This window comes from Onychostoma macrolepis, chromosome 16, assembly GCF_012432095.1.
Source record: "Onychostoma macrolepis isolate SWU-2019 chromosome 16, ASM1243209v1, whole genome shotgun sequence".
Taxonomy (NCBI): domain Eukaryota; kingdom Metazoa; phylum Chordata; class Actinopteri; order Cypriniformes; family Cyprinidae; genus Onychostoma; species Onychostoma macrolepis.
Genome location: NC_081170.1, coordinates 10,982,536 through 11,126,714, shown reverse-complemented (window position 1 = coordinate 11,126,714; position 144,179 = coordinate 10,982,536). Strand labels below are relative to the sequence as shown.

The window sequence follows — 144,179 nt, the reverse complement described above, 5'->3', positions numbered from 1 at the left end:
TGATAACGCTTGCATAAGAAGCACATGTGGAATGAAGCATCACATAAGTCAGATTAGTTCAAAATTCATTAATTTTGTATCAGACAAGAACAACCCTTCAAGGAAGTCTCTCTGTCTCTACATCTTGTCTTGTTCTACAAGAGGAAGTAACCGCCTGCTGTTTGTTTCCAAATCCTGTTGTGTGTGTGTGTGTTTATGAAAATCGAAACTTCTACGTTTCAGCCCACCCCTCTGACATGATGTTCAGAATTTAAACATTCTGCATTTCTTCCCTTGCTCGAATGAGTAATTGTGCAACATCGCAGGAAATAATAACTGTCAGGACAATGCATGGCCTACACATGCAACAACAAAACCAAAAAACCAAACCGAAGTCTTCGTTATTTAGCTGTCTCAATTTTTACAGCCAGACCAGAGGTTAAGTGAGCTACCAGCTACATCCTGTTCCCAAAAGCTCCAGGAAACCCCAGCAATACCAGCATGTCAACAAAGCTGCAGCTCATTTTGATGATAATGTCATCATTGTGAACCATTATCCACTTTGATAGCGCTGAGGTAGATGTCTTTATCGTTAGCGGTTTCCATTGTCATATTCCACTGTCCATGCTGTTTTTGTCTTTTACTTTAGGTTCATAAACATAAAGACAATGTCTAGTAAGTAAAAACCATTAAAGATGACTCGGTAAAAGTTTAAGTAAAGAGATGTTTTCTTTTTTAACATAATTATTAGTCAAATTCTTGTCTTTGAATCAAGAACCAGTGAAGTAATAGTTTCTGTTGCATGTATAGATGCGCAAGAAACACATGATGATAGTCATGCACTGCAGCAAGTCAGTGTTCATATTTACTTCCTGTGATGCAAGAGCGGACAATCCAATGACAGAGCATGTGTGGGCATTTACATTTATGACTAAAGCCACCAGTGACGATATATGAACGGCCACTAAGGACGATAAATATAACTCTAAACTTTTAATGATCAGAATAGTACGTCCATACCACATAATAACAACTCTAACAATAATGATACAGAGGTACAATATCATTGGAGTCACTTTCAGAACGTTTTTTTTTCCAGCTGATGTAAACATTGACAGCCAATCAGAATCCACCTGACTTTAAAGAGCCTGAGCATTTATAGCCTGTCATAAATGTGAACGCAAACATTTCTAGCTATGTATATTAGCATGAATTCTTCTTCTACAACTCTTTCAGGTCAACTACTGTCAGTTTGAAAAAAGTCAAACAGGTCAATTAAACTGTCAACATGTTTATTAAGCTGTCTGAATGGATCTTATAGTGAACCTTTTCTGACCTTGTCCTTTTCCAACCATCTGAGATGTTGACAAAATATATACTTATTTAATTTACTACTGAACTAAATTAATTAAATTATGTCAGTTTAATATTTCTTAAACTTCCACTTGTTTTGAGAGAACATATAGGTCGAAAATATTAAACCAGTCGGCATCAGCAAAACAAATGATGCTAGACCTTTTCTCAAAACTTTTTTCAGTCATTTTAACCAGCTGGTCCCAAGGTAATGTTTAGTAGATGTATGAAGTCATTTCCCCTTAAGTTCACACAGGTGTCCTAGAAAAGTAACCACAGGTTTGTTTATCCTATTAACTATGGACACATTCCACAAACGTTTAGCGACCAGACGGTGTTCAGACGCTTAATTTTGAACAAAATTTGATTTATTTTGAAACCTATTTTTGCATGTCATACATGGTTTGATATCTTGTTAAGTAATGACCTTTAATATTATTTTTTTCGGGTTTTTTTGCCCTTCAGTGTGTCCTGTTACATTCTCCAGCCTCCTGTCACTCCGCAGTACTGGAAGTGAAACCCTGCTGATGGCACCGGTCATCTCCCCCACAGTTTCCTAGCAAAGGATGACAACAGCAGCGTGGGTGAGTGGAATAACAGGATACAAACTTTGCACTTGTGGGCAGTGCACAGGGTTGACTCAACATCTAGCGTGAGCTTTGGCTCAAATTCAACTGAGATTTGGGTAACTTGTGGCACAGACACTTGCATGTTTTTGCAATCACACATACAGTCACACTGAGTAAAGGTGCAGGGTTTGAGGTTTTTCTCCTGGTGTGTTTTTCTGTTGTCGAGTCTGTGTGATATTTTGTCTGGTGAGGGGATTTGCTGTGTGTGGCATTGCAAAACAACACAGGGATTTCTCAATACATGTGTGAGAGTGTGTGGGAGTGCATGAGTGTGTGCGCTTGTTTTTCATGAGGCTCAAGGTCTTCTGATAACAACTGCTGTGACATCATCAAAGCAGATAAAACATGACATCATTATATCATATGATATGACAGATATTTATTAGGAAACCATAATAATGTAATCTTATATCAGACAAAAACCAAAAAAAAAAAAAACGTGCTGTCAATTAAAAAAATAATCTTAAAATAAATTTGGATTCTTTCTTTGACAGAAAACAGGCTATATTGTGTAGCAAGGTGTCTGGTCTCAATAAAACACAACAATGGCCACTCATCATTTCAGTGGCCTTGGTTCCAGAAGTATTCCTATTCATTTTCTGAACAGACACTTAAATCATAGATTTAATATGAAAAATATATGCCTACCAAATCAAACCAAACCAAACCAACCAGCTCTGAAATGAAATCTGAAATCACATTTTTGATTAGAAACATGAAAACTGAAAACATGACAATATGACTTATAGTATATGTGCAGTATTTAGCATATACAGGTGCTGGTCATATAATTAAAATATCATCAAAAAGTTGATTTATTTCACTAATTCCATTCAAAAAGTGAAACTTGTATATTATATTCATTCATTACACACAGACTGATATATTTCAAATGTTTATTTCTTTTAATTTTGATGATTAGAGCTTACAGCGCATGAAAGTCAAAAATCAGTATCTCAAAATATTAGAATATTTACATTTGAATTTGTATAAATGACCATCCCTACAGTATAAATTCTGGGTATCTCTTGTTCTTTGAAACCACAATAATGGGGAAGACTGCTGACTTGGCAATGATCCAGAAGACGAACATTGACACCCTCCACAAAGAGGGTAAGTCACAGAAGGTCATTACTGAAAGGTGTGGCTGTTTACAGAGTGCTGTATCAAAGCATATTAAATGCAAAGTTGACTGGAAGGAAGAATTTGGGTAGGAAAAGGTGCACAAGCAACAGGGATGACCGCAAGCTTGAGAATACAGTCAAGCAAAGCCGATTCAAACACTTGGGAGAGCTTCACAAGGAGAGAACTGAAGCTGGAGTCAGTGCATCAAGAGTCACCACGCTCAGACGCCTTCAGGAAAAGGGCTACCAAGCCACTTCTGAACCAGAGACAACGTCAGAAGCATCTTACCTGGGCTGTGGAGAAAAAGAACTGACTGTTGCTCAGTGGTCCAAGTCCTCTTTTCAGATGAAAGTAAATTTTACATTTCATTTGGAAATCAAGGTCCCAGAGTCTGGAGGAAGAGTGGAGAGGCACAGAATCCATGTTGCTTGAAGTCCAGTGTGAAGTTTCCACAGTCAGTGATGATTTGGGCTGCCATGTCATCTGCTGGTGTTGGTCCACTGTGTTTTCTGATGTCCACAGTCAACGCAGCCATCTACCAGGAAATTTTAGAGCACTTCATGCTTCCTTCTGTTGACAAGCTTTATGGAGATGCTGATTTCATTTTCCAGCAGGACTTGGCACCTGCCCACACTGCCAAAGGTACCAAAAGCTGGTTCAATGACCATAGTGTTACTGTGCTTGATTGGCCAGCAAACTCGCCTGACCTGAACCCCATAGAGAATCTGTGGGGTATTGTCAAGAGGAAGATGAGAGACACCAGATCCAACAATGCAGATGAGCTGAAGGCCACTATCAGAGCAACCTGGGCTCTCATAACACCTGAGCAGTGCCACAGACTGATCGACTCCATGCCACGCCGCATTGCTGCAGTAATTCAGGCAAAGGAGCCCCAACTAAGTATTGAGTGCTGTACATGCTCATACTTTTCATTTTCATACTTTTCAGTTGGCCAAGATTTCTAAAAATCCTTTCTTTGTATTGGTCTTAAGTAATATTCTAATATTTTGAGATACTGATTTTTGACTTTCATGAGCTGTAAGCTCTAATCATCAAAATTAAAAGAAATAAACATTTGAAATATATCAGTCTGTGTGTAATGAATGAATATAATATACAAGTTTCACTTTTTGAATGGAATTAGTGAAATAAATCAACTTTTTGATGATATTCTAATTATATGACCAGCACCTGTACATACAGTGGTGGCCAAAATTATTAGAACACTAGTATTTTCACCAGTTAAAAAATGTCTCCAAGATGCTTAAAGAAACCTACCTGCAAAGCTACAGTGCTATTAAAAGTTTTAGGCACTTCTGTAAAAATGCTGTAAACTGAGGATGCTGTCCAAAATAATGTCATAAATAGATTTATTTTTATCAATTAAAGGGTTAGTTCACCCAAAAATTAAAATTCTGTCATGTATGCTGCATTCACGTGCTATCGGAATTATCGTAAATACGAGCTTCCTAGTCAGAAATTGGACATGAACGGCCTTAGAGAGGCCTTATATGGCCAATTTCCGACTAGGAAACTCGTATTTACGATAATTCCGATAGCACGTGAATGCAGCATAATTACTCACCTTCATGTCGTTCCAAACCCGTAAGACCTTCACTCGTCTTTGGAACACAAATTAAGATATTTTTGATGAAATCTGAGAGCTCTCTGACCCTCCATGGACAGCAAGGATACTATCACGATCAACGCACAGAAACGTAGTTAGGACATCGGTAAAATAGTACATGTGACATCAGGGGTTCAACCGTAATTTTTACGAATTTTACATAATTTTTTTGTGCACAAAGAAAACAATAAAAAATGTATTCAACAATTCTTCTCCCCGAGTTACCGTCTTCTGCCATTTTGGAGAGTACCCCAGAATATAATCAACGTAAGCAGCGTTTTTTTATGTTCAGTAGACAGCGAGTGCATGCTGAACGTAAACAACGCTGATTACGTTGATTACCGATGTTCTTTACGCTTCTGTGCCTTGATCGTGGTAATATCCTTGCTGTCTATGGAGGGTCAGAGAGCTCTCAGATTTAATCAAAAATATCTTAATTTGTGTTCCAAAGATGAATGAAGGTCTTACGGGTTTGGAACAACATGAAGGTGAGTAATTAATGACAGAATTTTCATTTTTGGGTGAACTAACCCTTTAACGTCTATTAATTAAATTTAATTAACATTTGGTGTGCACTAGCTAGCACTAGCTGTTGTCAGACTGCTTGTGCAAACAAAAATCTCTCTGGATTATTACAATTAATGGCAAAATTAATGTTTGGAAATGTAAACTGATATTTCCTACTGACACACTACAGCAAAAGATAGAAATATGTGACTTAAAAACATTTTTTTAGCTGGTGAAAATAGTGTTCTAATAATTTTGGCCCCCACTGTATGTGTAGTATTTAATATTTTATTATTATAATAGATGCATACACAGACAGACAAACATTTTTTGATTTATTTATTTAGGTAATGATTAAAAAACCCCAGGGCCTTTAAAAACCCGCATGGTTGTCTTGAAAGTTTTATATGTCATCACTATGTCTTTCGATTTTTTTCTCTCAAGAAAATGAAAGTGACTTTTACATGGGGAACCCTTCATTATAGATTATACACAAGTCTCTTCATAATAGAGCACAATACTGGTGTGCTGTTCAAAACACCAGCTCAGGTTGAGTTACAGCAGGGGTTGGTTTGTTGGCAGCAGTGAATGGGTCTCACGAGGTGTTGCGTGTCTGTTTGTGTGTTTTGGTCTGCATGCACGTGCGTGTACGAGGACTGACTGGCTAGCGGTCGTGTGCTCTTGCTCTGCTAACTCTGTTTGTGCCTTGGATTTATTTATACCAGAAGAGCTAGGCCTTTGACGTGGCCATAACAGATTTGTTTGCAGACCGTTTTGACTGTGTGTGTGTTGCACTGCCACCCCTCTGTCGGCTCATCCTGACATCTGTGAGTCAATTAGCTGTCTAAAGAGAAACATCCCCCCTCTCCACCTTGCACACACACACATCGAGGGCAAGCAGCACAGCCAGCCCGCCCCTGAGAGTCTGTGTGTGTGAACGCAGGCCGGTGTGCTCTGGTGGGGGAGGGGTGTATATTAATGGGGGAGGGTAATGGGGTTGGGTGTCAAGAATGTGGCTCTTGGCTTGTTCTTTTGTATGTTGTGTGTTTTAGTGAAACAGTAAAGGGATCGTACATTCTTACAACTTGTGCATGAATAAGTGCAAGTAATAAGGTGCCAGATGTCATTAAAGCTTAAATATATTTCTTTTTTTTTTTTTTTTACTTTTTTTTTTTTCAATGTTATTATTTTACATTTTATTTTATTGTAAATATTATTCACAATTTTATTTTTCAGATTTAATTTCTATTTAATTTAATTTTTATTGAATTGAATTATTTTTTATTTTATTTTCCACAAATCCTTAATATGCAGTTTCAGCTTGAAAGAGCACCTTGCAACTTCTGAATTAGGCTCGTTTGATCATTTTGTGTGTCTCAATCGAATGGATTGCTGTCCAGTTGGTTATAGGTATTTTATTTATACATGGGATTATTCACTCTTTTGAGCCATTTGACCCTAAAAGTTTTGTTATTTTATCTTATTTTACATTTTTTAATTACATTTGTTATGTTATTTTGCACTTTACATTTAATTTTATTTAACTTTTTCTTTCTTTTTAAATTTTTAATTTAACTTAATAATATTACTATCCAACTTGTGAACACTTCAAAAGGCCTATTTAACAATTTTGTGTGTCTTGATCGATCGGCTTGTTGTCCAGTTAGTTATGTGTATTATGTTATGTGATTCAACATAAATTTTTCTACTTTTCCAGCGCTATATGCAAATATAATGGAGTTCACTTTTTTCAATGACATAACGTGAGCCTCAAACACCATAGTTTCCTCCTTCTTATGTAAATCTTGTGAATAAAAAAAGACCACTGAAAAACAGGCAAATCAGAACATAACACCGACTGTTACGCAACAGTCGGGATCACTAATAGTTACGCCCCCAATATTTGCATAAACCCGCCCTTGTTCTAGGCCAGCCGCCAGCCGAACCATCAGAAGTTCTGCAGGTATTGTAAATAAACAAGCACGGACAACAGCGAAAATGGCAGACCATGGAAATAAATGTTATGTTCCAGGCTGTGCAGGGGATGTGAAGTGCAGGGATGGGTTGGTGTCTGTATTCAGAAAGGCACGGAAAGCAAATAACGCGTTCTACTAAAATAACGCCAGCCACTAAAGGGACATGGGGACTCCTTGCTAGCTGCAGCCTGTTACATTGCAGTACATAAGATTTCACTTACCACATAAACAGAGTAAGGAGAGATGACTGAGGATGATGGCGAATGATTTACAGATCCTGAGCACCACTGAAAAGCATCTGATCTTGTAAAATGTGTAGTATGTACTGCCGCTCCATAGTATAAACATAGTTCGTGCTATCGCATATCTTGAAAGTGGAACTATAACGCGATCGATCGATCGTTCAAAAGCTGTTTCAATGCCTCGTGTATTAATAACGGCTCCCTGATGCCCGCATTTTATATACAGTATAATTACCCGATGATATAACTGCGAGAGAATTTTCCTCCCTGTGTTTCCTTCTTGCTGTGAGTTATTGAATTGAGCCGCACTGTGAAACAGCCAATCAGAGCAGAGCTCAACATTAAGCAGCACTGTGAAATGATTATTATTCATGACCCTGCCAAATAAGCCAATAACAGAGCGTTTCATTCTAGGGAGAAATCCTAGGGTTGTAAATGGACATGTAAAATCGTTTCTGGAGATTTTTTGCCCTTACCTAAGCCACATACCTTCTATGTAGATATCAGAGAACAATTTAAAATACTGTATCAATGCATTCTATGGCACCTTTAAAATTAATGCCGGTATGACATTTTCTGTTGAACACTATCTTAGCCTCAATTAGTGTTTTATTTTTGTGGTTTCTCCATCCGTGCGTCTCATTCATGATTACTCACTGTAATTGTGAGGCACTTAGACATCCTTATGTTGACATATTTCCATTTGGGAGGAGTAAAGTTTACATATGTGGCCTGACCAGCCAGATGACTGAGTCATCACAAGTGTAAATGCATCTGGTTGTCTCTCAAACCACCTCCTGAGGCATCTAGGTTTGCATTTACACTGGGTCTTATCCCAATTGTATAGTTAGACCAAGTGTAAACACCCCCTTAGATCCTCAGGGTTCTAAACGGAATTGCTTATTTCCCAAGCACACATATAAGCACACTTCTGCACACACACATCTGAAAACACACGTGTGTATCTTTCTTTTGCAGTTCAGCGTGTAGTTTCCAGCTCGTCTCTGATGCGTCCCACATTCTTCGTACCGTCCCCGATGCCCTCTGCATCCTTAGGCTCTGCTATGGAAATACGCCTCAGTCTCCCCGCTAATTATTAAAGAAGCACCACCTCATTAACTGGGCTAGGGGATAATAAAAGATTCATGCAGCATTCTTAGCGTCACTGCACGCTCAGCTCTTCTCTCGCTCTTTCCCACCTCGTCTCATCTCCCGAGGATTCTCACGCAAGATACTTATCTGTTATCCATACAGGTCCCTCTCACTCTCTCAGTTGATTCAGGCTGCCAGCCATCTTGTGTCATGGCTGTGTGCCAGGCGCCTTCAGATTGGAGATTGGAGGAAAGGTTGTAAATTAAAATGATTTATTATTGTGAAAAGCGAAAGTGAAAATCCATTAAAATATCTTAACCGTCAATCAATTATAATGTGAGATTGAAATCACAGGCACAGCGAAATAGCATTTATTTAATCGTTAATAACTTGTTTCAAATAAAGTCGCATTTTTACGGTATTAAATAGGGTTTCGCAGTAGTGTGGAGGTTTAAATATTTTCTAACTTGCGATAACACAATGGGTAGATATGGCTGTTTTCAAATGTCAACAAACAATGGCTGAAGTAAAATGTCACCACTGTGCTCCATTACATCCCATATGCAAATACCCTCTTTTACAGCTCATAACCCCAGTAATGAAATTTCTGTGGAAAATACCCACAGTTTAATAATCCCTGAATGACACAAATGATTGGAGATTTACAAACATTTAAAGATCACATCCAGCACTCGCTGATAAGACAACTTCTTGTGTCATTTTTGAATAAACATGACACTTGCAGAGAGATTGTAGTGTTACTGAATGCGTATGGGAGTTTCCATGGCAAGGAATCACTGCCTAGTTCCTCCTATCACAAAAAGTTACTCATTTACTTTCTATTTCTTGTAACTGTGGTTCTCTTTTATGTCACATTTCGAGCATAGCTTCAATTTGGAATTGTTAATATGACATACTTCAAATCCATTCCCAAGCAATATCTAATACTTATTTAATATCATTCATTTTATTTTATTATATTTTATTTATTTTACCAAACATCCCCTGCATCGGTATTTATAATTTTGCATACAATAAATTGTATTACAGTACTACTACTAAGAAAGGATGTTCAATATGCAGATATTTTAGTTGGAGAGCATTTATATATATTGTGATATTTTGTAATAAACACAAACCTATAGTGACAGCGCAGTGACGTGTCATTGATCTCCTGTACTGACTTCTGCCCTGTATCCACGGAACGAGAACTGATGGATAGCCCTTGAGACTTTCCATTAAGACTTTCAGTACCTAAGCATGGACAAAAGTGGAGTAAACAGTGATTTACTAACAGTGGAAAGGCAAACTCAGAACCATTTAAAGGTTCACTGATGTGTATTTCTGAACAGGTATAAGCCATGCGCAGTAAATTTCAATACAATTCTTTAATGAATATAATATTTTAGTGCTTTTATCTACAGTAAGATGTCATTGACCTTGGTAAATCCAGTGATGATGATTCTAGTTTCATTTACAGGGCTGCTTCAACAGGATGTGGCACTCTCTAAAAAGGGGTTTAGAGAAGTCAAACACTGCTCTTGCTCCCTGAAACAAGACCCTCTCGTGCAAAAGCGAAAGACTCTTCCTCAGTGGCCATGTATCCACCCAATGTCCTCTCCCATGGCCCTGACTCACCATGTCCAGCAGCCTCCACTTCCCAGAGATGGGGCGTTCTGTTCACCAAGAGGAAGCACTGCGTGTATTTATAGACATTTCTCGTATGAGAAGTCTGAACAATAACAAACCCCCACCCCCTCAGCCACTTCAACACCACAACACAAAATAAGGGGTGGGGCGGAGGGGTGCAGATAGAATCAAACTTTAGTTTCGCTGTTTGATGATGACAGGAAAATAAAACTGAGAGCACTGCACGTTACAGTTTACAAGGTGGTTTTGACAGCTAACATAGAATTGGGTGATTTCAGTGTGACAGTAATCAGGGAAAAAATTGGGTTACAATGCAGTTTTGGTGCCTGCATTCTCAGCTCAGTTTATCTTGGATCAAAAAACTCAATTACATATATATCAACCACTGCTTACACTCTTAAAAATAAAGGTTCCAAAGGGGTGTTTTTGCAGTGATGCCATAGAAGAACCATTTTTGCTTCCCCAAAGAACCTTTCAGAACATTTTAGAAATCTAAAGAACCTTTATCGACTATAAAGAACCTTTTCTGCATTTGAAAGGTTCCATGGATGTTTAAGGTACTTTATAGAACCATTGATACCAATAAAGAACCTTTATTTTTAAGAGTGTATATGGTCTCTGAAGAACATTAAGAATTACACTTGTTCGCTTTCAAACACTTTTTATGAATATGATGTACTCTGTTGTCTTGTCACTTTTAAAACCATTATAAGCACAAATTATTATTATATGATATTATTATTACTATTATTATTTGAGAACTATTGTATACACTGTACAAGAATTTGTTGTTTCAACTTTACAAAAGTGTTTGTGCTGCCTTACAATTTTGAGTTTAGTCAGTTGGAATGTTAAATCGTATTAAATGACAACTATAATATTTAAATTGACAAGACTTAAAATGTTAAGGTTTTACAAACAATTACTATTTTAAGCTGAAACAACTTTTTTTTTAAACATACAATCAAACCTAGCATGAAAAGAAAGTTTTAAACATGTTTTAAACAAGTTTCTGTATCCTCCCAGATTCCATCCATAACACCTCAGAGATCTTGACCTAATCGACAGTATATAATTTTTTAAATATAGTTGTTGGCATAATATTTTGAATTGATATTCAATTCATATTTTAAAATATTTAAATTTATATAAAAATGTTTTATTTATTTATTAACTTTAAATGTATTTTTTACTAACTCGCTTAAAAGCCCAAAATATTTTATCCTATTTATGTCAAACATATGAAGAAAATTAGGTACCAAAAACTTTTTTTTTTTCACATTTTCCACTTATTTTTGATGCATTCATGTAATTGTCTATTTAATTTTTGTTAATGTTATTGTAGCCTATGTATATACGCACGCACATACAGCAAACAACATTTTATGCAGCTTAGAAAAAAAATACATTGTTTAATAGTTTCGAGAACCATCTGTCTGTTATACATTCAAGGCTGTAGGCACCCACAATGCCTTCTGTCAAAACCTGCTCCACTGTACATACAGTGAGAGTCATAAACACTGAGTCACACACTTTTAGAACAACAACACAAGCTCTACACAGGACGTGGATTCTTACAGGTCCCACAGCTGCACCAGTCAGCTGCTCCGTGAGAGGGCAAGATCATGCAAAAATGGTGCACAGATCACAACTGAAACAGATTGTTTTGCGTGAACAAAACTGGGTCTGCAGGTGCTGAAACCACCAGAACTGAAGTTCACGAATACACCAAAGTCTGCATGTAAGCCAACTGTCAAGTAGGCTAACCAACATCACTGTTTAAGCAGTCAACAAAATAGCAGATGGTACTGCCATCCTGATCTTCTGAGAACATCTTTTCTTTAATTATCTGCGAATGCTCCAACAGGCAGCTTGGTGATTATGGGCCGGCCGCTAAGCTATATAAGGTAACGCCTGTGTTGATTCTAGAGTGCTGAGATGAACACCTTCAATGGCCCGTGTCTTGAGTGGGTGGTAACGCTCTTTATTTTGTTAAGTGTGTGTTAAGTCTTGGTGCTTCAGGAGAAGTTGATCTGTAGAATAAGACAAAGCATTATGGATATGCAGGGTTTTGGGGGAAGGGTTGGATGAGTGGGGGTGGGGAGAAGATTCTCTGAAGCCCAGCAGGTGTGTTTCTGTTTTGGTGAAACAGTAGAAGGTCCCGCTCCTGCTGTCATACATGCAATCTTGGGAAAATCTGAACTATGCCCTATTATTGTGGCATTGCAAGTTATAGGACCAGTCACAAGAAAAAATGCCGGTTTTGTTATATTACAGCCGTCATGCCATATGACGCATCTTGTGCAAGACCCATATAAAAATAACACAAGTCGTCACATATATAACATTCAAACTGATTTACACTGTTTTTAACATTCCATGGAAGTCAACAACAAGTTGCACAGCTAAATCATACTCAAACTGTTGCAACTCATAATTGCATCATATATTTACTGGGAGTGCACTTATAAGGCAGCCAGCACCCAAAGCCTGACCTGGTGTGACCCTGGTGACACATTACTTCCAATTTGTAGATAATTCATGATGAAAACGAGTTCCTAGACCTTACTAAGAAATCTATTGAAAACACAAGGGTAAAAACAATAGCTTTGCAGCAATGTCCAGCTGCTCAACTCTTGAGAGAGAGAGAGAGCGAGGGGTCACTTTGGAGCTAAATAAACAAGGTAGATAGTGAAGTGTTTCTGTAACTGGGTTGGAGGGGTTGGGGTGGCTGGGACAGAGTCTGATCTTCTCATAGTAAAGCGGGGCAAAGTGTCTGAGTGACAAAAACACTCTTACATATGCCATAGCCTGCTGTAACATCTATGGTTTTCTAGGAAATTGATAAAAAAAAAAAAAAAATGCCGTTTGCTGCTCTGTTTACTTCCACAATGTGATGTACTATTCAAAAGGTTGGGGCTAGAAAAAGGTTTTTTGAAAGAATGCTAACTAAAAGCTGCATTTATTTTATGAAAAATATAGTAAAACAGTGAAATATATTGTATAATATTCTGAAATATTAAGAATAACTCTATATATTTAATATATACATTTAAAAAGTAATTTATTCCTTTGATGGCAAAGCTGAATTTTCAGCAGCCATTACTCTAGTCTTAAGTGTCACATACTCTTTCAGAAATCTTTCTAATATGCTGATTTGCTGCTCAAGAAACACTTCTTATTATAATTAATGTTTATTACAGTTGTGCTGCTTAATATTTTTCTAGAAACAATGTTTTTTAGGATTCTTTGATGAACTTAATGTTTAAAAGAATAGCATTTTGTAACATTATGAACAGTGTTGGGGAAAGTTACTTTTAAAAGTAATGCATTACAATATTGCGTTACTCCCTTAAAAAGTAACTTATTACGTTACTTAGTTGCTTTTTATGTAAAGTAATGCGCTACGTTATTTTTGCGCTACTTTCGCGTATGAGCATAATATGAGCAGGGCTTGATTGTTTTTGTTTAATATAAGAAGTTCTATTTATAGCAAATGTAAAAGCCCTTTCACACCAAAAAGTGTAATGAATAAACCTCAGGTTGAAGGAAAAGTTAATTCACATCTGTACAGTAGAACGCAGGAGAAGAAAGTTCAACACTCCTCAGCAATAAAAAACAAAAAAAAAACAATGAAGCACAATTGTTAGTTTATCTAAAGTCATTTTTGCTTATTAGTATGGTAGAACTGGATCATCAAAGGTCAGCAACAAAGATTGGTTAATAAAATGGGATTAGATACATTTGTGTTATTTAACATTTAATTATTGCAGGTTTGCGTCATATTCTGAGTTTGCATTTCACTGTTTTAATCCATTTTGATGAATACTAAATCTGTTTTTTTTGTGAGTGAAATGAATTAATACATGTTGACATTTAGTCTAGAACTACAGTAAGATCATGTTCACGCAGCTCACACAACGCCTCTGTACTCACACTATGGCACCAGAATAAGTTACAACAATGCCGAGCTATTTAGCTGTTGGTTACAATACTGGTTGTCCACTAAGCCGAAAGGCCTCAGTGACATCAGGTAAACTCATTTTAGATTAAGAGCAAGTTTTAAAAAATTATGATGACAAACTTTGCTATGTATTTAGTATAGTGTACAGAGCCCTGCACATGACATGCAAGAAAAAATAAATAAATTGTGTGCACGATTTACTAAAACGTACACGCGATTACTATTCCATTCCCTCAATTTGCTAAATTGTGCGCTTGATTTGCTAATTCGTCCCCTCGATTTGCTAAATTGTGCACACGATTTACTAATTCGTTCCCTCGATTTATAAATCGTGTGCACAATTTATAAATCGAGGGAACAAAATAGTAAATCGTGCACACGATTTAGCCTACTATTTTTTTCCTGCATGTAATAGTGTGCACTGGTGACTCAATTAGTAAGACTAAGAATGTGAATTAAGACTAAAATAAAGGCAAAAAGAAACCAATGCTATCTCATGACCAATTCGTACGCATTTTACGAGGTGGCTAATTCGTACGACCTCACTCGTACGATTTTGTACTTTTTCTGTGAGGGGTAGGTTTAGGGGTGGTCATTTGTATGAATTCCTACAAATTTGCCAGCTCATAAAATACATATGATTTTTCACATAATGTACAAATTCGTATGAGCAAGGTCGTATGAATTAGCCACCTCGTAAAATATGTACGAACTGCTGTGAGATTGGATTGAAGAAACCTACAGCAACATCTCCACAAGAAACAGTAATTCTTTGGTGACCATGTAAATGGGAGCAAAACTAGCCTGATAAAACTCTCAGTTTTACACATACAATCTACAGTCTCGATATGTTATCAACTCTATTTAGTCTCTTGAGTCCTTTAGCAGGCAGCTCTTGGTGGCAGTTGGCCGGCCCCTCCTCCAGCTTCTTGCCTCTTTGCTAATCAGGTGTGGGGGAGGACGAGCCCGCGGCCGACCAGACACACACTGTACAAACAAGCCGGCAAACTAGGTGTCTAAGCTGGATGCTAAACCACTAACTGTAGGGCAAGTCTTCAGGGCTGTGGTGCTGATTTACACGGGCATGTCTAGTTGTTTAGGCTTAATCACATGTTTGAATTGTTTGTGTCAATAAACATTAATCCTCCATGTCTACATGCACACCATCGTAAAGCTGAGGCATTGTCGGTAAATAAGCAGCTCCCACAGCTGAGTTCTCAATGGACCGTGCATCTGCCTCGAGGAACGGATGAGGTCTAATGCACAGGTAATTGTGAATATGCGGTGTGATTATTCTCACTGGAATATTGATTTAACCACAGCTGCTTTATTCTATTAGAGAATCACAACACCTGACTCTAGATAAATGATTATTATAAAATGAGATCTTGTGGATCTTACATTTTGTAAGTACAAACGGCTTGGTGAAAGTCTTTGTATTCCATTCTTTATTTCGATCCCCATTAGTAAAGTGGCCACTAGTGATTGGGGTCCAAGTCTTTTTACATTTCACTCTATGGTGAACATTCAAATTGTTGGATAATTTACATTAAAGAGTTTAAAAAAGTTAAACATGTGGTGTGACAATTATGTTGCATGCGTATTTAGTGACCTTTAGTGAAATATTTGTCTTTTAAAATTCATTTGTCACACTGCAGGATCATTAAAAATGAACCAGTGAAGGAAAAGCATTAGTAAGACATTTCCTTTATATGTTCATTAAAATTTTTCCTACATGTTTGTTTGATTTAAAAAAGCATATGGACATGTTACGTCATCTACCTTCATAGATAAAAACTGAATTAAATTTCTTGACAAAATAAGTAACTGGAATATCCAACAAAACAATCAAAAACAACCCATAAAAAGACACTACAAAAATGAAAGAAGTAATTTAGAGAGCAAATAATTGACCTATTTCTTTGTGCATATCTCTATTTAGTAACTGTTTCATGCAGCAGAAGCTCATTTTTACTTTGAGAAGTTTGAATATGGTAATGCTAGATGATCCACAATAACGTGACTAGTATTATAATCATGAGCAAACCCAACATGCGTACACAGTTTTCAACTGTGCGTCCAGATGACCTTTGGTATCGAGATAAACAATGACAAGGAAGGAACAATGAAGAACTCGCTGGTGTTACTGAAGATGATCTTGTTGCTCAGTTTTGTACAAGCTGAACTTTTTACTTGGTCTAGTGTGGACTGTCAGTTTATACTTAGTTATCATGATAACTTATCTTTGACCTATAATGTGATGTGACTTCTGTCCCATATTTCCTAACACCACAAAATTTGTCTTTAACACTTTAGAAGTGCAGCAAACTGTTGGAGGTGTGAATAGATTATCATACAAATTACACCCAAGGTCTCGGTAATAACACAAAACAAAGACAGTGGAATTGAGATGTTAATTTGTCAAGAGATAATGCACTTTAGAGGTGTGAGGTTCTGCTCTGACCAGTGTTGACCTCTGAGTAAACAGAGAGCTATTGTGACAAAACAGAGAATGTTGATTCCCTGTTCTCTCAAACAGACAAGCCCAGTGTTGTTGTGTTCAGAGCAAGTGATCAGGGTCCAGTTTGGTATGTTACACCATCTTCATCAAGATCATCGGAACTGAACCAGTACTGAAGCTGCCCCACTATTTTTTACCTTGTGCTCTGCAGCTTCCAATAAATTGCACATGCAGCCCAGGTTTGCACCACCACCACTCCAGCCGGTGGCCCAGAATAGCACCAGCATTCCTTTCCCCTCCCCTCTCTCTCTCACACCCAGCAAGACACGGCACAGCAGAGCAAGCGCTGGGTCACATGGACTGCCACAGAGCCGCCAGATCACACACACTCACACTAATGTATAAGCACCCACAATGGCCAAAACAAAAAAACCTCTGAAGAACAACATGTAAGGAACTAGATTGATAAACAATTGGATTATTAATCTAAAAATGTTTTGTCTTTAATCAGAGTGGATATGTTTGTTATCTAGGTTTAGAGGCACGAAGAGTCATTGAAACACTTTATACATACACACACACACACACACACACACACAATGTACATTATTCAGCATCAAGTTAGTAAATCTATCAATTCAATACTGAAAAAAATTGGGGGAAAGAAACAATTTTCACTCAAAAACTTGCTTGTAAATTTCACAGTTAATTACAAAGAAACAAGTAACGAAGTAATGTAAAAATTACTTAAGTAGAAACACATAGAAAAACATTTTCTATCTCTATTCTGGCTTGAGCATCAACATTTTTTGTAGGCCTATATAAACAATAGATCTATCTATCATCTATCTATCTATCTATCTATCTATCTATCTATCTGTCTGTCTGTCTGTCTGTCTGTCTGTCTGTCTATCCATCATCCATCCATCTATCTATCTATCTATCTATATAGCTATCTAGCTATCTAGCCCTTAAGCTTTACTTAAAATCAAACAGATCAGCTTCTGAAGGGATTTCCTGTTCACTTTAAATCAGAAACAGAAAAACAACCCAAAACTGTAGACAGAAATTGGCCAGTGTTTGACAGAAACCGCTAGGGGTTTCTATGCACACTGATATTAAGCAGCAGGGCCAATGGCAACAAAGGATAGAGTGAACGATAGCTCCACCTCTCCGGTTTTCTCATATATAAGCCCGTGGAGTTGACCCAGAAAACACACACACACACACACTCACTCTCGTTTGAAGATAGTGAGCAGCGCTCTTTTGTGCGTCGGTCCGCTGGAGTATGAAGCTTCACCTTGTGGAATATAAAGTCTAATTCTTCAGAGGCTTTTGAACAAATAAAGCTCATTTGTCCTGCCGCGGCGGAGTCACTGAGCACAGGACACGGGGTAAGAGATTCAAAAGGCTTGAGAAACTCACGGACTGTGTCTTAAAACGCAGTGTGCTGCCTATCTAGACAGCATTTTAGTCGTCATTAGCGCGTATAGCATTTTACGTGCTTGCACGCGCTTGTGATGCCCAAAATGCTGTCTAGGTAGGCAGGCTACTAGGTTTTAAGACAGCGCCAGTGTTTTAGAGCTCAGGGTGGCAGATCCATTGTTTGCTTCACTGCACGGTGACTTTCTTTGGATTGGTGTTGTGCATTCTTTAAATTTCTGTGTGTAAAGTACAGGATTATAATATAAAAATGGCGTTTAATATTTTTTTTCATACACACATTTAAGGGTTTAATTAAAATGCATTTTCAGTTATCCTCATTGTTTAGATCTAGTGTTTAAATATATACTTCATTTATTTAGATGGAAATTAAATAAGGCTGTGTGAAAGGTTCTAGTACTGAGAGAATAATACTACATTCAATTTCAAAAGTGTTGTTTGGATGTGCATCATTGGGACTTAAGAGGTTGTAGTGTGTTGAGTGGGCAGTCAGGTGGGCTGAAGGGTGCAAAAAGACATCTCTCCTACCTGTTCAATGGGAGTGGAAATTAGTGTAGTCTTTGCTAAGTCTTGAATAAAAACTGTTAGATTTCTTTGTGCATTTATAGAATTTGTAGCCAATTAATCTGGACGCATTTACTCTTATCAGTTTGGCCGAGAGCAAAACAACTTGCTTCTGTTGTCAGTAGTCCAATTCTAAACCTAATATCATCTGTTTCATTGAAGGGAGATTCTATGGCAGAGCACATGATGATGCCCATGAACCATGGACAGGGTAACGGGGGTCTGCATGGCTACCGGATGGGCATGAATGGAGGCCTGCAGGCAGGCCCTCAGCAGCATGCACCCCAGCCCGGCCTGAGAGCAATGCCCAATGGACAGATGATGCACTATGGAGCGGGGCCTCAGGGAAACATGGAGGCTGCCATGCGCCAGAGGGCCAGCATGGTGGGGCCTATGAATGGACAGATGGGTCACCACCAAATGCAGTCAACTAACATGATGTTCAACAACCAGGGCCAGCAGCAGCAACATCACATTCAGCAGCATCAACAGCACCACCACATGCACCAAGCGCAGCAGCAACAGCAACCGCCTCCGCCGCAGCAGCAGCAACAACAACAACAACAACAACAACAGTACATGACCGGGGGTCTCACTTCCCAACAGCTCATGGCCAGCATGCACCTTCAGAAACTCAACACCCAGTACCATGGACACCCTCTGGGACACATGAACGGCAACCACATGGGGAACGGGGCGCAATTCCGCATGGGTCAGGCCCAGTTGAGCAACATGCAGCATATGGCCGGCCCGGCTCTCAGTCTCAATGGCATGGACGCCGATCTGATTGATGAAGAAGTTTTGACGTCGCTGGTCATGGAACTAGGACTGGACAGGGTGCAGGAACTTCCTGAACTCTTTCTGGGACAGAACGAGTTTGACTTTATCTCGGACTTTGTGAGCAAACAGCAGCCGAGCACCGTTAGCTGCTGAGACTGGAACATATGGACGCTTAAAGGCGAGATGGGCAGCAAAAGTTGTTCTTTTGATCTATTTTTTTTTTTTTTTTGTCTTGTTTTTTGTGATCGCCATCACCAAGACGAGAGGTGATCAGATGCCTCTTTGTCCACAGAAACGGGTGGTCAAGCTCCTGTCAGGACTACAGTTCTGTTTCTGGCTGGAACGCCGAGCGGCGATCCATGGATGAATGTAACAACACTTCAGAACTGTGAACTTGGTGCAATGTAAAGACACTCAAACCTTATTTGTCTTCAATGCAGTTTTACATTTAAAAATGTATTTATTTATTGCTTATCAGATGTATTAACATAGAACAAAAAAAGCAATGACATTAAGAACCTTTGGTTTATGGGGAAACTCCCAGAATGGTATTGCTGAATTGTTTTTGATCATTTAGACTGAGAATTTTGTTCATTCGACCCAAACTGTAAGTCTGATGTTTTGTTGGACTGTAAAGTTTCAGCAAACCCAAACCACTGCTTGCTTACAATAGTGGTTAACGCCTGTCGTGATACAACTGGTCTGTCTAAGCTTTAGAATTGCCTTAAATCAAGTTGCTTTTATTTATTTGTCTCCCCCAACCCAACAGTCCAGGAGGGCTCAAACCTATGTGTGACTTGTAATAAAGATGGCCAAGTTTTAACTCTGGCCTAATTTTTCATCAGTCTCTGATCTTATTTGTGGAAATGAAAAGGAGTGCGTGTAACATTTATATCTGTCAAAAGCAAGCAGAAAAACTGGAAGAAGCTTGGATTAGCTTTATTTGGTTAGTTACCATGTCATATCAAATTATATAAATTTGCTCCTTTTAATGGTTCTAATTGCAATCTTGCCTGGTTAAAACGGTTACTTCACTAGTTATCTACCATTTATCATAAAAGGGATAGTTCATTCAAAAAATAAAATTCTTCCTCCTGTTGTTCCAAAACTTTATGCATTTCTTTCTTCTTTGGAACAGACAAGTTACTTTGAAATGTTTGTGTTAGGTTGTCTTTTTTTTTTTTTTTTTTTTGTCCTTCTCCATACAATAATTCATTTGGGTCCAGTAGGTTTTTGGACCTTAATGAATGGGCAAAAATGTTCAAAATATCATCTTTTGTTTTCTGGAGATGAAAGTCATAAAGGTTTGGAACAGCACAAAGGTGAATAAACTGACTTTTATTTAATTTTGAGAGGGTTAACTATACATGGTGTTAAACTGAAATATGCTATTAGAAACAATGACTATGACTCCCATTAAAAGCTGTTGCTTAGACTAGCGATGGTTCTGAGAATCATTGGTGCACCACAGCTTCCACTGACTAACCTTTCTTGGTTTAAAACACAGACTAGTTTCATGCTTAGTGCAAAGTGATTGAATTGCGTTCCAATAACTACTTTCTCCGTTTGTGTGCACTTATTAGGTCTTATATACAAGCCTGGTTGTAAAGCAAGAACCTTTTACCTACTTTCTGATGTAATAAAGGTGTGTATGTGGGAGGTAGTGGAAACTGTCCGGGTTAATCTGTGCTTACCTAGACGTTACAAGGCTTTATGTGTACCCTGGGCCTGTGTTTTTGTCCTGGGAATGGAGGGCAAAGTGTTGTCCATTTACGGACATACTGTGGTGAGGGGGTTCGGGCGGGGGGGAAGGGTGAAGATTGCAGTGACAAGCCGTTAACGCTCCACTGTCACTTCCTGTTCCTCCTCGGCGGAGGAAGGGCTCGAAGAAAGTCAATTGAGGTTACTGTGTAGTAGCACTTGCATTGGATTCCTCTTTGATTGCTCTGCTATCAGAACAAGCCTTAATAATACAAAGTGAATGCCAGGAATGAACTAACAGACACCATCAGAGTGTTTCATTGTTGGCTCCACCCTGTTTATTTTCAAAAACTGTACTGTTTGTTAGTCTCTGACTTGTTCTTGAGTTGAAGTCGGTGCCCTTTCCTTTGGTCTTGATGCCTAGTCTTGGACCCATAAGCAGCAAAATTAGAAGCTCGGTGTTGTGATTGTGGATTAACAAGGTGTGACTAAATGAGTATAAATTCACATTCACATCATTGATCCTCTAGATCTGTCCAAATGGATACAGAAGGGTCATTTTTGTTTGGAGATTCTATTTATTTGGAGCAATAAAATATGTATTTATAAATGAGATGGGTCATTGAATCTAAAAATCCCTTATAAATGTGTTAAAAGTGACTTTAAAATGATTTTTCATCTATTTTTAATCAATATGTATAGTTTTATTAACATACATGCCTATTCAAAAGTCTGGAGTCAGTGAGATTTAAAAAAAATAATAAAATAAATAATACTTTTATTCAGCAAGGACTCATTAAATTGCTCTAAAGTAACAGTAAAGTTATTTATAACATAGCAAATTTCTATCTCAAATAAATGCTTTCATTTCATCAGATAATCCTTTCCACAAAACGGTTTTCAACATTGATAATAATAACAAATGTTTCTTGAGTACCAAATCATCACATTATAATGATTTCTGAATTTCTGAATGATTGCTGAAAATTCAGCTTTACTATCACAGGAATAAATTACATTTTAAAATATATTAAACTAGATTCTTTTTTTTTTTTTTATCAAAAAAAATGCAGCCTTGGTGATCATAAGAGTGTTCTTTCAAAAACATTCAAAAATCGTTTTGTAGTACAAAAATCGTATTTATTTTTATTTCACGAACACTTAAAAACATTATATATGACAGAATGTTTAAAAGCTTTTTTAAACTTTTTAAAAAATGCACCTAAATGACCTGAATGTGTTGATTGTACACTGTAAACAAGTTGTAAGAGTAACATGTGCCAAGTAACATTTAATCCAACATTTATAGACAGAAACAGCTCAAAAGAATTTCGACTGCACACTTTTGAAATGAAAAGTGGGGGTTTTCAGTTCAAAGATGTATCAGTAATCTCTCTGGGGAATTCAGCTGTCTTTGTTAACTTTGCAATTTAAAAAAGATAAATATAGGTGTGTGTGCACAACAGGGAGAGGGAAGGTGTGTGTGGCTACTTTCTTAGGGGATGGAACATACAACTATTGTGTGAAAGAGAACACTATAACTTGTAAGATCTCTGGGCGTCCTCAGCCAGGCCTAAGATGGCACCACTGATCCGCCTATTAGATAAGAATGGGGTGTGACCGATTATTACTGTCAGCTCTTAGCTAATTGTTTTGTACAGAGAAGAATGCAATAGAACATCAATTTATCATTATTAACTTTTCTATGAATACTTGGAGTGCTAAAGCCTTTTAGTATTACGCCATCATATATTTTCTCTTTGTCAAACTCTGTGAATCCACTTCTGGGGAACCAGACTAGACATACGCTAAGCAGGGTGTGACAGGAGACATGTACTGTTGACTGTTTTTTGCGGTCTCTCTCTGAGGCCACCCACAATAATCTCTAAACACACACACACACGCAAACACACACCTACTGTTCTTTCTGAGTGAGCTCTCTCTCTGAACAGCTTTAGATGCAGTAGAATGAGCAAATGACAAGGTCATAAAGAAGAAATGTCTTGGGAAAAAAAGCCACTTACTGAAATTGAGAAGAGTAGTCTGGGAAATTCTGTGTAGGGTTTTACCCAGTAGCCATGAAGGATCCCGGAGACCACCCTTCTTCTGCATATCACGTAGTCAGCAATTTCTCTTTCTTACACAGTTTTCCTGACAACAGTTTGTGGCTGAGCTGTTTACTAATTCAAGTCTATGTATAAAAGAGGACATCTGTGATAAGTGTTTCAGAGAACAGTTAATTAAATACTGCAGTTGGATGTATTAATATGTCTGCAAACGATATCTGACAGCACAGCAAGCAGAGCAGCCTAGTGGCTATATTAAACAGTAATTCAAGTAATGACGTGACATGATTCTAGTTCAGCGAGTGAGCAGTCAGTAGGCTAGTTGAATGTTGATTTGGTGAGTTCATTCAGTTGATTCATCAAAAGGATTCAAAGCGATAACTCCTAACTTTGAATGATTCTGAACAAATAATTAAAGATATGGCTCATAACAGGAGTGCCGCAAATGTCAGAAATATGTAAATACAAGTTATGCTCACCAACAAACTCGTTAACTTGAATGCACCACCATTGTCAAACCTCTCGAGACCCGCAGTTTGAAAACCACTGGATGGGATTCGTGTTTTTATCTTCCAATTTTCTTGTTAACTTCAACACAATATTTCTGTTGTTCTGGACCAAATTCCATAAACTCTTACAAAAAAGTGTTGATGATTCTTTGCAGCACCTTACAGTGAATTTCCTTCTCGTGTGGAACACAAAAAAAAAAGAAGAAAAAAAAAAAAGATATTTTGAAGAATGTTGGTAACCAAACAGATTTGGTGGCCATCTAATTCCATTGTTTGGACTTTTGTGTCCCACACAAGAGTCATACAGGTTTGGAAAGAAAAAACATGTGAACTAAAACTTTAAGGTCTTGATCTTCTAATTAGAGTTTCTAATTTGGCTATACACTCTTAAAAATAAAGGTGCTTCAAATCTCTGATATAATGATCTGAAGCTGTTATAGGCTTATTAGATCATGCTTTGTGAGCTATTAAATCTTTGGCTTGAAAATAAAGGATTTGAAAGTTCTGTGGTTCTTCAGAAAACCTGCTTCAAAGAACCCAGGTGGGCTTCATGTTTCTTTGATTACACATGATAACTTGCACAATATGCTGAATTCAAATTTAAAAACTTTTATTTGGAAATCCAAAGAACCATACACTCTTAAAAATAAAGGTGCTTAATAGGTTCTTCACAGCGATGCCATAGAAGAACCATTTTTGGTTCCACAAAGAACCGTTCAGTCAAAGGTTCTTTAAATAACCATCTCTTTCATACATTTTTATAATCTGAAGAACCTTCTTTCACCACAAAGGACCTTTTGTGAAACAATGCGTCATTTGGGATGCAGTTAATAATCGTATCGTTTTCAAAAACATGCTTTTTTTTTTTTGCATTTTCAGGCTCTCAAAACGCCTTTGTTGTGTAAATGAGCAGCCAAAAAACGTCAAAAAAAAGTTTTATTTTTTTGTTGTTGAAAAAGGTATTGTGTAAATTCCCCCTCAATGATTGAAAAAGTACATAATACATCACCAGAAAAAAGTCATGTGAGGTCAAATGACGCATTGTTTCACAAAAGGTTCTTTGTGGTGAAAGAAGGATCTTCAGATTATAAAAATGTATGAAAGAGATGGTTATTTAAAGAACCTTTGACTGAACGGTTCTTTGTGGAACCAAAAATGGTTCTTCTATGGCATCGCTGTGAAGAACCTATTAAGCACCTTTATTTTTAAGAGTGTATGGTTCTTTGGATTTCCAAATAAAAGTTTTTAAATTTGAATTCAGCATATTGTGCAAGTTATAATGTGTAATCAAAGAAACATGAAGCCCACCTGGGTTCTTTGAAGCAGGTTTTCTGAAGAACCACAGAACTTTAAATGGTTCTCTTATGGCACCAGGCTGCAATCACCTTTCAGATCCTTTATTTTCAAGCCAAAGATTTAATAGCTCACAAAGCATCTAATAAGCCTATAACAGCTTCAGATCATTATATCAGAGAGAAAAATACAGGAAGAGATCGATGGGTGGAGTGTGCATCAACATGTTTTCTCTTCCGCCAACCGACTGTCTTTCAAATAAAAACATGTTTTTTGGACTTCAATTGGTTTTACCCCCACACTAACCATTCATGCGTGAACGTACACAAGAAATTGATTGTGATGGACCGCACTTCCTGCTCTTGTTTCGCCTGACTGCTAGCCAACAACCCTAATTTGGACCACTGGATGAGCATCAGCTAGAGCTCTAGCTACAGAACTACCATAACCACCTTTAACTACGGATATTCATGTTCTGGTCCATCACAGGTCTTCACACATATCAGTATCTTCATTATATAGGTGCAAATGATGATGCCAGGCATGTTTAGGCAGGCCATGGCACCAAGAGTGTTTGACAGCTAAAATCGCTGGAGATTCTCTTCGCTCTACTCCCATCGTTCCCCTCCCCTTCCACTGTTTATTGCCTTGGGCTTTTGAAGTTAAGGGCACTGTGTAAATTATTCATTTTCCTGTGTGAAGCTTACCTCTCAGCCAGGCCAGCTTCAACAAGCCGAGGTAGGAGTGGCACTGTTTGTTGTTTGTTCAGTGTTGTGCATGTATGTATGTGTGTGTGTGTGTGTGTGTGTGTGTGTGTGTGTGTGTGTGTGTGTGTGTGTGTCTGTGGGGGCGGCTTTAAGCTCTTGTGTGTTAATCTCATTGCTGAGCGCTCAACTACCGATATCCCTTAGCTCTAAGAACATCAGTTTCTAGCATAAGCAACCTATGGGCAGATGGACGCCGCTGAACATGAGCTATCCAGGTGAGGTCATCCAAGTGTGTGCTCCGAATGTCTCCAGAGCGCCGTGGCAGAGTCTCAAGCACACTGTTTTGGCAGGTCAAGACGGAGCAGATTGAGAAAGCCATGTGGGTTTTGATATCGCCCGCTAGAGATTACTATCACGCTGACAAGTGACGTACGACTCTGCAACATTTCCCAAACATCAGCGAGAAACATGGTTTCTGAGATGAGATGTGAAACGGTACTAGGTGAACTATAAAGCTGTAAAAACACAGAGTGGGGACTGGAAGTGGTCAAAATCCGTATCACAGATGGTAGAAACTAACCCAGCACCCTCTGGCACGCAACAGTGTGTCGGCGCTCTAAGCATTCAGAATATTCTAGGAGCCTGACGGACACATTTTTATATTTGTAGCATGTCTGGCTGAGAGCGCACCTGTCTGCTCTTCTGATTGGATACCACTGGGTTTGCTGGATGCTCTTGAATTCTAAATATACTCGCTGTGATCGCAAAGACTGAAAATCACAGTTTGGATTCTGTGGTTCTTGACACATCTTGATGGGCCTCTGTGGAGCAGATATGAGGTGTTTAAAGAATGTTCTGGGTTCAAATACAAATTAATTGGGGTGGGGTACACGTTTTGCCTGAAAACGCAAAAAAAAAAAAAAAAAAACATGTTTTTGAAAACGATAAGATTATTAACTGCATCCCAAATGACGCACTATACACTATATGTACTTATGTATTCAACCATGATGTGTATGAATTAAGATTATTTTGTCATTAATAATCAGATTCTGATAGCCCCTTTCCCTTCGCGACGTAATTAAAGCTGCTGCAGTTGAGTGCATTAAGTATCCAACATTCCACACTTTTTTCGGTTATTTAAGTGCATCATCTGGGTATTTAAAGTGCACTTTTTCTTTTTGGAATTTTCAGTGTGAACATACTATTCGCACTATTTATACTACAAAATGTCAAAGAACAGTGCATAAGTACGCAATTTGGGGTGCACCAATTGTCTCAGTGTAAATTACAAAATAACAAATTTGTGAAAACGATATTGTCATGTGCATGCTTATTACATGTTCAGTATGCACGCATGCGTGAGTTTCTTTACAAAGTGACATTGCCAACTACTGGCCTGGCATGCATAATACATATATAATACTTTTCAAAAACGCAAAGCTTTTTTGTTTTTAGTACATCGCTGCCATGTAAACATACCCTAAATCTGCCCCTGTCTTATTAATGGCTGCAAGGCATTTGTAGGTTTTTCCCCTGACGGTTGTAAAAACTTTGATGCTGTCAGAACGTTTGTTTATTTTGTAAAAAAAAAAAAAAAAAAACGTTTGTTTATTTTTTGAGCAGCCCAACATAGCAACATTGGCTCAACCAATGGTGTGAGCTTGGGACAGTGCTATCTGTTTTGATGGGGTGTGTTCAGAAAACCTGTTTGAAAACAGTCCTTCATTTTGTAATTCTGTTACAGTGCGCTAATGGCATAGAAATAACACCATTTCACCTTTAAACATTGATCCGTTCCAAAACATTGGTGCGTTTGACAGAATACTACTAATTAATAATAATAATAATAATAATAATAGAAGGTAGTGCAAATCCAAGATGGTAGACAAAGTGAGAAAAATGTTGATTAGGGTAATCATTTGTCAGTATTAGAATACTTAGTTTAGCTACATGCTAGTATCAAAGAGTATTGAATGGTGTGTAGTGAACATGGAAGATATTAGTGACATGAGAAATCAGTTTTGAAAAGTAACACTGTAAAATATTTCAACAAGGGTGTATTTGCTTACAGTTGAACTCCATTTTTCTATAATATCTTAATTTTATACAAAACCTTGATGACATCTAGATAGCACAGCCTGAGCAAAACCACTGGGGTTTTTGGAAAGGTAGAGAACACTCCAGCACATTTAATCAAAGTATGCAGACTTGCAGATCTGATTTAAATAGATTCAGTCTGACTAAAATCTGGACTGGTAGTAATCACGCAGAGAGCACACTGAAACTCCAAAATGTTTCTATAGCATGTTGGTTCAGCTAGTATGATGGAGAGGGGTTTTCCACACTACAAACTACAGAGAGATTTGTAAGTCACATAACTATGTTATTCTCACTGTATTTGTGTACCGTAGTGTGCACACACACTGACTTGCTGAGGGATTTGGTCAACGTGTTGCACCCTGAAAGATGCCTTCCTGTTTTTTTGAGAATGTGGTAAGATTTACAGTATGTGACATCCCCTCACGTCGGATCTATGCGTGTACTCGTGTCAGTCAGTGAAAACCGCCACAAGTGCACTTTCACTATAGTTGTGGTACTCGGAAACAAGGTAATTCTTGACAACTTCGATTTGCTATATTTTACTTGTTTTTTGACTACAGAAATTTCCTGACCAAATATAACTTTCATATGGTTCAAACAAAACATCATATATTTTATTTTAAATATCTTCAAGACTGTAAAGAACATAGATAGTATTTTTATAAAGTTCTGGCCTATGTGCTTTTCAGCCAGCAAGTGTAAAAATAATAGAACAAAAGAAACCGATAATGGTTGTGCTGCCCCTATGTGGTTGATAAAAGTAGTGAACCAGCAGTTTACATAAATAGTAGAGATCAGCTCAAAGTCTTACTGTTTTTGTTCTTTTTGAACGAATAGACAGTGGAGGGCGTTTAAAATTCAGAAAGTGTAAAGTAAAATTAAAAAAATATATATTTTACGGCAATAAAGTTTAAGGTTAAATTAAATCCATTGTAATAAAATACAGTATGCATTCTATCAAAACAAACCAGACAACATTAAACTAACTTCATTAAACTTCATGAAAAAAAAACAACTAACAGAAGAAAAGCTCCATATTTTTAATTGAAGCTTAGAGTATAACGCTGTCAACGTATGCACTCTACAATATTGTATAAAAGTACAAACAACAAAGACAATGTAAACATCAACACGATATAAAATACAGGCAGAGTGTATAATAGCAGTACGTAGCAGTAAGTGCGGTCATACTAGACTTCCTGTCATATGCATTTGAACACATGAATGCAAGTCTTGTGCTTTGCTTTGAACTGCTAATTGGTATGACAAAAAGACATCTGACCAACGGAGGACCTAAATGTCACACACTGACCTTTTGGACCAATGCAATGCAAAGAATAATAACCTTAACACTGTATTGTCTGCAGTGTTGCTGTAAAGTGGAGCAGATAATATAACGTTATGAATGCATTGTTATTTGTCAGTTACAATAGATTCAAACAGATGGTAGAGAGTGACATCATATCCTGTTGACCATATAATGTTGACAAGTAATTTTGCATGCTCTAAGCCTAATGTGACCGCATCTTAATTCCTAAATGTGTTGTGTATAAAGAAAGTATGGAGGATGAGTAATGGTCTCTGTGGTGTCAGGCCAGAGTGATTTCCAGCATAATGGGGGAGGTCTAGTGTTTATCTGCAGTTAATTGAAGAAAATCAGTCTTGTATAAAAAAGCCATACAAAACACCCTTATTGATGTAGGGTGAAAAATATACAATTACATGTAAGTCGTACAAATCAAGGCCCAAAAACGGCCTTTATACTCTCCACTTCACTGCTTCAGTCAAGTCCGAACATGTGAAATGCTCTGATACGGTACTATCACAACCGTAAGTGTAACGTGAGAACAACCGCAAGGATATCAGTCATAAAAACTGATTATAACAGTGCTATAATTAATAACAGAATGCATTAAAACCTGGAGGAACGGACTATCGAACAAAATGAATGGTAAAAAAGATGGGCGGAGCTTTAAAGCTTGCCGACACCTGCTACAGTACTGGGGGACACAAAGATCCCAGCATGCCGTGTATCTTGAAATGTGCTTGGAAGGGGTAAAGGTCGAAACCCATTCAAGTGCTATAAAGGTCAACGGCCCTGTTTCAGTCTGTCAATGTGGAAGGTGAGTTTAAGGGCAGGACCCAACTTCAGCCCCATGTATTTCATCATGACGTCACTGCGGAGCAGGAGGAGAGCTTTGCCGTCAATTTCCTGCAAAAGAAGAGTATCACCCCGACAAGACAATGTTTAGCATTTTATTGCACAAACAATAAGACAGAGCTTCTTTCATGTGCAAAAAGATACTGAACAAAATCTACATGCCCCAAAATGTTTTCTCGTGACTGTCGGAACTTTGTAAGAGGCTAAGATTCATCTTTAAATTAATGAATCGATCATCATTGCTATGCTATCATGTAAGCATGCTATGTCAAACAAAACAAGACTGCGTTCATTCAACAGATTAAACCTTTTAAGATCCCTGAAAAGGCTTGGATGGTAAAATAACTATTAAAAAAAAATTAACTGCAGTGTGCTTCAAGCTCAAGTCTTCAGCTGTCTTTTTAGGGCATCCTCCAATGTGAAGGGCTTATGAAAACACTAAAGAGACAATAATAATAAAATAATTCAGTCTCTCTCTCTTCCAGGGTATCTGCAGAGTTTAGACTTGCACAAATGAAATTAATACCCTATGTTCCTACAGAACAACACCCCTCCTCCCAACCAAAAAAAAATAAAAATAAAAAAATAAACAAAAAAAAACAAATCTCAGAATAAATTATGTATTTCTGATTAATTTACTTAGCTAAACTGACTGGGGCACACATTCAACTAGGACTTAATACTGCTTATGAGCAAAACAATAAAATACTAGACATGTTTTAATCAATATTATTAGAGGTCAAGTGATAATGGGTTTCACTCATACAATAATGTGTTTAAAGCAAAGGCAATAAACAGATTATAATGCTGATACTATCACAATCTATATAATGAAAGTGTTAATGTTCTTAGCCTTTCCTTCTGAATCCTTCAGGATGTCAAAAGAGTTTTTTCACAAAAACAAAATACCAATAATAACCAGAAAAAAAAATGTATGCATGATGTTGGACATTTGATTATAAACATGCAACATTTTACAAAATAAAAGCATAAAGTAAACACTAATAATTCATTAGCAGTATCTCATAAGTAATTGCTTGGGATAAAGCATTGCATTTGACTTTGAACATGCAGTGCTCATATTAATTAACTTAAATTATCGCCTTTTTAAAGGGCTAGTTCACCCAAAAATGAAAATTTGATGTTTATCTGCTTACCCCCAGGGCATCCAAGATGTAGGTGACTTTGTTTCTTCAGTAGAACACAAACGAAGATTTTTAATTCAAACCGATGCAGTCTGTCAGTCATATAATGGCAGTCAATGGGTTCCAAACGTTCCAAAGCTTTGAGAGTCAAAAAAAAAAAAAAAAACCATACACAGACAAAACCAAATTAAACTCTGCAGTTTGTGACGATACATTGAGGTCTTAAGACACGAAACGATTGGTCTGTTCAAGAAACTGAACAGTATTTATATAATTTTTTTACCTCTGATACACCACAATGTCCAACTGTCCTGAGCGCGTTCACAACATCCGGTGCGTGACGCGTCAACATGCTCTGGCACATAGAGATATATACGTAGATCAGGGCTCCTCAAATCTGGACCTCGAGATCCACTTTCCTGCAGAGTTTAGCTGTAACCCTAATCAAACACACCTGAACATGCTAATCAATGTCTTCAGGATCATTAGAAAATCACAGACAGGTGAGTTTGATCAGGGTTGGAGCTAAACTCTGCAGTGGATTGGACCTCCAGGGTAAGATTTGAGGAACCCTGACGTAGATCCTTGCGTATCGCGTTTTTGTCTGTGTATGTTTTGTTTTTTTTGACTCTCAAAGCTTTGAAACGTTTGGAACCCATTGACTCCCATTACATGACTGACAGACTGCAACGGTGTGAGTTAAAAATCTTCACCTACATCTTGGATGCCTTGGCGGTAAGCAGATAAACATCAAATTTTCATTTTGGGTGAACTATCCCTTTAAGTTGGCTGCATAGCAATTGTTGTTTTTCTGTCCCCTGAATTTTTATGACTTTAAATTTGGTCAAACTTTTAAGAAAATTTAAAAGTCCAACAAAATTACAATTTTTTACATTTTTTTTTAATGGACCCTGTATTCCTAACTTACATGTTTGCGGAAGAGGTCTGCGTGGGGTCCGAGCTGAGGGTCGATGTCTCTGATGAACTGCATAACATCCTCCACAGTCCACAGGTTGGGGTCTTGTCCACTGGATCGCGGGCTTTCCCTCGAGCTCAGAAAACGCTCTGAACCTGGGCAGCAATCAAGACATACGAGTAAAAAATTTTGTGAGGTTCGTAAGTTGTTCATATAAATGCGTGCATGATTTATATTGAGATTTACAGTTGGGTCGAAAAGTCTAAAACGCAAATGAAACATTTTACATCTATTACAACAAATAATTTGTTAATTACAAATGATATTAACAGCATCACAATTTTGAAAGAAATTGAAAAATGACTGAATTGCTTTTGCTTTAACAAGCAGTGCATGAACTCTACAAGTCTGTGTAAAACATCCAGAACATCTGATCTTTTGTACAAAGGAGTCAATGCCACAAATCTGCTTAGGTTTGATTAGTAACCTAGAAAAAAATCCTACAAATTTTCAGGTTTACATTACATTTGAAATCAATGTTTTGTGGATAGGACAACTGAACTTCAACGATGGGCTAGTTTGCGTACCTGTTGAGCCCAGACGATGTAGTTTCCCTGGAGAGCTGCTACTTTGAGAAAGGGAACGCATTGCCAAGCCATGTCCAGGGGACAAGTGTGTTTTCTCCAATACCTCCGAGCTGCCAACTCCATTCTCCATCAGGAAGGGCTCTGATCAAACACAACGATACAAAAACACTTACAAAGAGGGCCAACAGACAGAGGAGTTCACTAATTAAATGCTGTTTTAGCAGTGGAACAGTGTGAAATACCTTCTGAGGAGAGACGGTGGTTTTTAGCTATTTTGTGCGGTGCAGAGTTGCTGTTGTAGGCGTCATGTTGGAGGAATCTCTTAGTGCCCCGACCGGGTCCAGAATTCAGACTTTCTGTAAAGTTTCTCCTTTCTACAAACACACACGAGGCTCTCTTTTAATTTCTATACAACAGTAAGATCAAGGAATGCAACGGTATACAACGATAAGATTAAAGAAAACATAGTAATGAGCCACAGCAGATGTGTTTGCACGCATGAGCACTGACCCGTGTACGTCCGGCTGTCATAGTGAAGTCCTCCCACAGGGACGGGCTGACTGCCGAACAATGGGTCGCAGTGCAGGTTATGACAGAGTTTCTCCAGAAAGCGCAGCACATACGTCACACTGTTCACTGCCGGCAGTGTTAGAGTGTGGTGCTGCTGCTCAAAATAGGCTGTAAAAGTAAAATGGGTAAAGTTCAGTGGCCAATGTTAATCTATAATCATTAAACTAAGGGCTGCAAGATTAATTGAAATTAAACCTAATTTGCAATATGGCTTAGTGCGATTATCAAATTATAAAGCTTGCAACTTAATTAAATAAATATAAGTGTTGTGTGCTTCAGAGTGAATCACGGCACTGTTCCCATAAATATTAGTACTGTAAAATTATTTTATTTTATCTTAAATGGCACTTTTTTTTTTACAGTGAAATACTACAATAGGTAAGTTTCATTTTGTAATAATTAATAATGAATCACAAAATTGTTGGCCAAACTGTGCAAACATATAAACAAGCACAGCAAATCAGCATTTCAAAATCTATTTGTAATTGCAGGAAAATTGCGATTAGATATTTTCCCAAAATCCCCTAACAAGAAGTCCAGAAGCTTTTGAAGCTCTTAGTTAATTTCTATTAGCTTTGTGGGTCTGTGCGTTCTGACCTGATATGAGCTCTCCTCCATGGCCTGGTTTGAGGCAGGAAAAGACTGAGCTTTGGTTATGTGCACAGTCAACACAGGCTTGAACACACTGCTGCAGCACAGAGGAAGCTCGGCCTGGCCCAAAGTGATCTGGCAGTGACTGGATACGGCGTGCATCCAGATGGGGACCCACTTTCCCGTACTTATTCAGGTACACACATACTGACACACAAATAATTGCAGGGATGTTGTTAGCAAAGATGATACATGACAAGGAATGAAATATTTATTTATTTAGGAAAAGATCTGAGACACTTGCAGCACCTGTAGGGGCCTGTAAGGCAGCGCTGGGAATGGTGGCGTTGTCCAGTGGAACTGAGCTGGTGTCTGGTTCTGGAGTGCTACTGCTTGGGGAGGTGGGCATAGGGTTGGGTCCCAATCGGGGTTTTCTCTATATACAAATAAACATGGTCAGGAGGAATCTGCATAAATAATGATGCTGCCTTATAATTATCACTTTGATTTCTGCTAAAGAGTTGCACCTTGCTGCCGGGTTTGGGGCCTCTCTTTTTTGGGATCTTAATGGGATCTGTTGGGTTCTGCTGCACTTTCGGGGGCCAGTTGGCTGGCAGTTTGCCTCTGGGTTTGCTGATAGGTCTACCAGGACCTCCGATTGTTCCTTCAAGCCAAGCTGTCCTCTTGGCCCAGCTTAGCTAGAAGACAACATAAATATACAAAACACATTCAAACTCCCAATTAAAGTATTAAACATTAAAAATAGTGCTGTCAATCGATTAAACATTTGTACTTCTTAAATCGCACATTTTTTCTGATATTAATCGCAATTAAAGCCACCTAACATTAAAGTTTTCAAATATACTTCTATATTGCAATAATTTCACATTCAATCTTCAAATTAATTTATAAACCACAAAGACAGTATATTTTTAATATTTGTTTAATGGCATCTTTTATGACTGAAGGTGAATACTACTGTTGTCTATGAATTTGTTTTGATACATTTTTTATATTTTAATATTTAAACATCGACTATGGCCATTCAACATTACATTATAATTAAGAACTATCAGTTTTAACATTTTTTAGACTTTAAAAAAATAATTTCTAATTTAAGTGAACTTAAAACAATCTTCACATATACCCATTATAATAAATGTCTTATATACCTGTGCCAAACAAGTAGGAAATATACAGAAATTGAATAAAGTTATCAAACACTAAATTCTAAATTAAACAGAGGAATCCTTAGAGCTACAAATTTAGAGCTATTAATTTCCTCTTTTTTTTCTTTTGTTCTTTGATTAACAGACATGACAGTGGCTGGGTTATTAGGTTATTTGGCTGCTATTACTTTAAGAGCTGCCGCTGCTGAACATGATGCAGATCTGACACGCATGCTTGTAGTTTCATTCGCGCTCTAATATGAAATGGTACAGGCTGCAGCGCACGCCGCTGTATTTGTGCGTGCAAGTGAAGAGCATGTGCTATGAGCACAGTATAATGGCTGACAGGACAGGAAAATTTGTTTTTACTGACATACGGCCTGACAACATCTCATCTGACCGCAGTTCACTAATGTTCTGCTGAAGCTCCCTTGTCACCTGTACCGCTTCCACGCTCGTTTAACTAGCGCCTGTCGCTGGGACGAAGTTGAGTGCGCGTCTGAAAAGTCTCCTGTTTGATGTGGTCGTAAAGATAAACGAAATTTGTCAAGAAAAAAGAGAGACGGAAGCAGCAGCTGTGAGTGGGGTGGCCAACCTTAGCTCCGCCCCTGCGATAAATATTTTTAACACCGTTAAACTAAAAAAATTTATCACCTGCATTAATGAGCTGATTTTGACAGCACTAATTAAAAAAATGACCTTATTGTTGAGCCCACCAAACATAAAAACTAATGGATAGGTTACAGTCAACATTACAAAGCATATTTAGCATTCTAAACTTGCATGAAACATTGTTTACCCAGCATGCTGTTGCTGGTGGATATAACCACAGCTAGCCAATATGAAGTTGATTTGTGTCTTAAATAAAAACAAAAAAAACACCATAATGGGTTTTTGCTAAGGGTGGGCAATCTGGCCAAAATCTTATATCACGATATGAGTATTTTATTTCACAGTAACAAATATATATATCATGATATAGTTATTTTTGCTTTAAATAAGGTCCTAATGAGATCAATTGTTTTGATATCATAAAAATGTCATAATTCTTGTTACCAGTGTCAATACCACAAAAAAACTAATACTAGCTTAAATTAAAAAATAAATAAAAAAAACTCACTGAAGATAAGTAAACAGTCAGCAGTTAAATATGAATAAGAAACTTATTACAAGCAACACAAACTACAGTAGAACAAATAAATAAGAAATGTTACATACAGTATTGTATAAAGTAATCAAATATGTAAAAACATTCTTCACTGTGTAAATTAAATATTCTTCTTAATAAAGTTACAAAAGTAATGCAGTCAAGAGCAGTGAGATTTTCTCTCTTTTGTTGTTTGACTAACATGAATGACAAACAGCGTGTTTTAGACTGCAGTCACTTTAAGAGCTGCTGTATCTAATATACTGTAACATGTTTTCTTTCTCAGCTGTACGCCTTTACTTAAGACCTAAATTATTGTTTTTACAAGGATAATTGCAAAGTTGGGCATTTTGATACATACAAGTGTGTGTATTTAACCGTCCAAGGCCTATAAAGCCGCAAAAATAACGCATAATGCAAAATGAGTTCTCTTTTGCTGCTGATTGCGTTTCAACAGCTTAAAAATCACTTGTTTTTAAACAGCAATGTTTAAATTCTACTGGTTAATCATGTCTACCGGTATATCGCCCACCCTTTGTTTTTGCATTTAAAAATGTGAGATTAAGAGTAGTGGAATGGAACAAAAAACCCAAAACGTCTAATGAAGTCCTTTTTTTCTTACATCTTCAATGCTGGGTTTTTAGAACGCATGTCAACCATGAGATGTGAGCGCAACGGTCAAAGGCATCCGTCTAGTGCATGTTTACTTAAAAAACAAAAAACAAAAAAACCAATGGAAAAGCAGTGGAATGCAAAAATGTGTTTTGTTTGAACTTTGCATGATGGAAACCCAGGTATCAAATCCCTAGGAAAGGGCACAATAGGACATCCCTGATGTAACTTAGCCAGAAAATTATTTCTGAGCAATTCTGAGGATTGTCAGCCTTCATTTTTTAAAAGAATTTTATCATATACAATGTATCCACCTTTTTTTTGCCATATAAATGGGTGCGCCCATTTGTAAATTCTATGGGTCTAGCTTCCGGTCTCATCCGCGTCCAGCTATTTTTAACAGTTCGTTTTGCTGCTTGATATTGAAAATTTGTGTGTCTTACGATATTATTTTAATGTATTATCTTAATTATGAACATATACACGTTTTACCGTTTACTGCACGTTGTTATTCTTCTCATTATTTATCTATAATGGCTAATGAACCGGAAGCCTCACCCATAGGTTTACTTCCGCGTTGAAGAAAAAGGTGGATGTTCCTCAGGTCAGTATATTTTATTAAGGATTTCTCAGTAAAATTAAGAACCTAATGGCTCCCATGCTATTGATTGCGATGACTCTAAATACAGTTATACCTTGCTCCCTGGTTTGGGGCCTCGTTTCTTCGGGATTTTAATAGATTCCAGTTCCTTTCCAGGCTGGCTTGTCTGGGAACCAAGTGTTCCTTTCTGACCCCAGGGCCCAGACAGTTTGGTTTTCTTGCGGCCAGGCTTACGTTTCTTCTGGGGTGGGGGTCTGCCTGGTGTAGGTGGCATTACTGTCCCCTCTATGCCACCCTCTGGTAGGGCACCAAGTGCACCTAGTGCCTTTGGTAACCCGACTGCAAAAAAAAATAATTAAAAAGTAGAGAAAGAAAATACAGCTTACATGGGGCAAAATACCACAACGTGCAGCGACAAACTTAGAAGCAGAAGACGAGAAAGGCAGGCTTTGTGTGCAGAGCTGACCCATTTTTCTTTGAGCCGTCTCAACAAAGAAATGAGTTGTGTTACACATTTTTGGTGCTAGTGGCCTCTGAAGTGCTACAGAGATGAAAAGAAAATGTGAGAGAGAGAGCACAAGAAAAGAGGAAGAGAAGAGAGAGAATGAAAGACAGAGAGAGAAAGAGATCCACAAATGTGAATTAAACAGATTCTCAAGAACAAAAAAGCTAGAAAGAATGAAAAGTTTGTAACCTTTGAATGTATTGAACATTTATCACAATTCCATGTCAACAACAACAAAAAAAAAAAAAACCTAGAGTAAGCCAAAAAGACCAGAAGAATCAAATGATCAATTTAAAGCAAAAAAAACAGCAAACACAAACAAACACTTCAGAGCTTTACGGACCTGTTAGTGAGGCCATGATTGCAGTTTGTACTCATCCAACTCAGAGAAATGAAGACTGTACGATCTCACTGAACGACGGTCTGCTCTTGATCTTGCAGTGCGTGTCAATTTGTGGCATCTTACTCTCTCAGTCAATTCACTTCCTTCCTGCCCCTTAGTTTCGATCTGCTCTCTAAAGTCTTAAAGTCTGCGGATAGTGACACAACGACCGTCTTTCTAGTACTGTTAACCCTGAAAGTCTTTCAAGCACAAACACAGTGGAGTTTGCTTTGGCTCTTTCCCAGATTGAGACGTTCACACATTTTCCCAGTTTGCTTCAAACATAGACTCACAAATAAAACACCATAACAACTCGCTTACCCCGACTATCTGTGAAGTTTAGTGTGTGTTTAAAGGGCCTGACAAGGCTTGTCTTCCTCTGCCAAATGCGCTGGCCTTGTGTTGTCTCTTTAACCCTCTTTTCTCATCCCACTCAAACAGTCACACCAGCTCTTTAATGCGAGGCCTGCTATTGGGCACAGGATTTGCAGCAGTGCCAGCTGGGTGGATTCCAACTCCTTGTAAACCAAAACTCCAATGTTCTCTCTGATCAAATGCCTTTATTGCTTAAAGGAACAGTTCACCCAAAAACAAAAAGACATCATTTACTCACCTTCATGTCATTCTAAACTTTTTTAGGTGAATTATCCCTTTTTATTTGTGTTATTAACTCTATATTTTACATTTCTCTACCTAGGCTATTTTTGTCTCTTCTTTGTTTTGTTTATTCATTCTCTATTTCTGTGGTGTCACATTTGCATAGTTAAAGTAACATCTTCTGTTTCCCAATGAATTAAAGAGACCTGGCTAATGCAAGTTTTCATAAGATACTCAGTTGCTTTGGTATAAAAAGATCCACTACGAACACACATGTACATAAATGTAAACTGCATAAAGTGCTTTTCCATTATGTCCCAGATTCAACTTAATAACACACCTCTCATTTACAATTGGCACAACTCTCTACCTCAAAAGTTTGGGGTAAGATTTAAAAAATAAAATGCATTTGTTTGATCAAACAGTAAAAACAGTACATTTCTGAAATATTATAAAAAAAAAAAAAAAAACAGTTTTCTATTAAACCTATAAAACCTAAATTTTATTTATTCCTGTGATGGCAAAGCTGAGTTTTCACCAGCATTACTCAAGTCTTTGATCTTTAGTGTCACATGATCCTTAGAAATCATTATACGACGCTGATTTACTGCTCAAAATGACTATTGAAAACAGTTGTGCTGTATTTTTTTGTGTGATTTTGATCTTTCATGAACTTACTGACCCCAAACATTTGAACAGTAGTGTATTTAGCACTGGCCTCTTCATTTCATTTCTTCAGTTCTTGTACATCTTACCTCCATCATTCCCTGTGCATGAATGCCAATGTAAAGTTGTCGGAGTGAGAAAATCTGAATTCATACTGAGTAACCCACACCTTTAGTGCCTGGAGGCTGCAGGTTGTCTCCTGTGAGCGCGCACCAGCCGACTGGGAAGATGTCTCTGGAATCGTAGCGGCAGTAGTAATCAAAAGCGCCCCGCCAGCCATCGAAGGTGATTAGAACCTCCACACCCCGCAGCGCACCCACTGTGGCAGGACAGATGAAGTGAGGATTCTTCCTGTCCACTGCCTCCAGCTTCATCCCCACCTGAAAACAGTTTTGCTCTGGGGCAGGTGGTTCTTGCTGTAGGTCCAAAGAGATGAAGGCAAAGTAAGTGAAACATATCAGGCAAAAAGTAAAGAGATGAAAGGCAAACTTATACACTTTGCTTATTTTAGCGTCAAATGTCCAGAACATGCTAATTACATTGAACTCGACCTTTAATTATTGCTTGTGATAGATACCTTGTGAAAGATTCGGGCTGGGGCCATTTCTGCTCCGTTGAGTGTTTTTAATAAGAACATGGGCCATGATGATGCGTTCAGACGAAACCCTAGAGAAGAACACAGAACAACATTCACAGTCAATTATCACTTCAATTTTATCAAAGCACATTTTTACAATAGCAAAGATGTTGCTGATTACCTGTGTAGAAAGATGAGACAGTGATTTAACTAAAATATTGTTTTTGTATTATTTTCTCTTTTGTATTAGTAAAAATTTGTAGAGTAATATACTATAGCTAAATTTAGGAGATCATATCATGAAAACACTATACGCATGCACACTGTTGAAGTAAAAGTAAAAAAAAAATTTTAAAAAAACTTTTCATTGTGAACAGATTCTAAGATCTGGAAAGCAAAACATTTTAAAAAAAATGCAAGACAAACTAATGGTCTAAATTAATGTGTTGTCTTTCTCACCAAGTGGTGGCTGCAGCATGCCTCCGTTCTTCTCACAATTCCCAATGGGCTGGATTTCTGAGGAGTCCACCAGGCGCCAGAAATCATTCTTGTTGTCGCTACCGTCCAGCCGCAGGCGGAGGCGGGAGCCCGTCAGACCCACCACAGTAGCGATGCAGGTAGATGTAGTGTTTCTGGGATCCTGAGCTTCCAACTTCATGCCAGCCTTAAACTCATTCACCGGAGGGGTTGTGCTCTGAGAATAAGAATTTGCAATCAGTTATGGTATTTATAAACGGTTCATAATAATGATGTGTTCCACATTTGCATGTGTGCTTGAAAAAACTCACCTGTCTGAAGCAGTGAGAAGGAGCAGCGATTGCTCCTGTCTCTTTTAGGTACTTCTCCCAACTGAAATGCCCTTACAAATAAAGGTAAAAATCAAATGAGGACCCTGTTTTAGGATTCTGTCTTCATCTCAAATTAGCAAGCCAGTGTAATAAGATGATAGTTAACAATGAGATATAATCTAAACCTGAATAGTTATCAAAAATGACTGTTGAAACATTTAGGAGATAACTAAGGCTACGTTCACACTGTCAGTTTTTGGGATTGACAACCACATTTTCTTTACAGGTGTGAGTCTTGAAATGTCTTGTTCACACAGCAGCTTACAGTTGTGTTCAGAATGCTGTCTGTATGAACGTGCAACGGAAGTCAAGCCCATATTCCTTACCAGTAACCATAGCGACAGTGACCAAAGTAAAATCAAAGATGGCGACATCCATAAAACTGAGAGCCTTATCACTTTCTGACACGACAAGAGTCCAATCGAGCCGCGAGTTCTTTTGTCAAATCTTCATTAACCACATGAAAACAAGTCATACGTTTCTGCAGCAGATCATCTCTCTCTCGCGCTGTATTACGTGCAGACAACTAGTTGTCCAGTCCTGTTCCGTTCACACAGTGCGTGTGTTCCGAGAATGCGGTTGTGAGTCCTGAAAATTTACGGCTGTGAGTTCGGTTACAGAATGCGGTTGTCACGCCCGTATATAACCGTACTGTGTGTGAACGTAACCGTATTAAGGACTCAAATACAGGATTGACAACCGTATTCTGCTACTGTGTGAACGTGGCCGATTTCTTCCCTAACTACTTTCAGATGTACATTACTATAATGCTGAAGGTATCCCTGTTGAGGTATCTGACTATTTAAGTAGCTATTTAAGTGTAGTGAGTTTGATACCTTGGTACTGTGATGGGACACGAGAGGGGCGACCACTGCGAGCATGCTTGATCCGTTTGCCATCTTTCCACTCAATAGCTGCTGGGAGAGGAAAACATACTACATTTATTATTAAACCTGAATGATAAGTCAGAATATATCCCCTGATAACAGTTAAAACCTTCATGATCAAAATTATGCCAAAATTGGCGAATATCCTTCTAGTCAGTTGGTTACGCCTTAAGTGAACATAAACTGCCAGAAGAAAATCAGATGTGATTTTATATCAATATATTAGATCAGTGCATTAGGTTAGCGTAATATACCTACTACCGTCTGTGTGCTTGATGTTAATGTAAATAATAATAATAAAAAAAAAAATCACTACTCTTGACTAAATATATTTTGTAACTTAACTTATACAGTGACATCTGTGCAGTGTTATTTTACATTTGATTATTCAATTCCTGAAGTTTTTTTTTTTTACCTGAATACTATCTGAAAAATATTTTATATAAAATAAATAAGATATTTGTATATTTGTTCTATTGTATTTATTGCTATTGCCTGTCATTTGTTTTTGTTTTCTTTACTGACTGTTTACTTGTTTTTAAAAATATTTGTACTTTATATTACTTAGGCAAATATATTTTGCTGTGGTATCGAAATTTGCATAGAGTGAAATTTCAATTCACTGCTGCAAAATTGTGAAATTTCACTGTTATCTAAAATGTTGGTGTTGTAACAACCATATTTATTATAATACATTATCCTCCGGTTTCACAGACAAGGCTTAAGCCTAGTCCTAGACTAAAATGTAAGTCTGAGCTGTTTCAACTGAAATAAACTTGCACTGACTGATCTTAAAATATATCAGTGCCTTTGTTTTGTCTCAAGATGCACCCCAGTAATGTTTTTTTCTAAGCATGTTTATAAAAATTACTTAAATGTCCTAACTGAACTATGGCCTAATCCTGGCTTAGTCTAAACCCTGTCTGTGAAACCGGGCCTACGTGTGTCAATAACCACAAAACAATATTTATCTTTAATTAGAAAGATATAATTATAGATGAATAGATTTAATATCAATTATAGAATTATTAAATGACAGAAAAAATGATATTAATGTGTCAGAGACTATCTGACAAAATCATAGTAACATAATGTGACAAAAAAAAAAAACTTCAAGTAAAAAGTAAATTCATTTTAATGTACTAAACAAATAAGACTCTCACCTTTCTGTTGTACCGGTTTCTTCATGATCCAGCTTATTCCAACCTCTCTGCAAAAGACGAACACAAAACTGAGATTTTAAAGCTGTTTCTTACATCAGTGTCTGTTTTAGGTGGTTCAGTCTGGCCTGTCTGTCTATCAGGCAGTGAATCGGTGTCCTGCTCAGCTGTCACGGGTCTCTCATTCTTTACATGCTGAACCGTTAACCACAAACCCCTGCCAGCTGTATTCCCCAAAGGACAATAACATGGACATCGATAAGAAAAGGCAATTCTTCTTGCACAAACTGAATCCTCCACCATTTTCCTGCCTAGAATGACTCAGGGGGTCGCTGGGTCAGACGCTTAACAAGCAGCAATGACCCAAAAGGTCAATGTGAAGTGGCAAACAACAAGCGACATGACTGGGCTGATTTTAGACAGTTGGAACCCACCATATTTAACTGAAGAACATAACAAAATAATTGTAAGAAAGCAATAATACCAACGCAAACATCCCGTTAAACCACGCGCACCGTTTTCCAGCAGTCAATAAAATCTAAACACAAGTTATTCTTCTCGCGAGCACGTGACCGTTTCTGTTTTCATACAGCCCTCGTTTATGTCAAAATGCAGAATTAATGAATATAACTAACTGTATGTGTACAGATACCTCAAAAGATGGCTCCCTGTCTCCCAGTTTTCCAGTTCTCTGTTCAAAAGCAGAGCGCCTTTGAGCGCCAAACACACAGTCCCTCCCTCTCCATAATGACAGCGCAGTAGTGGCGGGGATTTGATTCATCCCAGTGCTTCGAATCTTTAGAATCAGTTCATTAACAAAAGATTCATTCGTGCAACAGGAAAGCAGCTAACTTTACGCGCTTGAAAAGGAGGGTAATATGAGTCGTTACACTGAAACGGACAATTCATTCACTTAAAAGATTCATTCACAAGCCAAACACCACCACAGCCTCATTTCACTGGGACGCTACAGTCTTCCGACTCGACAACTCTAACAAAAGCGTATTATTTACTATTTTGTACATTTAAAATCACGTCAAACTCTCCAGGGACGATTTATGTGCATTTATCGATATAAATCAATAAACGTTTAAGGACACAGCGCAGAAAGCACCACACTCTCTCTCAAATCCACATCAAATATACTGCTATGCTACGTAGCATCATGCCATGTTTCGTATCGCATTTCGCAACTTAATATTTCTTTACGCTATACTGACCTTGATCATAAGAAACAGACAGCTAAATATACTTATTTGGGTTTCTGCTATTTATAAGGCAACACTTCACCTCCAATGCTTACACAACAAGCATTAGCTAAAGGCTAACCTCTAGCAACTCTCTGAGTCACTTTTTATGTTTCCTCTACATTTAACAAAACTAAAGTTATAAAGTGATGCAATAATTGCTAGGCAATTATTACGGACGGTAGGAAGGGGACTGTTTACCTTGCGGAGAAAGGTTTTTGTGTGATTTCTCAAGTGTGAGGGTTAGTGTTTATCCGCCATGTTTTTAGTGCGCGTGTAGTCTTGTGTGTGTGTCAGTGGAGGGGAGGGGCTGCACGCGACTGCACGGGACGATTAGACCCATATCAAATGGGCCAAGAAGGCAACTAGTAGTTATCTATTCTGTAGTGCAAGTTTGTTCACTGGAATAAACACTAAACGAGTTGTTTTGTTTCTTTTATTTATCTGAACAGGTTAACAATAACAAAAAAAATTATGCAGAAATCCTGACCAATGAATTGCATACTAAATATAACATATATAATACATTTATTGAAACATTATGTAATGTTGCAATAAATAAATAAAAGTACAGTGAAGTGTATATCATGTATCTCAGTTCACTTTTCTTTTTTTATATAAAAAACACACCGTGTTTATATTTTGTAGTCATTTTTCATTATTATATATTGTATATATATTGATTTTATTTCAAGGTGTGTATTTCAGTTTGTTTTCCATAAAGTTTTTCATTTTAAGGTGCATTTGTATTTCACATGTTATTTCACATCCTTATTTGTTTATTATACATTTTATTCGTTGCAGTTCTATTTTCTTTATTATTTGATTGTATATTTATTTAATTTAGTCTGTTAAATGTAAATGTGTGAAACAGAATGCATTGTGATAAAAATACAATTGCATCTTTAAAACTATGATTAATTAAAAAAAAGTGGAACAAACAATTATTTCAAAAATAAAATAAAATAATAGATTTTTTTAGACATCACAACAAACATTTTTGCCTCTGCCAAAATTGTATTTCTTTATTTTTTGCTCCAAAATGTATTTGTCTACCAAGGAGACAAAAATTGTGTTATGAAATATGAGACATGAAAAATAAAAATAAAGCTTCTTTTATATTTTTATACTAATACTTTTAATAGTGAGCCGTTTACAATCTGCAATCGTTCTTTATACGCACACACACACACACACACACACACACACACACATATATATATATATATATATATATATATATTTGTTTGTTTGTAAAAAATGTCCATGTCATTAAAAGTTTATCCATGTCATTGGTGAAGTTTTTTTATTTTTTATTTTTTTGCAGCGTGTTGCAGGCAGAGGTCGCACAGCTGTGGAGCGCTACACTAGGAGGCGGGGAACCGGAGGAGGGCGCGTCCAAAAGGATCCTCCTCAGAGTCTTACCTGGCAAAAATTAGTTTTAACGCCATAGTGAAGGCATGTCCAGGACGCGGTCACAGGATGATTTTTTAATTAGCTAGGCACTGTTTTCGACCTGCACCATGTATACGACTGAACGCAGGCGCATGAGCCTGCACGACACCAAGAGAAAGGATCCAGTGCGAGTTTCAGCTGGAAGTTTATGGCAGGATCCTTTGGCTCTCGAAATCGGCGGCGGGAGTAAAGGCGTAATATCCCCGCGGAGTCGGACTAGGGCTTTATCCGTGGTGTATATCGCCGTTGACGACGGGTCTCCGCCTCAAACTGAGGCGAATCTTTCACTGACATGTCTTAAAGAAGCTTGCGCAGACGCGCATGCGGTGCTGAAGAGCATGTCTTATGAGCGCATTGCGTTGGGCACCACTGAAATTCTGGACACTTTCTACAACGCAGGCAAGTTGTGGCACGTACATATCTGGGATTTTCAGGAATATTTCCAGAGTGCATTTGTAAGCGGTTGTTATTTGAACTGTGTTTAGATGTTGTCGTGGTGGAGATGAATAACACAATCTGCCAGCCGTCTCTGTTTTATCACCTGGGTGTCAGGGAGAGTTTCAGTATGACCAATAATGTCATCCTGTATTGTAACAAACGAGAAGACGATCTTCAAGTTGTGAAGGTGAGACACAACGCACACACAAACATCCTTCAGAAAGTGTAAGGTTGTTTTTGAAAGTCACCATGAAGTACACCGGCGCTAGTTGTCACTTTTTATACCATTGAATATTTCTCAGTGTGAGTATAATTTTGAATGACAGTTTGATGCAAACCTTAAAGACTTGGCAACCAAAAAAAAGTAGTACTTTGACAACAATGTTGTCATGCTATGTGGGGAAAGTTGTCATAATGGGATCTTCTATTTAAACAGTACTACTATTATGAAACATGAAGTGATTAATAATACAGCATAAATTGGAACATACATAAATATCGAACCATTTTGGCCAACACAAGATGCAAATTTTTGTATAAAATTATGTGACTGTAAGCATGTGACTGCTTAACCCAAATATTCTTTTTATTGAAAATATCCTTGTTCTAAAATACAAATATTTGTGTCCTGCTTTCCAGTAATATGTGTGTATTTATATATGTGTGTGTATGTATGTATACACGTACACACACACATAAAATATGTATTTTTCTCATAACATGATAATTGCAAACAAACATCACTTAATTTTTTAGATTTATTCTTCAAGTAAGACAAATAAGAAAAAAAAAACATTTTCCTGAAAACACAGTTTGACCTTTCAGTAAAATTTTCATTAAATAGTTGTTGGTTTTTATTGTGAACATGTTTACCAACATTTATTACAAAATATAATGATATTGATATTTAGGGCACAATTTGGATAGTAGAATTTACAAATAAAATTGCAATTTAAGTATTTACCTAGATGTTTGAAACTAACATACAAAAAACACTGCTTTATAAAACAAGCATTTGTAATTGGACTTATCACTCTAAACATTATAGTTACCAAGTGACCGTCTTTGTGACAACCTGCCCCGGTACTATGTCATATGTGTTCATTTGGTCTTCTGTATTCTTCATTCTAGGAGCAATGTGGGAGCTACACTTTTATCCCCTACATGGTGTCACCACAAGGTAAAGTATTTGCCTGTGATGCCACACTGATGAGGGGCATCAAAGATTTCCTCCATTCCAGCTTTAAAATTGAATCCCTGCTGACCCCTCTGGTGGATCGACTGGTCAAGTTGCTGGAGAGTGTTCACATTAATTCTAGGTAGGAATGTGATGCATTTTTGCGCATTTTCTTTTCCTGGAAGTCAGTTGCTAGATGCTGCTTTCAAATTGTGTGAATTAACGTTTAACACACTCTTGCCTCATAGCGAATACCTCCACGAGGCAATCCGCAGAGAGATCCGTTTGGCCCGAGAGCACTTCACCGGACAGGCCCTGAGTCAGGAGCTGGGCCGGATCCAGAAGCGCCTGGACTCGGTGGAGCTTCTGAGTCCAGACATTGTTATGAGCCTCCTGCTATCTTACCGGGACATCCCAGTGAGTTACTAGAGTTACATATGCACAACACTAAACTTTCAGTTACAAACACGGCTAATATGAATGATCACATAGATAGCATACTGTGCAGTTATTATATTATATGAACAAACAGGCTCTTTTTTTATACATTTGCAGTATTTTTGAATGCATGTTTGTGCCAGAATATCTTTGTGTGAATGTTTTGATTGTTCCTGTGCTGCACACCTGAATCTGTTTAATTATTAATGAGCTCTAGAAATGAGATCTCACCGTCCTTGATATAATAAGTCATATAGTAAACATTAAGTAATTGCATCCTGTTCTTAATTTAATTTGATTATATGCAATTCCTTGTCTACCCAGAGGAATAAGTGAGAATATTTGACAATGGTTGTGAAATATTAGAGGTGCCAGCGAAATGTGTGAATAATTCATTGAAATTGAACTCTCTTTCTCTGTGTTTCAAGGACTACAACGCCATAATAAATCTAGTGGAGACCTTGAATAATTTGCCCATGTGCATGGTGACAGCACATCAGAACATCAAGTTTCAGTATATATTTGCACTGAACAGGTAAACTTTTAATTTTTTTTTAAATAATGCAATACACAAAAACAAACATTTATTTGAGGAAAATATTAATATTGTTCCTTACAAAACATTTTGAAATGTGTTTAAAGGAGGAATCACCCTGGTGATCGTGCCAAAGCTTTAAAGCTCATTTTACCCATCGTGGAATCAGGGGGCACCGTGGCCTCAGATGTGTACTGCCTGTGCGGGCGCATCTACAAGGACATGTTCCTGAGTTCGGGCTTCAAAGACACAAACAGCAGAGATCAAGCTTGTTACTGGTGAGTCATTACAAATTATTCTCTTGTTCGACATAATCACCACAAGACTGTTGATCTTTATGTCTGTTGCACACATTTATAAACATCCACTTCACTGTATAGTGCTATGGACAGCATCTGAAATAATGTAAATAAAAGTTAATTAATAATCCAGTGGTTTGCACACGCTTCCAAAAACTGGTCAGTAGTTTTGTCTTGCATTCCAGTACAAATATGCAAACAGAGAATTTTGAACGCAGGTGCTGAGAGGGTGCTAGATCAATGACAGGGGGAGCTGGGCAATTAATAGTAAATATGACCAAAACAGGTTGTTATTATTATTATTATTTTTCATATGAATAATAAACTCTCTATATATGCGCATTTCAAATGTTTGTGAGGAGTGTGGGAGTATTATCGCGCTTAGCCTATTGTCTTTTTTATTTTTTCCTCCCGCGGAAAGAACTTAAAATACTCTGTCATTTTTGGATGTGATTTCTGCCATCTCATGCAGTCTCTGTGAATGGAGCGCGTCACAACAATGAATTATTAATAAATAATTAAAATGTCTTCTTTTCCCCCGATGCATTCATAAACATTACTTTAGCTTTGCGGCAAGCTTTATGTGTGTGCTTGAGCGCGGAATAGGCTATAATACGCCTAAATGTGTATTATTAAAGGATGGTTTAGTAGGTTATTATACTAATCAATTTAATATAAATGTGCAACTAGTTGATTAGGAAAATCTTTAGTCGGGGCAGGCCTACTTGGCACAAGGAACTGATCCATTTTTAAAATATAATGCTGACATTATGTGCAACTGCAAATCACGTCACGTTGTATTGCAGCAGTTATGCATTTGTAATGAGTCAAATGTTTTATTTTATTTCGTTTTTTATGGGGGTGCTATGGGGATGCTTTGGTTTTTCTTGGGAGTGCTGGAGCAAATTAAGCAGATTTATGCTTTAAACAAACAAACAAAATACATAAAAATGTGCAATGGGGTAAGAAAAATAAAATAATTTCCTAATATATGCCCTGAGACAAATACAATTTAATACAGTTTTGCTTCTCATGTGTATTTGTCTGGCTTAAATCATGTTTAGATATTTTCTTTTACTAAAAATGAGAGAAAATAATTTTTAATAAAATTTTAATAACATTTTTGTGTGCAAATTTTATCACTGTGGTTCAAGCAGAGATGCAGTCTTGTTTGTGGTAGTGCTAATTTCTCTAATATTCCATTTACAGTAATGATGTCTTGTGTTTCTACCTTTATGTTGTCCTGCAGGTATGGAAAGGCTTTTGAGATTGAACCATCTTTGCACTCCGGAATCAATAACGTTGTGCTTCAGATAGCTGCTGGGCATGAATTCGACACCTCTATTGAACTTCGGAAAATCGGTGTGTTTGTGTGTCCCTCATCTAGCTTCACTGCTCTGGTTGTGAGCACTTTAAACAGTGAGATGGTTCATGGTTTGGTCTACATATCTTGTGCAGTAGTGCTTTGTGGGCTATTGCATGGTCTTTTCTGTATAGCAGGCTAGTGTATAGAAACTGATATTTAGTGGCCTACTTGTATGATACAGATGCTTCAGGCGTTGAACATGAATGCATGATTATACAAAGTATGTGAATAGAGAATGTGAGAAAGTAACAGTTTGAGGTGGTTAAACAGGTGTTGCCTTGCTTTTACACTTTACATGCATGACTCCCACTCTTCATTCATTTACCAAACAGAGTTTTTATTACTGTGTTTTTGTGTTTTTTGTGCATTGTGCAGGTGTCACACTCAGTAGCCTGCTGGGCAGGAAAGGCAGTCTAGAGAAAATGCAGGACTACTGGGATGTGGGTTTTTATCTGGGGGCTGGAATCTTGGCAAATGAGCACAAGAAAGTCGTAGAAGCTTCTGAGAAACTCTACAGGCTCAATGCGCCAATGTGGTGAGTAAAGAAAGCAAATGTTTATTTAGCTTTATTTAAGGTAGTGTGAAGTTAAGAATTTAAGTTATAACTATTAATGAATATTATTGGAATGATTTTCATTCATGTAAAAATATATTTATTAATATATATTTTTTAATTTTTGCTGTCAAACGATTGATCAACAAATAAAAAAATTTGTTTACATAATATGTGTGTGTACTGTGTATGTGTATTATGTATATATAAATACACACACATGCATGTGTATATATTTCAGAAAAATATGCTGTTTATATATTAAATATATTTTAAATATAATATAAATTATATGAATGTAAATATATACATGTAAATACTTAAAATATTTTCAAGGTTTTTGTGTATTTATATATACATAATAAATATACACAGTACACACACATATATTATGTAAACAAAAACCTTTTTTTGGGATGTGATTAATCGTTTGACAGCACTAATTTTTTTTTAATTTCTTTTTACTGAATAAAACTCTTCAAAAAAAATATAAATATAAAAATAAATAATAAAAGTGTGGTTCCAAATTAATTTACATTTACATTTAAAGCCCTAAGTTTTATGTTCAAAATCTACTAAATGTCTATTTTTAGCATTAAGAAAGCCATAAAAAAGAACTAGGCCTATCAATTTATTATTATTTTTAATATAATTAATTACACAATATACAGATTAAATCAATAAATTGCATGAGAAACACCCTCAATAAATAGAATTAAAAAGGAATCAGATTATAGTGACAAAACATGAAGGTGGTATTTCAAGTTTAAATTAATCTTGAATAACTGCACAAACCTAAATAAGATTTATCCCTTAAAACAGGTATGTTGCATCCATCATGGAGACATATATACTGTACAAGCAGTTTGCCAAACCTCGAAACATCAGTCATCCTAAACAGGAAAGTGTGGACTTTTGGATGGAGTTAATGGTGCAGGCATGCAAGCCTACCGTTTCCACAGCGCGCTGCCCAGTAAGACTGCTTCTTTTCTCCCTTCTCATGGGTACAACGTTACCCTACTGTGCAAGAGACAGCTTGTTTCACTTAGCTTCAACAACAATTAAAGGAAAGGCCAAAAAGGTGGAGACATAAACAGGCTCAAAATATACATCTTTTTTAGGTTCTGATTCTGGAGCCCACTAAAGTCTTCCAACCTAGTATAATAAGCGTAAGTGAAGAAGATGACAGCCGTACAGTGCAGCTGAGACACATCACTCCACTCGAGGTAAACACCCTTGACCCTTGATGCTTTTTGCACATGTTGTGCAGGCTGCAGTGTGTGTTGTCACGCAGTGGAGTTTCCATGCTATTACATTATTTATGTGATAGATAGGCATCGTTTAACATTACGGAAGGCGGGGTGACCCAATGCTTTATGCTGTAAAATTCAACATTGTGTACATGTCTGTGGGACTGTAATTTGTTATTTGGCTTTCCCAGAAAGGTCTTCATGAGTGGACTTTCCCAGCATCTGCGATTCGTGGAGTAAGGTACTGTGCACTTATGGGAATACTGTCATTTCCACTTTTTTTTTTTTTTCTTCTTTCTGTTTTCCATTTCCAAGCTTGCAGCAGTTTATATTCCCACTAGGGCTGCTCTGTTTTGGCCACAGCCCAGTGACTTTCTCTGAATAGGCCTTTTTTTTAAACTTCCTCACTTGCTGCTTGGCCTGGTTGACGCCTGTTATCCTCTTTCCAGCTTTTAAGCTATAAGTTTCTGTCTGTTCTTTTTCTTTCTGATTTTGTTCCTATTTCCAGCCCTTAGGGCAACAGACGTCTTGTTTAGAGCTAATGTTGCAAAATAAATGACACGGAATGTTAATATTTAAGGTCAGATTGACCCATAGTTAAAAAATAATTTCAGTTATGCATAAATAGCTCCAGGAAGGGTTTGTATTCCTGGCATTATTAGTATTTCCACACAGATGTGCATTATTTGTTTATCTGAACATGATTCCATTTTCTAAGGCATCTTAACTAAATTAAATTTGTCTGTTTTTTTTTGTTTTTTTTTTGTAAAGTATATAGTGTTGTATTTGTCATTAAAATGTTTTAGAGTTGCAATTAGCTGTTCAATCATTGTCAATTTGTAGGCCATCCTGGAAGGCTTATTTGCAATCCAGTGAATGTTAAAATATTGCTTCAAATTTAAATATTTGATTGACATTATTTAAAGAGAGTTTCAAATGTTTTATATGACGCATTTAATTACATATTCACCTAAAACTTTTGAAACCATTGTGGGTTACAGCACTACAACAGTTGTCAGATTCACATGGTTGCATTTTTAATTTAATTTAATATCATTTATTGGGAAGTCGTGGCCTAATGGTTAGAGAGTCTCAGGTCCGGCAGGAATTGTAGGTGGGGTCCAGTGCTTCAGTGCTCTCTCCACCCTCAAAACCACGACTGAGGTGCCCTTGAGCAAGGCACCGTACCCACAACTGCTCCCTGGGCGCCGCAGCATAAATGGCTGCCCACTGCTCCGGTGTGTGTGTGTTCACTGGTGTGTGTGTGTGCACTTTGGATGGGTAAAATGCAGAGCACAAATTCCGAGTATGGGTCACCATTCTTGGCCATGTGTCACTTTTCACTTTCACTTTAAAATGTCAAAAATTCACTTTTTAAATATTAAATGTTATATATATGTATAAAAATGATTTTACTTATAAATTCCCAAGGGAAACCACGGCTCTTGAGTTTTAGGACTACAAACTGAATCGCTGTATTTTGATCAGTTTCAAATGGTGTAAAATGGCTTGACCCATTATCTTTGATGTTTTATTTTTATTCCACTCTTGCAGCATCTCCAAGTTTGACGAGCGGAGCTGCTTTTTGTATGTCCTGTACAATTCAGATGACTTTCAGTTGTACTTTCCCAGCGATCTTCATTGTAAAGGGTGAGCTCCTCCCATCGGCACATTGCTTAAACACGCTGCCAAGGACAACATGAGGGAAGAGCTCTAGTGTCATGATTGTTTTGACAGAGAATGAACTCTTAAAAGATTATGTTCTGTGAATTTGTTTTAAGAATAATCTGAATCTAAACTTCAGAGGTGCTGTGGGCACTATTTACTGAGCCTTTAAAATACATGTCATATTATTTTCCCATGTATCCTGTTGTATCAGGTTCGGTAAGTCACGTTTGACCTCATTTTATGAACTTGCCATTGTTCCAATGAAATAAGCATTAAGCAATTATGCAATGGCAAAATGATTAAGTGCATTTTAACATCATAAAGGAAATGCTTTGCTGAAATATCATGTGTAGCAATGAAAGATTTTTCCATTGAACATATTCTCAAACCCTATAATTTGTGTGTTGCTTGTCAGGTTCTCTGATCTGGTCAACTCTCTGTTGAATCACACAGAAAGTCCCGTAGAAGATTCCAGTCCAATCAGGGGAGGAGAAGGAGATTTAGAGGTGAGAGAAATCCCCATGAATATCATATCACCTCTCATTGTTTGTTCAGTCTAGTAACCATGTTCAGCATTAGTAAAAATGTGCACTTGGCTGATTAAGCAGCTGTTTTTATCTTATCCTTGAAATACAACCCTTAAAATGACTTCCGCTGATGTAGACTCATGGTAGAATCGGATGATATTATTGAGTTGAACAGACCTGAGATATATTTGAAAACCTCAGAGTCCTTAGTTTAGTTTTGATTTAACCAATTAGTTGATTCATTTCTCATGGCTTGGACTGTGCCAGTCAGGATATTTAATGTCAATTGATTCTGCTGTTTTCCTGTTTATTACCATGAAGCTGCTTTGACACAATCTGTACTGTATCTGTAACCGCTATAGAAATAATGGTGACTTGACTTGACATTTTATGGTCAAATAGTTTCCTTCAATGTGGATCATTCCAAATGTAGTTTTATGTTGCAGACTGTAAATATGGTACCACTATATGACAGACAGTACCATAATGCAACTGTGATATCTGCCTGTTTTCTTTTTCTTTTACAATCTTTAGAATTGCCATAATTCCACGTTTAAACCTACTTCCTGCTATCATGTGTTCTTAGTGCCAGTTTAGTACTTGTTGAATATAGCAGTTAAGTGTGAAATGTAATGTAATGTTTTGCTGTTTTTTTTAACAAGCATTGGGCATACATGTTCTTTTAACTTTAATTTTTGCTTCATCTTTAACCATTGCTTAATTAAATGTCTGTTAATTAATTACCGTTCAAAAGTTTGAGGTTGAAACGATTTTTTAAAATGTTTTGTCTCTTATAATCACCAAGACTAAACTTATTTAATGAAAAATGCAGTAAAAACAGCAATGTTGTGAAATATTATTGCAATTTAACATTTCTGTTTTTTTATTTGAATATCTTTTCAAATGTAATTTATGTGATTGTATTATGTTCCTTTAGTGTCACACTACTTATTATTATCAATGTTTAAAACAGTTGTGTTGAAACCGTAATACATTTTTTAGGATTCTTTGATTAATGGAAAGTACAAAAGAACAGTATTTATTTGAAACAAATCTTTTGTAGCATTATCAATGTCTTTGCTGTCACTTTTGATCAATTTAATGCATCCTTGATGAATAAAAGTAACAATTTCTTTAAAAATATATTTCAGTACATTTATGAGAGGAATGAGAATGGAGACAAGGTGGTGCTAGGGAAAGGAACCTATGGAGTGGTGTATGCTGGACGGGATCCTAGCAATCAAGTGCGCATCGCAATCAAAGAGATCCCAGAGAAGGACAGCACGTATGAACTTGTTTTTCCATTGCTTTGATTTTTCTAGTGGAATGCATAATTTAGAATATGTTTCTTATCAGTTTAGCTGTATGAAGAATCAAAAAGATAAAAGAACTTGTGTATATATATTACGTAACAGTGTACATTGAAAATATACTATAAGATTCACAACTTTTAAAACATAAACATAAAATTACTATATGATGATAATGATAAAATTTATAAAATGTATGAATAATTTCATATGTTAAACAGTGAACACATTAATAAATCAAATAAAAAATAATAGTTATGTATATATGACCTTTACATTTAACCTTTTAATAGAAGATTTACGTCACTTTTGAACTGTGTATACATTGTTGATCTGCTTCAGTAGAAATCCAGTGCTTGTTTGTTGACCTCTGACCATGTTCAAAGGTCCCCACGGCCCAGTGATGTTTGTCCGCAGGACTGATGCTTGTTTAAACTGTCCTCACATGGACAGTTAGCAGATGTAGACCTCTCCATGTGATCCAAGTCTTGTGCTTGACTGTTTTTACCAAATATGCCCATAAAACCCTTATGATCGTGGTCAGAACTACATAGCTTAGATGATCATAATATTTACTTTTTGTCTACCATTTTGGTGTCTCTCTTTTTTTCTGGGTCTTAGCTACTCTCAACCACTCCATGAGGAGATTGCGCTACACAAGAGGCTGAAGCACAGGAATATTGTTCAGTATTTGGGATCGGTCAGTGAGGATGGCTTCATTAAGATCTTCATGGAGGAGGTTCCTGGAGGTGTGGCATGCTGTGCTAATTGTTCTCTGTCATAACCGTTTAACTTTTCCTTTTTGATGACATTGGGAAATGTTGGTTTTCGTAAAGTCTATTGAGAAATCCTTGGTTCTAAGGAAGGGTGTGTTGTGTGTAATGTTCATGTGTGGGAAGATCTCCAGCTGAGAGCGTAATTGAAATGTGCTATACTGAACAGCACGGACCAGTTCAGAGAATTCACCTCCGAGTTATTTATGGGTCAGTGACGTAACACTCATTGATGTGTTTGGTCCTACACCTCCTATATGAAGACTATACATAGACTATACTGAGTCATGAAAAAAAGTTGAGCAGTTTGTAGTGAAGTAGTTACTTTAAAATATTATTAATATTTGACCAGCTTTAGTTTGCCAATGTCAGAAAATAGGAAATTATATTACTGTAGATCTTTGTGGCAAGATCAGTGTACCCCTTAAAAATGACAAAAAAAAATCTACTTTTACATGTTCAGTTTGTCAGATGGTAATACCCCTAAAAAAAAATTAAAAGTATTCATATATAAATTATTATTATTATTATTTTTTTTGCCTTGATAAGGCATACTGTAAGATGTGCACACTCACATGGACTCGAGGGAAATAAATATTGAACCACCATTCAGAAGTTTTGGGGTTGATAAGATTTAAAAAAATAAATAAATAAAATGTTTTGTCTTATACTCTCCAAGGCTGCATGTTATTGCATTAAAAATACAGTAAAAAGTAATATTGTGAAATATTATTACTATTTAAAATATTTTTTTTCTAGAGCATAGTATATGTAGTGTATATATATTTTGTCATTTATTCCTGTGATCGCAAAATGTAATTTTCAGCAGCCAACTTTTCTTGTCTGCAGTATCACGTGATCCTTCAGAAATTATTCCAATATGCTGCTCATGCAATTGGTGCTCATGAAACATTTTTTATTATTATCAGTGTTAAAGTCTGCATGAAATCAAAATTTACAATATTTATTTTGTTAGTGAACATTGCTAGTTATAAGGTGAACAATTAACCAGTGCAAGTTAATACACTGAAAAAACATTTGTCTTTGTAATCTTTAATCAAAATCTGATCATTTGCATTCCTTCTCCGAAGAATATGCTTAACCACGCCCCTCCAACAGTTAGTTTGCTGTGAGTGAGAGATGAGAGGAGAAGCGCAAAAATAAACCCCGCCCTCTATTCAGTGTTCGGTTTCAATTGGAAATACGTCACCATACTGAAATGAAAAAACAATTGTGCTGCTTCAAATTTTTGTGGAAGCTGTGATACATTTTTCTCTGAATTTTTTTTAAATGAATGGAACCATTAAAAGAACAATATTTATTTGAATTTTTGTAACGTTATAAATGTTTTACTGGCCCTTTTTGATTAGTTTAATGTGTCCTTGCTGAATAAAAGTATATTTCTTTTAAAGAAAAAAATATTTCTTAGCTCCAATTTTAGAACTGTAGTGTATTGACATTTTTAATTTGAAGTAATTTAACATTAGATTGTTGAAAATAGAGCATTAAATCAACATAAATACAGTTATTATATTTTAAGAATGTCGATGAGTTTTAGATGTTATAAAAAAATCATGATCTCTTCTATTATTTATCTATTGTATTCATTATGGTAATTTTTAATATATTTTACTAACATTTTATATTTATTTATGTGCATGTGAATACACAGTGTATGATTTTAAAATGTATTCACTTGTTTTTTCTTCCTTCACAGGAAGTTTGTCTTCTCTCTTACGATCAAAGTGGGGGCCTCTTAAAGATAATGAGGCGACCGTTGTCTTCTATACCAAGCAGATTCTTGAAGGGCTGAAATATCTCCACGATAATCAGATCGTACATAGAGATATTAAGGTATAAATAGATGACAGTGCTGCCGTTGCTTTCAGACTAAATTTATGAAAATTTCAGCTGCAATTTTCATGATCACATGCCATTACTTTTCATCTCACCAGGGTGATAATGTTTTGATAAATACATACAGCGGACTGCTCAAGATATCAGATTTTGGTACTTCTAAGAGACTAGCAGGAATCAATCCATGCACAGAGACATTCACAGGTGAGTCTCCTAGCACATACTTCTCACATTACATCATGTACTTTTGTGTGTTTGCTTTTCAAACTCCTCCTGATTCATTCGTCCACAGGCACTCTGCAGTACATGGCTCCAGAAATCATCGACCAAGGTCCTCGTGGCTATGGCAAACCGGCTGATATATGGTCTTTGGGTTGCACCATCATAGAAATGGCCACAGGGAAGCCACCTTTTCATGAGCTGGGAAGTCCTCAAGCAGCCATGTTTAAGGTGCTGAAGGTTTTTGAAGCAGGAATCTGAGTGCTATTTTAAGCTGATGGTTATATAACCATGTTAAATGAACTGTGAAGTTTATTTACATTCCATTCTCACATTCTCAATTGAATTTCATGCTCAATGCGTATTTAATAATGTCACGGTTAGGCCAGACAAATAACTGGTATGCAAGAGGAAGACAGTTTACGCTAATGTCTGCTAAAGCGCCCATTGTGGAAAAGACTGATGCTGCAAAACTGCTGCTGTTACGAATTACTTTCTGGCACATTTTTGTAGCTAGAAGTGTTTGCATACTCAAGCCTAAATGTTAATATCTCTAACAAAGAATCTCATCAGGTTTAATAACTGTCCCCCTACAGGTGGGAATGTTTAAGATCCATCCCACAGTGCCGGAGTGCATGTCAGAGGAAGCTAAAGGCTTCATCATGTGCTGCTTTGAACCCAACCCAGACAAGAGAGCCACAGCTTCAGAGCTCCTGAAGAACAGCTTTCTGAAGGCCAGTCCCAGGAAAAGGGCAAAGCCTCAGTCTGAAAACACTCTGAAAGAACCTGTCGGTGAGCTTGTAGAACCGCGTCTATAAATCTCTGACACTTTAAAATCAACAGCTTTAAATGGGTGTTTCTTCAGCTTTGGCTGCTTTTGGCCTTTTGGAAATAAACCCTTCTCTCTAAACACTCACTTTTTTTGGTCTACTTATGTCCAGCAATGTTCATTCGTAATGCTGAAGAAATCCATTTTTGTTTACTTATTTATTCATAGTATTATTTATTTGTAATTCTATTATTAATTTATTTAATAAGTTATTCATTCATAATTAAATTACTTAATTATTTTATAAGAGCATGATTTTATGTATTTTTAATTATTTATTTGTATACATTTTGTTTTATTTCACTTTTATTTTATTTTATTCATTCATTTATAATTTATTTAATTTTTTTAATTAAGTTTTATATTTTTAAAGGGTTAGTTCACCCAAAAATGAAAATTCTGTCATTAATTACTCACCCTCATGTTGTTCCAAACCCATAAGACCTTATTTACTTAAGAAGATATTTTTGATTAAATCCGAGAACATTGCAGTTGTGTTGCTGTCTATGGAGGGTCTGAGAGCTTTTAGATTTAATCAAAAATATCTTAATTTGTGTTCCCGAAGATGAACGAAGTTCTTACGGGTTTGGAACGACATGAGGGTGAGTAATTAATGACAGAAACTATCCCTTTAAGTGTAATTATTATCTTTTTTTTCTGAAAAAAAGAATATTTGTCCTCCAAGCGTTTGAAAAATGTGGACGTGATAAAAGTTAACCAGGCAGTTGTTATATGATCTACATATAGCCAAAAGTGGATAAAATCCCAAAATAACCCCTGAAAATGAACCCCAGGACATGAGAGTGCCAAAGCTGAATGTGAGGCATTTGAAGAAACACCCACTTATGAATTATGAGTAATTATGTAAGTAATTTGATATTAATTACTGGATATTTGCATATTCTGAGTTTATATGGTCATTATTTTGTAGGAGACTTTCATAGGAGCATGTCCGTACCCATTGCATTGCATGTGGAGAACACAGATGCTGAACACAATGAATTGTCCTCCTCTTGTGATTTGAGAAGGACCAAGCCTGCCTTCAAAGTAAATGACATGGCTGAAAGTCCACCCAGCTCCAGCAGCTTTTTGGCGTGAGTCCATGCATCAGATCCCAAATTCTGGGAATTATATAATAAGAAACATTCTTCTAGCACCTGAAATGTCTTATTTGCCTTCATGCTGTATGTATTTTTCTGTTGATAGAGTGCCAGATGAGCCTCAAGCATACATGACTACAAGTCCAGCGGTTTCTGGAGAGAATCTAGGTCTGTTCATGCTGAGAAAGGACAGTGAACGGAGGGATACGCTGCATAGGATCCTTATGGAGTACATAAGCAATGTAGTTCAAAACATTCAGGAAACACTACCGCAGGTACATTCGCACACTACTATGTCACCGGATGTGTTAGATGTGGAATGCTGCCACACCACCAGTGCCCTTTCTTAAATGCTTGAGTGATTCTGAATTGACGCGTGTGTGAAGATTTGCCTTTTATTCCATCTAACAGGCAGAGGAGCCGTGCATCACCTCAGATCACATCAGCGAGCTGATTGGCTGCCTCCGAGAGCACATCCGCTCTCCAGACAAAAGGCACCTGAATAACAGCCTCCTGACTTTGCGCTCCAGACTGCTGAACTCCTCTGTGCCTCTCAGCAGCCTGCAGGCGGTGCTCTTTAGCTTCCAGGATGCAGTATGTTCTTTGCTTTCAGTTTAACTCCGTTTCAAGCCTAACTCAAACTAAAACTAATGGCTAATTAGCAACATTTGCAATTACTAAAAAAGCCAATTATTATTACTATTGCACATACTGAGAGTTAGGGATTTGTTAAAAAATCTGTTGTTAAAATGGTTTAAAAATAATAAAAAAATTTTTTTTGAAATGTTAAACTCATTCTTTACTTTTTCGGCATTTTACTTCTGCTCTCTATACATTTAATATAAATGTATCTATTTGTAATTAAAAAGTAAAAATTGTATACATATTTGTGCATTTATTTATTTACTCATAAATCTTACCTTCATAATATTGAATGTACTGTATATGCGACTCTTGTGTTTGTAGGTCAAAAAGGTCCTGAGGAAACAACAAATAAAACCTCACTGGATGTTTGCTTTGGACAACTTGCTGAGGCAGGCTGTACAAGATGCTATCACGGTTTTGCTCCCAGGTGCATAAAGGACACCATTTCAATTAAAACATTGATCCCATATGCTTTTCTGCATCCATGAATCTTCTGTTACCTGCATATCTTCATTGCCGTCCCTCAAAATCCCTTTTCAGAGCTCCGGCTTCAGCTACAGTCATCGTTTGAAAACGAGGAAAGTTCTCCCGAATCCGAGCGGCCCACAGAGGCCGATTCTGAAACAACCGTCACCCCCATCACGAAGAACAAGGAGGAATGGGGTATCAGTCAAAATTCTGAAGAGGGTCACACCAAATGCAACAATCTGTCTAGTGAACTCATCTCTAGCCACTCTTCACTTACAAAGGAGTTATCAGAACTTCGACTTGAGTCCAGGAGGTATTGAAAACCTTACCCCTCTTTGTTGCTCTCAAACCTTTTGAAGTGTTTAATGCATAAAATACTTGCATAATGTACACTGCCATTCAAAAGTTTGGGTTCAGTAAATTTGTTTTATTAATTTATCTTAAAAATAATACTTTAATTCAGTAAGGATGTATTAAATTGATTAAAAGTATAAGTAAAGACATTTATGATGCACATTTTTTCAAAATAAATGCCATCGTTTATTATCAGAATCCTGAAAATGTATCCACAAAAATTAAATTTGAAACCTGAAAATGAGTTTCCACAAAAATATTTAACAGCTGTTTTTAACATTGATAATAAGTGACGTGTGTAAGTAATAAAAATGATTTCTGAAGGATTATATGACACTGAAGACTGGAGTAATGGCTGCCGAAAACCATTTTAAATTTGTAAAAAATATTTCACAACATTACGATTGTTACTGAATTTTTAATCTAATATATGCAGCCAGCATATGACACTTCTACAGTATTAAAAAATGAGAGGAATAAACTAAGTTCTGCAGTTATCGGAGCTTTATTTATTAATTTTTTTTTTAAAGTAGCCACAAGAGGGCAATGAATGAGGACCACACTGATTTCATGCGGTTGGGAATTGTTCGCATTGCATTCCAGGTTGCTAATTCAGCTGAATGAAAAGGAGAAAGAATTCCAGGAGCTTCTGAGGAACTCACTTCAGACCAAACAAAGGCACATCAACGCCCTGGAGGTCAGGGCTGTGTCTGCAGTGGCAGGTTAATCGTGTTTTTTTCAACTATAGCTTCTGAAATAAGCACTGTATTTACCACTAAACGATTGTTTTTAAAGTTCTTCCTCCATACTAGAGAAAGTTCTCGCCTGAGGCAATCAAAAGGTGTGACCACGGAGCAATGTGTGTCACATTTATTCACATCCACTCCACATGCCACTGCTTGTCTTTAGTTCTGGGAGGAGATTTTGAGACTCATAAAGAACACGCCCTGTAATTGCTTATAAGAGTTACCCATTTTCAACCAACCCAATTTTATGCATGACCCTCGGGGCTTGCGTTTTCACAAGATGTACTTCTATAGATATAATACCTGTTCTGGAAGTGTTTTAGAAACAATACATTTTGTAGTGACCTTTTTTTTTGTAATAGCATATGACAGTAACATTACTGTAAATATGCTAATTATGCATCCATAGTAACATTGTGTGATATGTTTATTCTTCCCACAGATAATAAACCTTCACCCCATAATGTTCACAATGCTGCTATGGTGCGCTGGTTAAGAGGTGTTCCAGTGGATGAGAAAACCATCGAAATAGTGAGTGAAAATATGGAAAAAAAATTTTTTTTGACCACAAGCTTTGATTTGCTAATTCATATTTATAGACTTCTAACAGTGAAAGCTTGCTTAAAAACTAAAAATATTGAAGTTGATTAGTGATTGCCTGTTCTTTGATTTCATAAAGCTTGTTTTTCATGAGTTCACCTTGGAGAGTCTCCTCCATCTCGCCTGCAGAGATGATCTGCAGTACTGTGGCATCAAGTAAGTCCTTTAGACATCCGTACTGAACAGGAATAATCTGCCAAGCTCCAGGAGATATAGTTAAAATTCTATATTTCATTAAAGAAATCATATATACACTGCTGTTTGGGGTCTGTAAGTTTTATTTTTTATGATTTTGAAGGTAGCTCTTATGCAGAATGCTTATTTATTTATTATAGTTAGAAAGCTCAAAAGAACAACGGTTATTTGAAAAAATAAAATAAAATTGTAACAAAATAAATGATCAGTTTAATGCCTTGCTAAATAAAATTGCTAGAAAAACATAGTGATTACAGTCTTTTGAACACTTCTGTATAATGTGCCGTAAATCTGTGTTCATGCATTTGTTACTCAGAGGCGGGATGCTGTGTCGTTTGTGGGGTGCCATCTCCAAGCAGAGGAAGTCTCATCTCAGTCCAGTGAAAGAGGACAACGAAGATGCCATTTTCTAACAGACACGAATGACTCTCTCTTGACCAGTTTTTACATGCTATGAGCTCAGTGAGTTTGCAGTTTATAGAGTATGTGCCTTTTTTGGTACTATTATTTTGTTATGTTAAAAAAAACACTACTGTTCAAAAGTTTGGGGTTGACAAGAATGTTTTTGAAAGAAGGCTCCCATGTTCTTCCAGACTGCATTTATTTTAGTAGTCATTACTCCATACTCGGTGTCTTCAGAAATAATTCCAATATGCTGATTTGATGCTCAAGAGACATTTATTATAATTATCAATGCTGAAAATTATTATGGGTTGTGCTGCTTAATATTTTTGTGGAAACATTACTTGAATTTTTTTGAAATATAAATGTTTTGTAACATTATAAATGTCTTTACTGTCACTCTATGAATTGAATGTGCTTGCTGAATAAAACTTGTTATTAAAAAAAAAAACTTAATGACCCCAAACATTTGAATGGTAGCGTACAATCTCAGAATAGTTTGAGAACATTCAGTCTCTCAAATGTAGTGCTGTCAAACGATTAATCGCATCCAAAATAAATGTTTTTGTTTACATAATATATGTATGTGTGCTGTGTATATTTAAATACACACACATGCATGTACAGTATATACTTTAGAAAAATGTGTTGTTTATATTAAATGTTTATTTATAATATAAATTATATGAATGTAAATATTTTCAAAATAAAAACTGTATGCGTGTGTATTTATATATACATAATAAATATACACAAAATACACACATGCAAACAAAAACTTATTTTGGATGTGATTAATCGTTTGACAGCACTACTCAGATGTTACATTTAGAAAGAGATTCAATATATATTTTTTATGGATATAAAGTTCTATAATGTGTGAAATATTTATGCTAAAATCATATGTTATTGTGCAGGGTATTGAGTTGTGTATATACTGTACAGGGTACAAAAATATTTGTATTTATGAATTGTCCGTTCTTACTAAATACTAAATATTACCTACCCTTACAGACAGCTAAACTACAAAAAAGTAAACTAAAATTTATTAATTTATTTTAGAAATAAAGCTTTTAATATGAATGTACAAGTGAAAGGAAATGGTTACTGGTCTACATTTCTTTCTTGTTCTTTTTGAATGGTCTTATGTGATATCAAATGCATTTTTAAACACACAAATATTCCATGTAATCCTTCAATTCATGTGAGATAATAATAGCAACAAGAAAATAATTAGTAATTGTTGTTAAAAATATTTTAATATGGAGTTTAGTATGTTGCAACGGACAGGATGTCAACTTTCCAAAATTGTATTTGATGTCAACTATTGCATTTTTTAAACGAGGAAAAATGTTAGTAATGATATTGTCATATAAGATATCACAGTATGCAAACCCAGCCACACCGTGATAGTCTGATGACTCCTGCTAAACATCTGAGTAACCGTATTAGCAATTCATTTTTAATGAAGCCAGATTTTTGACAAGCTTCCTTAAATCCACATTATTCATCTGGACGAATGTGCATTTCATTTCTCAGAATATGTTATTTTAATTGTATATGTAGAGGCTGCTGCAGAGGTGCAGTATCTGAATACTTTATGAACATATAAATATATTATTTTAATGGAGTCCAAAACATCTGCACAAACAAGCATTAGTAACATCATTTTCCAGTGTGAAATCTCACTGACGTTATTCACATTCCTCAGAGATGTGTTTCAGTCCTTACTGGCAATACAAAGCGTGTGTTTGGTGGATGGGCGGTTCACAGTCATGTGTGGAAGAAGTGATGCCATGCACTGAAGCTGATCTAACAGTTCCAGCCACGCTTCCTTATGTTTCTGAACTGTTTATGTTGCCTTAGCAACAGCTATTACATCATGCTCTGACCGCTGCCTCCAGATTGAGGATCAGTTTACCACAGGGAAATTTCCTCCTTTTCCCTGATAGGTGTGTGGCTGTTTGCACTGTTTTGGTGCAGTCACCCACTTCGATGATCAAGCAAGAACATGAAGTTTTGAATCACCCTAAGGATATGAGCTAATCAGTGGGATGGGATTCTCTAGTCATTCAGTGAGCCATACCTTGCATTTTTCAATAAAAGGCTGGAATAAACTACACAACTTTTCAAATCTGGATGCATAATACGCTTGCAGACTTTGTAAATGGTTCTTTATTAAAACTGTGCATCGTACACTAAACAACTGAGGATCACACATCATGCTCTCAGAAGAGAAAAAAAAAAGGCACAAAACTAGGACGGTACACTTTCAAAAGGTAAAAAGGTGTACCTGTAGAAAGGATACCACCCCAGTGACAGCTTTTGTATCTTTTTTTCTGAGATGCAAGCAACACATGACAAATGAAAACAAAATGTCAAATTAGACCATCAAACATGTTCAATATCATTCGACCAGATGGATTCAACTCTGACTGGCCAGAATCTGCTGGCTGACTCTGACTTTATTCAACTAGTGACAACTTATCCAGACAGCAAATCGGAGCATAAATGTGTACAGAAGTCGTGTATTCCAGCCTTAACTGGCATGACAAATGACTGGGAAGTTGTTGGCATATATTTGTTGTTGGAATATATAATTGTACAGATTTTGAAATAATTTTGAGCCCAATTCAGAACTTTTTGTTTTCCGTCATTTAACTTTAAATCCCATTGCAGTAAACAACGCTATAGTTGAATTTCAGTTTGCCTTGTTATTGATTATATATCAATTGCTTTTTAATGACTTGGCAAGAGTAATGACTAGCAGAGCATAGCTTGCCCTTGAAAACTGGTTGTAGTCCAGGGCTCTCCACAGCTAGTGGTGCTTTTCAGCAGGTGGAGCAGATGTCACTGCTTTGGCCAGAGATTTTGAGGTTAACTGAACAGGATTTGCTTTTCATAGCCGTCTATTTCTTCTTCCTTCCTGTTCTTTTTTTCTGTGTATGTCTATTGAGCTCATTCTGTCCTTCTTTTGCTGTCAAGACCTCTTTATCTGTCTCCTTGTGAAGGCTGGTGGTGTATGCGATCCATTAAATAGGGAATTCTGTACAGGGATTATGGCTTTCGGACTAACTTCATTCTGTAAGCAGGAGGATGTTCTTTTTCATCAATTTCGAATAAAGCTGTCTTATCACTGCTCTACAGCCTCAAGTTTTCTGAAACCGCCCTGTGGTCCACATTATGTGAAGAAATGACATTTGGTGAATGGATAATAACTGTTAGATACTCATATGGAATTCTGAAAAAAAAAAAGATTCAGAGAGATTTTTTACTGAAGAAGAGAGAGTTAAAGGGGGTTGGAGAAAATCATGTAAACACTTGAAGAATAGGCAATATTTCTTTAATAACTTGTTTTACGACCTTTGTGTTTAATACAGCTTCCAAACTTCTTAGAATAGATTCATACAACTTTTGAATAGTCTTCAGAGGAATGTCGCCAACATCTGCCAATTTATTGATGGAGATGTTGGAGGAGAACACTCTCTCTCTTCTCTGCAAAACTGTCCACAGTAGTTTGATCATATTCAAGTAAGGTGATTTGAGAAGACAAGGGCAGATCTTGAAGTTCATCTTGGTGCTCAATCTGTCCAGGTTTTATCATGACCATCATTTTTGCATTTTAGCATTGGTGTCAGTAAGTTCTATGTGGCCGGTTCTTGTGGAAATATAAACTTCAAAGAGAATATTGATGTTTGCTGTCACTTTTGCTGCAGTATTTTTGTATTGTTTGGATCCAAACTTTCTTAGTGCTTGATGGTCCTATCATTCACTTTCAGGGTTTCACTCACTATTCTTTTTCACTCGTGAAGTTGTGTCATGCTTGTGTCTGCAGTCTTAATTGTAAAGACTGTTGTTTCAGAGAATTTTTGATGTGTTTGCAGCTTAAGCATTATTAAATAAGTAAATAATATCCGAATAGCACAGCTTTAGCTTGGCACCACAGCTGTATCTACTGCACCTGCAGTGCATGGAAGGTCCTCACTGCATAAAGGTTTCTCTTAAGGTGGCTACAATAAAATTCTTTTTTTTTTTTTTTAAAACATGCTGTCATTCAAATGTACCAATAGGCTATATTTCAACAGTGAAGGACATTTTAAAGAGGAATTTAAGCTTTTAAACTGATCCAGTAGGGTCACAGTGGGTCATTCACCCACTCTGTCCCTTTTCCATTCTCTCTTTATCTTCCCGGTAAGTACAATGTTTGTCATGGTAATGAAAGGGTCTTTGGGCGGATCTTTGGATGGTGGAGAAGGGGTGGGGGCCACGTGAAGGTGTAGAAGGGCAAAAAGGGGGCTGTGGTTTCTGCAGTGCAAGATTCAATCCATGGCTTTGGAAAGGGGTCCAGAGGTGAAGTGTGGGAGGGGGTGAACATCTTTCGCATGTTCGTATTTGTGTGTGCATGGCTCTGTTACCATATGGGTAAAGACAGTGTGCAATTGTAACATATGAACATATGCTATGTGTGTGTGTGTATATATATATATATATATATATATATATATATTATAACATGTTTTTATTGATTTTTATTTGAATTTAAAGATCATGAAACGGGTAAAATGAACCCCTATTCTTTAAGAAAAAAAATTATCTGGAAAAAAGAGATACTGTCTTTGCAGAAAATTGACAGTACTTTTTTCCATTAGTTTTACTCACATTTCATTCAGCTATAAAACACAACAAAACACACTGCAATGCCTTAATTCAAAATACAGGTAAAACATCTGCAGAAAATCAATATAGAAAATTCCTTTAACCTGCTACATTGGTCCACATTTTTACAAACTTTTCTAAAAGTGTAGCTGCGGCAAGAGATTTTGCATAATATTATATTTTTTTAACATATTTTTTGATTACTTTTTTTATAAGGGTGTCATGCAATTACTGACAAATCACATAACCAAATCTCCAAATTGCACTATACAATGCTTCTGTATTTTATAGCCTTTGTACTCTGCACAATGACAATAAAGTTGCATCTAATCTAAACACCAGTTACATACTCTTGCTATTATTCTACTTACTTTAGTGAGCCAAATGGAGTCAAGTGGAATTGTTTGGGCTTATTTGGCTGACTTGAATTTCTAAATTTTATTTCGGCTAAAAGCAAATGGTGTTTCACTATCTGCAAAAATGATATTTATGTTGGTTGTTGCCTCATCATGACATTCCACCCAATAAGTGACCTCATTTTGTGAGGCAAATTTATGAGTACTTAGAAAACCCCTTTGTGATAATCATAACTCTGTAATGTTTAAATAAGGTTAATGTGTGGTTGTCTTTGCCCACATTTTACAAAGAAAATTTCCCAACCTTGTTTAAATTTGCAAAACACATTGTGACATTGTTTAAGATTGGTTTACATTGCCTCACATATAATATCTAATGTCATGCAACATTGCACCTGAACTGTGGCTGACTGGAGACAATTATTTCAGAGAAATTATATAGTATGCTGACTAACTGGTTTCTTGTTCTGCTGCGCATTATGATCTCTAATAAACAAAGTAGCTCGATTCATTTGACACCACATTGTTATATTTATGATCTGTCAACCCCATCCTGTTGCTTCCCATCTGAACTCTACAAGGCAGGACAGACTTTGGCAGAAATGTTTCAAACAATGAACAGATGAGACTGCCCAGGCTCACTAACTCTATTCTAAAGTTGGCTGATACCACGTTCCACACATAGAAACACACTTATGAAAGACTGAAGGTCTGTCTGGGTGCATTTTGGGCATTCCTGTTATTGTGATTTCATTAAGGGGCCACTAATGACCCTGACCATGCAGAGATGCTGACCCTTGGGTTCTGCAGGACAATAGACAGGCTTCTCAAGACAGATTCTATTGAACCTGAGCCTCGCCAAACATATAAAACTAAAGTTTTAATCCCAGTGTCCAAAATGGGTAGCAATGGAACAAACTGCTAGATATCAAATAGCAACCGAACTGTATTGTTTAGATACTTTAGCAATTTTATCTTGTTTTTTTAGGAGGCATGAAAACAAATTTGCATTGAAATATATCTTGTTTTCAGCTCAGTTAGTTTGAATCTCAACTACTAATCACATGCAACATGACATGAGTGACTCTTTGGGTGTGGAACATTATCCACAAAAACACGTGAAACAGAAACATGTAAAAGAACATGATTCATTGGTTTATTAAAGATTTCTTATCACACTTTCTTCTCTTGACAATGAAAATAGTTAAACCAGGCTTCTCACTCAGTCTAATTTCCCTTTCTAATTTTGATTTGATCATATTAGAGCTCTATTGTGTCCTGTTTACTCCGTGGTTGGATGTCCCTCACAGTTCAGCCTCTATTCAGCTATCAAATTCAACAAAGCCATTAGAAAATATTGCCCAGAATGTGTTAAAGTTTGTGTACGCCCACAGAGACATAAATATTCTGTGTGCGTGTGTGTGTGTTCACATCTTTAGTTCACAGTGCCTTTTTTTGTGAAAAGCATATAGTTTTGTTCTTATTTTCCATAATGAAATGCTTTTTGCATTTACATTACCAGTGTAATCACAAAACTGTCCTCAATAAAGCAAATCTGGACTATTTTTCTGCTTTGTCACAACTCATTCATTCTTCATTTTCAGCTCATAAAAAGCTTTTGAGTGAGTCTTTTTTTACATTAGCGTCATGCTTAGTGCAAGTGAAGAGCACGAGGTTACTGAATAGAGGGATTTGTGAATGCATTAGCAGATTTGTGGTTCATTTTTGTATCTTTTCATTTTAATATTTACATCTAAATGCATATATAATGCATAGATTTAGATATGATGCTTTCCATATAACTAGGACAGGGTTGTGTGCCATTTAACATTAAATTGAGAATTCTGTTTAAATTTCAACTCAGTTCCAGAAGTTGAATGGAGATAGCAGTTTAATTTTGAAACTGTTAAATTCACAAGACTAATTTGAGTCAAGACAAACTATGAATGTTGGCTACCTCTGTTTGAAAGTTTCAAAAATTGACATTTAAAACTTTATAGGCCCATAGATAGATAGGTAGTTTATTGGGGTTCCTGTCTCCAAGTTTCTAACTCCCCCAAACCACTCCAGTTGCAGTGACAGGTGGCTCTTGGGGTTTTGTGTTAATACAGGCCAACAGCTGCACAAAGGAGCCCCACTGGTCTTTTCGGGGGACGGGATGTCCCCTCTCAAGCGTGCCATTTCCACCCCCGATTTCACTCCTACACCAACCCCCCTCTTCCCTATAGCGTCCACTCTTATCCTCTCTTGAGCAGATGCCAGCTGCGCTCTACAGGTGGCAAGCAGCTTCGTAATTCATAAGATTTAAGCAAACCACCTTTTTTTCCACAATCATTGTTTTGCCCCTCAGGATATATTAGGTCATGTTGAACTAAACATTAAACAGTTTGTTTGAATGAGCGACTGATTTCTTCTGCAATATGATTGTGACATTATGTTATGAAATTTAAGTAGGCCTATATGTTCTATAATCTACACCATGATAACAACAAAAACTTATAATAAAAATATATAATGTATTACAAACACCAGTTTCTCTACTGTATTTATGTGTTTCCTTTTTAAACTGTAAGTTTGGACTGGATTTTGAAGGTGTAAATGATTGTTTGCTACTTGCTGTTGTAGGTATATTAGGGGGAGGGACGTGCTTATGTTAGCAAGCATTTGATTGGATAAAATAAACCAGTGTAGGATGAGTCATCAATATTTTTGGTCTGCTGCCAGGAAAAAAAAGCATATATAAAAAGTAAGGTAAAAGTGAATTTTTTTCAACATATAGCATATACTTGACCTCTATGCTAACACATTATGGACAAAAGGCACAAAACTCCCATTTTGATTTCATGGGTGGTTAAAGTTTTTGCACATTTTTATGAATATAATATAATTTGTCAGGGGAAAAGGTGATATGGGCTCAAAACTGAGAAAAACATCACTCTTAATAGTCGTTATGGCATCTTTCTAAAATGAAATTTAGTCCACTGAGTCACAAACATGCAACATTTTGGAGACGCAAGCAGACGGAACCTACTAATGTAAAAAAGGTTGGAAATGTAAAATAGGTGACAGTATTTAAAAGATGCGAGGTTTTAAAGATAAAAAAAAACAAAGTAGATATGTTCTAACTATTTCTGAGTACATTTGTAGTTTCTAAACAGTATTAACAAACCATCACCGGTAATCAGGGATTCCTTTAATGCTAGATCCACCCCTACGTAAAATATGGAACATTCCACTCTGGAGGCCGAGTTGGTTGGGACTGTCGTCTGCTCACAATGAGCCGCATGCCATCACCTTCAGAGCGGCAGAGGGAGCACACAGAGACCGTATCCGCTCTGTGTCAGAAAGTTTATTCAAGCTCACCGCTCCATCAGGCCGGGACAAATCTACAGTTTTATGATTGGACTTTAATCACGGGCTCTTCATGCATCAGTCGTATCCATAATATTTTCCCAAGACCCTTCAGTTGATTGTTTTGGGGGATTTTTGTAAGCAGAGCAGAAACAGGGATCGGTCTCGTGTGCCTGTGGAAATCCGGAGCGATCGAAAAAAAGTTTCTCCCTGTCTCACGAAAGGAATGAATACATTTTAGAGAGGAAAATCCGCACAAACATGGAATTCAACCATCTTGACACACAGCCGGGGATAAATCAGTTCACACCCTCAGAACCACGTAAGTTTATGTTTCCTTAATAAATCAGTATTTTCCCTCGTGATATATGATCAGTATATGACTATATAGTCAATAGTCGAATAGAGAAGCCTTTACATTCCACCGACAACATCCATTCATAGTGTCGTAGGAACGACATAGAAACTGTTATTTAAGAAGGTGGTAAACTTAACAAGATGTGCAGTTAAGTTACGCATCCTGAAGCTAGTTTATAAAATTAGAAATAATAATAATAATAAATTAAATGTAATAATGCTAAGGCTTCCGCTGTTCTAGAGTGGTGTTTATTTTGCATTAAATAAATGCATCTTCATTCATTTATTTAATACGTATTTACGTTATTTATGTAACTGTGTATTTTTATCTACGTGTTTATTTCAATATAGACACACACGTATTTATATTGATTTATTTTTTTGTGTATTATGTCAAACTATCCAAGATATGACGTGTTCAATCATGAGATATTCACGCGGGAATTTCACAATCCATTCAGGCTCAATGGACAACGAATTAGATATAGGCTATGTCGTATTCATAATGTTTCACAGTACTAGCTATTAGCTACTAGTTGTCCAGCGATGATCTGCTTGCTAGCATGATGTTTTGTTGTTATTATCTGCGGATGTCATGGATTATTGCGACGCGCACCGCCCCATTTCTGTGACATCACTCTTGCAGTCTATAACATAAAATGATTAAAGACTAATTTCAATTGATCCCTATGATTCATCAAACACTTCTGGTCACATGCAAGTGAATGAAGAACGAGTGACTACATCTTCTTGGCAGTGTCACCAAATAAATAGAAGCATATGATCTTCAAAGTGATTTGGATGATACATTCCCTAGAAACAGCTAGTCTGTGCTGAAAGCCATTGAATTAGGATACACCCTGCAATTATGCATGTCCTGATAAGCATGAATATACAGTAACATGACAGGTGATCTATTTCTCAACTCAAATTACAGTGATTTAATGGATCTGCTGAGAAGACAGAGTGGATCTTTATGTCTTGGGGTTTGGCTGTTGCTTCTGATTAGGAGGGTTTGTTATGTAACATGGAGCCCACCTGCAGCATCATAAGGTGTTGCTTCCTTCTTGTGCTTTCTTTTGGCTTCATGCTGGAGGGGATCCATCCCGATCCTGGTCATCATTATAACTGAGCACTGGTCTGTTCTTCATTCATTTGTTGCAGATGTGTCATTTCTTGTCCTGGTGACTGGTCTCTGTATGAGGATCATGCCTATGAGTAAATATCCTTGAGACTTTGTTAAAACACTTAAAGACTATACAGTTTAGTCACTTGCAAAACTTTCAATTTGAACATTTTGTCCTAAAATGGACTTGAGTTTCTTTCTCAGAATCTAAACAAGATGCTGCTTTTGTGTTTTGAGTCCTTTACATTGAGGACTTCATTCACCGTCGACTGTTACTCATTAACTTTCTTTTTATCCTTCATAGAAGGGCTCGGTTTGTGCCTTTAGACTGATTAATCACCTTTCGTTGTTCTTTCGTTTTATGCCAAATACAAAACAAGACCCATTGCATGCTGACGCACACTTGGGAGCCCATTATTCAATTGTTTGAGAGAAAACAGAAAGTAAATTTAAGTTCTCCATGTTAATAGCTTGCCCTGAATGGGATCTGAGGTGTTTTCAGTCTGACGGGGTCTGCTCTGTTGAGTTCTGCCCTGTCAGGACTTTTGAAGAGCATCTTCTAATCTCTATTTTCTTTAGATCTGCATTCAGGCACGAGTGCTGCTCGGTTCCCCCCGCCTTTCGTTTTACACCCCCAGCTGTCTGCACTGTTTGGCTGTCTTTCGTTATATTCTCCCTTTGCTAACCTGAGAATCAGTCCCTAGTGTGCTTGAATCATTAAGATTCATTGCATTCAATAATACGGCTTCACTGAACAACACTAATAAATCACCACTTTAATGACCCATTTATTTGGTTTGTTTATAGATTGAAATGTAATTAATAAGAATTGAAATGAGTGGTTGACTGCATTGCTAATTACTGACTGTGAATGAAATGCATTTAAATAGCTAAATGCTTATTTTACATATATTTACTCAAGATTTGCTAAAACAAATAGCCAGATTTGGAAAACATTTTTATTTTTTTTGACCAGATGTTGTCTGATTAATGAGCCTGTTGTTATTTCAGGATAATTTACTATTTTGAAAGTAAATAAAGTGCAAAGAGGACTGTTTTCAGCAATGTTTTACTACTTATTAAAGCAGTATTGACATTTTTAATCATTAGAATGCAAGCGCCATGATGTTCAGGTTTCAACAGAACATTAAACATGTTTTTCAATGTCTGTGTGTTCTCGTTGCGGAGAATGTGCCAGTTTTTATTGTGATCAATAAATGTTGGTTGCTGTTAGTAAATGGATATCCATTTGAAATAGTATATTTGTCAAAATGTCATTCGTCAGTTCTGTGATCAAATAGAGGCAATTCAATCTGCTTGATAGTGTTCTACAGTATAGAAACAATTCTGTGTTAATAAAATATCAAAAATCTTTTGCAGTGTGGCTAAATGACATTTTGAGTTATACCTTCAAGAAAAGAAAAATCAGAATATATTTGTTCAGGCTATTGCACAAAAAGCTTTGTATTTGGGAGCATGATCCATTATATTTATATGGTTTTTCATTATGCAGCATTTTAAGCGAAATAGTTGGTGTTGCTAGAAAACCCATTTTAATCGTTGTGTCCATGTCAGTTCTGTTGAGTCTAAAGAGTTTGTCAAACTGACAAGGGCCAGTTTCTGTTGTGTAACATGTAGCAACCCCCAACACACATTCTTATACTCACACCCCTCTCTGTCACGCCTGTGAAACAATATCATTCAGTTTCAAAACCCTGAACCAACAGGCTCTTATGTAATGAGCAGCAAATGTGACCCCATTTTTGGGATGACAACAAATGCCTTTGTAACAGAATGAAGAAACCACAACTTTGGAAAATATACTGTACACTAAATTAAGATAACATGGTATCCCATTAGGCAATTGGCATATTATTTAGTTCCTTTTTTTGAAGTGATGTTAAATTTGACCTTGGCTTCATTCAGATGTTTTTAAATGAGAATCCCCTACAGGGGATTGTGTTTAATTGGCATGTAACAGTCAAATGATCCACTTTTATAAATCCCAACCAAAAGCTTCAATACTCACACACACAGTTATGCACCAGTGATAACTGAAGCACATTCAGCCTGAGGAATAGATGTGGTTCTCTACTGCATCAAATCTGGCCTAGAAAATGTGTCTCTGGAGTAATTAATTCTCTTGGAAGAATTGAATTTTGTCAGACCCAGAAAATGGCAAGGAAATCTGAAGGAAAAGGATTTTGGAGGCCACCTACTGTACCCAGATTCTTTCTAAATGTAGATTTTGTTCATAATCGGAAGGCTTGACTCTTGAAAATCCAATTTGCATGACCTCAAAAATATTGCACGTCACCTATGGTTTACAGTGTGTATTCATCCATTTTGCTTCCCACAATGCATAATTCAATTCAGTGTTTGAATTGAATTAAGAATCTGGTAAATCCTCTATGTTGCTGTGACAATCTTTTGCCACTACATAACAAATATGCTGCAGTTTCCAGTTTACAATGGTTGGGAAAAGTGATTATAGTTCACCCAAAAATGAACATTCTGTTGTCATTTTTTCACCTTAATTTCATTTGAAACCTGTGGAGATGCTAAGGGGGAAAAAAATACAAATAGAGGGAGAATTATTTAAATTCTCATGAAACCTTTGCATCCTCTCGCAAAAGTATTGCGTTCCCGCTGAAACTTGCATTGACTCACAAAGCATTCTGCGTTTCCTAGCAAAAGTTCCCATCAGAAATTTATATAACAGACATTTGTTTCATATATTTCAAAATCTCATATTTCCATCTCAAAAGTTTTGCAAAGGAATACAAAATTCCTTGGGGGGTGTGCAATTTTTTTTTTTTTTTTATAAGAGAACACAAAGCATAAGAGAACAGATCCTACTCCTTTAGGGGCTTCATACAGAACTTTATGGCTTTTTATATTCTGCAAAACATAATAGAATGTTTGATTTTGTCCACAATGTAAAAACAAAAACAATATTCAACCACACAGAGTTTATTATATAGAGTGAAAAAAGTCAAGGAAGTCATTATTCGCTGAAAAGCTTGATGTCCATTCTATTTATCTCTGTGCTTTCATGAGAAAATCATTCTTCATGTTTATCAGAAGATTAATTAGATGATTATTAGAAGAACAGAAGTGAATAATAGCTTGCTTAATTAATTAGATTATTTTTGGTGAATTATAAACCAGATATTTTGATATTTGATATCAGATATTTTGATGTTGGTCTTGTAAGTTGGACAGACATTCAGCTATCTTAGTACGGAGACAACATTCATATTTGTCATTTACAGCAGACGCTGTGTTTTCTGGTGTGGCCACTGAGTGCTAGGAATGCTAAGCATTCCTCACTGAATGTGTGTCTTCTGTTCAGCTGAGGAGCGAGAGAGAGATGAAGGAAGAGAGAGCGGACGGGGTAGGAACGGTGTGACAAGATTCCAGAGCTCATGCTTGCATACAGATGGAATCACGTCAGGTCTTCTTTCCCGTGTAGCACACAGATGGTGTAAATCACAGTTCTGAACATGATCACAGACATGAAGCTCTTGCAAGACAGCGTGTCTCCGTCGTCCCTCTTAGATTGGATAAAGGCATCCATCCATACCAGAATATGTCAGAGGACACACACCAAATGCACTGCCACCATCTTTCTCCATTACACTGAAGTCTTTGTCCTTTTTAAAAGAACATGATGGACTGATCTGTTAGTCGCTGTTGGAAGGCCACATGTAAAGTGTCACTATTATGTGACCGAGTGCACTGAAATGGGTTTCTTGGAATAATCGGATTTGTCTCTGTAGCAGCTCTAAGCAAAAAAAAAATCTTATGTTAGCCAATCAGAAAAATTTGGGGTGGGAGAGATCACTTAGAGTAGCTTTAAGGTGGGAAAAGGTTTATTGTTGATTATGCAAAGAAATTCTGGAAAATGGAGAATGTGTGAAACTAGGAACCACTAGAAAATAATTGACTATTATTCTATCCTTGCTGAAAAATTCTATTTTAAATGATCCTAAGCTAGTTTGCTGGTCTTACATGTAGGTTGTTTTGAGCTGGTCTCCCAGTCTGATCAACATAAAAGTGCCGAAACCCCTTAGAAAACTGGCTTACAGACCACCTAAAACCAGAAAAGTAGCTTAGGTTGGTTTAAGATGTTTTTTTTAAAGGCTTTTTAATACAGCTTATCTATTAATGAATTGAACTTTACGTGCTCCTGATTTTAATGAGCTCTTCTGAGTGCTCTAAAGCACTTGTGTGTATTAGTTGGTGCTTCACTACACACTTCATTAGTCTCGGATGTTAAGATGCATAAGATGAAGCAGATCACGTGTTCAGTGTTTACAGTCTTCAATGTTTTAGCCCTTTATGAATGTTTTTGTTGTGGATATGAGCATGTTAGTTACATCATCAACCAAAACATTAGCTTAGTGAGCTGTTTTGCTGTCTAAGCACCTTTTAAGACAACATCCTATATAAAAATGGACCCTCGTGAGTGACTGATTTGAGGCAGCAACTCTATGCACCATATATTAGCAAATTGATTTCAGTAGAGTTGACCAAAGTTTAAGGTAAGTCAGTTCACTCAACAGCATCTTTTTAGGTCGTTCAGCAAGTTTAGGTCCTATCTACTTGGGGAAAGACGTAGATCTCCTTACAATGTATATGGTTTAATGTTAGCATGTTGCTAAGCTAACAGCACAATACTACTTATAAAGAATACATTGTACCAGTAAATATTGTGTCAGTTTTAATTAGAATGACTCTTGTCAAGAATTACCCTTTGTCAAAAGTTGGTCAAAATTCTAAATGTTGCAGTTCATTTTTTAACTCCATTTTTGGACAGTTCATTTCAGTCAGTTGTTAATTGGGTGGAGGCAGATCTTAATGTAAGCTTGCAGTCGATTGTAAGAAAGAGACAGGGTTTGTGAGGACAAAATGATTGGAAAAGTCCAGTATATGTTGCCAGAGAGAAATTTGTTATTTTCACCTCAAGATTGAGCTATGATATTTTAATTCAGAATTACAAGGTCAAAAATGAAACAGACGCAGAATTGTTCTCTAAGATCAATGCACATGCATTTCCTTTTCAATTTTCATTTCATGCTGACTTTAAACTCACTCCGAAGAATCTATAAGTTCCTTTTAAATACCTAAGCCACATTCTTTGTCATATCATCTCAAAAGTGGTGTAAAGTTCATTGATCAAGACACAGGAAGCCTTGGAATTCAATGAGGGCATTTCCTCTCTGTCACTCCTTTGCCTGGTTTACTCCTCCTATGTGGGAATCTCATGTTTTGATGTCTTGATGTGTCCTAGTTTTAGTCCGTAACAGCTGTACTGCACTTTGAGCCCTGCTGTGTGTTGTCAATGGCTGGATTTACAGTCCGTTTCTTCTGAGAGGACCGGAGGTGTGAAGATCATATCATGGAGAGGTCGGAATGCAGTGACAGTCAGCTGATCTGTGCTGTAATGTCAGAGCCCATCTGACGCAAATAAATGCTAGTGATCTGAGTTTCAATTAAGCTTTTTTGTTTTTTTCTCACATGCAGTTGTGAGTATATTGTAGTTTCATATTGTAATTTCTGTAAGCCGATAATTATTTTCATGTTATGGTCAATATTATGTTTTTACTATTTTGTCCAAAACATGTGAAATAAATTGCTAAAAAAAAAAAAAAAAAATCTAATTTAATGCAATGAGTTTCAATTTAGGCATCACAATATTATAGTGTGCATTATGACCTAGTATCATTTAGAGATTTACTGTTTGTTTTTAAATTAAATGTAAAAAGTGGTAGATGGCAGCAAAGTGAATTTTAAATGTAAAATTGAGGGGAATTAAGCATTTATAATTAAATCCAGTATCAGCCGATTTATATCCATTGACCGACAGCAAAAAATTGAAAGATTTAATATGAACCAAATAACCTATATGCTACCAATATATTACTCCTCCCAAACTTTCTTAAAAAAATTTTTTGAAGAAAAAGGGACATGATACATGTGGTGTGGTTTGAAAAGTCTTGACGAAGCACAAAGCAAAAACGTCAATATTTTATAAAGATGATCTGATTCACTCAAAAGATGCATTCAACCTCAAATCTTAAAGTGGTGGAATTAGTACAAACCACTAATGGAGATGTCAAGCTTTTATGACGACGCCGGCTTAACCTCAGATCGATATTTTGTTTCAGCCATCAAATCAGACTGCTTACATTAGCTAGATACAGATGCTAACAGTACATAAAATTAACAATCGATTCAAACCATATGACCATTTTGTTGTCCAAACCAAAATAGTCTCCACATGTTGAGGTTGAACATTTGACTTTTTAAATGATTTGATCAAATTTCTAAATGTTTGTCTAAGGCCTTGTGTTTTTAATTCCCCATGTGATAGTTTAGCTCTCAGTTTGCAGATCTTGCTCTTGGCTCTGGTTTCCTCCTGCTCGTAGTGTGAGTGAGATCACAGTACATGTAAGTGCTTTAGTACTGAGGTTTGTGTGTTTGTGGATCCCATAATTCGGCTTCTGCTGCTGGGATGGTCGTTGGGTGGAGCTGGAAACCCAAACACTGAGTTTAGCAGAATCTCCAGACTGTCTTGAATTGATGTTTTGGTCTTCACTGGTTTAAAATTAACTGGTTGAAGGTTTCCCCCAAAATCATGCTGGTTCTCAAGGTTGTAGGGACCGGTTTGGATTTTTTTTATTGAAAGAAGTTAATACTTTTATTCAGCAAAAATGCATTAAATTGATCAAACTATAGTGTATGAGGTATGTTAATTTTGTGTTGAAATTGGTTGCTCTCATATGAGAAAAGTCTTTAAATGCTTAACAAACTGCACTAGTCACCAAGGATGACAGCTTGCATCATGACAGAGCGGGACGTTATGAATGGCATCCATTGCTATTTGTCAGCCGTGGCCTTCATCCATGTGAAGCATTGCCACATATGGCCTTGCCACTTCCTCTGAGGATCACCCTTTAGAGGAAAACATGCAGGGGTATTGTGGTTACAGACCCAAGGGACATTCTGTTGAGTTCAAACCACACACAGTCATTCTATCTCATTGTGTCTGTGGTTGTGAAGAGGGGATACTGTTATTTAGCAAAGAAAGCTGTCTCTTAATGGTAAATAGGGCTGTGCAATTCATCGCATGCGATTGTCATACACATCTCGTCAGTAAAGCCGGTTCCGTGATTGGTAGTTAATGGCCATCACCTGCTTTCCAAATGGAGCGGCATTTACTACACAGTGCCGTTGTTCACTGACAAGCTAGGCAATATCGTGTTCATAATCACAGACGAATCGCCTTCGATTATGAACGCGATATTGCCAAGATTGTCAGTGAACTACGGCTCTATTTTATGTAATTCTCCAGCTGTGGTCCTTGGAGAGTTTTTAGCCACTCAAACTCTCCTTCTCACCGTGCATTAGGACGATATAGACACACGTCCTCTTCCAGGCAGTTTCGTAACATTTTATGTTGATTGGAAATTCTTAATTATTGCCCTGATGGTGGAAATGGGAATTTTCACTGCTCTAGCTCTTTTCTTAAAGCCACTTCACTAATTTGTGAAGCTCAATTATCTTTTGCTGCACATCAGAACTATATTCTTTGGTTTAACTCATTGTGATGGATGAATTAGGGAATTTGCCCTTTGTTTTCCATCCTATTTATGTTTCTGTGAAACAGGAAGCCATGGCTGGATAATTTCATGTTCATGTTCATGCTCAAAATTGTAAATATGAATGGGAATATACTTCAGAGATATTTTACTTATAAGAATTTCAAGGGTACCAATAATTGTGTCCAACGTGTATTTTAGAAAAACATTAATTTCATAATGAGATTTTCCCCCATTTTCAATTGTTTTAGTTCAATGAAAGGTTTGATTTTTGTGAATTTTTATTTAATTTAATTTTTAATTTAATTAAATTTTTTTAAATAAGATCAAAAGGATTAATAATGCAGGTTTTATTTTCAGAGCCTCATTTGATCATATTTACCAAGGGTGCCAATACAGGGTTAGTTCCCTGTAACATAACAGAAATGTTTGAAGCTAAAAAAACTGAATAACTATGTAATCCCGAGCTATAACTCACCCATATCTTTCTTTTCCTTTCTCAGACACTCCTACATACACGAACACACACACACACACACACACACACAGAAACAAGTTTCAACTCCAGTGTGAGCCATCTAAAGGTACTGTCGAGAAAATCCTAAGCGCATTCATCAAGCATGCAGTGATCTATTCGTTCACTGTCATGTGCACTTGTTTGCACCTCGAGCTTGAATCTGAGGGGCTTAAGTAAATTTGTTTTGACGCATCACATTTTAGCAAGTCCAGACAGTCAGAACTTAGGAGCGCCATTACAGTTCACAGTCTCTCCCTCTGTCTCTTTGGCTCTGTCCCAGCAGCTGGTGTTTACTCTGGGCTTCCAGTGAGTCTGCTCCTCTCCCTCACACTTCCCCCAGAAGAGGCGCCCTGACTGCTTACATCATCCATCCGGGGTGAGGAGCGAGGGGCCGGGGGGTTGAGGATGAGGTAATTCATTAGGCCTCAAATGAGATGCAGATCCATTCTCAGTCGGCCTCCCAGTTCTTCTGTTCTCCCCCCAACCCCCCACTCACCTCTTCCGATCTTTGATTTAACGGTCGCTGCTTGCTTCCACTTCCGGCTCCCTGTTTGTCTCATTTCCATATTTGAAAAAGAGCATTGCTCAAGCTCTATACCCTTCAGGATCAATGCGCCCTTTTTGGTGAGACTGCTCTGCGCTCTTCATTTTAACCGGTTTTCTGTGGTTTTAGGGCAACATAATGGCATCATAATGGCATGTTTTCCTTGAAAAGAGCGACAGAGCTGCTTAAAGGAGAAATTCTGGTTTGTTTTATTTATTTATTTTCATTTTTAAAAGATAAACACTGTTTTGTATTGTAGTCCTATGTATGGTATATGATTCATAACGTATAGCTTATTCATTGCTATCATACTTTTATTTATTTATTTATTTTTTTTTTTTTTTTGGTTTCTATACTGTTGAAAATGGCAGATTTTGTCTTAACATGAAAACATGTTTGCCTGTTTCATAGTGATGCACCAACATTTCAACACCTGAAAATATTTGGCTGAAAATGAATTCTCTTTTAGCTGAAACTGTCAAATAGAAAAGTTTTGATGTATTTATTAAATCAATTTGATTTATTAATTAATTATTAAATTCACTTTACCTCTATGTTGGTTACTGGATGTATTGCTTCTAATATTTCTTTCTTTGTATGTGTCAGTTGCCTGCTTGATTGACAGCATGGTGCGCTGCTATAGTATCAGTCTGTTTTCAGATATGATAATGAGTACCAAACAAATGCATAATGCGACAGAAATCAGCAGTCACATTACAGAATTTTCCCTAATAGCTGTACTCTTAGTTACTACTACTTTAAAACTCAACATTTTATGCATGCAACCCAGATCTTTTCTCATGCCTAATGTCTTTATTATCATTTCATGTCTGGTGGTAATGGTATTTTTAGCCCAACATGAATAATGCAATGCATGGCAGCGTTTACTTGGTTTGTCCCTGGACAGCGTGCAGTGCCAGTGCAGAGAGGAAAAGGGATTCAGGGTGGATCAGAACGAGTAAATCTCGCCTTAAGCACATCTGAGGGCTAAAGCAGACCCTGAACTGAAAAATCTCTAAATATTAGTCACTGCAAAACCTCATTCATTCATTCATTGCCATACCGTCCAATCTCATTCTGCCAGGGACAAAACAGTCCATTGCTGATGTTTTTTTTTTTGTCAGGAAAACTCTTCCGCCTCATAGCAGCTGAATAGACATGTTGAGGTGGAGAAAACACAGCCTCGGACTAAATACAGGATGTTTTCATATCTACTAGACAAGCTGATTTCTACTCTATAGGATGTAGTATGTATAGAGCAAGATGATATGTTGAAAATCCATGATATATTTGTGATGTTTGTTTATATTTTGTATAACAACAAAATCACATCTTTTTAAGTTTGACCTTTAAGTCATTAGATGTTTCTGATTTTAACCTCAGTAGTTAGTTGGTAAGTTCAAATAATTTCAGTGAATAAAATCAATGTCTGTGTCATTGTATCGATTCAGAGTTTTGATTCAATGATTTATTTGTTTTGTTTACTTTGTGAAAGTTGCTGGCATATTCGCCATAAATGTTTTAGTCATAAACAACATTAGTTATGGACTCCTGTATTTGATACGTTTTGTTATATTGATGCATAATAAAAATGATTGTGATTTAGTCCTTGTGTTCGTTTGCTTTAATCAGTACTATATTTTTTACTGTGCTTTAGTTTTTGCATAAAATATTTAAAATCTAATTGCCACCAAAATATATATAATAATAATAATAATAATAATAATAATAATAAAGAAAAATCATTATTTAATATCATCATAAAGGTTGAAAAATATTGCATATTCTGACAAATGTCTGTCTTCCTGTGTGTGTTTATACATAGACACTTTGAGTCTGTAATGTTGGCCAACTTCAAATCGGACTCTAACCCAGGTCACACTCTTATCAGTGAAAAACAGGTGAACCTCCTCCTCGTGTGTGTGTGGACTGTCTCGACATGACATCATGGCTTTAAGATCTCAGAAATCCAGAACTCGTTTTCTTGCTCATTTTCTTGGATTCAATTTTTGATTTAGAGTTTTAGTCTGTTAAAACATCCAGGTAAGCTACACGCTTATCAGTAGGTGTGGGAATCTTTAGCTCCTCACATTTCGCTTGAGTTGGATTTTGATTCAGGAAGTAATGAGCTATTGCGGGTTAAGACGACTTAAATTCTGTGTTAAGATTCAAAATAAATATTATTCAAGCACTTAGTATTAATATTTATTCAGTATTTATTCCAGGCATGAAAGTGAAACTTTTGGCATTTGCGTGGTCATCTAATATCTATGAGTTGGCAGACGTTGGAATGTTTTCCACTTGCAGAAAGTAAATGGTTTAGTCTAGAGTGTGTGATCAACAGTAAGAAAAATTGTTTTCCTATCCAATAAATCAATGTTCTTGAGGAAAGTGGAAGTTGGCAAGATCACCATTATTTTCTTGTGTCAACAGAGCAATCCTTCAAACTACCAATAATCAATTGAATGGAGGGCAGTTGAGGTTCATATTGAGCTACCTGGGGCGTGACTTTAACTGATTTAATCTTTGCTGTACCGAAACATTCTGTAATGGATCATGTGTGCTAATCGAAAACAAATCGATCTGGGTTTAATCTCTGTGGAATGTAACTGTAAATGCCTCTTCTGTGTAATCGCATATCTAGAAGACAAATACACTTGAGTGTTTGCTGTAGCTTTGGAATGAAGTTCGACTGGTCTTCATCTCTTGGTTGACGTTTGTCACTTATTTTGTCTTCTATCTTAGATCCCCCAGCTGTTCCAGAGACCAATCCCAGTGATCCCAGCTCTGAGGAAGTCAACACCCCTTCAAAAACAGAATCAGGCCTTGAAGCCAGCACGCCTACAAAGATGGACACCGCAAGGAAATCAACTACCCCGAAACAGCCAGACGTCATTCCAAAGTCCCCTTCGACACCCACTCCGAGGTTGAGTGGTAGCCCTCAACACAAGAAAGGTGGGTACCTTGAAGACAGACAGTTCAATATTTGTTTTTTTGTATTAATACTTTTCATTATGATCAGGAAATTGCTTCTTTTGGCCTCTTAATTACCCTTTTACCCCAAAACCGAAGATCAGAATTAAAGTGGTTAGTAGTTGGGTTTACATGGTTTCTAGTTGGTCAAAGCTGGTATTTTATGGTCATTTTGTTGATTATTAGGTTGATCAGCACAGCACTACTAGCAAATGGTGCCAAAATTGGCTTGATAGACCATCTTGGTCAAGCTGTTTTGGGTTGGTAGACCATCTTGGTCAAGCTGTTTTGGGTTGGTAGACCATCTTGGTCAAGCTAGTTTGGGTTGGTAGACCATCTTGAGGTGCTTAAGATGTTTGAAAACAAGACTTGTTGACCTGCTTGATCTCCATAACCTGGTATGGCCTTTTTCCCCCAACAAAACCATTGATAGCACTAAACCATTTAAACCATTCAAACCATTCAAAACCATTTTCCCTTCTATGAGAAGCATTTAGGAAGTCTCTTGAGAAAGGAGCCAGTCATTGAGGATTTACTCCTGACCAAAGTCTTGAAAGCTAACAGAGGCATTTGTTTATTGACCCACAAAGAATTTCCATGGTCATGCCTCTGTAAATGCTCACAGAATTAAGTTAATTCGGCTGTATTACATTAATTAATGTAGAAACAGATCCGTTCAGTGAGGAAAATGTTGGTGCTAATGCTGATTTGTGGAGGCTGGCGACAGGCAGTTTCTAATCGCCTCTGGTCATCAGCTGAGGTGAAGCAATGAAACCTGACTGGGCATCACATTTCACAGTGCTGTGCCAATTGGAGGGATTTAACCCTCCTTCTTGGTTCTGTCACGTTCATAGTATAAAGGCTTCACTTGTACGAATACATGTAGCTACATGTTAATGGGAGAGTTGTTTGGGTTTGAGAAAGGAAGTGGCTTTTCTTTGCCTACTTCATTGTTGTCTCTCTATACAAATGAGGTTGTGGTTGTAGAGCATTTGGCAGTTGTTAATTTTGTGGGAAAAGCTGGAACAGCTCTGTTTGACTAGCTATTTATACTTTGTTACTATGCTTGAGACTGTGTATGCAGTTGAAATTTAGTGTTACGTTATGATGATGTTTTGATCTGGTTCCATTTTAATGATCCATTCCTACTGATTTGTACAACATTTGTGAATCACTCAACAGTAAAGACAGAGTTCGGGAGGATAACCAATGTTTGATGAGTTGACATGTAGAAATCACTTTACCATAAAGTAACCATAAATTAATGATTTAACTACACATTTATTTTAATGCAAAAGTGACCACCCTACTTGCCGGGAACAGTTTTGTCTCAAACAAATGAAAATGAATGTTGTTGTTTATTTTTGAATTATGTGGACTGTTTTATTTCTTATTCGTGCATTATTACGCATTTTTCTGTAAACTTTAATGCATTTTAAATTAAATTGATATGATTCTAAATGCACTAAAATGCAGTTAACTATTAAAAAGAAAAATATAACTTGCGTTTCTTAATTATTTCAACTTAATTATTCAAAATTAATTTATTACAGGTGACATTAATAATAGTAGTGTTTTGTACTGTAGTATTTACCAGTATTCCGAATTCCGGAAATGTTGGGACGTTTTTTAAAATAAAATTAAAACTAAAAGAATTTCAAATCACATGAGCCAATATTTTATTCGCAATAGAACATAGATGACATAACAAATGTTTAAATTTGAGAAATTTTACAATTTTATGCACAAAATGAGCTCATTTCAAATTTGATGCCTGCTACAGGTCTCAAAATAGTTGGGACGGGGGCATGTGTACCATGGTGTGCCATCTCCTCTTCTTTTCAAAACAGTTTGAAGACATCTGGGCATCGAGGTTATGAGTTTCTGGAGTTTTGGTGTTGGAATTTGGTCCCATTCTTGCCTGATATAGGTTTCCAGCTGCTGAAGAGTTTGTGGTCGTCTTTGATGTATTTTTTCGTTTAATGATGCGCCAAATGTTGCAGGCAGGCCAATTCAGCACCCGGACTCTTCTACTACGAAGCCATGCTGTTGTAATAGCTGCAATATGTGGTTTTGCATTGTCCTGCTGAAATACACAAGGTCTTCCCTGAAATAGACATCGGCTGGAGGGGAGCATATGTTGCTCCAAAACCTTTATATACCTTTCAGTACAGGGCTCGCAAAATTTCAAAATCCCTGGTAGCCCTTCGGGCAGGTACTCCTCAGATTTTGGTAGCCCAAAAATTTAACTAACCCGAATGAAAAAATTACAATTTCAGGAATTATAGGTAAAATGAAATTAAAATGCCAACAACATGTTTCTGAGGACAGTTGGTTCCCTTCAGATACATCCACAAAGACAGCCGCGCCACGTTTTGACTTTAAACGTGCAGCGCTCATATTTATTCAATGACATCATTTCCTTTTGAAGTTTAATCCAGCCGTATCGCGACTCTTGTCTTTCCGTCCCCAACTGTAAGACCTCTTGAAATTATAATTAAGACATTTCTTATACCATTTAACGTATTTAAAACTTTTTATGGCCTTAATTTTGATACAACTCACTTTAAGAGTTTTTAAGGACCCGCGGGAGATCTGTATTTAAGGAGCCCGTCGGGCAGGCAGTGATACATTTTGGTAGCCCGACTGGAAAACACAATAGCCCCGGGACCTCGGGCTAGCGATTTTGCAGTATTCATAGCAGACATGTTCACAAGTCTCTGAGGTCCAAGTCAAGTCTCAAGCCTTTGAGTTGGAGTCCAAGTCACGTCTCAAGTCTTTGTCCTATTTATTAGCAACAGTTCTTTCAGCTAGTAATTGAGGCTAAATCTGTTTTGAAATACCGATTTCACAATATGAATTTCTCAGAAAAAAACTTTAACAAAATTTAAGACAAATTAGAAATGAAAAGGTGTCAATTTATTGTCAGACAAAATGCTGCACATTTCTTTGTAAAATTGAAATGTCAAACAACAAAACTAAATTGAAATTTTAAAACAAACCCCAATCAATCAAATAAATAACACAAATAAAAGAAATCTCATATAAACAAACTAAGGCTTTGTCTGTGCTCTTTTTCAATTTAAAATTAGAAGCAACCACTGTATTTTAAACACAACACAATCCAAACAAAGAGGCTGCATACATACAGCATGAGCAGTTTTTAATCTAAATTGGATTGTATAATTTCGAAATTTGAAGCAAAAACAAAATTGTCTGACTTTAATTTTGTGAAACTATTCTACATAAAACATCTGCACGAAACAAAACAGCAGACGGGCTGAATTAGAAAGCAAATTCACTCTCTGCCAGCAGGTGGCGCTTGAACATCAATTAAACATCGTTTCCTTGGTTGCCGCTGTAAACAAAGCAGCGCTTGGGTTATGAACACTACTTTAATATGCATTATACAGAGGCAAGATGAAAAGAAAATACCATCTAAACTTTTCTAAAGACAGCCAGTTCCCCTCAGAGATACATTCCTATAAACTCCCATACCAAATGACTTGCATTTTTTACGAGTCTCACGAGTCCAAGTCAAGTCTCGAGTCAGCTGTTCACGAGTCCAAGTCAAGTTCCAAGTTTTTATTTATGCGACTTAAGTGCGACTCGAGTCCAAGTCCCCGACTCGAGTTTCCATCTCTGATTCATAGTGCCTTCCAAAACATGCAAGCACAATACACCCCCAAATCATCAGAGATGCTGGCTTTTGAACTGAACGCTGATAACATGCTGGAAGGTCTCCCTCCTCTTTAGCCCGGAGGACACGGCGTCTGTGATTTCCAACAAGGATGTCAAATTTGGACTCATCTTAGCATAGAACACTTTTCCACTATGAAACAGTCCATTTTAAAAGAGCCTTGGCCTACAGGACACGACAGCGCTTCTGGACCATGTTCACATATGGTTTCCTTTTTGCATGATAGAGCTTTTGTTGGCATCTGCAGATGGCATGGTGGATTGTGTTTACTGACAGTGGTTTCTGGAAGTATTCCTGGGCCCATTTAGTAATGTCAATGACAGAATCATGCCGATGAGTGATGCAGTGTCGTCTAAGGGCCTGAGGACCACGGGCATCCAACAAAGGTCTTCGGTCTTGTCCCTTACACACAGAGATTTCTCCAGTTTCGCTGAATATTTTGATGATGTTATGCACTGTAGATGATGAGATTTGCAAAGCCTTTGCAATTTGACATTGAGGAATGTTGTTTTTAAAGTATTCCACAAACTTTTTACGCACTCTTCCACAGATTGGAGAGCCTGTAGCAGGCATCAAATGAGCTCATTAATGGATAAAAGTGTACAATTTCTCTGTTTAAACATTTGTGTTCTCTATGTTCGATTGTGAATAAAATATTGGCTCATGTGATTTGAAAGTCTTTTAGTTTTCATTTTATTCAAATTTAAAAAACGTCCCAGCATTTCCGGAATTCAGGTTGTAATTTTAGTTTTCTGATTTTACCTTTAATTGACCAGTGTATATTTTTGGTTATATTTAGTTCTGCTTTATGTCATCATTTAACCTCGGATGGTTTTGTTATTAAACTGCTTCGTACTACTGGTGGTGCACAGTTCAGCTCATCTCATCATAAATTATATTACTGCTGTCAAGCAGTTGAACATCTTATACTGAACACTGTGTTCCACAGAATATTGTCCTCCATTGATTCTGGGCAGCTGCTGCCTCACTCATATATTAGTTATGGGAAAGAACATAAGGGAAGAGCTGAAGTTCAGACATTGACTCATACCGCTTGCTGTTTCAAAGCTGAATCATGTCTTTTTTTTCTCTCTCACCTCTTGCAGTTCACCTTTATTCTGGTTATCTAGAAAATCCATCTTAAATTCACATAGTAAAAGTTTGGTAAAAATTCTTCTAAAGTATATGCAAAATAACAATTTACAAATACAATAAGATGCATTATGCTTTGCTCCCTCCCATTTATGATTAGTTTTCAATTTATAGAAAGCTTACAAATACTTCTCACACCCCTTGTATTAAGTAAATTAGAGTCATAACTGCACCTTGAGATCATAATGTTCAATATTAAGTAATTAAGGTGATGAATCAGTACATAAGTAATTTTTCTCTTGCTTCCTGCTTATACATTTGTAGAGTAGTATTGTTGTTATTATTAATTACTGTTTTAATTTGACTTGTAATTGTTGTTTGTGGATTGATTTTGATAGATTTTATGTAATTTAAAATTGATAGCTCTGGTCTTGAATGCTGATTGGTCAATATCAATCTGTCCTCTCTGTTCATGCAGATTATCTATTTTAGCACTACAGGAGATGGTAAAGTCAGTGATTATGCATCTCTCTGCTGCCTCAGACCCTCTGGAAACCCTTTCTGGGTCAGTCTGCTGCTTTTTCTGTCTCTGCCCAGTGACTCATCAATGAGAACATGGGCTGCTTGTCAGAGCCCACAAGACTCTGTGCTTCAGCTTCCTGTGCTCTATAAATACTAAATCAAAGTGGAGCACAGGTCATGGAGAGGAACACTGCTGGAGTCTTATGATCATTATTAATGAGTTTGAGTCATCAGATAAAAGTTATACTAGACTTTGTGGGTCATGAGATGCCAACGCAAAGACTTTCATGGGGCCAATTCATTGGGGTGCAGTTTAAAGCGTTGAACGCTGAGTGAACTGGTTTGAATGTTTAATTAAAATAAAGCATGTTTCTTTGCTGTGTACTGCACAGCCCTGCACTGCACATGCTGTGAGAGTCGTAACAATAGGAAACTGTGACTGTGTAGTCATCTTAATGTGTTGTGCAATGAATTAAATGCACAGGGATCAGAACGTGTACAGACAATGAAGCTGATGTCAGCTAAATGGCAAATATTGTTGGGTGCTGCTGCTTAATAAATTCTGGCATTTTTATGATGACATAATTTCGCAAGTGATTAATATATTTTATTAAATACTGGTTAATTAAAATATATCTCTAATTATTTGTGGTTTCTAGGTTGTTGAAGCATTTGAGCAAGTTCCAGTAGTATTAATACAATAAAATGAGTGAACTGTCTTTCAGTGCAGGTAAAGGTTCACTCCGAATGAATGTTAATTGTGTGGTGCTGAGTTGATTGTATCTGTACTGTGAGTCCTCAGGGCTTTCTGCTGTCAGTCGGAGCGTGTGAATGTTGCCAGTCTCTGCTGCTGCCAGCTTCCAGTGCTTTATACTGCTGCAGATGTGAGCGCAGCCTCTACCACACAATAACCTCTCTCATTCCCGGCACCCTGCTGTCTGACTGTCTCTATCTCTCTTTAGCGCTGTCCAGGAGAGCTTTAGTGGGTAAACAGTGTGGCAACTCAGGAAGCAACAGTGTGGCAATTTCGGAATGTTTCACCAAAACTAAACATTTTATTCTGCCTCTTTTCTCAGATGGAATGAAGTTGGATGAGCGGCAGAAACAGGCGAAGGAGAGGAGGGAGGAGAGGGCCAAATATCTCGGTAAGACAACACAAGGAAGGCAGTGAGACAGCACCACCTGCTGCCTGGGGTCTAGATGTGTTGACAAAAAACATTTCGTCATTCATGTTTCAAACTTCTGAGGCTTGTGCAAAAGCGCAGGAAGGCTGTAAAGAAATACCTGCTGAAATTCTATGGCTTTTGTAGATTTTAATTGGGTTAGAAGTGTGAAATTTGTCATTGTGACATGTCACATGTTTTTCAGACTAACAAGCATGTGCATGCAGTTTACATTTTTGCTCTTTATTTTATTTTTTCCCACATTTTTTATCGTTTCTATTTTATACATCTGTTTTTCTCTTAAATACTAATATGTATTAATATTTGTATATTTCTAACATTTAAACATTCAAATTTATTTATTAATTATTATTAAAAAATGTATAATACGGTGACACTACAAGCAATTTCAAGTAAAAGCAGTTTTGAAAATGGATATTTATATAATATTTAAATGTATTTACAGTAAATTATGTATTTATTTATGTTTTTAATATTTATATATTAATATAATAACATTGTATATTAACTTTCAGCTAATTTAAATGTAAAAAATAAATACTATTTCAAATGTACTCAAATACATGTCAGGAAACACTGTTAAAATCCCCTCTGGCTTGGTTGCATACAAGCTCTTTTTACAGTTTTCTAGGCTCCTAATTAGTAATAATATGAACCTTTCCCCTAGTTATAACAATTCTGACTATAAAATAACTTCGAAATGTTTTACTGCTTCTGTGTCTTTACTAAACCAGCACTTAGAGATTTTCTCCTCTTCAGAGAATTATAAATATCTCACATGCTCCATGTTTTGTTCGTCATATCACTGTGCTTGTTATGGCTGCTGAGATTGCTGTGCTGTGCGGTGCTCCTCTGCTTTGCATGATTGACACAATGTTTTTGTCTTCTTTCTCACCTTCCCTCCCCAGAACAGCGTAGCCAGACTCAAGGTAAGCCACTCCTCCGTCTCTGGTGGTGTTGGTGACTGATGCACTTCATCCCTTTCTCTATCAAATGCTTATTCTCTCGTAGCGCTGCTTTCCCTTTCCATTGTGTCTCATAATCATAATTAGTGACAGATTGTTGTGTGTCTTAATTTTGAGTGAAAAGCTGCCAGCGTTGTCACACTCCCCTGCTGGAAAATGATGCTTAAACCAATTTATGATGAATACCAGTTTCTACATATCTTGTTAAAGCTGCCAATTTATGGTCATTAGCTGGTTCAAGCTGGTTTAGGTGCTTGATAAGATGGTTTACCAAAGACAATTGCTAGTAGATCACCTAGCTGATTAGGACCTGGTTGAGTTGGTTAAATATGTCTGTGTTTTCTGTACAATGATTATGTATGGTAACACATTTTAATGTTTTAAAGATTTAATTTAGTTTATTTTAGAATATTGTAGAATTTAATCAAGTGTTTATAAGTAATGATGAACGGTTAAGAAGGTGAGTAACTGCTCAGATGAATTCTGGGAGTTCATTCAGTCATAAGACTGATTCAAACATTGATTTAATAAAAAAATAAAAATAAAAATAAAAAAAACAGCCCATTAGGGTCATTGCTCTGTGACTTGGCTCATATTGGCCACAACATATGTTTGATTTGAAGGATGACCTGTTTTTTCCAGCAGGGTCAGCTGTCCTCCTGATTTTACCCTAATGTTTTGCTTTGACTCACTGTGAATTTCATACAAGGAACATGATGGGGCTTGTCAGTATCTTAATAAAAGGATGGAAATGTGAAAATCAACCAATTTACACTTTGATTTTTAGGTTATCTCCTCAAACATAATTAAGAAAACTGTTTATTTGGGATTCTCTTTTACACGTTTTTTTTTTTTTTTTTCAGTGAATCTGTCGAAACATCGTGTAGGTCATAATTCATTGTTTATATATGACAATAACATGATACACTGCATTCATGTTGTTTAGGTCAGTTATAGATCATAGGTCCACCAAATTTGAACTTTTGACTGCTAAACCTCCCTTCACACGTGTATGTTTTTTAGAAAGCTTGTTTTCATAGCAAGGTTTTACAAGTCTCCCATAATTACAAACTGCAGGATCCGTTTAGACCCAGAAATAACATCTGCTGCTGTCTTGAAGTGACTGAACTGTGAATAAATCATGATTGATGTGAATATAATCATGATAAACACACATCCTGCTACATTCCAGTCACACAAGGGTGAAGTGTGTCATTTAGACCTAACAGTTCAGGCCATAGTCAATCGAACTCATCAATCCATCTCTTTTACCATCACCATGGACCTCCACATTAATGTTTAATATTTGTGTGGGCTGCAGCGAGTGAGTCAAATGTTCATAGTAGGACATGTAGCGTAGTCTCCCAGACTGTGGGTCGTCTTCCAGCTCATCTATCTGCCAGCAGGGTTATGAAAGTTTGATGAGGAGCGTCACCCGGGCACTCTCAGGCCATCACTATTTTATAACTGTGGAGCTCAAAACCTCCAGCCTCAGAAGAGATGAAGGCTCCCAGTGGAGAGTCTTTTCATGTCAAGCCTTGCTTTCACTCTTTATTGCAGTGACAGTAGGTATTGCACATTAATGATTTGTTCAGCACTTTTTATACTCTCAAAGTAGGCAGTATTTATTCTGAATTGACATATTTAGACCCAACAGTTAATGTAAAACTTGATTTTGCTAGCTTTAATGTCAAAGTTGTTTTTCTTTTCTTTCTAGATGGCTCCCAGAGTGGAGCTAATAACATATTAGTGTCCCTATCATTGTTGCATTTGCGTTTGTTTGAAGTCACACCATTGTCTTTGTCAATTTATGAAGTCATACACCATAATTAAAAAAGATGTAGTATTTCATGAATGAAAAATGCTTTAAACCCACATATCCCAACAGGATTCTTATATAATTAAGACACAAAACACATGCGAAATGAATGCAGATTTTGATTTATTTCATTAAGTAGTACATGACTAGTATATGAAATATGCTGTTTATTGAGGCAAAAAGCTCAAAGTTAAATAAACATACACTGACAGCTTTTTGTAAATAAACAATGTTCACAGTGTGCTTAAATAGGGGTTATGTAGGTGCTGTTGTAAGCGCTGTTCTTTTGAACTTTCTATTCAGGAAAGAATCCTGAAAGAAATGTGTTACAAATATGTAGTAAAAATATTAAGCATTACAACTGTTTTCAACATTGACAATATTAAGAAATGTTTTATGAAGAAACCAGCATGTTACAATGATTTCTGAATTATCATTTGACACTGAAGACTGGATAAATGACTGCTGAAAATTCAGCTTTGTCATGACAGGAATAAATTAAATTTTAAATATATTAAAATAGAAAACAGATATTTTGGATTGTAATATTTCACAATATTACTATTTTACTGTACTTACGATCAAATAAATGTAACCTTGGTGATCATAAGATACTTCTTTCAAGAACTTTAAAAAAAATCTTACTGTAGTCTGTTAAAATGATCGTTCACCCAAAAATACAAATTTTTTATTTTCTCACCCTTGTGTCATTCCGAACCCAGAAAATCAGTTCAGTTTAATATGGTAAAATGGACCTGAGAGGGTTTCACTCTTGCTGATTGGCAAAAACATGATTAAATATCTAATAATTGAACATGCATTAGAAATTGTGAATGATGGGTGTCTGAATTCTGTTCAAACACTGATGACTGAAGGTCAACACGCTGGCCTGGTTTTGGTAGCTAACAGGCTCTTCCTCTCTATCATGTAGCTACTAAAAAGTCTCAGTGGCTGGAGAAGGAGGAACGGGCACGGCAGGTGCGGGAACAACAGCTGGAGGAGCGGAGGAGGAAGCTGGAGGAGCAGCGGCTGAAAGCAGAGAGGCGCCGCTCAGAGCTGGAGGAGAGACAGAAACAAAAACTTGAGAAGAACAAGGTGAGAAATTAGTGGTGTTCAGTGCAAACCCAAATGACACAACCTGTTCTTCTCATTTTAAACACTGTGCCAGGCATTGTTTTCCCTTTCAGCTCTCTGAGTAATGCTAGATGTTTTAAAAGAGTTTTCCCCTTTAAAAGATCAATACCATTCTCCTTTGTTCCTTCTAGTGCCCGTTACTGTATATCTAAATGTGCTATATAAAGTGTTTGCTACACTTATGTTAAATTTTAAAGTGACACTTACTGTATATTGGCATTCATTTATTTATTCATTTGTTTATTCATTTATTGTTCAGGAGCGGTATGAGGCGGCCATCCAGAGGTCTGGTAAGAAGACATGGGCAGAGATTCGGCAGCAGAGATGGTCCTGGGCCGGAGGCTTGAGTGGCAACTCCAGCCAAAGCCAGAGTGAGTTACATAAGATGCACTTACATAAACACAAAAACTGTACCTGTAGGTATTGCTTCTGGTTCCTTTTCATATTAACTGCATTCGTCATCCATGTTAAGAAAAGAATAAGCGGGATTGTCTTCGGAGGTGATTGTGATGGAGTTTACTGAGACTGATGCATATAAAATAATTCTCTCTCTTTTTGTCATTTTTGCACATAAAATGCTTAAGAATACACAATAAAAAGAGAATAAATGTCTGTGTTCCAGTTCCATGTAAAGGAAAGGTATCAGGTTCTCTAGTTTCTTAGACTTTTCACATTAGATGGTTTCTTATATGTTGCAAAAAAAGCCTCGCTCAAGCCCTTTTGCTCAAGCCAGACTAAACGCTTTTTACTAATATGATAATAAACAAGAGATCAGTTGCTTTGCTTCTGGGGATCATAGGGACTTTAATGTACACCTAGACAAATGCAAATACTAACTGAGATCTGCAAACGCTTTACCACAGTATCCTTTCTTAGTATTAGTTTTAGTAAGTTTTGTGCCCCACAAGAGTCACTCAGAAGGTGCACGTTTCCCTTGTTTAGATTTTTTTTTATTTTTTGCTAAGAATTTAGGCCTGTTATTCCTTAAATGGTGAAAATGTACAAAAACTCAAAAGATCTTTATAATCTTCAGTTACACCTTTGTGTATTTTATGGGTCCGTATATAACAGAAGGTGAAATGACTTACTGAGAAGGCTTGGAAATAGGGTAATGAACTTCAATGGAGCTTTCTACCACTTCCCCCAGGACTCAAGACCTCAATTTATAGGCTAACCAATGCTGTTTCTCCAAGGATCTTATTTTCTAACTGACTTAATTTAGTTTTTCCCCTTCCAAAAGTTGTGCACAGTCATTGCAGTCTCTGATGGTGCCTTAAGAGGCGGTGACCCCATTATAAAGTCTGTAGATTCTGTCATTGAGCAGCCCAACTCAATAAAAATAGCAATTGAGTTAATATTCAGACACTGCAAACATAACAGTGGTTATCCAGGATACAGATAACCATCTTTGGCTGCTCAAACAGTAGTTTTAAGGTATATCTTGATCTATTTGTTTACTTGTCCTATATATCAGTGGCTGTGGTTTTGTTTGTTTAAGGGATTTGTGGTTAATTTTTTGACTGCCCCCCATCGTTCCGCCTTGGTCCCCTCAGCATTGTGTATGCGGTGTTCTCTGGATTTTACAGGCAGATGCTCAATATCAGCGGTCAACCTGCCCAAACATGTGGATTCAGTCATAAACAAGCGGCTCTCCAAATCTTCTGCCACTCTCTGGACGTCCCCTAGCAGAAGTAAGGACATGCCTCCGGATCTAGCCCCTCCTTTACGTCTTCATAGGCTCCTCCCTTCACATAATTATGAGTTTCCATATTATCCCACTACCTTTGATTTCTCCCTTGAGACCAATCACCTGCTCGTCCTCCGTGATCATTCAATCATTCCCTCCTTCCAAACCGTCTCCTCGTCAGTGTCTTCAGTTTGACCAAATTTGAATTTTTAAATCTTCATCGTCTTTCACTGTCAACCGTATTCAGTGGTGTTCTGTTTTTGTTTTGTTATTTTTGGTGGTGGTTTTCTCTGTTCCTTCTTGATGTAACTTCTTTAAAGGTGAATACTTGCATACTTCTCCATACCTTCACCTGCATATGATGCATGATGATACAGTGGTCCCAGAAAGTATTTGGACATTTACACCACGCTTAAAATGTATGAATTTTACAGAATAAAAAATTCATGCTAGAACTTAAAAAAAAAAAAAACTATTATTTTCTAAGTGTCCAAATGCTTGTCTGTTTGAACAATATTATGTATTGTTTTATAGGTAACACCTTACCAATATGGTTTGTTAATGATGTTGGTTAAAGCATTAGGTATCATAAATTAAGTTTTACATTCTTTTATTAATCTAGGTTTGATTTGAATTACATTTGAATATTTTTATTTTATTTTTAAATTGCATTCAAACTGTATAAATTAATAAATATAATAAAATTATAGTAAACATGTTTCTTAGTTGGTTTTCCCTAATGCATTAACTAATGTTAAAGAATTGAAGCTTATTGTAAAGTGTTACCATTTTATCTTTTAAAACCTAACATCTGAAATGAAGTGTGCTTGTGCTATATTTCTTTGAAGTCACTGTCCATTGTTTTGATGTTTTGTTGACATTTATACATTGTAAGTGTCTGAACATTATTCAAAAAGAGAAATGTGTTGATGGTTTTACGTTCCACACAGAAGGGCCATTTTTCAGTGAATTGAGGTCTAGTTGATTATTTCTTTCCCAAAAATAGCTGGTGCTTCTTTTATTGGATGTACTCAATCGTAAGTAGGGCACACACTATTTGTGAGTGCACCCTAAAACAATAGATGGAGTAGAGCAGAAAGTAGAGTTCATGCTTAGTGCTGAGACAGCTAATCGAGTCTGGGAAGTTTTCCATGAGCAGAGACTTTACTACAGAGTTCTGATGAATGTTCAGCTATGGGCAATATCTCTCTCGATCTCTCTTTCTAAAATGCCTGTCTAGCCCCTAATTGTTCTTGTGCTCTTGCTTTTCGCATTTACCTGGGGCTCTTTCTTGTTTCCCCTTTTTCTTTTCTCTTGAAAATCACATAAGTTTAGAATTAGGGTTATTGTAGTTTTTGTGTAGTTTAATTTGAAATACTAAAACGGCTAAAACTAAAATAAATGTAATTGATGAAAATTCAATAAATATAGAGAGAGAATTTTAAAAAAAATAATAAAAATTAGACCTTTTTTTTGTTGATAAAAATATACCAAAAATCTTAAATTAAACTGAAAACCCAACATTTTAAAATGAAATCTAAATATTACTTAAAATAACACTGTTGAGAATGTGATGTAACTGTTTCTCAGAATTACCAATGATGTTTATTTTTGGTAAGTGTAAAGTTTTATTGTAGTGTTTTATCATTGTTGTTTTTTTTACATACATAAACACGTTTTATTCATTTCTTTGTCCTTTTGTGTAATAGTTCACCCAAAAAATGAAAAATTCTATTATCATTTACTTGTTGCGAACCTGTATGACTTTCTTTCTTCAGTGAAACACACAATTTGATATTTTGATGACAGTTTATAGTGAAAAACCACAAAAAAAAGTCCATATGACACTGATTTGTAGCAACATTAGGGTGAATCAATTGCAGAATTCTTATTTTTAGATGAATTCTTCTTTCAGTACGTTTCAAACTTTAGCTAATTCTCACAAAATGTCTTTTTTGGGCTTGTTTACTGTTCATCTTTACTGGCTTTTCTAGCATGTGGCAGTGTTGTGAAATCCTCACGCGGGCTCACCTTCAACCCTATTGACAGCAAGGGAGACAAACACAATTGTTTGTCATTGCCATGATCTTATCATTATAAAAAATTATAATGCTGTTGAACGCAACTGTTGTGTGTTGGGAAAGGAGATATATTTCAATAGGAACTCATTTTTATTCTTTTCTTGCAGCTCGTAGCATGCAGCTGAGTCCCTGGGAGAGCAGCATTGTGGACAGGCTGATGACGCCCACTCTCTCCTTCTTGGCTCGTAGTCGCAGTGCTGCCAGTGTGCTGAACAACTCCAGAGATGCCCGTGAGTGACAAGATATAATCATAGTACCCTTTACATTTGTGATTAGCCTCAGTCTTTTAGCAAAGTCTTTTTAAACACTAATTTGCAGTATTCTTCTATTTTTAGGGCCTGTACAAGTCAGAAAAAAACAGCATGACCTTTTTCTGTTCTATATGCTGCAAATAGGGATTTAAATGTGTGTTCTTTCATGCAGAGTCTCCGTTGTGTCCGCGCTCGGTGTCTGCCAGCCCTCTCTCAGCGTGTGCTCATCGGCCATATCACCGCTGCTCTGAGCGCTGGAGGGTCACCACCAGCACGCCCGATATCGCCCAGCGCAGACGAGACTCCACACCTGTTAGTCATGTAAGACTCCCTTTCACTCTGCATCTTTCTTATACTCCATCCATCCTGCCTGTTATATCATATTTTGCTGTGATATAAGAGGAGGTGAGAAATTCATCATTCATCCACACGTCCATGAATCCATATATCCAAGTCTTGATTTCCAACCTTTTTTGTCTCATGTACCCGTACAGCACTAATCTTCATTATGAAACATGTTAATGTTGCCTTGTTAATGTAATCATTAATATTATTAAATTGGCCATTCTTACAACAATGCACTTTAGAACTAAAAAAAACAGCAGATACTGTGAGGGCAATATCATCTGATCAAATAGACATTTAAATGAGAAATTAAAATTTAGAGGTAACAAAATCTTACACCTGCTTGTGAGTCACTGTCTTTAATTTTTGTCTTATCTTTTTTCAAAAGATGAGGAAGGATAAGAAAGAAAAGGAGAGAGAAAATGAAAAGGAGAAGAGTACCATCACCAAAGAGAAGGTGCTGAAGAAGAGACAGTCCATGCCTTCAATGAAAACCAGGATAGAGTCCAGGTAAGATGACTGTAATCTAGCAATATAACATCTAAACCTATAACCTAAATTTAATTTTAAAGATTAATTTGGATTGTTTTATTCTTACAAAATTTAAAGATAGATAGATAGATAGATAGATAGATAGATAGATAGATAGATAGATAGATAGATAGATAGATAGATAGATCGATCAAATTCTTAGATCATTTCAGGTTCTGGTCAGAGTGAAAACGTCTTAGAAACATCTAAACCGTTTTAGATGCTCATAATCTGGAAGCACTGCCTTTCACATTCAAAAAGAAGATACAATAGAAGCTTTTTAATGGACCTTTTTGCCCTGAGCATTTTCTAATTCTGTTAAACCAAAGCTGTGTTATGTAATGCTGTCTCTGACTAAACATTTTACCTTTTTGTAGTAGCCAGAAATCATAGTTAAGTTTCAAGTTATGCTAGATAGATATATAGTTTAGCTTTAGTTTCAAAGGTGCTTTTATGTGGTTTAATTTGTTTAATCATCATTTATCTACTTCTAGGACATTATGAAATATCAGGCTGCATTTTAGGTCATGTTCTTGTCCCTGCTGTGAACATGTTGTATTAGTCCCTCCCCCAACTTGTGTGTAAGACAGATTTGTGTATAAGATAGACTTGTGTATGGATTAACTGGTTCTCACCATGAATATAGCCATAGATGCTGGAATGGCATTAAGACGATAACAAACAAACAAACAAAAACATGTTGTATAATACATTTTTCCAGCTTAGCATTAAATTGAGTTACTTTTCATGTTTCTAGTCCGAGTCCAGTGTCCAAACTGAGATCTGCGTCTCCTGTGACGCCCAAAGGCCGAGCGTCCTCCCCCAGTCCTGCAGTATCTCCCAAACCTCCCTCAGCACGAGCGAGTCCAAGCACTCCTAAAGCCAGACCCAAGAGGGCCAGGACCCCTGCCCGCGTGGAGACCCGCACTGCCTCGCCTGCCGCCATAGAGCGGGTCAAAGAGATCCGCAGGCCTGCTACACCTGAAGAACCAAAGAGTGAGTGTGGTAAGGATGATTGTGGTGTTGCCATATGATTCTCTTTTAACAGGAGTTTTTCCATTAAAACATGCAAGTTTGTTTATTTTACACTTTTTTTTTTCCCTCCCTCCAGTCCTCATTTTTTCCCCACTTCGTTTCTCTGTGTTTTCTCCAGCCTCGTCTCCTGTCCCCTCCATTGTCCTGTCATCTGTTCTGGACACGCCCCCTGTTGCAAGTGCACCAATCATGACGGTTTCTGCTCCCTCTGTCCCCGAGGAGTCCTCTGTAGTCCCTGCTCTCCCACAGGTGGCTTCTCCAGCTCCTTCTCCGGGCAAACCCATGGCTGGCACCAATAACCCAGAGGAAGCCACCCGCATCCTGGCTGAAAAAAGACGACAGGCCCGTGAACAGAGAGAGAAGGAAGAGCAAGAACGTAAAGAACAGCAGGAGATAGAAAGGTTACCTATTTTATATTAATTTAATTTTTATTTAATATTAAAAAAAATATATATATATATATATATATATATATATATATATATATATATATATATATATATATATATATACATACTGTATATACACACTGTGTGTCTGTGTGCAGCCCCAAAGTTTGGGATCAGTAAGACTTTGTTTTTTTTTTTTAAAGAAGTTTCTTCTGCTCATCAAGGCTGTATCTGTTTGATCAAAAATATAGAAAAAAAAAGTTATTTTGTGAAATATTATTACAATTTAATGTATAATATTTCTGTGATCAAAGCTGAATTTTCAGCATCATTGCTCCAGTCGTCAGTGTCACATGATCCTTCAGAAATCATTCTAATATGCTGATTTATAATCAATGTTGGAAACCATTGTGCTGCTTCATATTTGTTTGTGACCTGTCATATTTTTTTTAGGATTCTCTGAGTAATAAAAAGTTTAAAAGAACAGCATTTATTTAAAAAAGAAATTTTGTGTTACAATATACAATGCTATTCAAAAGTTTGGGGTCAGTACATTTTTTTTTTAAAGAAATTAGTACTTTTATTCAGGAGGGATTTGTTAAATTAATAATAATTCATAGTAAAGACTTATATTGTTAGAAAAGATTTATATTTTGAACAAATGCTGCTCTTTTTAACTTTGTATTCATCAAAGAATCAAAGAAAAAAGTATCACATGTTCCATAAAACAATATGAAGCAGCACAACAGTTTCAACACTCATAATAAATCAGCATATTAGAATGATTTCTGAAGGAATGTGTGACACTGAAGACTTGAGTAATGGTTCTAAAAATTCAGTGCTGCGTCACAGAAATAAATTCTATTTTAAAGTATATTAAAATAGAAAACCAATATTAGAAATTGCAATAAGATTTCACAATATTACTGTTTTTTCTGTATTTTTGATCAAATAAATACAGCCTTGATGAGCAGAAGAGACTCCCTTAAAAAACATAAAAAATCTTACTGATCCCAAACTTTTGAGTGTATGTGTGTATATATATGTGTATATGTATGTATGCGTGTGTGTGTATATAAATGTGTGTGTGTGTGTGTGTGTGTATATATTATTATTATTATTATTATTATTATTATTATTACAACTTTATTTCCAGACTCAAGGTCCATTAGCAAGAAACACACACTACAACCCAAAACAATTACACATTAAAAAAGACAGTTATCCCAATAGGTCCTCATGGAGGACTGATATCGCACATCAGTAAGCCCAGGATTTGACAACAACATTATAATATTATTATGTGAAACATCCAGGCGACAAATAAATTTATACATCAATTTTCTCCTTAAAGCAGGGAATGACTGTACTCTTGCCTTACAGAATAGTTCACTTGCACTGCTCCATCTTGGTTTTTTCAGCAGAATCCTCATACAATCATTGTATGCAACCTGAAGCTTACATAGACTCTCTTTCTTAAACTTAACCCACAAAGGAGCAGTATACAAAGAAGTACAATATGCTCTAAAAGGTTTATCTTTACCTGATCTGAACACATATAAAATTTTCTCACCAACATATTTGCTTGAGCATATAACTACGGCGTTGCCTATACATATCATCATCATCACTCATTTCATTATTAATGATATGTCCTAAATATTTTACTGTAGTACATACATTTAAAACTTGCCCTGATAAATAAAATTCTGGGAAATTCAAATCTCTATGTTCTTTGGTTCTACATATCATGGCAACACTCTTTTTGTATTGTATTGCACATCATATCTAATCCCATAATCAGAACAAATATTAAGCAACTGTTGAAAACCAACACTACTTGGGGAAAAACAACTAAATCGTCAGCATACATATAGTGATTGACTGTGGTATTACCAAGCATACATCCAGTCCTACAGTCACTTAATTCTTCTGACAGTTCATTCATATAAACATTAAAAGAGCTGGTGAGAGTAAACCTCCTTGCCGCACTCCATTACTTACTCTAAATGAATTTGAGACACAATTATCCCACTTTATCTGCATACTTTGATTAGTGTACCAATATGTCAAAATTCTTAATATGCTATTAGGTACACCCTTTGTCTTAGTTTACTGAACAACTTTTGATGATTAACTCTATCGAAAGCTTTAGAAGCATCAATGAAGCCGATTATAACAGTGGAATTTTGTCTTTTATACAGTTCTACTACTTCCTTCAGAGCATATATACACAAATCAGTACTATGGTGAGCCTTAAAACCAAACTGATTATCAGTGGTATCAAGATAAACACCTAATCGATCTAATATAATTCTTTCCAAAACCTTTGACACAACACTTACTAAAGCAATTGGTCTATAGTTATCCAAACTACCTACCTTGCCAGCCTTATCCTTAATAACCGGCAACAAGGTGACTGACAACATAGACTCTGGCAGCCCATGTATCATAAAACCAGTAAAACAAATTGCGAGAAGAACCAGAAGTCTAGGGCTCGCAAATTTTAGGTGTTCAGCAGTTATTTTATCTAAACCACCAGTTTTCCTGTCTTTAAGCTGAATTATTGCTTGATAAACCTCATTTGTTGTAATACTCCCGGTATCCATAGAGACAACTTCCACTTTACGTCGCTCACTCTTTACACAATTAAACAGAGTAGAATAATGTTGTCTCCACAACTCTGCTATATTCTCAGCTCCGTGACACCCTCAATAGAGCTTGGTAATGTCACATTACTCCGATTTATTGCTCTTACATCCTTCCAGAAAGCATTCACATTATTACAAAGTAGATTTTCTGCCATTGAATCAGCTCTCATCACTTGTTCATGTTTACAAATATAACGAACTGCATATTTATACTTGGCATTAGTTAACTTTTTCTGGTCCAAAAGTGCACCTTGTCTGGGCCTACCAACTAAATCCCATGCCTTAAATGCCTCCTTTGCTTTTTTATGGTATGCTGATACATACTTTTTCCACCCTGGCTTACTATGATATTTCTTTTCAGGACAAATAAGATATGTTCTACTAGCCTCTTGCACAATTCTCACAATATCATCATACATATCACAAAAGGCTGTACCATGGGAAGTGACATTACAATTCACATCTGTACACATGATTGCATCTCTGGGTAATACCACCTTGTTCAACAGAGTGTCCGTTTTCACATAATATGTTTTAATATCTTCATCAGTAAGTTTAGACCAATCTAATTTTCCCAAAGCAGCCCTCTTACAGTCATATTTCATTTCGGGCAAACTTTCAAAATCAACAAGCATTAAGAATGGTACATGATCAGATATAGATTCCCCATATAAAATTGTCATTGACTGTATGGTATCATGAGCCTCAGCTGTACTAATACAATGATCAAGCCATGAAGTTGTATGCCAGGCTTCACTTATATAAGTATAACTGTCCATAGGTAACAACAATTTACTAGATAACTTAAAATTATTATCAACACAAAAATGCAGCATATGCTTAGCAAACATAGAAGATTTGTCAGTAAGATCTGCATTCAAGTCCCCAACCACCAAAACACTTGCAAAATTATTTTCATTAATAAAAGAGCAAATAAAAGCAAATCTATTTAAATATTCATCCTCATTTTGTTGACATTCATATGGTGCATATACATTAAGGATAACTAACTCTTTACTAGAGCAACTTATCCGTACAGCAAAACACCAATCGACATCAACCTTAATGATATTTATCACCGAGTCCAACTTTTTGTGCCACAAGGTAGCCACACCACCGATATCCTTCCTCTCACTATACCCATAGTAAGATCAGTTGTAGATGAGCCAGCACCATGAAAATTGTCATTAAAAGAGTTCAATTTTCCCAAATCCTGTTTGGATAAAAAAGTTTCTTGCAAGCACAGGATATCACAATTTTGCAACAGACTATCAACTACAGTGCGTCGGGCCCTATCCCCAACACTGTCACCGACTCGCAGTCCACGGCAGTTATAGGATATAATCCGCATATTCAGATCAAGAGCACACTGCGGCAGCAGCCTCCTCAGACACAGATGAACCTGACGTGGAGGCAGCTATATCAGCCCCCAACGCTCTCACTTTGCGTGGCTCATAATAACGACGAACAATGGAGCCTTCAGGCCACAGCTCCGGGCTGTACATCTCCGCCACATTAATACACTCAGCACTCACTTTAAATGAACTGTATCTATTGTTCATAGTGACAATGCGTTGGCAATTCACCTCTCGCCAAGCTTTTCTTTAAGATAGTTTGACAAAGTTTCAGCGTTAAGATCTGGAGTAAATTTGGTAGCAAACACACTTACCAGCTTCGTCCGCACCACACTTATATTCCCTCGTGCCCCTGTACCAATAATTGGCTTAGACATCCTTTGTTTAGCTTTACCAGCTCGCTGTTTAGTCGGAGGTGTTTGACCATCCACATAATTCCTCTTGGGTCTGCCGTGTTTCACTACCAGACTCCATTCTGATGATTTCCGTTGCACTTCCGATGTCATGGAAGTAGACTCCTCCACCGAAGATCCCGGTCCACTTGCAGTCACCTCCAGGCCCACATCATATTCCACAGTGGGGGTGTCTGTCGTTTCTTCCACACATGCATTTTTAAGCTCGCACAGTGAATCCAAACCATGCCCTCCTTTACGGCTTATTTCTAGCCGCCTCTCCACATTAGTCACTCTGTTATCAATGATCGTAGTAACAGCACGTAGATCTTCCCCAATATCTGCCTGTAAGTTTACTGCATGCCGTATCGCGTTCACCTCACTGTGCAGACACTCCATCTTACAGAGCAGGCTTGACACATCCACATTGTTAAATGTTACAGGTGGTAACTCATCCAAGAAGTGTGACACAAATCTGGGAATGTTTTCGCCACACTCATTGAGCACTTTCAAACAACTTTTTATATTATTTACATCTTTCTGACTGCCTTTACATGCCACGCACCGTTGCTTAGTGCCCGGACAGAGCTCAAACAGCAGTTTTTTCGATGATTCTATCCACTCAGAATCAAAAGTATTCGAAGCAACCAGAATTATTTGATCCTGGCTCATCGTTTTTATTTTAATCGAGAGGAAATTAAGAAATTCATCCTCTACGATTATTTTACCATCCACAGTCTCATAGATCGTAGGTTTTAATCTTGGTTTGATTCCAAGTCGACTAGGCCCAAGAGCAGTTGAACCGCGACACGCCCGATCCGCCATCGCTATATTATAATATAATATAATATAATGCTCTTGTAACCTATAGCCTATAATATAATGCTCTATTCATTTTTTATTTTTTTAGAAACCTCATACTTTTCTACTCCATTTTAAACGGTGTTCTTGTATTCAAATTAAGCGTGGCCCACTGCTGCACATGTGCCACAATATGTAATCTCTGTGACGATACATTGACGTATCGATGTATCGAACACAGCACACATATATATATATATATCTATCTATCTATCTATCTATCTATCTATCTATATATATATATATATATATATCTTTATATTTATATTTATTAGGGCTGTGTATCACCAGCAAAGTCACGATATGATACGTATCACAATACAGGACTGCACTGAATTTCACCTCAGAATAATTTTGTAAAACAGCTGTTTATTAAACACTGCATACTATAGGGCCGTTGCTAACTATTGGCAGAGCATTGCTGGTAGGTTATCATTGCACAAATGAACGCACTCTCGGTATATATATATAAAAAAAAAAAAAGAATTAGAAGAGTAAACTAATGCGCTGTCTTCACTGTCTCAAGCACACACATTCACTCACACAGATCACGTTGCGACCACAGACATTCAGGAACAAACTTTTTAGCGCTGCACCGCAATTTTATCAATAAAATGGCTTAATCGCTTAAGAGCTACATTATCTTTCTCAACAAGGAGCTGGTAACATCGTTTCTAAAGGAATTAAGCCACAGCTTCACTGTTAATGGAGAAACACGGCAAAACGGTGGTAATTCATACATACACAACCTCTCTCTCTCTCTCTCATAAATGAACAGTTGATGAATTACACTTTTCTGATAATAGAGTATTGAAGTTATATCCTCATTATATCAGGCAACCCAGGTTATTTTCCTCTGCGGCCAGATTAAACCTTGTTGTAGCCTATAGCCTATAATATAATGCTCTTGTAGCCTATAGCCTATAATATAATGCTCTATTCATTTTTAATTTTTTTAGAAACCTCGTACTTTTCTACTCCATTTTAAACGGTGTTCTTGTATTAAAATTAAGCGTGGCCCACTGCTGCACACGTGCCACAATCGTAATCTCTGTGACGATACATTGACGTGTCGATGTATCGAACACAGCACATATATATATATATATATATATATATATATATATATATATATATATATATATATAAATATAAATATAAATATAATATATAATTTTTATTTTATTCAATTATTTAAAAATGATCGCATCCACATTTTCACTTGAAATTTAAATGGACTGCCCATTCCCCAACACAAACTCCATAATGCAGCAGATAGGCTCACATGTTGGTTTGAGTCCAGCTTGCAACATGCACTGATCCCATTCCACTTTTATCACACCAATAACTATCTGTCATTTCCACTATATCTGTCTAATAAAGAGGCAAGACAACAGTTTAATCCCTATAAAATGTTAACTTTTTAAACTTTTGACCCTTTGTATCCCTACCGTCAAAGCCAAACTCCACCTCAGCTAACACACGTTCCTGCTCCATCAGGCTGTGCTCCAGGAATAGCCTCTGTGGTGTGGAGCTGTTGACGTCTGGTGTCCTCAGTGACAGTTTATGAGTTTAGCACATTTATGAGCCAAAAGGGACTTGGGCAACAGCATGAGAGTTCCACACTGTTTATGCTCCAGTGCCGCTGGTAACTAGGGGTGCAGATATTTTGGTCATGACTAAAAAGATTTACTGATTCACACTCTCCATCCACTTTGCATTTTGCTTAGACCATATCTGCAATTTAAAGTTTCATGTTTCCAGCCACAGCAAAATGATCAATTTTGCAAGAGACACCGAAGTATACTTCCATTCCATGCCCTTTTTTTTTTTTTTTCAATAATTCACAAAGTTCAATGTTTAATGCTACCTGAAGGGACTTTTTTATCTTACGTGTGTATAATGTCTGACTGTCCTCCATCACACAGGCTTCAGCGTGAGGAGAGGCTAGCACAGGAGGTGGTGGAGAGGAGGCGCAGGGAGGAGGAGGCGCAGCTCATGGCGGAGCAGGAGAAGTTAAGAGAGGAGGCTCAACGCCTGCAGGACGAGAAGGAGGCACAGGAAAGAGCCAAAATCGAACAAGAAGAGAACGAGCGCCTTCAGAAACAGGTCAGAAATGCTGCATTTCCCAGAATCCTAAGCAACGCACTTCACTCATGACAGTCATGTACAGTACATATATGGACTTTCCAGTACTGAATACTGAATTGCTTGGTTGCATCAGAACCATGGCCTGGCACTTAGTGCACATGCTCAAGACATGTCGAGCCGGGGTGCTCATATGGGAGACATGGGTTCAGATCTGGCCTAGGTTGTGTCCTGATCAGTGCCATTTGTATGCTATTATATTGTTTACTAATATTTATGTTTTAGTAATTTTGTTATGAGTTTTTATATATATATTTTTACAATATTTAAGTTTCATTTAATTTTATTTTTTCAGCTTTATTTCAATTATATTCTATTGGCAAAAATTATTTTTAACAGTTTTAATTTTACTTATCAGTAACAACACTGATCTTTGGGTTTGATCCTTATGACTTAAATTTTCTATGAAATGCTGTAAAATATGAGCATGCACTTGTATCCTCATTTTGTAGGGATGATGAGACAAAAAATGCTACACAAGTATGTCTTCTAGGAATGCATTTATATCAACTGTGCCATTTAGTATAGTAGCATTTTTGAGGTTTTACCACCACCTGGTGTTCAAAACGGTATTTAAATAGATATTAAGTAGGTATCTGAGTTCCGACAGTCATGGAAAACAAGGAAATATAAAGACATTTTGTGATTTTTAATTCAAGGCCTGGAGAAACCATAGATATTAATAAAATATCAAAAAGTCATGGAAATTTCTATAGCGATCATAGAATTTACTAGTTATATTAATATTAATGTTAATGTTTCATCAGCTAAACTAAAGTAACTGGTATTTCATTAAAAATATTTAAAAAGAAACTCAACCACTAATCGTAAATAATAACAATAAAAAAAATCATAGGAATTCATTGGATAAAATGTCATCAGCTGCAAATGAATGAATGACTGCAGAAGAAGTTGTGTTCAGTGTGAATCTGATCATACGATCATTGTGTCTGTAGAAAGAGGAGGCTGAAGCAAAGGCCCGAGAGGAGGCCGAGAAACAGCGACTGGAGAGAGAGAAACACTTCCAGAAGGAGGAGCAGGAGAGGCTGGAGAGAAAGAAGGTCAGAAGGGTTTCCATCTCACACGTATATTTTTCTTTATGAGGTCATTTTGAAATCATTATGCATCTTTAAAACCCATATTACAGGGAACTGTTTGCATATCTTCACAAACTGAAAACTCAGCAGCCTATTTAAATCCTTTCATTTCCTCTCCTAACTAGTCACACATGCCCACAGTTGCTTTCAGGCACAGAATGTGATGGAGCAAAATAAAATACGTTTTCAAGGTGACTATGTAAGATAATAGTGAAGTGCAAGCTCTCGAGATTCATGCATCTGCCATAAATCATACAACACCTTGACATGCACCTCCTGATCCTGTTCTGTGAACTTGTTTAGTGGAGGAAAGCCTCGTACACTCTGTTCCAGTAGTATTACCCCACCAGGACACTACGTCCCGCTATAAGTCAGTTTATCAGGGCTGCATTAGAGCCATGACCCAACTGTCCTCAGCTCATGGTGGGATTTTTGGAAGACACAATGTCCTCTGAGCTTGACACACTGTAGTGTTTCTTCGAATTCAATAAACACCTGTCACTGTCTTTTGGACTGCTTAAAGCTGCAGTTTCTGATTTTGAAACTTTGAAAGATATATATAATGAACCAGACAGATATCTATCGATAAAAGTAAAAATCACCTTTTGGAATGATGTGGAATAATTAAATTAAATTAATTAAATTATATTACATTTTTTTTATAATTTAGTACATAATTTTAATTACAAATATATACAAAAAGAGATACAGAGGACCAGAGAGATATATGTCCGTAAACAGTACAATTTGGAATTGAGAATAATGTAGATTCATTATTGAAATAAAATAAAATAAATAAAAATCTGAAACCACAGCGCTACATAGACAGACATATAAATGAACTAAATATTAAATATTACATATTAAATGAACTCCACAAGTTTGTGTGAAACTTGATGACCATGTTCTGCAGCATGATTCGGGAATGATCCAAAGAATATCTTGTGCTTCATGGTCAACGAGTCACAATGTTTGCTTACTTGATTAGTAACCTATAAATAGTGCAGAATCTTAAATATTTCCTCTTCATTTTAGGTCATCATGTTTCTTTGTTTTACATTTTTCAAAGTTCAAAAACTTTGTTTATTGCCAGGTTTAAATTTGATTGTGAAACTCTTGAAACATTTTCCATGCTTTACTTTAGTCTCTTATGTGCATTGTTTTTAGCGTCTGGAGGAGATTATGAAAAGAACACGCAAAACAGATGCAGGAGACAAGGTACAGCGCCATTCTCATTTAAAACGGCCTCACTGCGGCAGTAGCAAGGCTCCAATTTCCCCTTGTGGTTCAAGAGCTCAGAATCTAATTGTGCTCTTTTCTTTCCTTTCCTTCATGCAGAAAGACACAAAATCTCCACCTCAAGTAAATGGAAAAGCTTCAGATTCTGAGATTAATAAAGGTATGTCGTTAGTTTAAAATGATGTTGGTTTAAGAATGTTAGTATACATTGTGTTCATATCACTATACTTGCAAATAAACTTTAGTTGGATTTGGCATTCAGTGCTTTGTTCAGGACTGTTTGAACATTTCTATTTAGATCTGTTTGAGTCAGCAACAGCCCGTTTACGTCAGTCCCACATAATGTTTTCCCTGGCTCTGTCATTGTACTTCTTTTTTTTTTTTTTCTTTGTGTCCAACTTTCAAAATAATTTTCCCTTGTTAGGAAAAGCATAAATAAAAGTTCCCACATCCACACCCCTTTCAAAACCTCCCTTTTTTAAGATTAAGCTTATATCTGCAATATTTCCTCAAGGTTGGGAGATGGATTTGTTGCTCCATGTAGTCAGCCAGAGAAGGAATAGCGTGCAAAACGTAGTACACACTACTGCTTGTTACTTGCGTCATGTCGAATCCCTGTTGCCGTTCAAAACCAGTGCTTTCTGTAATGGAGTATGAAAATTGGCACAGCGGCATGGTGAATCCATCACAGTCTATTTACGGAGAGCTTTGACACTCAGTAGCTGTTTTTTTTTCCCCAACTGGATGAATGACTATCAAGTCTACTTTCATCCAGCTGCTAGTATTATTCTAATTAGCCACTAAAAATACATACACTGGCGTTCAAATTCGAATTTGATCAAAAATACAGTAAAAGTATCATTAATATTATTAAATATTGTGAAATATTATTACATTTTAAAACACTGTTTTTTTTTTTTCTCAATGTATTTTTATAATTTATTCCTGTGATGGCAATTAGTCATTACTTCAGTCTTCAGTGCCACATGATCCTTCAGAAATCATTCTAATATGCTGATTTTGTGTTCAAGAAACATTTGTTATTATCAATGTATAAAAGCGTTGCTTAATTTTTAATTTCTTTTTTTTTGTGGAAACCTTATACATTTTTTAAATAGAAGATTCAGAAAAACAGCATTTGTCTTAAATAGAGATTAAACATTATTCATTTCATTACTCAATTCTTTGTAACTTTTGTTCAATTTAATGCATCCTAGCTGAATAAAAGTATTAATTAAAAATAAATCTTACTGACCTTCAAACTCTTGAATGGTAGTGTAAATACAAATACAAAAGGACATTTTCAGAGCAAACTCCTATTATGTATCATGTATTAACTAGCTGTTGTAAATACAATGAGCGCTGGGAATCCAAGAAACGATTCCAGATGAACTGTTGAAATGTTTATTCTGTCAATTGTACAACCATCTGGGAAAGGAACATTGATTTGGCAAAGGAACGCTAAAACAAACAAGATTGCCATTTTAAGAAACTATTAGCATGACATTCTGTCTTTTCCTAGCAGCTGCTGACTACCAGCCAAGCTCGGCATTGAAACAAGATGGTGTGAACGAAAGGTAAGTCCTGTGTTTGCATTTTTATATTCTGTCAGTTTACCCAGAGGTGACAGTCTTGTTTTCTTGAACACATGGGATGCAAACATTGCTTTATTTGCTAATTGTGTTTGCGATACTCAGATTTTTCACATAGATTATATTTGTAGTGGTTTAATGCTCATTTAAACCATCTGTTTTCTTTTGCAGTCTGTCCGTTCTTGTGGTCAATGGTGTTCAGACTTCCAAGCACGAGAATGGCCTGTCAGCAAAAGGGGAGGCGTCTCACTTCGAAGAGATCATTCAACTGTCCAATCACAACAATGGACGGGAGAAATCAGAGATTGACAGACCCGATGAGCCAATCATGGCCTTTGAGAGCGGAGAATCATTCCTTAAGAAAACAGGCCCCATTAAGCCTCAGCATGTGGCTGGTGAGCATCGAAAAAGTTTCTAATATTTCAGTGTCAAATCTCTTCTTAGACTGCATTGTGACCCGTGATAAATTTGCATAGTCAATTTGCATACTTAGACAATATACAAGTTCAGTATAGACAAGTCCATTTTAACAGTTCTTGTGCGTTTAACTATTAATGTTTCTTTTGGTGGGAAAGAGTAATTTTCATCATCTTTCCGACATTTTTTGCGCCTGGAGGGTTAATGTTGTCTCAGGTGCGGGTGTCATTGTGGCTGTATGTTGCCCAGCGGGTGCGTCAGACAGGGGTAACGGGGTGAAGAGCCTGGCACTGAGCTGGATTCCTGAAATGGTGTCATGAAGACCTGATCTGGCCCCACTGGCACCCAAGACTGGAAACAGGACCCCTTGGCTTAGCTCTTCACTCCCCTTTCCCTCGGCCTGGTCAGCATTACTTGGTCCCGCTCCCCTCAGCACGTACCTCCACCTGTCCTCCTGCAGACAGCCCTTCAACCATTAATCATCCGCAAAGAAAACACAAGGGGGTTTACCTCATGCCATGCCAGCTCTCGTAAACTGAGATGTACATTTTTAATCCCAAGTGATATCCAGGATCCTTGCTTTGCTATATCCGGAACGCAACCCTCATCTCATGTTAGGTATAGAATTATTATAGACGTATCATGTGAGTACGAAGATAGAAACATCCATTTTCTCAGGACTAAAGCACTCATTTTTTGTGCACCTTGCTGGAACAACCATGTTCCAGCTAAGCAACCTACTTATACCAGCTAAAAGTAGGAATGGGCATAAGTTCCTGAGTTATTAATTATGAAACTGTAATTGTGTATAAAACATTTTTTACATTACTGTTCAAAAGTTTTGGGTCAGTAAGATTTTAAAATGTTAAAAGAACTGTCTCATGATCACCAAGGTTGAATATATTTGATTAAAAATACAGTAAAAATAGTAATATTGTGAAATATTATAGCAATTTAAAAGAACTGTTTTCTATTTGAATATATTTTTAAATGTAATTTATTTCTGGGATCGTCAGCATACATTACTCCAGTCTTCAGTGTCACATGATCAATGTTGAAAACCTTAGTGCTGCTTAATATTTTTGTGGAAACTGATACATTTTTTCAGGATTCTTTGATTTCTTTAATATCTCGTTTGATCAATATATTGCATCCTTCCAGAATAAAAGTAAAAAAAATAAAAAGAACAATATTTCGAACAGTAGTGTATCTAAATAATTAATATTAATAATTATGCTGTTTATTAAAATCCAGGTATTTTAAACATAGGTGTTTAAATCATTTTTTAATTTATCTTTTAAAAAGGACACAGTCCGAGTCTTAAAAACGTGACGCTCATGTCGCAGGATGCTGAAAAAAAATCTGGAAAAAATCCCTTTGTGAGCTTTGAGTACCTAAGCAGTGTGTCCTAATTTATAAAAATCTAATTAATTAATTACATTTTGTAATACTTTAAACACTTACATGTCTAATCTCCATATTCTTCCTCCAGAGGTCCTCTGAGGTCATAAACTGTTGGATGAAGCCTTAAATCTGCGAGTCCCTCATCAACGTCTGCCTGAGGGACCCGGTGGAAAGAAGCACAGCATGCAAGAGACCTGTGCCAAACCCAAAAACTGTCTTCTGTTTAGACTGTACAGAGCAACCCCACCATCAGAGCCTCTCTTATGGTGCGTGATGGAAATTACAAGGAAGCTACACAACAATCATGCTGAGCTAAACGCCAACGTACACCGGAATCACCATTTATCAAGACCCTGACCTCACTCACTTTATGGCAGACAAATTCATGCCTCTCTCTGATCACCACAGTACAATGTTAGGTTTTTTTTTTTTTGTTTGTTTTTAAAAAAGGCTTGTGACAAACAATTATCCTTGTTGTTATTCATGCTATTATGGGTTGAACGCAGAAGTGCTTTGGGTGTTTTATTTTTCAATGTTTAGTTATTTAACTTGAAGAGAATTGTAACTACTGGGTACAGTTGTATGTGAATAATGTAAATTGCAAGAGAAGATCTGTGAATAAAACAGAATGAAAGGGACCGCCATGTCTGCACTGTTTCAGAGTTTTTAATGCTAGAGATGTATTTAATATCGTCTTGTATAGTGAAATAATTTTTAATGCCATAGATGTACCAGATTAATGCATACAGATGTAAACATGTGCTTACTTGCATAAGAAATGTCATATCCAAATATATCAACAGCCAGATTCACCATGCATGCACATGCAACTGCAATCCTGAAGTTTGTTTTAAATTTTAAACCTTAAAGATGGCTTGGCTTTATCTTTGTAAGAAACTGTTGTCACTAACTGACATGTTCTATGTTAGAGCGTTATCATAATATTCCTGGTTTTCTTGTTGGTAAAATGCCTGTTGTTTCAAGTTTATGCCTATTTATAAAACGGAACAGATCGCCAATACCCAAAGGCGTCCTATTTAACTCCAAATGATGGCAATTTATAGCCACTCTGGAACTTTGTTAGACCGTGAGAGCACAAACTATTGGCCCTGGTTGTTGGCATAGTAATTTCGTGTAGTGTTTCCAATCATGCTCCATTCTGAGGAACTGAAACTGAGTGTATATTACTGACGCCCTCAATAATTCAGAGTAATTTTGAAGTAATTAGTGATGAGAAAAATTAATGGCCCATTCACACTAAGAACATTATAACTACATTGGCGTCCACACCAACTCACAATGTCATTCTGTTTATTATAAGCATGCATTGCCATTCTGACATCTGCCACCTTAAAGCTGCCACCTGAAGCTCTTTAAAGCAGAATGGGTTCTGATTGACTGTCATTGCTTTTATCATTCATCAGCCGGGAAAAGCCATTTTGAAAGTGATTCCAATTAACGATATTGTTCCTCTGTGCTGTTATCGTTATAGTTGTAGTTTGGAGTCCGCTATCTTTAAAACTTTCTTTATTGTTATCGTTATAGTTCTCATCCTTACTGTGAATGGGTCTTAAGATTTTATTGAAGAATAGATCTTGAATGAAACTAGAATTATTGTTTTTTCCTTGTTAAGAAAAACAGTCATGCAAACAGTCAATGTCCAGTGCAATTTAAATTGAATGGGGGAAAAACTCCTCCTTTAGACTGCTGAATTTGCAGCTTAAATCTGAGTGATATAGCAATGATCTGTGATATGGAGGCAATGCATATCCTTTTGGGGAATCTAACCAGGTCCAAGATGGCTCAGCTGTCCCTACTTATGCTTTTCCAGAAGGCCATCGAGCCATGAGTTACATGCCTGTACCAAACTCCCGGCCAAGCTCACATACCCCTGACCTTTGTGCACATTCTTCAGCACTCTTGCCATCTGTATAGCATGACATCTAAAACCACCTCGATTTATGTCTCTCTCTCCCCCGAAAGCATGCGTTCAGAACTCACATCGCACTAAACCACAATCACCATGGTTACTTTTCAAAGGTTTTGTGTTGTCAAGAATAGGTTCTTTTTTGCCTCTTTTTCTTTAGGCTCAAATGCTCCATCCTGTTTCTTTAATTTGTTTTACGCATTGACGTCTGTAAGGCGAGACTTCTGTAAACAGTGTAACTCTGACCTTTGTAGTGCAGTTTGTCAGAGGTTATGGTTTATTATTGTCCATTATGACACATCTGTCATATTCATACACGGTAGGGGGCAGCAAATCAACACGCATGCATGTACTCACTGATCAGGTTTCTCTCACCCGAAGACATTCAGACTGGTTGCCAACATTTATTTTACTTTGCTGCCTCTGTTTCAAAGAAGAATGTGAAGTATGGGACTGGCTATATTTTCCAGCCCAGTGTTGCCTGTAACTTTAGATGGGCCCACAAATGACGGGTTTGTTTCAACATTGTGTTGTTGCTGTGGGGATTGCTCCAATTGCGGGTGCTGCTTGTGTTGTCCTGCTGGGGAAAATAAGAGGGGCTATATTTAGGCCGATGTCAGTCGCTAGTGAGTTATAGCACTGAGGCAATGCCAAGGTGGTGAATTAATTTACAAAGAATGAGGACCAGTGGAAGGTATATGATTGGCGTAGATGTGATGGAAACAAGACAGAGGTTCTTTCATAGTAAGGTCATGTCACTTAAACAGTCCTGGAATAGCTTGGGCGTGAGATGGGGAAGCACACCATAAAGTTTTTGACATGTTGATTAACAGCCTGTTATCTCTTCAGGGCCTTTCTGGAGTTCCTCTACTAACTTCCAGTGATGTAGTCAATTTATCCCATGAGACTTACTTCACAGATAAAAGTTGAGAGATTTGAACACGACTGAGGCACATCTGACATTTTCTTCAGAAAATGTAATAGCTATAGCCTATTTATTTTACTTTGTTTATTGCTTATTGAGATTTTTAATTTTTTTTAATTAGTAATTTACATTTTAAACAGTATTGCCAGCAATAGTCGACTTTTGCTCTGCCAACTGAGAAAAAAAATAAATAGCTAAAGTAGGTTTCACCATTGTGCATATCGAGCATATCATTCCTGAATGAATCAAGGTTTATCAATCAAACATTCAAACACAAATACGTGTATTCTGTATTTGTAAACCAGCCTGTTTTCAGCGCCAATAACAGGGTTTCCGCGGGTCCTTAAAAAGTCTTAAAATGTCTTAAATTTACTTGATCAAATTTAAGGTCATAAAAAGTCTTAAATTGTACAAGAAAGTCTTAATTATGATTTCAAGAGGTCTTAAATTTGGGTACAGACCAGAATCACGATGCAGCTTAATGTGACAATTAAACTTCAAAAAGCTATAAATAAATATGAGCGCAGCACGTTTCAAAGTCCGGTGCTGCGTTGTGTTCTGCTGTTACCGCGGAAACCGTTCGAAAGCGCCTCCTGCTGGCAGAGAATGAATGCGCATGTTCAATAAGGCTGTTGTTGTGAGTAGTGTATTCATGCAATACCAGAGGCTGTAGTTTCAGAACCGGATTTCTAGGACCCTATATATATATATTTTTTAAATTATTTTATTTATTTATTTTTTGTATGTATGTATTATGTCAGGTCTTCCAGCCAGTTCTATCAAACCTTTACAATTAATCCAGAACATGCAGCAAGATTAATTTTTAATGAGCCAAAAATAATGTAAGAAAGAATGAAGAACATCACACCTCTGTTTATCAATTTGCACTGGCTACCAATAGCTACGACCACTGGCTCTGCACCCCTTTACCTAAATTAATTACTTCAGACTTATGTGCCTCTAGAAGCTTACGTTCTGCAAGTGAACGTCGCTTTATTGTACCATCCCAAAGAGGCACAAAATCACTTTCACAGACTTTTACATTAACTGTTCCTTCCTGGTGGAATGACCTGCCCAACTCAATCCCAGCAGCTGAGTCCTTAACCATCTTCAAGAATCGGCTAAAAACACATCTCTTCCATCTTTATTTGACCCTCTAACTCTAGCACTCTCTATTCTAATTCTATTCTTAAAAAAAAAACAAAAAAAAAACCTTGCTATGTGTACTGCATTAAGCTAACTGAGACTTGTTATAGTACTTGCATACCATTGCTCTTTTGTTGATTTTGATTGCTTCCATTGTCCTCATTTATAAGTCGCTTTGGATAAAAGCATCTGCTAAATGACCAAATATTAGTGGCTCATACTATTTTATAGCACTTGCTATTCAATTCTGTATATTATTATTTTTTAAGGAATTATGTAGTTGTTTAATTGTATACACTTAATTATTGTCCTAACCAACTCCTAACCCTAAACATACCCGTTGGTAACCCTCTTGAAATATTTAACCTAATTTATTTCAATATATTCTATATATTCTGGTTTTAAATTCAGTTTTCTTGGAAAGAAAGACTTGTGTCTGTAAGAGACTTCAGTTCATTAGCCGCAGCGCTTCATGTCTGATGTATGACAAACTTAAAGTGCAGTAAATGGTAAAACACTTGCGGTACAAATTGGTGTGATTATTAGTACTTCAATAAATGTAAAATAATTTGAATACAAATACTAATTTACAACATCCAGCATCACAATGAACTGTTTTGCACAGCTAAAAGGCTAAATGGAGATTGCTGACTCCCCCTCAAACGGTTCACGCTAGCTCTTACATTAAAAATAAGATGGAAAGATAAAAAATGAATAGTTTCCATGGATCTAGTCTTTGCATCTGTTTGTTTGTTTAATGTTTGAATCAGGTCTCCGCTGTTGGAGTAGATAGCGCTGTCCCAAAAAATAGGGTCCTAGAACTGCAGCCTCCGGTATTGCAGGAACATTAGGTTTTTTGTTCAGACCAATGTGAAAATCAACCCATGTTTTTACCCTGCAAACACGCAGAGCTGTAAATGTGAACTGGTGGGTCAATAAGAAGATAATTCATTATAAAAATCTAAACAGTAAAATGTGTTTGTATGTTATTTAATTCATATAATAATTTGTATTAACTTGTTTAAATTAATGTAATTAATATTTTTGACTCATCCATTTTCTTAAAAAAATGGTTTAAAGGCTGAAATGTGAAGTGTATCATTTTATAAAACGTTTTGTTTTCCTGAACACTTATATCTGAACTGTAAATCATGCTTTTTACAGTCATTTTACAGTTTAATAGTTTACCATAGACATTGCCCTACCCTGCTCATATGGTATTAATTTTATTTGTGCAGGTCTTAAAAAGTCTTAAATTTGAGCTTAAAAATCCTGCAGAAACCCTGCAATATATAGAAGTGTTGCGCTACGGGCGCTCCAAGTTCAAATCCTATCTTATCAAAATAAAGGCAAAAAATGCCTGTCAATCATTCTGACACAGACAGTTAACAGTGGCTTGTTTCAGTCCTGAATGAATGTGTTTTTAAACAAATTAGATGAATGAATCATTGAATGACTCATATAGACATTTTTGAATTCAGAACAGCATTCTGCTTCTGCGATTACTTTTATATGATTGAGTAGTATGCCAGTATGCATTTCCTTGCCACTTAATGTTTCCAATGACTCACTCATAAAGACTCTTGTTGCCATCTACTTGGTGTAACAATGTAACCTGCACAAAAATTCACTGAAAAATTCCCACCACTAATGGACTGAAACACACTATTTGGAATACACACTTGGAGTGATACAAAGTTTCAGTGATGCTAAAAACCCAACAACCATTGGTGTTTGTTGGGAAAATTAGTGTTGAACTAGCCTTAAACATCTAATAAATGTTGCTGAAAGGCAAACATGTCCTCCATACCGCCACTTTTCATGAAGTACAAGGGTTATCGAGCGGTCAAGCTCTGTGGTGAGTGAACATCCATCGCTCCACACTGTACGTTTCTACACCATCAAAGGACTTCAAACAAACTGCTGTCCCCAGCCCTACTCGCTCTCACTCACACTCACTCTCAGCTGTCTTATCTCCCAGGCAATAAGTCCCCTTCCCACAGCTGTTATCGTACGATGGCATATTGACGCAAAGGCCCAGTATGGCTGATGCTCAAAATAAGCCCATTGGAAATTGTTATTGGCCTTTGAATGATGGGTACTTTCCAAACAGGCCTGTTTTGCAGTTCTACCAGTAAGAGATGGGTATTTCACTTCAGCCTTGGACTTTCTGGTGTTCTCACTCCAATTCACATGATCTTTGAGGTGTTTGGCTAAAGTGCCATTACAGTAGGAGGTGGAAGTCATGGGGGTGGTGAAATTTGTGGTCACTGAGCAGCTGGAGGTAAATGGGCAGCAGCTGGATAATCTTTGGTCTTGTTTTCCTCAAGCATTTGGGCGTTGGTTGGCTTTGCGATCAAGCACCTTTGCTCGACACCAGTGTGGCTTCCCCCAAATCTATTATATATGCCTTTGGGAGTCACATTCTTATTTTCATTTCAAGTCATTGGGCCCCTTTCATGAAAGACATATTGTATGACTCATATTTAGTGTTTTAAAATCACATTTTATTTATTGCCTTTTGCCTTTTATAAAAGAGTATAATAAAGAGCAGACTGGATTGTGGAAAAACTGTGATACTTTGTTTCAGCAAACTTTGCACAACTACTGATGTGCTAAATTATAATGTTTGTTCATGATTTATTAATCAAAAAATGGAAGAATTATGAAGTTGAAACTGTGGGATAGTACCACGTGTTTTTCCTGTTCTCACATCCTGTTTGATTTGCATGGAGTACTGTGATTTGAATGCAAAGGATCCATGTCTTGAACATACACCATACCTCAAATACATCAGTGTCTTCAACTCTGGACTCAATGTTAAGTAGCGTTAAGGAGCTATGAGGATCCAGGATCCAGTTTTGCTAGCTGGCTAGAGAGTCTTTTATCACAGCAGGAGAACAACAGCTGTGTCTCTTTTATTTTCTTGCGTTGGGAACATTTGCCACCTCCAGTGTATTAAAGGCAACGGTGAGAGAAAGATTCATAGTCAGCTGAAAACCATCTTGTCTGGCACTGGATTGTTGTTACTGGCTGATCTGGAGGAACACTGACTCAAAACTCAGTACAGATCAACCTCACAAATCAACTTTATTTGACAACAAACTTCGCTACGAACTGTCCGTCAGTGTGCCATTCATATCTACTTTGTAACAGCCAAATTGAACATTACATAGGTTGGTTTATTTTTAGACAATAGGTATAGTAGAATTCAGTAGTTAACAATGAGTCTCTTAACTTTATAACCTTATGACCTTATGATATGGTATGATGAACACAAATTCAGTGGCCAGCAAAACTTTCCCACACCCCCCAAAATTGTAATTTTGCGCCCCCAATGCGCCTGCATTGTTCAGCGAGCGGCGGAGAGGAGCAGTGCTTTTTTATGTTAAACATATTATGTTGCTTCTCTAATCTTACATGCAAGTATAGCCAAAATCACAGCACAGTTATTGTCATTATCTTATGTGTATTTGATTTCATCAGACGACGATGTGTATCTGATTTCATCAGTCGATTATCAGGATTTTTGTGCAGATTAACATCTTGGAAGGGAGAGCTGGTTATGTAGTCTTAAGGCCAAAGTATACTTCGGCCGTCCGCGTCCACTGACTTTAATGGGTCGCGTTTCAGTCACTATTTCATATTCATTCCGTTGTCTGACAACAGAAACAGTAAAAATTATCAATGAAAACAGTTTTATTGAGAATTTAGCTGCATCAAAATGCAGTATGTGGACACAGAGAGGCAAACAAATCTAATAATAAATAATAAATGTACGTTTTGCATGTTAAGAAGAAGTGAGCTGCCCTGTCCTGCAAAAATGTAAACAGGTTTGTGTAAGTAAATTGCTTAGTGCAAAGAAAGAGAAGTAATGGGAACCTGGAGTTTCTTTTTTCATGTGTCTAATAGACATGAACAAGTTCTTTGAAAAACATCTATGATCTTTGAAACATGTCTAGTCTTCATGCTCTATGCTGACTATGGTTTCAATAATAATAAACATACATTTGCATAAAGCATCCATATTTGTCCATGCCCATGTTGGTTAGAGTATTAAAAACTTGAAAAGTATTAATTTAAGGTACATTTAGAACAAATAAAAATGTGCGATTAAGTTGCAATTAATCGCGAGTTAACTTATGACAATCATGTGATTAATCGCAATTAAATATTTTTAATCGATTGACAGCCCTAATATATATATAATGTTTTTTAATGTTGTGGGAAAATAACAATACAGGCATGTACACTTGGATATTTACAGTTATAGTAGGCTACATATAGTATTTTAGTTATAGTATATTTATTTATTTATAGTATACTTACAGTATATTTATACAATATAGTTGTATATTTTATGTTTTTATATTAAAGATAGATAGATTGATGATTATGCCAAACTACGGTTTTCCACATTTCTTTGTAATTTAAATTTCAGCCATTTAATGAGATTTTTTTTCTATTAAAGTCTTCAAACAATTACATCACCCAAACATTTTTAATTACATTTTTTAAATGTATTTTTTAATAGCTTTATATATCCCGAATAAAATGACTGCCACATCACTGTTTCCACTGTGTAAATGAAAGGCTCAAAGGAAAAGCTGTCATCAAAGGAATGAAGCAGAGCTTTCATGAGGCAAGTCAGTCAAGGGTTAATAAACTTCCGTGTGAGTATATGTGCTTGTGTGCATACGAGAGACACTTGAGAACAGGCACTTATGAACTGTGCACAGTGTGTTAAAAGGTCGGGAGTGTTTGTGAGGATCACCTACCAAACTGCAGGCCTGCTACAGTTTTCTCGTTCATTCAACTCCAGTGTATGCTACAATACCCTTTGTGAGACTGTTGCTAAACTTCTTCATTCCTTCTTCTCTTTGTTTTTCCAATGCAAACCAATAATTCAAATCAATAAAACCATTAAGCCAATAAATTTGAGCAGCTGTCAAACCAATCTTGTTCCCTCAGTATTGCATGCTGTGGCAAATTTCAGATTTCCATACCATGGCCATTTTAAATCTGTCCCAGATTCACTCTGTCATGTAAAAGATGATTTAGACCTGGTGTGGACGAGGAATAGCGCTACGGATGTTGATATTTATCACACATTTTGTGCATACTCAGACGGCAATATCCTTTTCAGTTGCACAGCTGTGGACATTAGGGCTTATATAAAGGTCTCTGTTGGCCTTTATATACCAAGTCCAGCTTATGACAATGAAAGCCATGCACACTGCAATGACAAAAATGTCCAAACAAATGTTTTTTTTTTCTGCCATATGCAATCATGTAAACACTCCTGTACTTTCCATTCTGAACTGCTCTTAATTTATGAGTTTGATGAATGACAGTGACTAGCTACTTAAAAATGAAATGTTCTGCCATAATGTTAAATAATCTTTTGAATATACATCCATTCATCAAAACCAGCTATACTTTGAAACTTTGTAAATATAAAACCATAAACTTTAATAATAATTTCTAATTTAATCACAGACATTTTAGAATTAATTAACTCAAAAAAGAGATTCAAAAAGATACTTTTACAATAAATATGATTAAAATACTAGAATAAACCCTATAATTTAAAAAGCTGAATTAAAAATATAGTGCTTAAATCTAAATCTATTAATGCTCTTTTACAAAGTCTTGATTTTGTTTTGGGAGTGTAGAACATGCTCTCATGCTTGGTGGTTCGAAAATCGCATTATTTTTCACATAATATACATTATTATAATTCCTTTCTTCCCAGCCTGGCACAAACGGCTCGATTAGATCTAGGTTTGATGAAGGCCCGCCTTCCGAAAAACAAAAAGTGTTGTGATTGGCAAACAGCTTAGATGGCGTTTCAGTACTGCCCCGCCCCTTGCCAAAGCAGCAAGTTCGTCAATATTGCCAATGCTATATCAATTCAGACCCCGAGAATATTGAACAAGAGGATCGCGCAGAACCTTTGCACGCACAGATATTGCAAGACATATTAAAGTGGTAATGTTATTTTTGTTGTTTTTTGGCTAAATCATGTTTTAGATAGGATGTCAACAACAGCTTAAAAATAACTTAAAAATACATTTACTATGTACAGATAAGTGCAACGGTAATATGTATTATGTTTATTGTTCTTTCATTCTAACATTATAACATGAATTGCAGTGAAACTTATACAGTTTAATTTATTTATGCCATAGTCCCCACAGACTTACACTATTTGTGGTGGCATATATATGTAAATTCATTCACTGCCATCAGGAGGCGCTGTTGGAGTGGTAGAGATCGAGGTTTCCCCGCTAACGCTGTACACAAAGCAGGGCTCTGCTCACAAACGCTGCTTTATCAGACATTACATGAAATGAAAATGGCATCCAAACTTTTCTGAAGACAGTGATATAAAAACACTGCACGTTTCGATTTTGAAACGTGCAGTGCTCAACCAAGCATTCTCCCCACCTGCCAACCATTCAAATTTCCATAGGCGGTATTTATTTGAATGATATTCTAATGGGCCGCTTTGTGATATCACAAACACTGGAAAACAACGCTGTAGTCCTAACGAGCCGTTCATTGTAGTTCTTGAAAAGGGATTTTTTAAAAACTAAATATTTTTACTTTTTATGCCCAAACATACACACTACACACTGACTAAAATTCAAAAAGTGATAAAGCATAATAGGACCCCTTTAATGAAAAGTCTATAACAAACTTTGGTTAAAATGTCTCAATGGTAGTATGTAGTACTCAATGGTAGTAAACACCTTTTTTACCCTGTCAAAATCAGCTCTGTTTTCAGCAAACTGTTTTTTAGTCCATGTTGCTTTAAATGCTAATGAGCTTTGCTGACCCCGCCCCTCTCTTCCGTGGAGTGACCAGCAGACTGAAAACTTCAGCCGCGAAACTGGCTAACAAGCACTTTATTGGGAAAGGCGATTTGCAAAGATTCATAAAAGCCTTTATACTCACTTCTGTAGGTGAGGCTGGATCAAGAATGATTCGCACGAACATAGACGCATTTAGGCAGATCGTGATCGGCGCATTCCCTTCAAAACGAAAGTACTGTTAATCCTCTGCGTCTTCAGCAGCTCAGATGTCGGGAGTAAATGACGACTGCTATATTCATTATTACATCCAACAACTAAACACTTCAATTGCTTAATCTGAGACCCCTTGTCTTTCCCTGCACTGGAATCGACACAATAGTGGACATCTCTCAGCTCACTCATTGCGGGTATAAGCAGAGCTCTGAGTCTAATGTAAGAAGGTCTTGTCAATCAACTATCATGGGAGCGGCCTGTACAGAACTACTCATTCTGACAGGAATCTCAGAACAGCCTGATTTGAGAAAGTGGATTTTAAAACAGGGATTTAAAAAAAACACTGGGTGGATTTTTATCATTATAGGATGGATGTGTACACACACTTCCAACACACATTTATGTTCAGGCAACTTGTAAAGTGAATTTTGCATCCGATGACCCCTTTAAGGCACACGTGATCCAAGTTAGCTGTTACACTTTCTCCAATAGTAATTAATACAGACCCTCTCTTCTCTCTATAGTAAGACAATCTCTGGTCCGACACATTTGCGTGAATCAGTTCAACCAGAACAAATCGTTTTAATGAACGGGTTCAAAAACAGATTCCATGGTTCATTCACGTCATCAAATGGACAGTGTGGTCGCGACGTGCTCGAAACATTTCAATAAAACCATATGTAGGCACATATTGGTGTTTATTTGCAAAGTCCGTAAAATTTTATTAATAATATAAAGGTGTTTATTGTATTTTCATTATGTCATAAAATCTGCCTATTAACTTTTGCCGGAAATGCTGTCTTCATGTGCAATGAGAATTACGTTGTTTAACAAGCCACCGACTTGGAAGTTAAACATAAACGCTCCTCAAATCATTTTAATACCAAAGTTACCATGTTGGCATAACTCCTACATCAACATGGCAAAGAAGAGGACAGTTTCAGTAGAATTGGCAGGTAATTATTAATTTTTCCCCAAAATAAAGCTTGTTTTAAATGATACATTGTGTAATCATTTGCTGTATGTTGTACTTTTTACATCAAGAAAAAATATATCAGACCTGACATTATCGTTGGGTTGTCCAAAAGCAGACCACTGTTCAGTGAGTCGTTGAGTTGTTGATTTGTTGATTTGAGAACCACCAGGATTGATTCAGTAGTCAATGAATCATTAAAGATCATTTTGTAACATGATAATTGCAGTTAAATTAATATCTTTATACGTGACAATGCTGTTTAACCCTTAAAGAGAACAGTTTGTGTTTTTCTAATCTTTTTTAGCAGACAGCATCAAGCCATTAGCATTTAGGCTATTTTATTAAATTAAATGATTTAATGATTTTTAAGTAATTAAATGATTTTATTAAATGATTTAATTAAATGAGCTTTAGCCATTCCGGTCTGGCTGCCTCGTTCATTTTAATCTTCTGTGCTTTTTATGTTTTCCTATTATTTTTTCTTCTTCTGATGGTTGAATAACACTCAGGTTCAAAACATTCTGTAATTCTCGGAACAAATATGTAATGTAAAAAAATGCATCCTTTAAAGACTTCTTTTCCTCAGGCTAAGAGTGGAAAATGATCTTAGCTAAATTTCAGAGGCCTTACAGAGAGTCGTTTCTCATGGTCAGAGCTGCAGGCATGATGGATCAGCATTCACAGGAAGTCTCTTGTAAGCTCTTTGTCATGGAAATGTTGATCTGCCAGCAAAGTCAAACTTTATTAAACATTATAAGATGAAAAGAGAGGCATTTTATTTACAGGCATTCAGATGGAAATAAAGAAACTTTGCATATTAGCCTATGTGTCATTAAGTATTCCAGAACACCATTGTATGATTGGAAAACATAGCAGATGGCTTTGTGTATGTATTTCTGGATATTATATCTCTATCTCCTCCATAACCCAGAGTGCTTTTCTGTTCTTCCTTACTCATTGCGCTGGCATGCCACATCTTATTAAAATAAACTCTCTTCTGGACACCCACCGTGGCAACAAGGGCTTTAGCAACGAGTCAGATTTCTTTCAAGGGCTGCTAGGCTGACCTAACCGCATAAGCCTTCAGCACGATGAGAGAGAAACCTTCGTTTATAATTGAGATGCCAACTATTCCAGATCTACTACTTAACATCCGCAGTGTCCTTGGTTCTCATATCCCTTCCCAACATCTTGTTGCCTGTATTCATGGCTGTTTCTTGCCTCTGGGAAAGTTTAGAGTTATTGCGGAATTATTGCGGCTTTGTTCCAGGTGCCTTTATGAGAAACTGTTCAAATAAAAATCTTGATTCAGACATATGGAAATACTGTATATATACATCATGACCAGAGCTGTAGGCATGATGGATCAGCATTCACAGAAAGCCTTTTGTTTCTTTGTCATGACAATGTTGATTTGCAAGCAAAATCAAACTATTAAATATTAAAAGATGAAAAGATTTATTTTCACAAGCATCTACATACAAGTAAAGAAACTTTACCTATTATGCATATATTTTTGAATATTATATCTCTATCTCCTCCATAGCCCAGAGTGTGTTTTTTTTTGTTCGTCCTTACTCATTACACATATTGTATAATATGTATTAAAAAATTGTTAATGAAATGAAAGTTTAAAAAACATTAATTTGATCTTGTTAACATTTTGAAAGTTTTTACTGTAATTTAAAAAAAAAATTCCTTGCTAAATATAATTTATATTGGCATAATAACCTGCTCAAACCCTCCAATATAAATATATTTGTTATATAATTTATTTATTTATTTGTAGTACTGAGTTGCTGCAGAAATGTGTTTCTTGTGTCTGTCTTTTTTTTTTTTTTACTGTGCTTTTAATAGAAAATGTTTCTCAAGTATCAAGCTGCACAATGGAATGATTTCAAGGACTAAAGTGTTTTCTTAGTTAACCAAGGAATTGCTGCTGACAATGAAAAAGGATGAACATATTTAAAAACGGTTATCCATATACAGTACATCTTCATTCTCCATCCCTGAGTTCATACAGTATTGCTAAACAAAGCCATTATCTTTTAAATGTCTAAACCGGGTTATGTGTTTCTAAGCCACTTCTGTCCAAGAATCCACCAGAATAATGAATAGCTGCTTCTAGCTGGCACAGAGTACAGTAAATGTAGTAGATGACGCTCTGCAAAGGTTTTTTTTGCATTTTGTACTTTATTCAATCCAGAAGTGAGCCTGTCCCATATCCAGAAAGATTCTGCCATCTCTGAGGGGGTCTGAAATAACCATCAAGTCTAGATTATAGAAGGTCACTTCTGCAAATATTTACAATAATTTTTGTTCCTATGACTCACCATTCACAAATAAAACTAACTTTGCTTACCATACCAAACCATTTAAAACATATATGCACAATCTGAGACCAGATCCACATGAATGTGATGCAAGATTGTGACTCAGCAGGCTAATGCAAACCATTGTATTCCTGTGCGTGACTAATATGGTCTAAAGAGCAAAGAACAACGGCTTTAAACATAATTTATGACCGAGAGTTTGGTGGGGAGTTTTCCGCTGCCTAGAAGGTTCCTTCAGGAGCAAGTAATATGGTTTATTGATTATTCGCCGACGTGACTTTGGCAAGTATGCCATCTTTGCAAAAGGGCATTTTACTTTGCTTTAATTCTGGTGTGCACAAATTTCCAAAACAGATTTTTTTTTGTGTACTGAAGGAGTAGTTGACTAATGGACAATGTCATCGATCCTTTACATAATGGATTGAGAAAGCTTGTCATATGAAACTGCTCAAATTAAAGGTTAGCATTAAGAAAGGAAAATGAGAAAAAGGGTGTAAATACGCTATGGGGAAAATGACTTTTGACCGAACCCAGTGTCAAACCTTCACACAGGGTTTAACGACGTTTTATGGAAAAGAGTCTCATGATTTGACAATGGTGTCACTTGTCTGCCCAGCTGCTTTGGAAAGCTGGAAGCTTTGTGTTCTATATTTTTGGGATGGCCACCATCCTCTCTCCGCTTGCACACTGTAAGCAAGAGCCAAGAGTCAAATGGAAATTAGGTGAATGCATTTGAAATCAGAGCTGTCAAATATGTTGCATGTTTGTGTTTGCCACATGCATGTGCTTGCAGGGGGGCGACCGGTGTGAATTGTTGTGATAAGTGTATGTAAGTCGAGATGTGCAGAGACAGAATGGTAGCACTCCATTTGCTTAACTTTGGAAGGCACCAAATAGCCAGAAGTGCAAATCTGGAACTGGTGAAACAGAGACAGAAGCAGAACACTGGATCCATTCAAACCAATAATTTGCCCTGGCACCATTTTTAAAGGGTAGAAAATGAGATCATTGAGTTTTGGTGTTTGAAGGAAGGTAAGTAACATATTTGAAAATATTTAAACAGGAGCTGATATTCATGGTCAGTTTTAATTAAATTTAATATTTTTAATTTTTTGATTTTTAATTGAATTACAGATTTATCCCATTTAACCTTTGGGAAGCCTTCTTTCCTTCTTACAGTTGTTGCTGTACGGAAATTAAAGAGCCATGCCATGTTTTTCTGCTTGAGGAATGGGGATTTGAAGAAACACCTTGTGCTCTAAACCCTGCCTTGTTCCATACACCTTTGGCCTGTTGAAGCCAAGAAAAGGCTGAGTTCTAGCTTTCAAACTTTAGTTTTTGGTCCAGGACTAACAAGAAGTACCAGAATGGACCACAGTATGCACACTGGAGAAAGGTGCCCTGCATATTGCCTGACCAGCCTTTGAGCTTTATAAGAGTATAGGTCTAGGAGAGCTGTACATATTTTACATTTTCCATGTGGAATGTGTTCCTGGATTAACATTTCTATCAATCAGATTTTAGGTTTAGGACTGGGACTTTTACTGTGTTCACAAGCACAACAATATTCTGGTATTAATCTGAATTATTGCACAGCGCTCTGTAGTACCAAAGTCTCTTTAAGGTATTCTATAGTCTTTGGTAGTACTTAAATCTAAATCGTCAGCCATGCCATATACAGTAGTAAGATATTTCCTATTATCCAATGTTGTATATCAGACTGCTTGTGTAATTGAAACCAGAGTTACTTTCATCCCAGTGGGCTATTGATGTTGAAAAGACATCAAATGAACATCAAAATTGATGTCAAAAAACAGGTCAAATATGCAAATCGAACTGACATGCAAAATTAAACCAGTTTAAGTGTGGGATTAACTTCCTATTTTCACCCAATTAGTACTGAAAGAAATTGCCTTGCAAAACAAATTTAAAATGATGTTACAGCATTTTGATCAAGTCTTAATTAATATTGTATAATGTTTCTTCAGAAAAAAAAATTGAGCCAGGGAAGTTTTGAAATATGGGTGATTTGACACAGAATGATCCAGTACCTTTTCCATTCTTTCTCTAAAAATAAGTTTTGCATTTGTGTAAGAAACTTTGTGTTTGCTTGGAAACGTTTGCATTCCTTTACAAAACTTTAACTTCAAAATAATGCATTATTCAACTTTAATGCATTAAAGCATTCATTTTTCCAACCATTTTTTTTTTTTTTTCCATTACCATGTCCTTTTGGGGGCTTCACATTTTGTCTCGTTGGGACAAAAATAGTTTTTTACATTGCAATGGACTATTTTTTCTTCTTGAAACTTAATGGGTGCTTGGATCCAAAAATATATTTCGAGCCAAATGCCATTTGGCTAGTATATATATTAGAACTTCTTGCAGCAGACAGTGAAAAATGTAACCCAGTTTCATGCTGTAAGTGGTACAACATCTATAACATAATGAACTGAAGCCACAGTAGCTTTGTGTAAGAGTGTATATACTGAATGTAAATCTAACAGCAGGATGGAGTCTACATGGTCTGAATAACAGACAAATGAGGTGTTAATTAGCATGATTTTTTTGTCAGGAGCTTGACGATAATGACACATAATCTAATAAATACCGTGTGAGGTCTTTAAGATTTTGCCTGTTCTAGTGAGAGGGAAACCATTATTTTCGGTTAAGTAACCAAATGTGAAGAGGAATAAAATCCAGATGGGCTTCTTGGACTTGGGTTCTGGCTATCGTTGACAGCAAAGGGAGTGTGCGAGAAAAGAGAAAATTTGTAGTTTAATCTCTGCTGTTACGTAACTGATCTGTCTGAAGATGTGCCTGAGAAACTTAACCATAATACAAATCTGAGCAAAGCTTACGAGCATATCATTCTGATTATTATAAGAGTGATTTGCCTCTTCAGTCAAGTCACTGCTACCCTTAATCTGTGGTTTAATGTCTTATTACTTATCTTATGTAAAGTCTGCATGCAACACTTGTAATACTATCTAGATAAACTCTCAAGCTCTATGATCTGATACAAAACTGCTTTTACTTTCACATTTCATTCTCTAAAAGTAATGGTAGTAAACCCATGGGGTATTGTATTACCCTCTGAGTGATGTACTCCATGATCAAAAAGGAAATATGTTCTACTAGTGTTTTTATGTTTTCAGTGTGTGGTTAGCTGCACTCATAACTGATTACTTGCAGACCGTATAGTAGATTGTTGAAATCTAAGCAGATGCTTACCATGCTCTTCTAAAATACATGATTGTGACCGGTCAGTTGTGACATTCTGCGGTCAAATATTTTTGTATAATGATTACTAAACTGTATAATTTACAATTGTCCTTGGCAACAAGTTTGTTACACTTTATTAGTTTCATATGTCTCATATCTTAAATTAATATTTATTTTTTAAAAGTTGAATTGGAATATTGTTCAGCCATGTGAGATTATAGGGATGCATTGATATTATAATTCTAGGTGATATATGGCAATAATTATTTTCATGTTATGGCTGCTAATTGACAGTTTGCAAAGAGCTTGATTGACAGGCAATCTGACCAATCAGAATGTGGATATTATGTGCCACCACTGCTATCCGCCATCTTGTCCGACAACTATGGCCGGTCTCCATAGAAATCCATGTTAAAATGGGGGAAAAAGATAGACTGAATTGAAACTTTTTCAATATAACTAAATATAAATATGTGCGCTGGATTAAGCTGTGCTGTTGTTGGCTGCCACAGTAAAGGCAATAAGCTAAAGGAATTCCTTTAAAGTACTTGTTTTGCGTACCAGATTTGTCCATGGCTGTATGCATAGCTTGCAGCACTTAAGTTAAAATACTGAGTGTCAAATAATAAAATAATATGTTAAAACGTGTGCGCTTATCATTCTGTGGACAAAATCCCGTGAACTTCACCCCGATAGGGAGCTGTGACTTTATATGCATACGTGCGCTCATTTTATTTCAAAATGTTAGTGCTTTTAAAAATTAATTATATATATTAGTGCTGACAAACGATTAATCATGATTAATCGAATCCAAAATAAAAGTTTTTGTTCACATAGTATGTGTGTGTACTGTGTATATTTATTATGTATATATAAATACACACCTATGCATGTATATATTTAAGAAAAATATGTTACGTATGTTAATATATTTATATATAATCTAAATTATATGAATATAAATATATACATGTAAATATTTTCAAAATATATACTGTATGTGTGTGTATTTATATACACATAATAAATATACACAGTACACACAGGTACACTGAAAAAAATGATTCATCGATTTTACTAAATTTTTTTAAGGTAAGTGGTTGCAATCAATTTATTTTAGCTACATTTAAATAAACAAATTTAGTTGACTAACTTTCAACATATTTTTTTTCATTAAATGTAGCTAAAATAAACTGTTTGCGACCACTTACCTTACAAAAAATTTTTTCAGTGTATATTATGTAAATAACTTTTATTTTGGATGCATTAAATATATATATATATATATATATATATGTGTGTGTGTGTGTGTGTGTGTGTGTGTGTGTGTGTGTGCATATATAGTGTATATAGATTCAGTATTGAATGAATTTGAATGAATTTTATTTTTTATGTCAGCCGTACAGCACAACAATCGGAATGGTATGTCTGCAGCTTCACAGCATGTGTGCTCATATATTCCTGAACAATTATCAAGTGTTAACTTTAAATATACCGCCAAGCAGTCAGTCTCACAGCAAGCTCAAACCCAGTCTATACAAAACAGCTGCACACCCTCATAGCAAATATTGTGCAAATGTGAGGTCACAGTTGATGAGATTCTGGGAACATATTACTCTAGAGACCTAGTGGTTCATTCAAGCAGGTATCTATATATATATATTCACTTGTTGACACACAAATTGTGCAGTGTAGCTTGCAAATTATTAATACAAGTTTAGTGAATCATGCACAGAACACGCTGCACACCCTAATTATCATCACTGACTAGCTAATTAATAAATGCCAATATAATCATTTTATGACAATTAATCAGTAAATGCTTTATATCATTACTTATGTTCTTGAACTTTCTGTTTTTTAATTGCTGGGAGTCATTGTGGTGAGTTGAGCAGCCACTTGTTATTAATGCAAATCACCTGAGTTTACATATCCCATTGGTATAGCCTGCTAATTAAAATGTGTCCAAGGAACATCAATATTTGACTGGAAAAAGTGATCCTCTGGATGTTTACATCCTCAAGGAAAAGCTTGTCCAGAGTTCAGAGCATTGGTATAACAACCGTTGTGTTTCAGCCAACTCTGAACACTAAGTTGTTCCGAATACTGCAATATTCTGCATGAAATGCCTACTTGAACAGGATGTTATTTACATTGGAAAAGTACAGCTGTTTATGTTTGTATGTGGGTGGTGAAAATGAAAGTTTTGGTTTACTTAGCACTACTGCGAGAACATTTCGTGCTCTGGATTTTGTGTGTAATAACTTGAAATGTTATGAACATATGGATACTTGCAGTTTGCTTGTAATGGAAATATATATTAAGATATTTTGAGTGTTACATGTTAAAATAGAAATCTATACAATAATTATTTACATACCGGAATGGAATATTTTTTATTACATATATATATGTGTGTGTGTGTGTGTGTGTGTGTGTGTGTGTATTCATGTGTACATGTATATTCTGTTTAAACATCTGCATGACTCGTGAGTTCTCGAAATCTCTGTGGGTGTCAGTGCTTAATTTTGTAGTATCTCATACTAAATACTTTTCAACATTGATTTAAAATGATTAGGACGGGCAGTTCCCTCCTTTCTGGCCCTGTGATTTAGAGATGCAACACAGGACGGACATGTATCGGCAGGCATTTAATGCCTTGGCCCCATCTTGGAGCTTTTAGTATAACCATCTCGACTTTGCCAAATTTAGTGCTGGTTCACAGTTTCCAGACTTGCCGTATGGCGGCAGACTCAGTGATTGGGTCTCTCTGGCTCTAAAGGCCCATCGCTGCAGAGTCTGTCTATACAGGAAGTAGACAGTGCCCAGTTCCTCCCCCTCCCTCCATCCCAGCAAAAGGGTGTCGAGAACAGCCTGTTCCTTTAACCTACACATGCTGCACCACAGCTATGTCAGTTGCCTGAAGCATCAGAGCAGAGTTGGACATCAGTGTCACAACCCAAAAATGATGACGGCCACCCACCACAACCTCATTCCTTTGTGGTGTAATTAAAATGATAGCCTTCCTCTCATCCGGCCTTTTAACAGATTAAATCCATTATTGTTGTGCTACACAACAGAACTGTTGTTTTATTTTCCTGTTGTTCCCACAATTTTCTCCATTTCTCCAGCTCCAGATGTTTTTTTGCACCAAAAGCATGTTAGTGGAGGTTGGGTTAGAGAACCAAGCTTGAGTGAGTCATTGTGGGTTGCAAACTGCATTCCATCCTGCTCCTGAACATCTCCTGAACATAAGCTCACCAAGATCTCTTACTCATAAAGAAGAAGATAATGATTCCAACTGATGCCATGACTTTATTTCTCTCTCTCTCTTTATCTGCCATCTGTTGTTTGGTGCATCTGCACTCTCTTGTTTTTGATGTTGCTGTTTAAGTGTTTGAAGCTTTTTTGAATTAATTAATGGTGTCTCCTGCAGGGAGAGCATTTGGACATTATCCAGTTGTTTTCAGCTGAATCTTGTTAATGATCACTAAACAAAATATATTTGTTTCAATCCTGAATTCTTAAACATGAGTATTAATCATTCTTAAACATGCCTTTAAACCTTAAACCCTGAGTCAGTGGTTCTCCATTTTTTCCCGTTATCAACTTTTTATTGTTTTTTTACACACATCATAACATCCATTCAAAAAAACAAACAAACAAACAAAAAAAACAGACATACAGTGGGGCAAAAAAGTATTTAGTCAGCCACCAATTGTGCAAGTTCTCCCACTTAAAAAGATGAGAGAGGCCTGTAATTTTCATCATAGGTATACCTCAACTATGAGAGACAAAATGAGAAGAAAAAAAATCCAGAAAATCACATTGTAGGATTTTTAAAGAATGAATTGATAAATTCCTCTGTAAAATAAGTATTTGGTCACCTACAAACAAGCAAGATTTCTGGCTCTCACAGACCTGTAACTTCTTCTTTAAGAGGCTCCTCTGTCCTCCACTCGTTACCTGTATTAATGGCATCTGTTTGAACTTGTTATCAGTATAAAAGACACCAGTCCAGTCAAAAGGGAGAGAGAGAGGGAGGGAAAAAAGAATCTTTTATGATCTTTATATGATCAAGTATGTTAAAAAAAAAAACACTGGCAAGCATCAAAAGTAGAGGGTTTGGCCCCATTAATTCGCGCTGTTGTACATTCACAAGTCACTATTTTCAGGAGGTTATGGATCCAATATGTTTTTCCATACATGTGCAGTGTAAACCAGTTCTGTATTATTGTCTTCTTCGCAGCCTTAAAACCAGCAAACAACATTCTCTTTTGTATTAAGCTTATACAGAGACCAGAATCATCATTAAGAAGACATACACCTGGGTTAGCAAAGCAATCAATTTGTAGTAAGGAGGATAAAACCAGCTTTACATGTGTCCATAGATTAATGACGACAGGACATTCCCAAAACATGAAGAAAAGTACCTGATGATGCAGTATTACATACAGTATCTCACAGAAGTGAGTACACGCCTCACATTTTTGTAAATATTTTATTATATCTTTTCATGTGACAACACTGAAGAAATGACACTTTGCTAAAATGTAAAGTAGTGAGTGTACAGCTTGTATAACAGTGTAAATTTGCTGTCCCCTCAAAATAACTCAACACACAGTCATTAATGTCTAAACCGCTGGCCACAAAAATGAATACACCCCTAAGTGAAAATGTCCAAGTTGGGCCCAAAGTGTCAATATTTTGTGTGGCCACCATTATTTTCCAGCACTGCCTTAACCCTCTTGGGCATGGAGTTCACCAGAGCTTCACCGGTTGCCACTGGAGTCCTCTTCCACTCCTCCATGACGACATCACAGAGCTGGTGAATGTTAGAGACCTTGCGCTCCTCCACTTTCCATTTGAGGATGTCCCACAGATGCTCAGTAGGGTTCAGTCCATCACCTTTACCCTCAGCTTTTTAGCAAGGCAGTGGTTGTCTTGGAGGTGTGTTTGGGGTTGTTATTATGTTGGAATACTGCCCTGCGGCCCAGTCTCCGAAGGGAGGGGATCATGCTCTGCTTCAGTATGTCACAGTACATGTTGGCATTCATGGTTCCCTCAATGAACTGTAGCGCCCCAGACCATGATACTCCCACCACCATGCTTGACTGTAGGCAAGACACACTTGTCTTTGTACTCCTCACCTGGTTGCCGCCACACACGCTTGACACCATCTGAACCAAATAAGTTTATCTTGGTCTCATCAGACCACAGGACATGGTTCCAATAATCCATGTCCTTAGTCTGCTTGTCTTCAGCAAACTGTTTGCGGGCTTTCTTGTGCATCATCTTTAGAAGAGGCTTCCTTCTGGGACGACAGCCATGCAGACCAGTTTGATGCAGTGTGCGGCGTATATGGTCTGAGCACTGACAGGCTGACCCCCCCACCCCTTCAACCTCTGCAGCAATGCTGGCAGCACTCATACGTCTATTTCCCAAACACAACCTCTGGAGATGACGCTGAGCACGTGCACTCAACTTCTTTGGTTGACCATGGTGAGGCCTGTTCTGGGTGGAAACTGTCCTGTTAAACCGCTGTATGGTCTTGGCCACCGTGCTGCAGCTCAGTTTCAGGGTCTTGGCAATCTGCTTATAGCCTACACCATCTTTATGTAGAGCAACAATTCTTTTTTTCAGATGTCTCGCAGGACCACGGTGCTACATACTAGTTAGACATGAGATACACATACAGCAATGCAAATGTAGGAAAAAAAAAAGAAAAACCACACAATAGGGCTATACAACCGTTTAACCATCTGACTATACATATTGTGACGGGGTGGAAGAATCACGCGACAAGGAGAGCTCAAGTGAGTACCCCAGAGGGTGGATTTTATTAGCAGTCAGTGAAGTTTGTAGGTGAGAAGGTGTCAGGCTGGCGTGAAGTGGTGCTCTTTTAGTGCGTTTCCTCGTGGTGCGGTGAGACAGGCGTGGGGCTCTCGTCAGAGCGGCTCGGTCACTCGCTGGCTTCTGAGGATAGGGGAAAGAGACAACACACATTAGTCTTCAGCCTCGGTGTAATCCTCCCACTCGTGCAGCCTCACGCGGCTTATCTGGCCGCGGGCTGACGAGGCGCAGGTGTGGCCGATTCCGCCTTGACGAGCTGGTGCAGGTGTGCCGTGTCTGTCTCCAGGGCAACGCTGATGATGTGTCGGGACGCTCGTCACACTCCCCCCCCCTAAGCGTTGTCCTGGTCCTGGTGGAAACAAAAGGCAGCAGTAAGGGGGAGACTGGGGGTGGGTGGGGAGTGACCCTTGACAGACCTGCATAGGCTGACCACAGCCGAGAAAGTCCGTCGGCGTTGGAGTTGGAGGCTCCAGCCCGGTGACGGATGGTGAAACAGAAGTCCTGGAGCGCGAGGAACCACCGCGTCACCCTGGCGTTGGTGTCTTTCGCTCTGGCCATCCACTGAAGGGGTGCGTGGTCAGTGAGCAGGGTGAACTTTCGGCCCAGCAGGTAGTACCTCAGCTCCAGGACTGCCCACTTGATGGCTAGAGCCTCTTTCTCGACAGTCGCGTAGTTCTTCTCGGCCTTCGTCAGCTTCCTGCTGATGTATAAGACAGGGTGTTCCTCACCTTCCTGCACCTGGGACAGGACGGCTCCCAACCCTGCCTCGGATGCGTCCGTCTGCAGCAGAAAGGGGCAGCCAAAGTCGGGGGCTCTGAGCACCGGTTCCTCCGTGAGCGCCTGTTTGATGTGTCGGAATGCCTCTTGGTTTCGGGTGTCCAGTGTATGCGCTCGGGCTGCCCTTTCTGGTCAGGTCTGTCAAGGGGCAGCTATGGAGGAAAAGTTGGGGATGAAACAGCGGTAGTATCCGGCCAACCCCAGGAACGCTCGCACTTGGGTTTTCGTTTGGGGCCGCGGCGCCTCCCACACCGCTGTTACCTTTTTCTCTTGGGGCTTGATAAGACCGCGGCCCACCCGGAATCCTAGGTATTTGGCTTCAGCGAGCGCTAGATGACACTTCTGGGGGTTGGCCGTGAGTCCAGCTTTGCGCAGCTCCGTGAGCACCCTCCGCAGACGGTCTAGATGGTCCTCCCAACGCTCCGAGTGGATGACTACATCATCGAGGTATGCTGCGGCATAATATAACATCCATTAGTCATTGGAAGGTGGCTGGAGCCCCGTGAAGGCCGAAGGGAAGGGTCCGATACTGCCAGTGGCCGGAGGGGGTTGAGAAGGCCGTCTTCGGTTTGGCGTCTTCTGTAAGGGGGACTTGCCAATAACCCTTAGTTAAGTCCAAGGTGGAAATGAATCGGCCCCTTCCCAGACGATCCAACAGTTCATCCACCCGGGGCATTGGGTAGCCGTCAAACTCTGAAACTTCGTTGAGCCGCCGAAAGTCATTACAGAAGCGGAGGGTGCCATCCGGTTTTGGGACCAGGACTATGGGGCTGGACCACGGGCTGCGCGATGGTTCAATCACCCCCAACTTTAGCATGGCTTGGACTTCCTCCTCGATAGCCTGCCGACGAGCCTCTGGGATTCGGTAGGGCCGTTGCTTGATAATTATGCCTGGTGGCGTTCTGATGTCATGGTGGACGACTTGGGTTTTCCCGGGGACAAAGGAGAACACATCCGAGAACTGACCGATCAGGTGTTGCAGCTCAGCCTTCTGGGTAGCCGACAGGTCCGGGTTTGTGTCCACTACGACGGGCGTTACGGCGGCAAGGGCAGTTGCTTGTTCCTGGGTCCCCACCCATTTCTTGAGGAGGTTTATATGGTATATCTGCTGCGGGCTCCGCTTCCCCGGCTGACGCACCCGGTAAGTGACTGGACCTATTTTCTCTGTTACAGTGTAAGGGCCTTGCCAGGCGGCCAGAAACTTACAAGCTGAGGTGGGGACCAGCACCATGACCCGATCGCCCGTCTGGAACTCCCGGGGCTGAGCTGCTCGGTTGTAGTGGCGAGCTTGGGCCTGTTGTGCTTTGACCAGGTGCTCCCGGACTAATGGCATGACACGGTCGATACGGTGCTTCATCTCGTGGACATGCTCGACCAGGGACCGGTGTGGGGTGGGCTGTTGTCGTTCCCATGCCTCCTTAGCGACGTCGAGCAGCCCACGAGGTTGCCTTCCGAAAAGGAGCTCAAACGGAGTAAAGCCGGTGGACGCCTGGGGGACCTCCCGTATCCCAAACAGGACGTAGAGCAGCATCTGATCCCAGTCCCTCTTGTCTTCTGCTGCCACTCGCCGGAGCATCTGCTTGAGGGTCTGGTTAAATCGCTCGACGAGTCCGTCCGTTTGGGGATGGTACACGGTGGTCCTCAACTGCTTTACCCGGAGCAGGCGGCACAGGTCAGCCATTAGCCGGGACATGAGCGGTGTTCCTGATCGGTCAGAATCTCCGTCGGGATGCCGACCCGGCTGAAAAGCATGAAGAGCTCTTGGGCGATGGTTTTGGCGGTGGCTTTTCGGAGTGGGGCGGCCTCGGGTACCGGGTGGCGTAGTCTACCACGGCGAGGATGTGTTCGTGTCCCGGGCTGATTTGGGCAACGGCCCTACCAGATCCATCCCGATCCGCTCGAAGGGTACCTCAATAACGGGCAGTGGGACGAGCGGTGAGGGGGGAGGTCGGTTTGGCGAAGTCCTCCGGCACTCTGGACAGGCTTGACAGAACCGTCGGACGTCTGCTTCTAGACCAGGCCAGTGAAACCTGTCCCGGATCCTGCTGATGGTATTCCCCGCCCCGAGGTGTCCCGCCAAGGGGTGGGCGTGTGCCAGGTGTAGAATCGTCTCCGTCTTGGTGCGTGGAACCACCAACAGCTTTCCTCCCCTTCGCTGGGCGACACAGTAGAGTAGGCCGTTCTCCACAATAAAGTGGGGGAGAGGGTGGGGCTTTGGCCGGACCTCCTTCCCTTCTAGGACCCGGACCTGATTCCAGCAATACTTTAGGCGGTCGTCCTCCCGCTGGGCCCGGCCAAATGAGCCCCCTCCCGACACCTGCTGGAACACATCATAAAAGAGGTTAGAATCATGGGAGGGGGACTCACCATCTCTCCCGGTGTCGGAGGCCAAGAGAACGGGGCGGCTACTGGACTTCTTGGCGTTGCGCCGCCAACGGCGGCCCCCAATGCGGCAGGCAGGCTGTGTTGTGGCCCGGAGGAGAGCCTCGAATCCTGGCCAGTCCCGTCCCAATAACACATCTACGGGTAGGTCCTTCACAAGGCCAACCTCCAGCGGCCAGACGCCTGGGGCCGCGGAAATGGTAACCCGTCGCACGGGTACCTCCCGTGTATCTCCGTGTACGCAAGTCAGGGGAAGGACGGTCTTGGTCCCGTGAGGCGGTGGCAGGATCCTGGTTCGGACGAGGCTGACCGCGCTACCCGAGTCGAGGACGGCCTGATATGGGCGGCTGATCTGGACTTCGGCTGACGGGGCTCCTCGAGGAAGTTCTTTGTGGAGAACACAGCCTGCCCACCAAGCTCGGGCTTTGGAGGAAGAGGGAGCGGTGGGCATCGACACATCGTGGACTTCGGGGGCCGCCGCCCTCTCTACTGGTCGTGAGGCACCCTCCGGCGTGCGTTGCTCCGGAGCCACCCTCCGGGGAAACGGCGGTACTCTCTCCCCTGCTTCCCGCCGGTGGGCCGCCTCGGCCAGCTCGATTGCCTCCACCAGTTCCGCCGTCGTGGTGGGGTTCCTCATGCTAACGGCTTGCCGAAGTGGACGTGGGAGTGCTCTGAGGAGGCGATCAATGACGACGCGTTCCGTTACCTGAGCAGCTGTGGGTGCCCCGGCCAACAGCCAGTGTTGGGCCAGTCGAGTCAGTTCGGCTACTTGTAATCTCGCTGGACGTTGCGGCTGGTAGGCCCAGTCATGAAGCGCTTGGGCCGCGCACACTGGGGACAGCCCCACCCGGGCTAGGATTTCTTGTTTGACGGCCTCGTAATCCTCCGCCACGGCCGTGGGAAGACTGAAGAACGTCCGCTGGGGTTCTCCAGTGAGTAGTGGTGCCAGTGCGCGGGCCCATTCCTCCGGATCCCATCCCTCCATCGTTGCGGTGTTCTCAAACATCTGGAGGTAGGCCTCCACGTCGTCATGTGCCGTCATCTTGGGCAATAACTGGGCGGCCTGTACACGGGGGTCTGGTAACAGAATGCGCTGGCGGGCGGCCGTGCGGAGAGCGGCGATTTCCTGGTCAGCCTGGCCCTGTCAGGCGGCCAGATGTTCTACAATTTGTTGTTGGCGCAGGCTGACCTCGGTCAGTTGTTGGAGTAACTCTTCCATCGCGGGGGGGGGGGGAGTACTCGCCGGTCTGAAAGTGCAGAAACAGAAAGAAAAAAAAGTGGGGTTAGACGTGAAGATCGCTTGTCGGTGAAACTTCCAATCATGCCCGCATTCTCCACCACTGTGACGGGGTGGAAGAATCACGCGACAAGGAGAGCTCAAGTGAGTACCCCAGAGGGTGGATTTTATTAGCAGTCAGTGAAGTTTGTAGGTGAGAAGGTGTCAGGCTGGCGTGAAGTGGTGCTCTTTTAGTGCGTTTCCTCGTGGTGCGGTGAGACAGGCGTGGGGCTCTCGTCAGAGCGGCTCGGTCACTCGCTGGCTTCTGAGGAAAGGGGAAAGAGACAACACACATTAGACTTCAGCCTCGGTGTAATCCTCCCACTCGTGCAGCCTCACGCGGCTTATCTGGCCGCGGGCTGACGAGGCGCAGGTGTGGCCGATTCCGCCTTGACGAGCTGGTGCAGGTGTGCCGTGTCTGTCTCCAGGGCAACGCTGATGATGTGTCGGGACGCTCGTCACAATATACTATAAATACTATACCTAGTTGACTACACACACAAACTGAGACTGTACAAGAACTTTACATAAATACTGTACATGTACATAAATAGTGCTAACGAGATATTTGTACATGAAATTGTGCAGGAAATATATATTTTTTACATGAAATTGTTCAGAAGAGAGATTTTGTGGGAAGCAGCGCATAGTGCAAAAGAGTTAGTAGTGCAATGTTCCAGTAAACATTATTTTGTAGTGCAATATTCAAGTAAACATATATTATCTTATTGAGTCTTTGTTGCAGGGAGTGTTTATAGAAAGTGTCTAGTGTGCATATAGTGGGACGAGTGCGTTACTACAGGTGGTTTGTATAGCCCACTCACCTGTGTGTAGCACACCCAGAATTGCACTTAGGAGAAATTTGTCAATAGTTATTTATGAGTTGGGGGGCTGAGGTGTTCATGGTTTCAGAGCGGGGACAGGGAGATTGGAGTTAAGAGCTCTCACAGCCTGGGGAAAGAAGCTGTTGAGCAATCTGACAGAACGAGCTTTGATACTCCGGTACCTTTTCCTGATGGCAGGAGCTGGAAGAGGTTGTGGGAGGGTGGGTGGGGTCCTTCACGATGCTGGAGGCCTTGCTGGAACATCGTGCAAGGAAAATGTCCAGGATGGAGGGAAGAGGGGCACCGATGATCTTTGCGGCAGTGTTCACTGTCCGTTGTAGGGTCTTGCAGTCAGCAGCACTGCAGTTCCCATACCAGACAGTGATGCAGCTGGCCAGCACACTCTCAATGGTGCCCCTGTAAAAGGTGGTGAGGATGGGTGGAGGGAGACTTGCCCTTTTCAGCCGACGGAGAAAGTAGAGGCGCTGTTGTCCCTTCTTGTTGAGTGACGTGACGTTGGTGGTCCAGGTGAGATCCTTTGTGATGTGCACCCCCAGGAATTTAGTGCTACCGACTCTCTCCACGGTTGAGCCGTCGATGGTCAGTGGGGGGTGGTCAACAGAGTTTCTCCTGAAGTCCATCACAACCTCTTTTGTCTTACCCACATTGAGGGACAGGTTGTTAGTGCCACACCATTTCGCCAGCTGTGCCACTTCCTCTCTGTAGTGCGTTTCATCGTTGTTGCTGATGAGGCCTACCACAGTTGTGTCATCAGCAAACTTG

The 144,179-nt window shown here is 37.6% G+C and overlaps 4 protein-coding genes and 1 long non-coding RNA gene across 18 annotated transcripts; 3 read left to right on the top strand and 2 right to left on the bottom strand.

Moving 5' to 3' along the window:
* Positions 1 to 5,313: 5,313 nt before the first annotated feature.
* LOC131522425 (uncharacterized) lies at positions 5,314 to 10,592 on the bottom strand. The gene is made up of 4 exons (XR_009266529.1): positions 10,169 to 10,592; positions 9,970 to 10,037; positions 9,670 to 9,784; positions 5,314 to 8,759 (listed from the first exon to the last, which is right to left on the bottom strand). It is a non-coding gene; the product is annotated as an uncharacterized LOC131522425 (long non-coding RNA).
* A 7,216-nt stretch (positions 10,593 to 17,808) lies between these two features.
* cited4b (Cbp/p300-interacting transactivator, with Glu/Asp-rich carboxy-terminal domain, 4b) lies at positions 17,809 to 20,231 on the top strand. The gene is made up of 2 exons (XM_058747906.1): positions 17,809 to 17,999; positions 18,775 to 20,231. The coding sequence occupies exon 2, from the start codon at positions 18,784 to 18,786 to the stop codon at positions 19,543 to 19,545; it is 762 nt and encodes a 253-aa protein (XP_058603889.1). The 5' UTR covers positions 17,809 to 17,999; positions 18,775 to 18,783; the 3' UTR covers positions 19,546 to 20,231.
* Positions 20,232 to 28,797: 8,566 nt separating this feature from the next.
* LOC131521477 (polycomb protein SCMH1) lies at positions 28,798 to 44,446 on the bottom strand. Of its 5 annotated transcripts, XR_009266305.1 has the most exons (17): positions 44,341 to 44,441; positions 42,896 to 42,942; positions 41,682 to 41,762; positions 40,786 to 40,856; positions 40,457 to 40,691; positions 39,998 to 40,086; positions 39,590 to 39,836; positions 37,365 to 37,609; positions 34,269 to 34,439; positions 34,051 to 34,177; positions 33,748 to 33,948; positions 33,091 to 33,258; positions 32,823 to 32,954; positions 32,581 to 32,721; positions 32,006 to 32,148; positions 31,090 to 31,215; positions 29,849 to 29,983 (listed from the first exon to the last, which is right to left on the bottom strand). XR_009266305.1 is itself a non-coding variant. In XM_058746217.1 (16 exons), exons 2-16 carry the CDS (start codon positions 42,918 to 42,920, stop codon positions 29,861 to 29,863), a joined length of 2,199 nt encoding a protein of 732 aa, XP_058602200.1. In that variant the 5' UTR covers positions 42,921 to 42,942; positions 44,341 to 44,446; the 3' UTR covers positions 28,798 to 29,860. The 5 variants fall into 5 exon arrangements, 4 of the variants coding, with proteins under 4 accessions (XP_058602200.1, XP_058602202.1, XP_058602201.1 ...); XM_058746217.1 differs by lacking the exon at positions 31,090 to 31,215 and having other exon boundaries at positions 28,798 to 29,983; positions 44,341 to 44,446; XM_058746219.1 differs by lacking the exon at positions 31,090 to 31,215 and having other exon boundaries at positions 28,798 to 29,983; positions 41,682 to 41,759; positions 44,341 to 44,446.
* Positions 44,447 to 45,466: 1,020 nt separating this feature from the next.
* si:ch211-1i11.3 (mitogen-activated protein kinase kinase kinase 5) lies at positions 45,467 to 64,516 on the top strand. The gene is made up of 28 exons (XM_058746216.1): positions 45,467 to 45,993; positions 46,080 to 46,219; positions 47,164 to 47,351; positions 47,458 to 47,626; positions 48,076 to 48,182; positions 48,290 to 48,460; positions 49,731 to 49,843; positions 50,223 to 50,382; positions 51,223 to 51,373; positions 51,522 to 51,626; positions 51,842 to 51,891; positions 53,205 to 53,300; positions 53,734 to 53,824; positions 54,997 to 55,130; positions 55,777 to 55,904; positions 57,646 to 57,782; positions 57,884 to 57,989; positions 58,078 to 58,235; positions 58,601 to 58,796; positions 59,765 to 59,927; positions 60,040 to 60,208; positions 60,345 to 60,527; positions 60,900 to 61,005; positions 61,119 to 61,359; positions 62,004 to 62,122; positions 62,589 to 62,677; positions 62,826 to 62,902; positions 63,258 to 64,516. Exons 1-28 carry the CDS (start codon positions 45,663 to 45,665, stop codon positions 63,352 to 63,354), a joined length of 3,975 nt encoding a protein of 1,324 aa, XP_058602199.1. The 5' UTR covers positions 45,467 to 45,662; the 3' UTR covers positions 63,355 to 64,516.
* A 7,105-nt stretch (positions 64,517 to 71,621) lies between these two features.
* map7d1a (MAP7 domain containing 1a) lies at positions 71,622 to 115,359 on the top strand. Of its 10 annotated transcripts, none has more exons than XM_058746865.1 (19): positions 71,622 to 72,028; positions 84,603 to 84,812; positions 91,221 to 91,289; positions 92,237 to 92,257; positions 95,044 to 95,207; positions 95,506 to 95,617; positions 96,833 to 96,937; positions 99,122 to 99,244; positions 99,438 to 99,586; positions 99,999 to 100,120; positions 100,899 to 101,137; positions 101,295 to 101,577; positions 108,753 to 108,933; positions 109,929 to 110,033; positions 111,237 to 111,287; positions 111,408 to 111,468; positions 112,834 to 112,885; positions 113,072 to 113,295; positions 114,810 to 115,359. In XM_058746865.1, exons 1-19 carry the CDS (start codon positions 71,968 to 71,970, stop codon positions 114,818 to 114,820), a joined length of 2,343 nt encoding a protein of 780 aa, XP_058602848.1. In that variant the 5' UTR covers positions 71,622 to 71,967; the 3' UTR covers positions 114,821 to 115,359. The 10 variants fall into 10 exon arrangements, with proteins under 10 accessions (XP_058602848.1, XP_058602847.1, XP_058602844.1 ...); XM_058746864.1 differs by having other exon boundaries at positions 112,831 to 112,885; XM_058746861.1 differs by having other exon boundaries at positions 101,253 to 101,577; positions 112,831 to 112,885.
* The last annotated feature ends 28,820 nt before the right edge of the window (positions 115,360 to 144,179 follow it).

Coding starts and splice junctions, on each gene's coding strand:
- cited4b (XM_058747906.1), top strand. CDS start 18,784: ATGGCAGAGCACATGATGATGCCCATGAACCATGGACAGGGTAACGGG.
- LOC131521477 (XM_058746217.1), bottom strand. CDS start 42,920: ATGAAGAAACCGGTACAACAGAAAG. Junction 33,259..33,747: donor TGGAGGAGAGCTCATATCAG/GTCAGAACGCAC, acceptor TTACTTTTACAG/CCTATTTTGAGCAGCAGCAC. Junction 32,149..32,580: donor ACATCGTCTGGGCTCAACAG/GTACGCAAACTA, acceptor ATTGCTGCCCAG/GTTCAGAGCGTTTTCTGAGC.
- si:ch211-1i11.3 (XM_058746216.1), top strand. CDS start 45,663: ATGTATACGACTGAACGCAGGCGCATGAGCCTGCACGACACCAAGAGA. Junction 46,220..47,163: donor ACGATCTTCAAGTTGTGAAG/GTGAGACACAAC, acceptor TCTTCATTCTAG/GAGCAATGTGGGAGCTACAC. Junction 62,678..62,825: donor ATGAGAAAACCATCGAAATA/GTGAGTGAAAAT, acceptor GATTTCATAAAG/CTTGTTTTTCATGAGTTCAC.
- map7d1a (XM_058746859.1), top strand. CDS start 71,968: ATGGAATTCAACCATCTTGACACACAGCCGGGGATAAATCAGTTCACA. Junction 96,938..99,121: donor CTGGACGTCCCCTAGCAGAA/GTAAGGACATGC, acceptor CTTTTCTTGCAG/CTCGTAGCATGCAGCTGAGT. Junction 111,469..112,830: donor AGATTCTGAGATTAATAAAG/GTATGTCGTTAG, acceptor GTCTTTTCCTAG/CAGCTGCTGACTACCAGCCA.